The 144,179-nt window shown below is 45.6% G+C and overlaps 1 protein-coding gene across 10 annotated transcripts; it reads left to right on the top strand.

The window, feature by feature from the left end:
• The first annotated feature begins 7,149 nt into the window (after positions 1 to 7,149).
• MTERF2 (mitochondrial transcription termination factor 2) lies at positions 7,150 to 101,521 on the top strand. 10 transcript variants are annotated; one of them, XM_069228375.1, is made up of 4 exons: positions 7,150 to 7,269; positions 60,331 to 60,467; positions 65,835 to 65,890; positions 100,160 to 101,521. In XM_069228375.1, the coding sequence occupies exon 4, from the start codon at positions 100,188 to 100,190 to the stop codon at positions 101,379 to 101,381; it is 1,194 nt and encodes a 397-aa protein (XP_069084476.1). In that variant the 5' UTR covers positions 7,150 to 7,269; positions 60,331 to 60,467; positions 65,835 to 65,890; positions 100,160 to 100,187; the 3' UTR covers positions 101,382 to 101,521. The 10 variants fall into 10 exon arrangements, with proteins under 10 accessions (XP_069084476.1, XP_069084466.1, XP_069084465.1 ...); XM_069228365.1 differs by having other exon boundaries at positions 7,151 to 7,260; XM_069228368.1 differs by having other exon boundaries at positions 7,152 to 7,256.
• Positions 101,522 to 144,179: the final 42,658 nt, after the last annotated feature.

Here is a 144,179-nt window from a genome sequence, read left to right on the forward strand (position 1 = left end):
TTTGTTCTCAGTAAATAAAGTAATTATTGATATTAATATATAAAGTATTTCAAAAGTTGATTCAGTTATACATATATTTTTCATCTCATTCAACATAATGGTGTGTTATTCTCTTCGCAGATCAAGATTTTTAAATTTGGGATAAGTTTATAACATGCAGTATTTTTATTGCATAGGTAATGATCAAAGGTTTAACTAAGATGATCACCAAAGGCTAAACTTCCTCCAGTGAAAAAGAGGGACCGGAAGGGACGTCATACACTGATATACAATGGACTGTGTTATGACTGGACTGTAGTTACTATGGACCCTTACTAACAAGGTTTCATGGGATATGTAGTTCTGATGTTATACAAATGTTTTTCTTTTCATACATTCTTTGAAAATGCGGTTTTAATTAGGTGAAGAAAGAAATGCATAATCCTTGCCTCCTTGTCCTAATAGAACTGAAACATTCCTTGTTGTTAACTAGGAAATGTTTAATTCTCCTGCAAACGCATGTAGTTGTTACCTGGGGCATGTTCCACAAAACATGCACTCAGACTTGTAAACATGACTAGATATGCACTACTTAAAGAAGAAAAATATTCTAGGAGCGACATAGTGCCAAATTCAAGATTTTATTGTGAATTTCTCTTGTAGTTCTATTGCAGGGGTGGAAAAATCCAGTCACCACTCACATTGAGTATTTGATCAGGTCGAGCTATTTTTAAAACTTACTGGAGTTGACACTGAACAGGTGTTCTGTTCAGTTGAAAAGTGGAGGGGCAATAAAAGATGCCTTTAAATATTGTTCTTATGTCACATTTGCTCTGTGTTCACAGACAGAGGTCAAAAGTCAGTTTTTCTTACAATTAATTTTCCTTCTGACTGCAGAGTTCCAGGACTCTGTAAGGTGAACTGCTGCTTAGAAGGTAAAATAAAAGGCTATAAGGTGTCAGGTTTTTCACAAAACACAACATTTAAATGACTAAGTCAACAGTGCAAACATTTCAAAATATATTTCAGTAGTTATGAAAGCCCTTTTTTATATTTCTGTGTGATGAAAAAATATTTTAATAGGATGAAAACAAATCAGAATACTTTAAATGTTAATGTGCAAAGGATATGTTTTCTGAAACCCAATTTTCACAGATTGTTAATACACTATATAGTTGCATCAGTAAAGCTGCAAGTTAGTGGAGAGGTTTGTGGACATTTCTTGGAAAGTTACTGTGTGTAGATGATACTATGTTACCACATCAGGGTTTAGTAATATATTTATTAAAATTGAGTGTTTAAACAAACTGAGAAATACTCCTGCCCTGATGGCAATGTTGTTAGTACACTAAAAGAAGTCCAAGGTTTATGTGGGCTAAACCTCATGGGTATTTGGGCTAGATTCTTGTGATGCATGCAGCAAACTTTAGTCTACTTAATCAAACAAAAGAGGTTTTTTTGTACTGCAGAAATGCTGAGCTCACATATCTGAAGGTGCAATCATATGCGAGAATTAATAAAAAGGCGACTCTGTAAACTATTTGTCTAGGATGACACGATTTGAGACCCGTTTACAGGTCAAGTACATTACAATTAGGTCGAGAAGATTATTTAAGTTTCTCGATGTGCAGGTCTAGTAAAATTTTTATGATGTTTTGAGCCCTGTATTGAATTCCATGAGTAGGTTATAAGTTCTCATGGCTTTCACCTGAAATGCATTAAGCCAGGAATACTGCAGTAGTAAATCACACCTACTCATATGCAAATTCTTGTGAATCGGGCCCATGGTGCTTAACATATAGGTTTAATTTCATGGATGCTTTTGAAATTATTATCACACTAGGGTGAGCACCCGTCTGTAATTTTCACTGACTGCCTGTAATTTTGCTCTGCCATCCGTTGTCCGTGATGAAAGGCTTAACGGACAGCATTTGTCCATAATTTTAGCCTTTCACCTAAAGGACAAAATTTAATTAGGACAGATCAGTTTCCCAAGCTGGACTGAAAGGCAGGGAGTTTCCTGTGCTCTGAGGAAAGAAGGGGCAGATGGATAAGAAAAGGCCTTCTTGCCAGAGTGTCTCCTTCCCTAAAGAAATGCAAATGTGCGCAGCTGGTAAATCTGCAAATGTAAAAGGGCTTGGAAACCTGCATTGACTTTAATCAAAGGAGTCACTTGAAGCTTTGTACTGTAAGGGTGTTCCGAGGTGAGCTGTGGAGTGTGTGGTTTTATTGAACTGTTATAAAAAAACGTTAGCACTAGGTATAAACTGTATATTATTCAAAGCTGTATTTTAGAAGGACTTTTTTTATTTAATTGAAATGTATTTGCACATTTAAAATAAGGATTTACACATTCACAGTTCTTTCAGGGACTTCGGTACCTCACAGTACTAACAAACATTGGCAAAGCCATTAGATCTTGTCTAAGCAAGTTATTGGCTTTGTCAATGTGTTTTAGCCATGTTATACACCAGAGTGGCTGCTGTTCAGCATGGCTAAAAGTTAATGGCATAGTGGTGTAGAGTGGAATAGAGTGGCATAGGAACAGTGGTGTAAAGTACAGTGGTGCAGAGTAGAGTGCAGTGGGGTACAGTGGTTGTTCAGAGTGCAATGGCATAGAGTACAGTGGTTTAGAGTGCAGTGGCATGGGGCAGAGTAGAGTGCAGTGGAGTAGAGTGGCATACAATAGAGTGGCATACAATAGAGTGGCAGAGAGTGCAGTAGTGTAGAGTGGTGCAGTGGCATAGCATGCAGAGTAGACTCACGTGGCAGAGGGCAGTGGCATAGAGTGGTGCAGTGAAGAATAGAGTATAGTGCTGTAGAGTGCAGTGGTGTAGAGTGGAGTGATGTAGAGTGGCATAGAGTGTAGAGGCGTAGAATGCAGTAGTACAGAGTAGAGTGGTGTAGAGTGCAGTGGCAGAGTGCAATGTTGCAGAGTAGAGTGGCAGTGCAGTGGTGTAGAGTGGCACAGAGAGCAGTGGCGTACAATACAGTGGTGCAGAGCAGAGGGCAGTGGTGGGCAGTGCAGTTCAGAGTACATAGGCATAGAGGGCACCGGCATAGAGTGCAGCAGAGTAGAGTCACATACAACAGAGTGGCAGAGAGTGCAATAGTGCAGAGTGGTGCAGAGTGGAGTAGTGTAGAGTGGTGCAGTGCAGATTAGAGTATAGTGCTGTAGAGTGCAGTGGTATGGAGTGCAGTGACGTAGAATGCAGTAGTACAGAGTAGAGTGGTGTAGAGTACAGTGGCGGAGAGTGCAATGTTGCAGAGTAGAGTGTCAGTGCAGTGGTGCAGAGTGGAGTAGAGTGGTGCAGAGAGCAGTGGCATAGAGTACAGTGGTGGAGAGTAAAGGGCAGTGGCATACAGTACAGTTTAAAGTGCACTGGCGTAGAGTGGCATGGGGCAGAGAAGAGTGGCATAGAGAGTAGTGTGGCATACAATTGAGTGACAGAGAATGCAGTAGTGTAGAGTGGTGCAGTGGCATACAGTGCAGAGTAGACTCGAGTGGCATAGAGTGGTGCAGAGTGGAGTCGTGTAGCATGGCACAGTGCTGAGCAGAGTACAGGGCTGTAAAGTGCAGTGACCTAGAGTGGAGTTATGCAGAGTAGACTGGAATAAAGTGCAATGTAATAGAGTGTATTGGTGCAGAATGCAGTAGTACAGAGTAGAGTGGTGTGGAGTATAGTGGCAGCCACTGCAGTGTTGCAGAGTAGTGTCAGAGTGCAATGGCATATAGTGCAGTTGCTTAGAGTGCATTGGCGTAGAGTTCACTGAAGTAGAGCAGAGTGGTTTAGATTGCAGTGGGGCAGAGTGAAGTAGAGTGCAGTGGTGTAGAATAGATTATTTCAGAGTAGAGTGCAGTGACATAGAGTGGAGAGGTGTAGAGTAGAGTGGAGAGGTGTAGAGTAGAGTGTAGTGGTATAGAATACAGTGACATAAAGTAGATTGTTTCAAAGCAGAGAGCAGTGGTGTAGAGTGAAGAGGTGCAGGGTGGAGTGGAGTTGCATAGAGTGACATTGAGTCTGATGGCATAGAGCAAAGTGGTGTAGCGTGCTGTGGCACAGAGTGCAGTGGTGCAGAGTAGATTAGAGTGACGTACAGTGTATTGATATTAAATGCAGGGGCATAAAGTTGAGTGTTCCTAGCATAGAGTGCATTCATGTACGAAGCAGTGTTTCAGAGTGGCATAGAAATGTTGTGTGGAAATTGCATTACCTAATGCAACAATTTGTTGTAATCATATAAAGGTATTTGTTTCCAGCACAGTTCAGAATTAACAAAATGTGCTTTATTTGTTCTACTAATGCTGATATATTCTGAAGTTGTTTTTAAATGTTGTCATGTGATAGAAAAAACTCTTTCCTAACCCCAGTATCAAGCAAGATTGTCACATAAATCCTCTCAAGAAAAGTAAACACTAAGTTCCCACCAAAGACAGAGCCTGACATTTGACCTTGTTCTTTGAATGCACAGAAAATATGACGAGATGAGAACAAGATTTACAGGGCTGTTTACAGAAAGGGAGCACTCGGAAGGATACTGTAAATACGATATGGGCAAGGGAAGGGACAAACTCAAGCTGCATAGCGTAAACAAATAAAGCCAGCAAATTGAAAGCAACGAAATGTGAGTTACAAACCACAAAGACAATGTCAAGCAAGGGTGGAATGCATTCCCAAGGAAGCTCTATCAATGTACTTAAAGTGACAGCTGTGGGATACTTTGTGGGGAAAGTCCAATATTTTAGTCCAGTCTGTATCTTGCGGAGGTTTGGCCACATAAATCACCCAGGTAGTATAACGAGAAGACATGGAGTGATCTCATTGTTGCAGGAAAGGTTTGTTCACACATTCTATCAGTTTGCCACCAGTCCCTATGGGGTAGAGCTTCTGGCACACCTCATGTATGGTTAGTACTAGGTGGAAGACATGAAATAGGGCATTTAATGATTGTTTAAGGTGGTTGTAAGTAAGGAGTTGACCAGAGTGAAGATGGTAGTCTGCCACAAGGGTAGTTGCTTTGAGCACAGCCGTCATGTGCAAGTGCGAAGGCTTAGAAAAGTTTGTGCAGGAGCACAGGGTTTCTTTGTGTCAGTAAGTTTACAGGTTCTAGCAAGGCAAGAGAAAGCTGTGCATGATAACCCCAGATGGTGATCCGTAGAATGGTCAGTAGGAAACAATGAGCAGTGCAGGAAGCCCTCCTTAAATGTCTTTACGGATAAACCGCATCTCATGTAGGCGGGTGGGCAGAAAGCTAGCGAGCAACCCATTAGACCTGTGCAGCTGAGTAATAGCGTTTTAAGTCCAGAAGCCTTTTCCACCCGCAGTCACTTGTAGCTTTAGAGTGGAAAGAGCTACCCGATGGCGCCCCAGCAACCAAATCAGATGTGTGCATTGTCTGAAGAAGAATGAAGGGCGAGCAGGGGCAGGTTTGCAAAATAATACTATCGGGGAAGCACACCGTCTTCACTAGTGCCACGTGGCCCACTATAGAAAGCAGAAGAGAAGGCCAAAATGCAAACTGGGCTTGGAGGGGCTGTGACACTCTGCTGATATTTCCATCCTGCAAATTAGAGGGAGAATGGTAGATATTAATCACTAGGTATCGAAAGGTAACTGGTTCCCTGTTCAATCTGAGGTCTAATTGTAATATAAAGGAGAAAACAGTGCCATATGTTAAAGAAAAACTAATTACATTTTAAAATATTTACATTTTGTTTGTGCAATGTACATCCCAAATATTTTGAAGATTCGATGTGTACTTGACTCTTAGGGATAACCTAGATCACTAGTTTGGCTTTTACTCAATTTCAAAACCATTTTAAGGCATGGGCAAAGCCGGCAATTGCCTTGCACAACCTTGCAAGGGGTCTGGCCCCTGCTCAATCTTCACAAGCACGAACAGTGGACCATTGCACCAGAAGAGTTTGCCAAGAAGGGTGGGTGCTGCTTGTTCAACCACTTGACATTGCCTCTTCGGTTTCTCTCCTATCTGCAGAGACAACTCCCCAGGTAACCAATACCTTCCGATAGTCTTGGTGGACCCATCTTGTCTGATTTTAGGAATTGTCCCAGCTTGTTCTTCTCTTCCTTATTTATCCGGCTCTAAGCAACAACCTCCCATTTGATCTTGATTTCATCCTCCTCTTTTATTATCTTTCATTGGTAGTCCGGGCTCCCAGTTCTGAGAAAAATGTAGAGTCCCATACATACACTCTAGTGGTTTGAAACTACAAACAAGTTGTGGGTACTTTACATCCTGACATTAGGTTTGAGACTGTCGCCCACAACATCTGCCCTGCCTCATACTTTTCTTTTTAGATTGAAAGTCCATGGGCAGTTGGGGTGAGCCAGATGTTTTTGTTCAATTTGTTTAAACTTGCATAAGGTTAATTACCTTCATGTTTCCCAAACTGTTTGCCAGGGGTTTTTAAATGTTCAAAAACATATAATCAGAATGTTGTTACTTTCTCTTTAAGAAAGATTGGGTTGATTTGATGGCCTGGACACAGTGCTGAAGGGCATTAATTTACTACTGAACAAGGACATAATGTGACACATGAATGTAGCATACCAGGCGGCAATCACAAAAAGACCAGTGAGTAAATAGAGCTATGTTAAAAAAGAGTAAATAAATGCACTGATAATCTGGTAAAACATGGTCCTTAATTTTGACCCTTTGTCCTGAACTTTTTACAGTTCTGTCCAGAATTTGCTTCAATGCCAGGTGGTCTCCCTATATCACACGGTTCAAACTGTTAAGCGAATGCTTAAGATGTATGCAAAAATATCCATTTAGGTGCTTAGATCACACGAGTACTGGACGTTTCCATATAATCCAAGTTTTTATCGATACTTTATACTTACATTTAATATCCGCAAACAAACAAGGTACAATTACTGATTTCCATCGTTTCCGCATTGTTAGGTTTCAGCGAACCGTAAGAGACAGAACGGCAGTAATGCGCGTATCGCGTATCTTAAATTTCGCTTTAGCTCCGAACGGTAACGGTTCCATACTACTTTCACTTTATGACAGTTTAACACAAACATATCCACCTGTGGCAACAGCAAAACGCAAAAGAGCGCACTGGGGAATAAATATTTCAGCTGTGTTCGCGCTCTTTGACTAAAACTACGCAGCCGCAGAACACACACAAACGGAAATCGTTAACCCGCAGCCCCCAAAGCGGAACCAGAAGGAGCCCTGTGCAGCGTACTTCTTCTGCGCGTGAGATGTTTTAGAAGGGAAAACGAGTTCAGCTTGTCCCAGCGGCTGTAGGTTTGTTTGGTCAGTCTTCCGATCATTGCTTCTAGCAGACTTGTTTTTATTCTGGCTGTTTGTATACAGTGAATTCTCCCAGGCTTGGAATCGAAGCTGTAGTAGAAAAGCTTAAGTGCAGGGGATGTTTGAAAAATTACACAGCTATAAATAAAATGTCACGGAAGCAGAAGAACAGCGCGCATTTGCAGTGTGCTGGTGGCTGAAGCGGGCGGCCATTTTAAAGTGGCGTTATGTATTTGACGGTATAGCGGAAAACGTTCTATTGTGACTGATCAGACTTACATTTCAGAAGAGTGCATTCTCAAATATGTCGTATATTTAGGGATTAAGATTGCTTGTGAGTTTAATCAAATAGTTAGGATTAATTATGAGGCTTTGCTTGGACTGTGTGTAGTTCTGTTGTGTAAATGGCAATGTTTACTCATTAGCGTTTAGGTCAATACAACATTAACAAGTTACCTGCATTTCTTTGATTATTTTCGATCCGTCAAATTATTGGCTCCTAATTCCTTTTAGCTGGGGTTACGGGAGAGCTATCACGGTTATGAAACTACCTTTATGCAAAAAAGGTTTGTTTGACACCCCCATACTTTAGATTTCACCAAGTCATCCGTGGGGAAATGTTTGAGTACTTCGCAGAAGAATGTGACAGAAACACACCATCTGTTTATACCTGCAGAAGAAAACATGCCTTTTAAGAGTTTTTGATTCTAACTAGTGCTAGCGGGTGAAGATTATGATAATGATACGTGCTTGTGCTATGTCAGAACCAGTTCAGGGGGCGCAGGGCAGGCAGTGGCTTCTGGGCTACAACCATGCTGGATGGATTTGTCTGTCCCTGGCACATGAGGTCTGTACTAGGCATAGTCTTTCTGCATTTGACTCTCTGGGCAGCTGCCAGGCTTATTGGAGGGGAGAGAGAGATATAGAGACTCAGAACTTCGAAAGCACCAGACTGAATAATGTACTCGCTAAACCTGTGCTGTCTTAGTAGAAAGAGAAGTACTTGGATAGCATAGCAATATGAAATACTACACATAGGATAAGGGGTAAGGGGCTTCATATACAGGATTACGGAGTTTCCTAGAGGGCATTAATCATTTCCTATGGCTCCCAATCCAACCAGAGTGATCTGGGGCTGTTACAGTTCCTGCCCCACTGCAGCATTGTAAGAAATTGGGCTTCTCAAGCAACAGCCATAGTTCTTGTCAGAATGAACCACAATAGTCACTAAATTATCCTGTGCTTAACCTGCCGATGGCTTGACATGAAAGCAGTAAGGCTTACTTAACTTAGAGGCACTGTATGAAATATTTATGCAGTATGCAAACAGTAATAACGTGAAAGCATAACACGAGAAAAATCCCAAACATATTTAGAAAAATATTATAACTTTTAATAAATAAACAGACCAAAACAGCATAAATCCAATAAGAAGGACCAGAAATATGCAATTTGAAAGTTTTAAGTAGGTATAGGCCTTACAGTAGTGAAAAACAAATTTAGGAGGTCTTCACTACCAGGACATGTAAAACTTAAAAACACATCTAACTTTTGAAATACAATGGACTCTGTCCTATTGGCTGTTTAAAGCATACTTTAGGTGTAACTTAAATGTATTAAATAGGAAGCTTTATGCCTGGCAATAGATGCATTTTGCCTTGTCTAATTGACAGTTTAAAACTGCACTACAGGCTGCAATGGCGGGCCTGAGACATGTTTTAAAGGGCTACTGTAGTGGGTGGCACAATGAGTGTTGCAGGCCAACTAGTAGCATTTCATTTACAGGCCCTGGCCTGTAGTACTATATACTAGGGACTTGCAAGTAAATTAAATGTGCCAATCAGATGTAAGCTAGTTTTACCAGGTTTTAGGGAGAGAGCACTTTAGCACTGTTTAGCCGTGGTAAAATGCACAGAATCCTACAAACCAACAAAAATGGGTTCAGCGAAGGAAGGAAGTGAAGGGAAAAAGTTTCAGTTGACCTTGCAGATAGGGTCAAGTCCAACAAGTTCTCTTAGCAAAAGGGCTGCAATTCCCACAAAATTACAGTCACCTCGTAGTAAAGAAAACGTAGGAATAAGTGTTGCCACAGTTGTGGGTTCACTATCCGGCTTATGCGGGCAATTGCATTCAATATATATCTTGCAGAAGCGTTCATGCTGGCAATCGTTACTACTTTCAGTGTGCAGCTCTATGCCTGTAGAACAAGAAACAGTCTCTCAACATGTCCTCTTGTTTATCTGTGAGAATGTGCGCAGCGCTGCCATTGTCGTGCATGCCTCAAAGTCACATGGGCGGCGTCTTTCAGTAGGTGCTGCATCATGAATGCTGCCCTGCTTTTATGATCTAGTTGCTTTCCCTTCCCAGATAGCATGTATCTAGGTGTTAGATAAACCTTTAGTGTACCATCATGGGCACAGACTTTTAGGATACTGACTATCAGACTTACACCAGTCCTGGATCACAGCACCTCTTTGAGTTCTCTCAGTAGCACGCCCTTGATTGGTCAACAAGAGCTTGGAACTGGAACAAAGTGGAGTAGCTTAGCCCCACCTTTATATTGGTTTTCCAGACAGGGGATGTTGATCAACTGTTTAAAATCCAGCAACCAGTTGAAGTTTCTCCTTTTCAGATTTCATTTTCTGGCTTCAGTACAGACACTGATTTTGTGCAATGTAATGTTTTGTGTAGGTACTGATGATACTGGCTCCAGGCTGGAGAGTCCCAAAACATGAACACAATAAAAAGTGTTAAGTCTGTATCTTGCTGTCATTGGTCTCTCTCAAGTAGGGCTCGTGGGAAAGACAGAAGGGTAGGCCCTGCCTAGAATCTTAACATAGTCTTAAAAGAAACTGCCCACTCACTCAGTTACCTCTGAAGACCTGACTGACCATCATGTAAGCACTCTTAGCTAGCATGCTGGACTATGGCAATACTCTCCACGCCAAACATCAGACCCCTCCTGAAGAAGTCCTGAGATGACCCCAGCGACCACAAGAACTACCAGCTGATCTTCTTGCTCACATACTGAGCCAAAGTACTTGAGAAGTCCATCAACCAACAGCTCACCGACCACCTAGGACGGAACCACCTACTCAGCGCATCACAATCAGGTTTCTGGGCCAACTATAGCACCAAGACCATGCTCATCGCTACAACAGATGACATGAGACGCCCTCTTGACCAAGAGGAAACAGTAGTTTTGATTCTCCTTGTCCTGTCTGCAGCATTCGAAACCATCGCCCACCACATCCTCATCGACACACTCCACAACATCGTTATCCAACAACACGTCCTCAAGTGGATCATCTCATTCCTCTTAGGACGCACCCAGAGCATCCGTCTACCTCCGCTCTCAAGAACATCATATGCGGCGTGCCCCAAGGATAATTTCTCAGCCCCACTTTGTTCAGCATATACATGGCCCCTCTCATGGACATCGTCCGATTCCATTGACTCAACAACATCTCCTATGCCGACTACACTCAGCTCGTCCTTTTGCTCACCAAAGACCCCTCCAATTCCAAAACCAACTTCCGCAATGCCATGGCCAATGTAGCCAACTGGATGAGACAGCTGCCTCAGTTTGTACTCTGACAAAACCAAGGTACTGATCTTCGGAAAGAACACCTCAGCTTAGGGCCACAGCTGCTTGCTGGAAGGACTTGGACCCACTCCCACACCAACTGACCAGGCTCGCAAACTTGGTATAATCCTGGACAACTGACCATGAAACAAGTCAACGCTGTCGCCTCCTCCTGATCCACACCCTCTGCATTCTCTGCAAGATCGTCATATGGATCCCAGAAAGATCGTCGTACAAGCCCTCATCACCAGCCACCTCAACTACGGCAATGCACTCTACATCGGTATCTCCACCCAGCTCCTCAGAAGACTTCAGACAATACAGAACACAGCAGCCATACTCATCCTGGATGTCCCCAAGCGTACCCACATCACTTCTCACCTCAGGAAACTCCACCGGCTCCCTGTCTCGAAAAGATGCCAGTTCATGACGCCCTCACATGCCTATTAAAGTCCTCCACAAACAAGGACCTTCCTACATCAACCACCGGCTGAACTTCCATCTCCCCTCGAGACACCTGCGCACCACTTCACTCACCCTCGCACACGTCCCCACATTCATTGAACCCGTGGCGGGGGCCGCACATTGTCCTACATCATCACCAAACCCTGGAATGACCTCCACCTCCAAATGGCACCCTCCCTGGCAGACTTCAGAAAGCAACTCCAGGTCTGGCTTTTTGACGCAGGCATAGCAACCTCAGTGCCCATATGCTGTTAGGGGTGACAGTGCTGCGCTTAAAAAAAGACTGAGCGCCAAACAACTTCTTCACAGAATCCAGACCACCTCGAACACTGCTGCAAGACTCGTACGCTACCTCCAATGTTGCACCCACATCACACTGCACATCAGGAAGCATCACTGGCTCCCAAATTTGCAAGCACAGCCAATTCAAACTTCTAACGGGCTCATAGAAAACCCTACACAACACAGGACCAGAATACCTGAACAGGCACATACACTTTTGCCAACCCACCAGACGCCCATCCTCTGCCTCACTCACACACTTTTCCTGCATCTGCAAAAGCAAAGCTGAAGGTTGTTCATTCTCCTACATCGCATTTAAGGCATGGAACAACCTCCCTCTATGCATCAGAGCCTCCTCCTCACTTCTTGAGTCCCCCAAGAAGTGGAAAACCTGGCTCTTTCTATAAGCACTTTGGGGACCACAAACCTACACACCTGCCCAAGTATCTGGATGCCCTCTGGGGTGATTAGTGCACAATACAAATCAATATAACATAACTCCCATTCCCTTACTATCCACCAAATGGCAGTGTTCAATAAGCAGTCCCAAGCCTGATAGAATTTCTAAAGGTAACCCTGTCTCCATACTCCCTCACTTCAGGGTCTGGGGCTTCTCCCAGAATGAAGGCATAAAACGTCTACTTTCTGTGGATGTTGTAGCCCATACTCCACCCGATGCCATGTCATACCAGGTGTCATCTAGAATGGATCCCGTTTGGTCCCAGCAACCATGCCCCCACCATACTGTGGGCCATACCAACATCCATACACCTGCATGCAGTATGCACCCAGGTTATCAGCATATGGGTCTAGTTGTTACATCAAGCGAAACTTTACACAAGTGAGACCAGTAGTCCTCTAACTCCCTCGAACCAGTAAAGTAGCCTGTTCACTACTGTCAATTACAAAAACAGTATGCTGCTGACACAATTTCTTGTATATGAATAAGGGCATGGACAGTTTTCCCAAGTTATCATAGAGGGCACGGTTGATGCATCCTTCCGTGTCATAGAACAGGTTCTAGACACTGTAATTACCATGGACAGACCTAGGCTTCAAATTATATGCTAAATTAGCATGTCAGCTGGGCCAGCAAAAAGTCAGGATACAAGTTTCACATGCAGTAAGGGGTACATGTCCATTTATCTTGCAGGGGGCATTCCTGTCCCAGCAGGCTGTATTGCAGGCTTGGTGTAAGAGCTTTGGTAGGCCTAGATTTTGTCTTTAAACACCTCTGAGGGGGCATCTTTTTTTCCAGATATTTTCAGAGATTCAAATATGCAAGAATTGGGGGCAGAAAGTGCATACAATAGTGGGGAAATTGTTTCAGGATTGGTAATAGTACAGCATTTAGTGAATTAAGAAAAAATATGAGATATGCCAAAAAGGCTTGTTTAAATACCTAGATTTCAGGTCTTTCTGTTTATAATATCAGCCTAAAAGAAAGTAATTTAAATAAGATTAATTTATTGAGACATTTACCAAAGGATAAAGAAGTTATTAATATTAAAGTTCTCTATCAATTATTATCTTTACTGGTGAATGATCGTTAGAGCAATTGGCACTGAAATGATCCAGTAAGCTAAACATTGAGGTGTCAGTTGATAGATTGATACACTGCTTTGTTTAGGACAGGAGGTCTTTCTGATAACTTAAATCTTCAACAGTTAAAGATAATACATATGTAATGCTATATACCATTTGAATTTGTTTGGCTAGAAGTGTCAGATTTATTCTATATGCAAGTTGAACGAAGTTGACGATGTACATGTTTGTCACTTGTAAAGCTTAGAGAAGATTCTGAATGGAAATTAAGGCTTAACTGAATGACAAACTCTGATATTAACAGCACAAACAATTTTGCTTATTGTTGGTGATAACATACAACAAGGAGTCTCAATGCGCTGTGATTTGTGTTTATGTGTATTGCTAAAGTGTGGACTTGCCAGGACATCCAAAGAAAGATCAATGGTTGGTCTGTCTATGTGCAGTCTATGGACTAGAGGTATCTATGTATCAGACAGAAGGACTGAAGGGATTGACGTCTCTACACACCATCTGTGACTCCCTTAATGACTAAACTGGTAGATGTGACCATAACCACCTCCACCCTAGTCCTTGGGAGGCCTTGCAAAGCCTTACAATGGGTGAGACTTGAGTGCGGTTCATCTGCCTATTCCCTTTCTGGCATGAGATGTGGAACATATTTATCCAGATGATATTAGTACCTTGTGTAATGGGCCTGGGTAGCAAAATAATATTGCTCTAAGTCAGGCACTTCAAATCTGAATCTGTCGTATATGAATGTTAGTATGTCCTGATGTATTCTTTGTATCCTGTTAGCCCAGATAAGCAGCATTAAAAGGGTTTTAATGTTTCTGAATCATGCAGACCTCTTGTCCCCTTAAGGTAATTGAAAGAAACATGTAGCACTTAAAAAAAACTTAATAAACCATAAGAGTGAGCATGAAAGTAAGACTAAATTTACATGTACAGTTTCATAGTTCTGTTACCTCTACAAACCTTCCTTGTTGCAGGACTTACCAATTGAAGTGTGTCCGCCTCTTCACAGACACACTCTGGCTTAGCAGAAACTGAAAAAACTAGCCTCGGACCATTCCCTTTCTGACAGTCCATAAAGGCCCAGCCGAATTGTCATAGCGTCCTTGCTCTCCCATCTCTTGCCACACTAGCCCTGGGTCTGGAGCAGCAGTCTCTGCACTGCTGAATAGAGACCTTGGATTCTATGCTTTGCCCTGGTCCCAGAAGGAAGGGGAGAGGCAGTGGGGCCTTCCTGTTCTGCGCTTCCAGGAGAAGTTGCTACCCTGCTGTCAATTCTTCCTTGCATTTCTCACGGGGCGACATAAAGTTGGTAGGTGATTCAGGGCAATTCCCTTTATTTTCTTTTTACTTATACTTCGAAAATATATGCAAGCATTTTATAGAGTTACTGTGGCCTAATGGTGAAAGTGTATGACTCTTGCTTAAAAAAAAAAAGTAGAGGGTTTGAGTCCTTTTGTGACCATGCTGATGTGTGTGTGAGATTGGGAATCGGTTCATTTGTAAACAGTCCCAGTGCCTGTTGAAATAAGTTAAATGAGAATCTGCAATTAGGAATTGCGTTTGACGCCTTCCCCTAGGATCTAATGAAGTTTAACATTTATATAATCTAGGCATCTGTGGAGATAGTGTTTTTTTTTTTGCTGTGGAGAGTTACAAAATTGTTAACTTTTTAGACTGAGGCTTAAGTGGTCCCTCTGAGCATAACTTGTCTCTTTGATGTCCTTCTGAACTGTTACTGCTGTTGAGGGATTTTAATTATCACTATTAGGGGTGTGAAATTTAATAAACTATCTACTTGTTCATGGGACTCGATGCTTTACAAATCTACTTGCCCAGGGACACAATCCACTTGTCCCTTTGGTGCCACGTAATGTATCGATAAATTATGGCAGCAATCTCATTATGTAAGAGCTCTGATAATAGCCTCTCTGATTATGCCAGGACTAATACTATAGTAGGGCTTGAATACTAGCAATTCTTGCATTTTGCTACCTTTCCAGAGATCTACATACTGGGGCTGGAGGTAGCATTAAGCAATAGTTCCAGTGTAGGAATGTGCTTTGGAGTCTGTGCAAACCTACTAACTTGCATGCTTTAAGGATTTTCACCAGCTCTTTTCTAATCTTTTCCTAAACTGCAAAAGGCTGGAAATTTACTCCAGCAAGGGTAGAAATAAAAGTTCTTTCATGGTTGGGGAAAAATGGTTGGAGGGAAAGTGAACTTTTAAATGCTCAACAGATTTTCGCATGAGGAAAATCTGCACATGCATATTTGCTCCTGCTAAAAAGCAAATATTTTCCTAGGAGTCCGATATCCTGGCCTACTTCTGTAAATTGTGAATTCATGAAAGCTGTAAATCTTCACTAATGCAAGGGCATATATCAAGGGTGTGCTTAAGAATTGGGCCCCTAATTAGGTCTTAAGTAAAGGAAGACCTCTTTTTTTTTTTTTTTTTTTTTTTTTTTTTTTTAAATCTCTATCTGTAGACGGCTTCACTGTGAGTGGAAGCATTTTGCTCTTTCACAAGGAGCATATCGGCACACAAAGTAGTTTTACTTGGTGCCAGGAACTACTGTGGAAAGGTGTCATTTTTTTAGACCAAAAAATATTATTGCTTTTTGCCAAAGTTTGTTATAATGCTTGAGGGCCTGCCAGCTCCCGCAGCGATACAATTTTACAAAAAACATGTAATAGCAAGACACTCATTGACAAAACCAAAAGGCAGACCAACAATGTCAGACCTATTGACTTTGCCAATGATTGTTTATTTTCATGTTTCCCATAATGTTGTTGAAACGGGTTGCACTGATTTTCCATTTTGAATATTTTTGGGGAATACTAGCATGCATCAACACATTTTAGTAGCTGATGCTTCACAGTAGTTTAGGAATTTTTTTTTTCCTAGTTGCATTTTTTGTGAACCTTTAATTTCAAAGTAAAGGCTCGCCAATCTTGCTTTCAAGCTTCTCCAGATATTTGCGTCTAATCAGAGAGTACACTGGGAGCATTAAACTTAGCATGTTGTTAAACTTTGCAAAGTGTGCAGTGGTCCCATTATACACATTTATAAACTGGGACTACTGCCAGCAGTGAAGTCCAAACTTACATTTCCTTAGAGCGCTCACCCTAATATTAAAGGCTTTGCATTAAATGAACCATAAATACAAATTCCGACAGCATTAAAATATGGACACAAGTATAACTTTAACTACAAACAATATCCTTCCCTGATCCATAATGTGGTTCTCTAAACTGGCAGCTTAAAGGTTTGTGCTGCAGAGGGTTTGGCCTACTTGTCCTAAGGACAAAATAAACATGAACACTTGTTGCCCTTAATCTAAAACAAAATGTCCTGAAAGTTGAGCTATAAGAATTCCACACCCCTGGGTAATGACACATTGTTAAGCTTCCCTTTGTCAAATCATTACTCAGAGACACATTTCAGATGTTTTCAAATTCCTCTTGTAGTGGTCTTGAAGAGTTAACTTTTTACAGTTCAGCTACCAGCATAAATGGATATTATTCTTTATGCAGTTATTCTATTTTGGATCTGGGTTAGATATTGGTTCTAAAATCTGAGTATTACTTTTGGCTATCAGGTTTGCTGTGGTGCACCTTACCCATTCTGGTGAATTAGATTTTGATCCATTTTGATAGCTTGTCCTTAGCATTTTTTTTATCGGAAAATTACAGTTCGGTCATTAGCTTCTCATGTTCAATACGGTGCATGCATTGATTAGTAGTTAATTTTAGAATGATTTTGTTCCTTAACGGCTGCTTATAGTCACTTTAACTTTTTTCAAAGGTTCTCGATAGTCTTGAACTGATTACACTTGTTGCTGTGTTTTGAAGATGGGTTTTAGGACAATACTGCTGTAATGACTGTGAGCATTCTTTCGGATTATGGAATCATTTTTTTTCTTTATTAATCATAACTCCTTTATGTCTATGCTGTATTTAGAGCTTGGGGTGTTTAATCCGTTCTTTAAACACCTGTTATATTCCCTGCTGGGCACAGGTTGTGAAGATTTAATCAGGATGCTTTCTGGTTTCTATGAGTACTCTCTGTTGAGATTTGGTTGTGGATTGATTGTGGTTAATAGATATTCCTCTTTTCCCAGTCACTGGGCTTTGCGGTGAGGATAATAGAACCTGGTTGATTTACTTTCCTTCTGTTTTTTCTGGGCATGGATACAGGGAGAACTAACTCATAAACTTTTCATTCCTGAGTGTTCACTGTGAATTTTATAATTTGTGGGTTAATCCTTTGTTTTCTTTTATGGCCCTGGCTAGGTTTGTTCTTGAGAGCCTAGATACAGGTGACTTTTTGGCTCATCTAAATGTTTCTGTTTTGGATGATGGAGTGTTGAACGGTAGCCACTATAACTTCTGTGAGTGTCCATGGCCACATGAAATATGTGGATTCATTTTCGGCCCATCAGGTGTTTTGCAGTTCTGTGGGGATTGGGGTTTGAGCTGTTAGAACTTTGTCACCTTGCCCATCACTGGTACTTCATGCAGGTATGAAAGATGGAAGTTTGGCCAGTTTTGGTTTTGGTGGTTTATCTTGGTTCCCTTTTAGGCTCCTTGCGAGGCTTGGGGCTTGAACAGTCAGTACCTGGTGACTAAGCTTCCACCGGTGATTTCAGATGCAGGGGTGTGGCGTTTAATACAATATCTACTTGTCCTTTGGACATGTTGCTCCATAAATCTACTTGTCCTGTAACGAAATCCACTTGTGCCTTTGGTGCCATGTAGTGTGGCGACAAATCATGGCAGCAGTCTCATTATATAGGGGCTTTGATAATAGCCTCTCTGATTATACCAGGGCTCATCCTATAGTAGGGTTTGAATACTAGCAAATTCCTTATTTTGCCCCCTTTCCACAGATGAACATACCTAGGCTGTCGATAGCAGTCAGCAATAGTTCCAGGCTTGGTGTGCCCTTTTGAGTCTGTGCAAACCTACAAACTTGCTTGTTTTAGGAATGTTTACCAGCTCTTCTTCAATTATTTTCCACACTGAGAAAGTTGGACATTTGGGGAAAAGGTCATTGGAGGGAAAATTAACATAAATATTTGATTGAGCTAAAATGTAGTTTATAAATATTTTCTAAGAGTACCAGTTCCTTTCCTTGTCTAGAAATACTTTGTAACTCATGATTCGTAAATCTGCACTAATGCAAGGACATATACCATGGGTGCACTTTTGTGACTTCCTTTACGAATTTGGCCTCTAGTTAGGTCTGGAGTTAACCAAAACATTTTTTTTTTTTTTTTAATTACAATTCTGTCTCTCTTGCTCTGTCTATTGGCTGGCTTTACATGAGTGACAGCATTGGGCTCTTTCACAAGGAACCAAAAGTAGTTTAGTTCAATGCCAGGAACTAATATGGCAATATGTGCTTTTTGAGACCAAAAAATATTTTTGCTTTTGCCAATGTTTGTAATAGTAGTGAGGGCCCGGCAACTCCCGCAACAATAAAGTTTTACAAAACCCATGTTAAAACATGACACGCATTGACAAAAACAAAAAGATGAAGACCAGTGTTTAACCTACTGACTTTGACAATGCTTGTTTATTTTTATGTTTCCCGTAATCATGTTGAAAGTGGTTACACTGATTTATCAATTTTTTTCTTTTAAATACTAGCATGCATTAATACATTTTAATAAGTGATGGTTCAAAGAAATGGCACCTAAGATTTCATAGCAGCTTGGCAAAACGTTTTTTTTTTCTCATTGCGCTTTTTAAAATAAATATGAAAACTTGTTGTCCTTGACCCGAACAATAGGTCCTGGTCGTCGGGTAATAGGAATTCCACACCCATACAGATGGGTTTCTAAGGTAGAGAGTTGGCTGATATTTGTTTTGGTATTTTTTCCTGATTCTCCCTTAAGCTTCTTGATGGGCTGGGGTTTGAGTGGTGAGGACAGGGACATCGTGAACCCCCGCTTTAGCAGCTACAGTGGGGATGGAGTTCTTGATGGGCCTTTTCTCTCTGAAGCTTGGCAGACAAAGGGTCATCATTAATGTTACTGGGTGGGTAAATGAGTGAAAGGAAAGCTGGATGGATGTGTGCGTGGATGGATGGGTGAGTGAAAGGGTGTATGGAGAGATGGTTGGATGAATCAATCTATCAGACAGGATTTATAGAGCGTGGCTAATCACCCATGAGGGTATCCAGGTACTGAGAACATAACTGATGTGGGGTTCAGTTGAATAGCCATGCCTTGAGTCCTCTCCTGAATTCCAGAAGAGAGGATGAGCTCTGGAAGTGAAGGGGGAGATCATTCCAGGATTTGGCCACGAGGTACGAGAAGGAGCGTCCTCTGCTGTTGCATTGGCGGATGCAGGTGGTATGTGCGAGGGAGAGGGAAGTGGAGTGCAGGTGTCTGGGGGGGGGGTTTGGTGGACGTTTTGGTGACGGTTGAGGCATGAGCCTTGAGGGACCCCGCAGATGATGTTCTTGGGTTCCAAAGTGAAAGGTGGTAGGCGGATTCTCTGCGTCCTTCCTGTAGGAGGGATGCAATCCATTTGAGGGCGTCTCCTTGTATTCGGATGTGATGAAGCCTCATGATAAGCCTCTTGTGATGAAGCCTCTTGATGGGATATGGTGTTTAATGTTGCTGAGAAGTCAAGGAGGATCAGGGCTGCTGTTTCTCCTAGGTCGAGGACGTTTCTGATGTCATCAGTGTCAGCGATCAGGACAGTTTTGGTGGTATGGTTGGTGCGGAATCTGGATTGGGAGGCGTAGAGAAGATTGTTGATTTATCTAGGTGTTCTGTGAGTTGATGGTTGATGGCCTTTTCAAGGACTTTGGCAGTAAAGGGTAGCAGACCGATGGGATGGTAATTCTTGAGATTGCTTGGGTCGGCGCCTTCTGTGTCTTTCCATACTTGGGGGAAGGTGGTCATGGTTATGGATGAGCTGAAGATGGCGGTGACTATGCTGCTGATAATGTTGCTCCCGAGGTTGAAAATGTGGTTGTGGCAGGGGTTTGTGGGTGCGCCTGAGTGGACAGAGTTCATGATGGCTTTGGGTGTTTTGTGTGTTGAGCTGGTCCCAGCAGTGAACAGATGGTCGGAGATAGCATTGGGGTTTGCATCCGTGGGAGCAAGGAGGCTTAGTGTGTCGGCGGCAGTGGGTTAGGGTTCAAGGTTTTGTAGATGGTGGAGAACTGGTTGTGGAAGAAGTCCACCAAGGTGTCTCGGAGTTCAGGAGAAGAGGTGATGATGTTTTCAGTGGATGAGTGAAAAGATGGATGAATGTAAAGATGGAGAAGTGAAAGGATAGATGCATACTTGGTCGATGGGAGAAAGGGTGGATGAATTAGTGGATGGATGGCTGATTGAAAGGGTGGGTAGATGGCTGAGGGAAAGGGCGGATGAATGGGTGGATGTTTGAGTGAAAGGGTGGATGAATTCATGCAAGTTGGAGGGAAGGGTGGGTGAAAGGGTAGATGGAGGAGTGAAAGGATGGATGAGTGAAAGGGTGGATAGATGAGTGAAAGGGGGGATGGATGGATGGCTGCAGTGAAAGGGTGGATGGATGAGCGAAACAATCAATGGACGGTTGAAAGGATGAATTGAGAGACGAATGAGAGAAAGGATGAATAGGTTTAGAGATGGATGGGTAGGTTTGGACAGGGATATTGAGAACTCCCCCCTCCACTTTAGAAGCTACAGGGAGAGTGGAGCTCTTGACGGGCCTCTTCTGTGTGTAATTCAGCAGAGAAAGGCTCATAAATAACGTGAAAGGGTGGGTGAATGAGTGGAATGAAGAGTGGTGGATGGATGTGTGAGTAAAAAGGTGAATAGATTGATGAGTGTTAGAAATGGGGTCTCTGGTTGGCAGTCAGTTTGCACTCTGCCCAAGCAGGGACCCTCACTCTAGTCACCTGTTTAACCCCCGCCCACCCCGTAGGTAGCTTGGCACGAGCAGAAAGGCTTACCCCAGAAGCAATGTGTAAAGTATTTGTACCAACACACACAGTAATAAAGTGAAAGCACTACAAAATGGACACCACACTAGTTTAGAAATATAGGTAATATTTATCTAAATTAAACACCAAAACGACAAAAATCAACATACACAAGTCAAAATATTAATTTAAAAAAGATTAAGAGTCTTAATCCTTAGAAAACAGTGAGAACGCTGTTTTTACACAAAGTACCTGGTTTGCGTTAAAAATAAAGCCGCACGGGTGAGTGTGCGTCGGAAAAGTCAGCAATGCGTTGATTCCTTACTCGCAAGTGAGGCCGTGCGCTGTTTCCTTCTCCGGTCGGGTTGGTGATGTCGTTTTTCTATCTCCCAAGAGACCGATGCATCGATTTCCAGATGGGCACCTCAGAACCAGGCAGGCTTTGCTACGGTTTTTCACACCCAGCAATGTTGCCTGGAAATCCTGTTGCACGGTGTCAGGAAAACTGCACTGTGTAGGGTTTTGCGTCATTAGCAGCAGCCGCTAGCTAATGTCATTTCTCCAGCCGCGATATATCTATCTTCCAGCCGCGATGCAGGCGGCGCGTCGTTTATCAGCCGCTTTGCAGATGATGCATTGAAAAGTTCCCAGCACGGGAACTTACCTGTAGGTATTTACCTGCTAGCAGACTGGAGCCAGAGCACCTCTAGTCTCCATAGATGCCTATGTTATTTGGGGCCCCTCTTTGACCTCTGCACCTGACCGGCCCTGTGCTGCTGGTGCTGGGTGTTTGGGGTTGACTTGAACCCCCAACGGTGGGCTGCCTATGCCCGGGAGACTGAACTTGTAAGTACTTTACTTACCTGCTAAACTAACTTGTACTTACCTCCCCCAGGAACTGTTGATTTTTGCAGTGTCCACTTTTTTAAAATAGCTTATTGCCGTTTTTGACAAAACTGTGTACATTACGGTTTTACTTCAAAGTTCCATATTTACCTATGCCAAGTACCTTACAATTTATGTACTTGCTTCAATTCTTAATCTTGTGGTTCTAAAATAAATTAAGAAAATAATATTTTTCAATATAAAAACCTTTTGGCCTGGAGTTAAGTCTTTGAGTGTGTGTTCTCATGTATTGCCTGTGTTTGTACAACAAATGCTTAACACTACCCTCTGATAAGCTTACTGCTTGACCACACTACCACAAAATAGAGCATTAGTATTATCTAATTTTGCCACTGTCAACCTCTAAGGAGAACCCTTGGACTCTGTGCACCCTATCTCTCACTTTGAGATAGTTTATATATAGCCAACTTCCTACAATAAGCTAGAGGGATGATGAATGAGTGAAAGGGGGGATGATGGATGGATTCAGTGAAAGGGTGGATAGATAGATCAGCAAAAGCATGGATGACTGCGTGAAAGGGTAGATGGGGCGATGGATTAGTTTGAATGATTGGCTTGGTAATGGATGCATAGGCTTTGAGATGGATGGACGGATGAATGGACACGGTGGTGAAAGACTCAATGATGGATTAAAGAATAATTTGATGCAGAATGTAAAAGTGAAATGGTGAATATCTGTGGGTGGATGGAAGGATGAATGGATAGATGCTTTGATGGATGAGGCAAGAGAGCTCTTCTGTGCAAGGCACAATGGCTTGCTTTGCTTGCTTGGTGCCATAAGTAATTTGGTTCAAAGTGAGGGGTATTTTAATTTTCTGGCTACTCCCTTTGGTGAAGACATTGCCACTTAGTTTCCACAAGTATTTTCAGCCGGGCTTTCAAGGTGGAGAGTTAGTTGAGATTTGTTTTGGTGATTTCACATAGCTCTTTCTTTGGCAACTGGCTGGGCTTGGGGTTTGAGGTGTTAGCTACTAGACTGTTTGGCTTTCACTAGTATTTCCAGCTGGGCATTTCAGGTGGAGAATTGGGTAATATTTGTTTTGGTGGCTTACCCTGGTTCGCACTTTTTCTATTTTATTTATTTATTTATTTATTTGAGAGTATTCTATAGCGCTGGCAAGACCGAGGGGGTATCAGAGTGCTTTACAACAGAATAGAAAATAAACATAAGGAACACATATGCAAAGTCAAGAGTCCCATTACAGAATGATAATACAGAGGGGTTCTCATGAATAGAAGGGTAGCGATCCGAGGATGGTGGGGTGGGGAGTGAGAGACCCTTATTGATGTGAGGGTTGGTTTAGGAGGTATTCTTTCAGTAGCTTCTTGAAGGTCAGATGGGAAGGGTTCAATCTGATGTGAATGGGTAAGGAGTTCCATATTCTCTGAGCGTTGTTTGAGAAGGAGCATGACCGAGTGTTTTGCTTGTTAGATTTCGGGAGGAGGAGGAGGAGTGAGTTTGTGCTTTTCCGAGATCTGGTTTGACCAGCTTTCACTAGCTTATTTGCGAGGTATTCAGGTTTCCCAGTGTGAAGGGCTTTCTGTGTTAGGCAAGCAGTGCGGAACAGGCAACGGGCCTCAATCGGGAGCCATTTGAGACTCCTCAAGGCTGCGGAGATGTGGTCAAATATTTTAATTCCCATCACTAGTCTGCCAGCTGCATGAAGAGTGGACCTCATAGGGGCGAGTCGGGATTTGGCCGTGCCAGTGAGGATGGAGATCCCATAGTCTAGTCTTGAGAGTGCCAGTGCTTGAGTGGCCTGTTTGAGGTCATCCTGGGGAATGAAGGATTTGATTTTGTGAAGAAGTTTAAGGCTGAGGAAAGCATTATTAGCGTTTGTCTTGATGTGGTCCTGCATAGTCAGGTTGGAGTCCAGAGAAATTCACAGGGATTTGACCGTGGTAGACGGGGAGAGAGTACATTTGAGTGTGTCAATAGATTTTAGCCATTCTTGCAGTTGAGGAAGATGGTTAGATTTCGAGAGGAGGAGTATTTCTGTCTTGTCGTGATTGAGTTTGAGATGGTTATGAGAGAGCCAACATAGGGCTTCTTTAAGGGTATTGTTCAAACGGTGGATATCTTCTAAGGAGGATAGTTCAATATAGAGTTCTGTGTCATCTGCACAGAGATGGAAGGGGATATTGGCTCGAGTGAGGATAGTGGTAAGAGGGTCCATGTAGATGTTGAAGAGAGTTGGAGAGAGGACAGATCCTTGGGGGACCCCTCTGGTAATTGGGGAGGTGGATGAGGTCGAGTTGAGAAGTTTTACTTGTTGCGTTCGGTTTTTTAAGAAGGAGGAAAACCAGCGGAGGACAGTACCTTCAATGCCTAGTCTCTTTTGGAGGGAGTCGAGAAGAAGTTTGTGGTCGACAGTGTCAAAGGCCGCTGTTAGATCAAGGAAAATCAGTAGGCAGCGTCGGTCAGAGTCAAGAGAGTTGTGGAGGTCATCCACTATGTTAAGGTTGACTGGTTCTGTGCTGCAGCCTTTCCGGAAGCCTGATTGAAGAGGATTGAGGAGGTTGTTGGTATCGATATGTTGGGTTAGTTGTTGGAGAGCACATTTTTCAAGAACTTTGGCCTGGAAGGGAAGGTTGTGGAGGTTGTTCGGGTCGGCTCCTGGTTTCTTTAAAATCGGCGTGATTTGGCCTAGTTTTAGGCAGTCCGGGAACACGCCAGTCTGAAGGGAGCTTTTGATGATCATAGTCCATGTAGGGGAGAGGGACTGGTGGAGTTTTTTTGCCAGGGAGGAAAGGAGGGGATCGGCTAGGTTGGAGGAGGTTTTTGAGGAGGACATAAGTTTGGAGATGTCTGATACCCGGAGGGGTTGGAAAGAACTCCAGCTAGCGGGGGCCGGCAGCTGCGTCTGGATGGGGAGAGTGATTTCAGTTTTGGGGGGCGGGTTGTCCGAGAGGTATGGAGCAGGGATAAAATTGTTAGTGGAAGGAATACGGGGCACAATGTTGGGGGGGGTCCAGTGCTAGGGGAAAGTTCAATCTCAGTGATTTTATCGTTGACGAATTTGGCAAAGTTAACACAAGTGTCCGTGGTAGTGGGTAAGGGGTTGGGAGTAGGTTTGGAAGTTTGTTGTTTAATGATGTTAAAGAGCTCCTTCGGGCGGTTTATGGCTCTGTCCAGTGCATTCTTTCATTATGTATGTGTTTTTTGTAACTTCTCCGTGCACTTCTGAGTTGCTCCAAGTGGGTGGAGGAGGGGTCGGATCTCCAAAGTCTTTCAGTAGCTCTGAGTTGTCTTCTCTCTGAATTGAGGTCATTGTTGAACCAGGCTCTGGATGGGATGGTTCGCAGTCTTTTCAGTTTTAGAGGGGCTAGCTGATCAAGTATGGTAGTTATAGTCGAGTTGTAGTGGGTGGTTAAATCCATCGTGGAGAGGTTGGTCGAAGTGGGTGGGGAAGAAGGGAGGTGATTTTTTTCTTCTAGGGTAGATGGGGGATTTGGCTGACATTTCTTTTCCAACTAAAATATTTTTGGGGATGAGTAGTGAGTTGGGGAATATAGTTGAGATGGAAAAGGATGATGTGATCTGACCAGTCGACAGGAAGGATCTCGTTGACTGTGAGTGAATCTTTATGCGCTATAATTGCATCCAGTGTAGCGCCTTTGATGTGGGTTTGGCCCTTGCAGTGTTGGGAAAGGTTGTTGCTGTGAAGAAGATCATTTAGGGTTTGGATGAGTGCATTGTTGTCATCGTTCCAGCGAAGGTTGAGATCGCCAAAGATAATGAAGTTTGGGTCGGAGAGGGAGCAGTGCGTTATTAGGTCAGCTAGGTGGTCCGCAAAAGGTTGGGTGTTACCAGGGGGGTGGTAGAGAAGGTGGAAGGTCACCTTAGAGTTGTCGCTGGTTTTAGTAGAGGCGTTCAAGTGTTCACAGGAATTGAAAGTGAAAGCTTCTTTAAAATCTATTTCTATGGTATTTTTGTGGATGATGGCAATACCTCCCCCTGGGCGGTCCTTGCTCTCTTTGTTGGAAATAGAGTAGCCAGGAGGGATGAGGGTGTCCATGATCGGTTGCAAGAGTTCGGTTAGCCAGGTCTCTGTGATGAAGGCAATGTCAATGTTATGGTTGAGGATAGCGTCAGCAAGATCCGTAGCGTGTTTGACTGCTGAACTGCAGTATATGAGCATGCAGTTGCTGCGAGGATGGATCTTTGGTTCAGGTCTGGAAGGGAATGGGGGGATATTAACGAGGTGAGCAGGGGGTCTGGGAGAGGGAGGCTGTATATGTTGTCTCCTGAGGCCAGTGATGACCTGTATGTTAGAAGGGGGGGTCAGGGTAGTAAGGGGCGGGTTGTAGGAGAGAGCGAGTTTAGTAGCTTCCTTGTGAGATAAAGGAGAGATTGTTGTTCTTGGTCTCGGGGTGTTTTGAAGAAAGGGTCTAGAGGGGCAGCGGATACTCTGTGAGGAGTTGTTGACCGACGGAGGCGTGAGTGTCTGGGTCGGCACTGGGAGTATCAGTGGGTAGAGGCTTCTCGCTATCTTGTTGATGCCTTGAATGATGAGTTCTAGTTGTGATTCAAGGTTGGAGAGTCGTTCATTGATATTTGTGGAGGGAGAGGGTTTAGGGGTGGAGGAGTGGGAGATAAAGTTCCTCTTAGGTAGGGGCTGGGGCGACTGTTTCAGATGGGATATAGGATCACTAGGCAGAAGGTTAAAGGAGGCTGTTGTGGGGTGAGAGGGTTTAGAATCATGGTAAGGGTTAGAGGTTATGGGGGGCAGGCTTGATGAGTATCTCTACAGTTCAACAAGTTAGGTCTAGAGGAGGGCTGGGGGAGAAGGGGGGTGGGAGGGGAGTCGAGGGGGGTTCGGGGAAAGGAGAATTGTTATGAGGGAAAATCAAGGAAGTTTGAGATGAAACAGAGCAGGAGTTGTGATTGAGAGTTTTGGGGCATGGGTAGGGTGAGAGGGGATAATGGGGTTGAGTGGGTAAGACAAGATGGGGCTGTCGACTCTGGGAACAGGGGGGGCAGGGGGTGGTGTTGGGGGGAATAATAGGGGTGGGGTGGGGTGTTGAGGGGCTAAGGGGGGATAGGGGGAGAGGGAGTGCTGACTTTAGGGAGGGGAATAAGGATTCGAAGGCACAGAGGTTGGAGTCATTTGCTTGAATCATGATGGTTCCATTTCTGAAGATGGAGATGATGACGTTTCCCTGGAAAGCCGGGGAACTGGAGATAGAGAGTTTGCAACTGTATGGGATATTAGTAGTATTGGAGGGGTGGAGGTGAGTAGTGAGGAGGGTGTTCCATTTAGCCGGGTGTTTAGTGAAGAAGATGAAATCTGTCTTTTTTCTGGCCTTTTTGGGCATTGTAGTAAGTGTCCACGAGAAGTAGCTTCGGATGTTGCCTGGTAAGTTTGCGCGTAAAGTTTTTCAGCGCAGAGGGGGAGAGGTGGCTAGGGGGAGATATGGAGAAGGAGTTGGGCCTGTGGGGTTTAAGGATGGGGGAAATGGGTGAGGAGGTGGATCCTGTGGGGATCGACATCATGGGAAGGTGAGGAGGCCAATGTTCGTAAGGGGGTTAAAAAGGACTCAAGATAGGGTGGAATAAGGGGAGGGGGATAAGATGGGAGGGATCTAGGTTGGGGCCCAGGACTGGGGGGTCGTCTGGAGGAAATTCTAGGACGAGAAGCTCGAACAGTGGTTGAGAGGCCCTACAGATTGCGACAGGGAGGGGAACGGGGTGATCCAGAATAGAGTGTTCGTGTTGGGAGATGGGCGGACACTGAGTGATCTAGTGGGATAGGGTAGGAGGGAGACCACTAGTTAAGGAGGAAAGAAGGGTGGCACGGGCAGGAGGGCAGGAGACCCCACACCAGGGGTCGGCCTGGCAACCGGCACTTGGGGTCAGAATGGGCAGCCTCGCTGCTTGCTGGAATGTTGTGTGAGGACCGTGTGTGGATGGTGACTGAGAAGATCGGTCAAATAGCAGATCACCCGGCTCCGGGAGTCAAAGGAAACATGCTGAACTCAGTGCCCAATCTGAGCCCATTGCTGAGCACCAGTATCCTTCCGAAAGGGGTGGGGCCAATTCTCGTGCCTGACGCATACGCTGCGAGCAAGAGACACTCATGTGACGGACAGAAGAAGAAAAAAACCAAAAAGCGTCACAAAAGGAGGAGGCAGAAGGCCACAGGAAGAGCCGAAGGGGCAGGGGTGGCCGCAAATGGATCGAAGAGGCCTGGGATGGCCCCAGGATCATGCCGCCTCAGCACCCGGTGCTAGCAGAACCGACCATGGCAACCTCACGTTCGAGAGAGAAACCCTGAGCTCCGGCACCTCCCCACTCACAAAAAATAAGCATTGGGGGAGTCAGCGCAGCAGCCAGAACAAAGTTCACGGAAACTCCCTACCTCGGACAGGTGGGTCCACATGAGAGACTCCTCACGGGCTGGAGTCTGGGATGGCGAAGCAGCTCCTCCTGGATATGCAGCTCCTCCCAAGCTGCATGCGGCGAAAAACGGCCCCAACAACGTGGAGACTTGAGCCTGGGTCAGCCCAAGTTCGGCTCCAGTAGACTTCCCCAGGCTAGGGGCCTCTCGTAAAATGGCTCCTCCCAAGCCGGAAATAAAATAGAGATCGGCTCCTCTGGAGGTTGAGCCAAAGATGGCGGGCGGGCGGCTCCTCGTGGGTAGGAGCCGGCGATGGCGGCTCCTCCAAGGCTGAGGCCAGAGACGAGGCTCCGGGGGGGGGGGGTGGAGACCTGGTCCTGCGTCCGCCCCAATCTGGCCGAGGAGGGCAGCCTGCCGGTGGGATCAGGGACGCGGAAGAGTGCCCTCGGCTGCCTCAATGCAGATGGCGGGCGGGCGGCTCCCTACGGGCAGGAGCCGGAGATGGCGGTTCCTCCAAGGCTGGGGCCAGAGACGAGGCTCCGGGGGAGTGAAGTCCCGGTCCTGCATCTGCCCGATCCGGCCGAGGAGGGCAGCCGGCCGGCCGGATCAGGGATGCGAAAGAGTGCCCTCAGCCGCCTCAATGCAGATGGCGGGCAGGCAGCTCCTTACGGGTAGGAGCTAGAGATGGTGGCTCCTCCAAGGCTGGGGCCAGAGACGAGGCTTCAGGAGAGTGGAGACTCAGTCCTGTGTCCGTCCCGATACGGCCGAAGAGCAGTTTGCCGGCGGGACCAAGGACGCGGAAGAGTGCCTTTGGCTGCCTCAATGCGAAGACCGTCCGACTGCGGGACCGGCGAGGCGCCTGGGACCTGGATGTCGGTCAGTCCCTGGTCCTCACACACAGGGGTCCTGGACATCAGCTGAACCCTCGATCCACGTCCGGGTCGGCAGGGTCCAGGGCGATCTTCGGGGGGGAGGGGCACCCGAGGGTAAGAAGAGATCAAGATTTACACTGAAAAGTGATCCCGTCCCTCTGGAGCTCCTTGAGGTGTGTCCGTCGAGGCGGCCATCTTGGGTCCAAGCTCATATGCTGGGTTTAGTGCTTGAGCTATTTGAAAAATGTTTGTTTTGACTTTTTCTAGTGCATCCTGTTGGGCATGAAAAGCAGAAGATTGGCCATTTATGTGGTTTTGAGGATTTCCTTATTTCCCTGTTTCACTGTCTGTTGAAGTTTGGGCTTAAGGTGTTAGAACCTGGTAACTGTGGCTTCCACTCCTCCACTCTTGGAAGGTTGGCGAGTATTTCATGTATAACATACTGTCTCTCTCCTTGCTGGACTTAAGGCTCGATCGAGGTTATAGAATGTGGTAGCTTTAACGCTCACAAGTTTTCTAGTTCACTCTCAAAGGGGATAATACACTGCTGGGCTCTGGGAAAATCCCCTCGGGCTTTTAACTCTTAGAACATTTTCTCTGGCCTTGATCTATTTAGGGCCTTCTATTTTAGGTTAATTCATGAGCTATTTGTTCGGAGCTCTCCTTTTTCATTTTAGGTATAGGACTGGTGGTTTCACTTGTTTTGGCCCATTCAAGTTAAAGATTCTGTCCAGGCATGCTTGTTCGTTTCTTTACGGTTTTAAGTATGCATTGACTTCATGGCCTTTCGTCAACTCAGAATCCCCTACCTACACTACACTTTGCGATCCATGTTCCGAAAAGAAATTGGTATTGAGTAGTGATGGGGGTGTGAAGTTACTGCTCTGACATATCCTCAGTATGTAAGAACTTGTACCTGGAAATAATCTTCCTTACTATAATTATTCTTCCTTGTCCCAGGACTTTTAAAGGATTAAAACCTCCATCCTTACTACTTGTGTTTTACAGGTAGATCTGGTTGTCTTCGTTCCCTTAATGTCCTAATGGGAGGATGGGCCTGTTCGATGTTTGAAAGGTACTGCGAGGATGCCAGTTTTTTTTAGTTTTTGCTTGAGCTCATAGAGTCAGTGGGGTGGTGTACATACCCCAGTAAGTAAGTACTTGGATGGGGAAGGATAATTAGAGTAATGAAGATTACGAGTAAGTAGGGGGTGCATTGAAAATGACTGGCTGTTTTACAATCGTCCATTAACGTGTAACTACTGATCCCCCCCCCCCCCCTTAGAACAACCAATTGTGTTTGCCTTAACTCGTTTTATTCTCACTGCTGGATTTATTGGTTGTAAAAACTAGTGGTGCTGACTGCTGTAAAAGTCTTTCAGGCACTGTGTATTATTTATTGATTTAATAAGCGCTTAGGCATGCATGCCTGTTGGTCCTTAGTCTCTTTAGTACACAAATGCTCCTTTTAAATCACGATCTTTAACAGAAGTGCTGCGTACGCATGTTGTTTACTTATTAGTGTGGCTGCATCTTGGAGTTGTATTCTCTCAGAATGTGCTGTAGAGTATTTTCTGTCATACGAAAGGCCTTTTCCTTGAGGCCTAGAAGCAGGTGTTTCAGATATAAAAAAAAACAATGCTCACAATGGCATAAAGCACAGCTTTTTAATTTCACGTAAGTCGACGACCTTAACAATATTTAACAATTTCTTTCAAAGATTAGATTTTAGCAAGTGTCAGCTACTTTCTTAAGGTCAGCACTGTATCACTATAAAAAGTGAAATCATGCTAGTTTGAGGAGCACTTTTTGTCATTGTGGTGAGATTGGAAGAGCCATCTCCTTAAGGTTTGTGACAGGAAACGCGTAACAGCAGTGCCTGCGGGCAGTTTCTCTTTTCTAACAATTGCATACAGATGGCTTTGCACTAGATACTTCTTTCATGGCAAACTTGAAACGTTGGAGGTGGGTTTTCACCTCAAATAAATGCATGCATATCAGAACTGAAGCTTGACTACTTGGCATGTCCAGAGAGGAGACGTATATGGGTTTGTGGCCACATGATCATCTGAACTTATGAACTTCATTCAAAGAATGACCATAAAACTTCCCAGGTCATGAAACTAGAATGACAGTTTAGGAAGTGACACAGAACATGGACGTCTGCACCGCCGCCTTCTGTTTGCACTCATTATGAAGCCACTAGCTACCGACTTCCTTGCAAACTGGAGAATATAGCTGGGTAATCATCAACACGTGATATCCATATATGCGGTTGATGTCTTGTTGTACCTAAAAAAAAAAAAAAAAATCCTCAAATAGGGATCTCGATCAAGTTATGAGGACTATTGAGTTATGCAGTGAGGTCTAGCGGAAATAAAGCCAAATCCTGCCCCTTTCCATTGAAAACCACTGGAAGAAATGGACCGAAACGTACGCAGCTAGTGCTGAGCTGGCGCATGCGCACTTTTAAACACGTAGATAGTAATATATAGCGCTTGGAAACAGGTGTGATATCTGGCAACATACTCGGTGCAATAGCGAAAACTAGTGAGAAAGCAGACGTTTAGAATTGTCTCCCGTTATCGTCTCTGGAGAGAATAACATAAATTAAATGAGAATATCGCCCTGATCACTTTATTATTTTACGCCCTTTCAGTGAAGCTTCCGGGGGACTATTGGGAAAAATAAATAACATACTGTCACATTGAGTAATGAAATAACAAAAACGCAAGGTGTGGGCAAAATAAACTACAGCTCCCAATGGCTGATGGCGTACTAAGCAACCCAGAAATTGAATTACATTGTTTGGCAGCCTAGTTCCAGTGCATTACAGGCTGGGTGGCAGGACAAGAGGAACAAGATACATTAAAGAAATAACAACGAAAACAGGTACGTCTAGGCTTTATGGGCGTCACGACACAGATGAGAAAGACACCTGTGCTAACGGGCACTGCTAGATAGTACTGGAAGAGAGCACTTAAAGCATCAAAACAAAGGTCCCATACTCACCAATTTTATCAATACGGGCTTCATGCTAGTTCGCAGAACTGGCAAGTATTACAAACGTTAAACTATGGGCATATACACACTGGGGAACCTGATAAACTAACATTCCAGAGCCTGTGGTACACGTATAATATCCACATGGGAGTGCGTTAATAAATATCTAATTCACATGGGATGTGGTGGAGGACGTCCCTCGGAAAATCAAGTGTATCTTTGGAACTAGCAGGAAAACCATTGCAGAATTAAACACAACATTGGTTAAGGCGATTGAGGTAGAACTGATAGGCCTGAGGGCAAGATGGACGAATGATCTAGAAGGTGATCCATCCTAAATCGGTTTCCAGGAATTCACGGTTTAAATTAACACAATATTAACGGTTCACCCCGGTTGTATATACTACATCTAAAAATATTCATAGAATGTTCTGAACAGTTGTCCACCGGTGTCTTAGATATCTAATGAACAAAACAGACTTATTACGTATGTTTTAGTCATGCCCGTCACTATACAGTTATTGGACTGAAGTACTGTCTCGCATAGGAAACATCGTAGGATTTATACCACAACTCGATCTCAGGTGATGCCTAGTGGGCCTGATCGTGACAGAGAGAATTAGTGAAATAGGCGGAAGAAAAGGCAATAACTGGAAACGCCAAAAGGGTGGGATCACAGTCCAACTTGACAGATTGGGATATATTCCTCCTCAAGATGGTCGGGAATACTGATGATACCACTGTGGTACATGAGCAAAATGTCAAGAAGCAGTGACAGCAAACATGCCGAAGTATTAGACATTTTTACAGATGTCTATAATAGACATCCCTGATTAAAACTTGAGATGCCTTTCCCACTGTCCCCTTTGTGAAGTCACACACATATGAAGTCGAAAGCCATTAGTAAATAGAAAGGAATTCTGTTGAAACGTCAGATATGTGCTATAACGTAATTACATCAGATCAAATGAGTAGCCGTGGAAACAACAGAAAATAGACAAAATTACTAATTCTGTTGCTGAAGTTAGCCCTCAGAGGTTGGATGGTGGATTAGTATCAGTTCTATATAAAAAAAATTGCGTGTTATTAATGACCAGGCAATTGTAGTAAGCACATTGCACTAGAACTTCTGTGAACTCATGTAAGTCCTTAAGGCTATACCTCATTCATTGATGATGCACCAGATTACCTTTTTTGATGAATTGAGTAGACTCTTCATTATCATAGTGAACTCAATACTTGATAAAAGAATATTCTTGATATTTCTGAATAAAGATACACTGATATTTAAAAGAATGGACCCTGTTCGTTATAGATCGAGATTCCTTGATTAATGGTACCTCCGAAGGCTTTGGAAAAGCTAATAACTACAAGGCTGGCTGAAAAGACCTTTCTTGCCTTGACATTTAGTATAAGTTTAAAGAATGCCTTGGGCCATGGATCAGTGACTGCACTTATGCTCGTTGGAGATAACATATGTTAAGGGAAGAAAATGCTCGATGTAGATAACATATGTTAAGGGAAGAAAACGTCCAAGACGCTTGGCATGTATGGATTTAACCTCTGCTTTCGATCATGAGGACAGACTTTATAAAATAATGGTAGGATTGAACATTTATTCACCATTATTGGATCTAGTTATTATTTAACATGCATGGTTCTGTGTTTCTACATTGTTAGTTTTCCTGAACTATAATTGTTTATGCTCTTTCTGGTGGAAACTCTATCAGCGCTCAAGTTCCTCACTTTTAGAATGCTCCCCAGGCACCGGACTGGATACAGACGCTTTTTCAACAATACTTCCAAGTGCTGCTAGGTGGCGCCATGCAGTTTTGTGCTGGCTCAGTTCCATCATGGAAATGACAGTGGAGCCGCATAGAAAAACCACCCCTGCACGCTGATGTTAATTTCTTGCTTGATTCTTTTCACGCCCTCAGGCGCGAAGCATACAATTGTCGGTGCCAATGCGCACTAACTTGGGAGCTTAGTTGATTGTAAAATAAGGAGGCCATTCCACAGAATGGGGAGATGGGAGGGTGGTAGGGAATTACAGTTAGACAGCTAGAGTATTCACCAGAAAGAGCATTATTGAAGGTTAGCATTTGTGCGTCTGAAGGAGATGCCTAACCACTGATTCCTTAACTTTTTAATAGATACCAAAGCAGTGCCTCTCAAAGGTGAAGGGTGTTTTGAGTAGACTCGGACCAAAAAGTCTTGCAGGACAAAGCAAGCAAAATGTACTTCCCAAAGGACCTTATTGTCAAGAGACGTAGTTTTTGGTGACTGTGTGCACCAATGTCCACGATGCTGCCTGGCTGATATCAAGGACAGGCTTTCTATGTGCTAATGCAATTGAAGCCGTCTTAGCCATAATGGAATGGGCTCTCAGTCCTCCGGAGGATGGGTTTTGGCCAGTGCATAGCCAGTCTTAATACAGAGGACTATACACCTAGACAGAGTTGTTTTCTGTACACCCTTCTCTTTCTTTGTCCCAGAGAACACCACAAAACGTTGATCATCCATCCAATGGTCCTTAGGACGATCAAAGTAAAAGGTTAAAGCCTCTTTGGTGTCCCACATTTGGAGTCTGTCCTCCTCGTTAAAGGGGGAGGAGGGTCAAAAAGCAATCGGAGAGTGATAAATTGCCCAACATGGAAAGGAGTCATGGTTTTTGATAAGAAGACTTACAGAGTCTTCTGCACCAGTTTGTTCAGAAAAAAGGTGGTGTAGGAAGGTTGCACCAATAGTGCATAAAGTTCACTCACATGATGAGCTGAAGTGATCTCAATGAGGAAGACTGTCTTTAAGGTTAGAAGCATCAACAAGCAGCTGTGCATTGGATCAGAGGATGTGCATGTAAGAAATGTTAGTGCCAAGTTAAGGTCCCACGGTTTGGGAGCAAAAGTTTGCGTCAAACCTTTAAGAAACCCCACCACAGCAAGTGATTTAAACTAAGGTGGTTGGTCCAGCCAGCACAAAAAGGCAGAAAGGGCTGACAAATAAATAACCTTTGAAGGTGCCCACTACAAGGCCCTGCTGGGTCAAAGACAAAACTAACAATAATACATATGGGAGTTTAGCTTATAAAGGGTCTGTCTTGCAGGATCCACATCAAGCCACACATTTGTACCAGTGGCTGGTTTAAATTGACTTTTTGGAAGGGGCACCTGGATTTGTGATCCTCCAGACATTGCTGGTGAGCTCCTTCACCCTGGCATTCAGAGATACCACAAGGTGATTCATGATAAGGAAATGTCCTAATGTTCCTCCGAACTCCAGAGGCACATAGCCTCTTGGCACAGGACCCAGGATCCCACTCCTTCCTGCTTTCTGCAGTACTACACGATGATGATGTCCGTGAGAACCTGCCTTCCCTTGATGGATGGCAGGAATGCCTTCAACACCTATGGATGGCATACAACTCCAACAGATTGATATGGAGTTGGGTTTCAACTGGATGCCAGAGCCCTCTGATCTCCAGTTCTCCCAAGTGACCGCCCCAAACCAGGGAAGGGAGTGGATCCTGCCACTTGTTCTATTGTAGGCGAGCAGCCACCACTGCTGATCGTATGTAGTCTCATCTGCAGTCTGAATGGCATCTGGCAGGTGTCCTTAGTGTTGGGCCCATTGGACTAACAGATTACATAGCAGAGCCTGCATATGCCACCTAGCGTAGTAGACAAGGAGGATGCAGGAGGATAGAAGGCTAAGAAGCCTCAGAGCTGCTCTCACCGAGATCGAGGGTTGAGGCTAAAACAACAGGATGAAAGCCCAAATGTCCTGGACTTGTATCGACAGAGGGCAGGCACTAAACTTTACCGTATCCGGGGCTGCTTCAATCGGAGGAAGCCTCTGCAAAGGAGTCAGCTGCAACTTTGGCTCATTGGTAATGAACACCCAAAATGTCAGAACGTTTTTGAGCCATTCGTCAAGGTAGAAGAAAACTGATGTCCCCAAACTCCGAAGATGAGAATCGCCACAATCATTTATTTTGTGAACTCCTGAGGAGCACTAGTAAAGTAAAAGCGGAGTGTGGTAAAGTGAAAATGCTCCTGGGCTCTTAAAATGCAGGTAATATCTGTGAGACTGCAGGACGAGTTTATGAAAATGTGCGTCCTGCAAGTCCAACGACACCATCCAGTACCTTGGGTCCTGAACACACAGGCTGTGCACCAGTTTGAGCATTTTGAATTTGTCCTTCTGCAGGAGTGCTTTTAGAGATCAAAGATCTAAGATGGGTCGAAGGCCGCCATGTTTCTTCAGTACAAGGAATTAGAGAGAGTAGCAACTCTACCCTATTTCCATCTCTGTAACCCTCTTGATGGCTCCTTTTGCAACAGAGTGGACAGTTGTTCCTCTGAGATTTGCTCGGATGTGGTGTGGGGGGGGGGGAGGTTGGAACAACACAAAAAAATGGAATGGAATGAAATGAAATGTCATAGCTATTCTGAACAATTTAAAGGAGCCATTGGTTGGATGTGATGGATCACTACCGTGGGAGAAAGTGCTGGAGAAACTGCCATTAGAGGCTGTGTGCCATAATGTCATGCTAAAGCAGCTTTTGCGCCAGAGGAAGAGGACTGAGAGGACAGGTGCCCTTAGTAGCCTGAACGTGGTCTACTAAATCAATGTCCGCAGACCTCTAAAGGATTGGGATCATTGCAGAAGGTGATGGGGAGAGTGACATTGCCTGTACGCCAGCACTAGAGTATCCTATGAATTTCCTAAACTGGCAAGGAAACAGTTTGACAGAGGTCAAAAGACTCATAAAGCATTCTGTGGCCCTACTTTTTTTGATGCGTTCCCATGCACAACCAGTTTTGTTTGCTGAACAGGCTTATGGCATTGAAAGGCGTATCAATGAGAGAGGTCTGTGCGTTCAGAATCCTGTAGAGCATATCCACACATGGCAGCGGAGCTCTACATTGGTACCAACTACCCTTCCCAGGCAATCAGTAGCATCAAGGACAGCATTAATTACATATTTGGCTGCATCTTGACAATGCAGATTAGTTTCAGTCCTGCGGTCTTCCGGGGCCACCAACAAGATCTTGCTGGCCATTTCCCAGAGGGAATGCTTGTAACATCCCAATAAACAAAATGAGTTGATCCGCCTCAATGTTAAGCTAGCTAAAAATAACATTTGTTTCCTGAATTCCTCAATCCTCTCAGGCTCTGGTCTGATTGAGATTGGGGTTCAAGCTGGTTGAAGCCTGAGGAACAGGACTCTCTTGAGTGGGGTGTTTTAGTGAGGAAATCAGGGCCTCCAGGGACCAATCTGTGATGTCTGACCACCTACCTATTCACTGGTGGGCAATAGCAGGCCTTCGACCAGGTGCCAATTAAGTGTGATTGAGGGCTTCATTGAACAGGATCAAGTGCTTAGATGTGGCTGGCCCAGTCAGACTGTAAGGACATTTGTCTTAACCTCATCAGAGGGCAGTTCTAGGTCCAAGATTTGAACTGCTTGTCAAGGTACCACTGCAAATGATGCATGCTCTTCAGTTGAAAGAACAATAGGCCTAGCAGCTTCACTTCAAATAATGGCGGTATAAAGTTGAATGCTGCTTTGCTTTCTTGTGTTTACGTGTGGCCTTGGACTTTGAATTACCAGAAGACTTCCACCTTGAAGTAGACCTCTTGCGGGAGTGACCTTGAGAGCAGGAGCGATTGTGTGCCTTCGACTTTGAGTTGAGGCAGGATTTATTTGAGACTTTGTGTTCAATGATGTATAGCTTAGATTCTCGGTACCTGATGGCCTTTGGGTACATGAGGGGGTCGCTTAAAACATGACTTCAAGTTGTACACCGAGCCCAAACACCAGAAACTCCCTTCGAGCCGGTCTGTGACTGTTTTCTGTAGTCACGTCATCATTTAAAACCTTAGCTTTAGGAGGTGGACATTATTCCCTAGCACACTAGATTTTTCCTGTTTAGGAGTTGTTGAAAGACCGACTGCATTGGGAGCAAAGCTCCAGATATGCATTAGAAGGTGCATAAAGAAAGGAACTGACATCAGTGTGCAGATGTGGTTCTTACATGCTCCATTCGGTAATTTCCAGGGTGATATGCAGCCAGCGTAAAACCATGCAGGACCATCTAGCAGCATGCTGGAGTTTGCTGAAAAAGCTTCTGGATCCAGCCTGGCACCTTAGGAATACTCTAAAGGTGAGGAAGTTTAAATTTGTGTCTTCTATCAGAATCTCCGCTTCAAAGTAGGCCCTTAAATTGATGAGTAGCCGCCACTTTTGTTTTCTGGGTTGAAGTTTTAGTTTGTTGTTTTTTTTTAATCATTTTATGTAACAGTACAAGTTTAGTTTTAGTTTAGTTTTTTGGATTTATAGAGCGCATAGTTACCCAAGGGCATCCCAGCGCTAACAGCAGCAGAAGTTACGTACAGGAGGAAAGGAGGGAGTTAGTCACGAAAAAGAATGGTTTTAAGTTTTTTCCTGAAAAGTCGCTCTGAGGATTCATGGCAGAGCTCCGAAGGAAGAGCATTCCAGAGGCGGGCAGCCTTACTAGAGAAGGAGTTACTTCCCCAGGATCTCTTGGACCGGAAAATATGAACATTCCGAAGAGAGGAAGATCGTAGGCTCCTAGATGGAGTATGTAGGAAAATCTGTTTTCTTAAGAAAATTGGACCCCTATCATTAAAATGAATCCGCTCCTTAATAGGGAGCCAGTGGAGAATCGAGATAGCCGGTTTAGCAGAAGAATATTTTGGTAATTGAATAAGAAGCCTGGCTGCTGCATTTTGCACTCTCTGCAGCTTCTTTATTACATAAAGCGGGGAGCTAAGAAACAGAGAATTCCCTTAGTCAAGCCAGGAAAGAATTAAAGTTTGAATAAGAATTCTTCTGGCCATGGGAGGAAGAAGAATAAGAATCTTCCTGAAAGCTCGTAGGAGACCAAAGCAAGTGGAGGAGACTTTGTTGGCTTGAAAATCCATGGTAAGCCGAGGATCGAGCCACACGCCAAGACTCTTAACATGTGTTTTGGGAGGGGGAAGGTTGTTAAAAGTATCTGAAAATGATGAGAAAGGAGAGGCAGGGGGACCATTGCCTAGGACCATAACTTCCGACTTCCCGTCGTTAAATTTAAGTTTGGATTTAATCATCCAATCACTGATATCCCTCATACAGCAAGAGAGGTTATCAACGGACGAATCTCCAAAGCTGGAGAGGGACACCACTAATTGAGTGTCGTCTGCATAAGTGACCAATGAGAGGTTGTGGGGAGCAATCACTTTAGCTAACGGGGACAGATAAACATTAAAAAGAGTGGGACTGAGAGAGGAGCCCTGAGGGACTCCACAGGTCAATGGGAGAATATTAGAGAAAAAAGTGCGGTCCAGAACTTGAAAGGATCTACCTTTGAGAAAAGAGGAGAGCCAGGACAGAGAAGATCCCCTTACCCCTATTTCTGAGAGTCTGCAGCAAAGAAGATCGTGATTGACCGTGTCGAAGGCTGCACTCAGATCAAGTAAAATCCAAAAGCTGACGAGCCGACTCAGTTACAGAGAGAAGGGCTGACTCGGTGCTATGCAAGGCTCTAAAGCCCATTTGGGTGGGATGTAGGAGCTCATGGCTCTCGAGATAGCAGGTTAGTTGAGAATTTACATGCTTCTCCAGGATCTTGGCGGCAATAGGGAGGAGGGCAATGGGTCTATAGTTTTCTGGTAGAGTAGGGTCAAGTTTGGGTTTCTTCAGAAGAGGCTTAATAACAGCATGTTTAAAAGACTGAGGGAGGGAACCAGAAGATAGAGAATAATTAAAAATTTTAGTAAGGGAGGGACAATAATATCCGATGCTCGTAAAAGAACAGACGGAGGGGCAGAGTCTAAGGGAGAGCCAGATTTAATTTTGGACAAAAAATCGGCAGTTATCACATCAGTAAGAGGGGTAAAAGTAGTTAATGAGACTCCTTCAGAGAGAGGATCCAGGGCCTGGCAAATTGGGAGCAGTTTCGATGGGGTGGGGAACCCAGAGTATATACTGGTGATTTTATCCTGAAAATATGATGCCAGTAGATTACTGTGGGTGACAGAAGCCTCAATCATAGAGGCAGACGTAGGAGGTGTGGTGAGTTCTTTAAAAATTTGAAAGATTTCTTTCTGGGGGCAGGAGGAGTTTTCTATTTTTGCACAGTAATAGGTGGACTGAGCAATTTTGATATTGTGGTGGTATACTCTGATAGATTGTCTATAAATATCTCTAGCAGAGAGACTGTAGTTTTTTCGCCACAGCCTCTCTAACGTTTTGCAGTTCTTCCTAAGTTCAAGAAGGAAGGGAGAAAACCAGGGTTTGGGTTTATGAGAGGATTTTTTTAGTCTAGGTTTGATGGGCAAAATAGCATCCAGGGAGGACAAAACCCATTTATCAAATGAGTCTGCCGATTCTGGAACAAGAGGGTTATTGGTTGTCCGAAGGGCCTGGAGGGCACTACGCCATTCCTCCGGGGCCAATTTTGACCAAATACGCCCAGACGTTGAAGGATTAGGGGGCTGCTCCTGGACAACATCATAAGGGAAAATGAAGGATAGAAGGGAATGATCGGTCCATACTAGCGGCAAAGGAGGTGCAGCAGTCAGGTCAACAATTTTACTGAAAATAAGATCTAGCGTATGGCCTTTCAGGTGCGTGGGGCCAATTACGTGCTGGGTTAATTGACGTGCCGAGAGGGAGGTTACTAATAATTTGGCCGAGGGGCAGTCCAATTTATCAAGGTGAATATTAAAATCTCCTAAAATAGTTAAATTAGAAAATTTACAAATATGGTTGGCTGTAATCTCAGGTAAAGTGTCCAGAAAGCGGGAAACAGGTCCAGGAGGTCGATAGAGCAGGATTCCCGAAAAAGTGAAGGTAGAGGACAGGTATAATGAAAACATCATGCTCTCACAATCTGGAATATCAGATGGTGAAATGGTACATTTTAATAGTGGTTTTGTGAATAATAGCTATCCCCCCACCCCTGGTGACAGGTCTATCCAGATTTAGCACAGAGTATGTAGAGGGCAAAGAGTTAAAAATATCCACTGTGGAATCCTCATCCAACCAGGTTTCCGTAAGGAATAAAGCATCGGGCAGGAGTTCTTCCAGGGGAGTATGAATGTTGAAGGAATGGGCTGGAAGGGAGCGGCAGTTAAGCAACATCATTCTGCCAAGGTGAGGGAGGGGTACGTCAGAGGACGTCGATTGCAGGACAGTCCACGAACAGTTTGGGCATGGGAGGAGGGGAAGGGGTCTCATATTACTATAGAGGGAAGGACAAGGGTCAGTGGTTCTGAGTGCCTGCAACTGCGAGGAAGAATAAACTAACCTGTTGGGGGTGCAAAGGGCAGTATCTCTGGGCTTTGGGTGCTCCAGGGCGCGGACGGGCGCAGACGGGCTTGCCTTTGGCGCGGCCGGCGCCTGTCCGTCATTTAAAAACTGGCGTGCCGGAGACTCAGCCGGCTTCCTAAAATAAAACAGCTAGACCGCGTACCCAAAAAGATGGCGGTCTCGGACGTCCCCACCCGGAAGAGGGGAAGACAGAGCAGCCGGTACCCTCTAAACACGGGCTCCTTAGCTCAGGACAGAAAAATTGAATGCCCAGATAAAAATCAGATTAGAAAGCAGCAAAACATAAAAAAAACATTAAAAATCAGTCAAAAATGATAAAAGCCTACTCCTAATTGCCCACTGCTGCGCGGCCGGCGCCCGTCCGTCATTAAATACTGGCGTGCGGGAGACTCAGCCAGCTTCCAAAAATAAAACAGCTAGACCGCGCACCCAAAAAGATGGCGGTCTCGGATGTCCCCACCCAGAAGAGGGGAAGACAGAGCAGCCGGTAGTCTCTAAACATGGGCTCCGGCTCTCAGGACAGAAAAATTGAATGCTCAGATAAAAATCAGATTAGAAAACAGCAAAACATTAAAAAAACATTAAAAATCAGGTCAAAAATGATAAAAGCCTACTCATAATATGACAGCCACCTTTTTAGGTTGAGCACAAGTGTACGACCTCTTGTATACTTTTAAGTATACTACTTCTGTGGGCTTCCATCTATTTCAATTGTTAGTTTCAGTGGCATTTAAAAATCCTTGATTGCTAGTGGTCAGTCATGCCTCTGTCCCTCCTTCTTCTGTGTGGGAGCAGGGACAAACTACCGTAGGGTATGTCGCTCCCCCTGCCGCTGCAGCTCCTCCAGCTCCTCCAGGTTCCTGAGACCCACCTCGCAGTAAGTACCCCCCACCTCCCAGCCCCTCACCCTGCCCCGCGCTACTCACCCTCTCTCCTGCTTCTTTTCCTCCTCTCTGTCTCTTCCTCCTCGCTCCTCTTCGGTAATCTTCTTCTGTACTCTCCTTTTCCCCGTCTTCTCTCTTCTTCTGTGTGCTTCTCAGCCTCTCCTGTCACCTCTCTTCTTCCTCATCTTGTTCTGTGGTCTTCTGCCTTCTGCTCTTCGTCTTCTGTATCTTCTTCTGTGATCTTCTGTTCTTCTGCTTTCTCCGTCTTCTGTCTCCTCCCGCCCCTGCCCTCCTGCTCCTGCCTCAACCCCCTCCCTCACTCGCCTCCCCCTCTCTATCACCCCTATCTACCCCGTTCGCTACCTGCCTCCCTCACTCCTCCTATCTACCAATCTACCTATCTCTCTATCTAACTCCCTCACTCACCCCCTCCTCCTATCTACCTATTTGTCTATCTCTCCACCTATTTCTCCATCTATCTATTTCTCTATCTCTCCCCCCGTCCCGACACCCCCTCTGTTACCTATCTTCCTATCCTCTCACTCTACCTCTCACCCTCACCCACCTCTACAACCCCCCCTCCCCTATCTTCTCAACCCTACTCCTATCTCTCTCCCTAATCTCCTAACACTCACCCCCCTCCACCCTTAAACCCCCCTCCCTCAGCTCTTCTCACTCTACCTGTCCCCCCTCCCTCGCGCTTTCCCGCCGCGACCTCCTGCACGCCCCAGCTCCCATTCGCCCCCAGCTGACCCCTCCCCCCCCTCCTCCCTCTTATGGCGCCTGTCCGCGCCTGGCCCGCGCCCAGTGCCACGACCCCTGGTCCCCAGCTCTCCCGAACCCCGCTGACCCGCTACGACCCCACCACCCTCCACACCCTCAACCCAGGGCACTCCAACACCTGCTTCCCAGCTCACCCCAAACGCACCCATGGACCCTTCGCCTGTAACTCCTGCAAACGCATCTTCCACCACGCAACTACCACGACCACCAGCCCACGCGCCATCAACCACCTCAAGTGCATCCTGGTCAACGCTCGCTCTGTCCACAAGCACGCGTTGAACTCTGGGACCTCTTGGACTCCACAGCTCCGGACGTCGCCTTCATCACGGAGACCTGGATGAACGCCTCGTCGGCCCCAGACATCGCCACTGCCATCCTCGAAGGCTACAAGATCTCCAGAAAAGACCGCACCAACCAAGTAGGAGGAGGTATCGCCATCGTCTCCATCAGCGTCACCACCTCCACCGAAGAAACCCCTCTCGCCGCTGAACATCTGCATTTTCAGATTCGCACCGACCCCAGGACCACCCTCCGAGGATCCCTCGTCTACCGTCCCCCCGGACCGCGCGCCCCTTTCAGCGACGCCATCGCTGACTTCATCTCCCCACACGCCCTCGCCTCGCCGGACTACATTCTCCTAGGCGACCTCAACTTCCATCTGGAACAAAACAACAACCCTAATACCACCGCCCTGCTCGCCAACCTCGCCAACCTCTGCCTCAAGCAACTAGTGAACACCGCCACCCACATCGCTGGACACACGCTTGACCCTATCTTCTCCGCCAGCAAACACATCTCCTTCAGCCACACCTCCGCTGTACACTGGACCGACCACAGCTGTGTCCACTTCACATTCCGACGCGAGACCCGCCACCGCCGCACTCAACCCATCCCTCGTCAACAGTGGAACAAAATCCCCGATGAGCAACTCTTCTCCGCACTCGCCGCCAACCAACCCACCCTCACCACCGACCCCAACGACGCAGCCCTCAGCCTCACGAACTGGATCTCCAACTGCGCAGACAACCTTGCTCCCCTCAAACGCACGCATCGACAGGCCAACACCAAAAAACCTCTCTGGTTCTCTGACACCCTCAAAGAATCGAAGAAAACTTGTTGCACCCTCGAGAAGGCCTGGCGCAAGGACCACACCGCTGACAACATGACCGCCCTCAAGAACGCTACCCGCGAACACCACCACCTGATCCGCGCTGCCAAAAGGAACTTTTTCACCGACCGACTGGCCAAAAACAGCCACAACAGCAGAGAACTTTTTAGCATCGTTATGGATTTCTCCAACATCAACGCCGTCACGCCCTCACAAGATTTGTGCAACTCCCTCGCCACTTTCTTCCATCGCAAGATCAGTGACCTCCACGACAGCTTCGGACACCAGACCCAACCAAGCATCACCGAACCCGCACCCCCGGCCATCACCCTCAACGACTGGACCCACATCAACACTGAAGAAACCAAAACCATCATGAACTCTATCCACTCCGGCGCCCCATCGGACCCCTGCCCTCACTTCATCTTCAATAAAGCCGACGACATCATCGCCCCGCACCTCCAGGCCATCATCAACTCTTCATTTTTATTCTGCTACCTACCCCGAATGCTGGAAACACGCCGAAGTCAATGCCCTACTAAAGAAACCTATGGCTGACCCGAGCGACCTGAAAAACGTCCGCCCCATCTCACTCCTGCCCTTCCCCGCCAAGGTAATAGAGAAGACTGTCAACAAACAGCTGACCACCTTCCTGGAAAACAACAACCTGCTCGACCCACCACAAACTGGATTCCGAACCAACCACAGCACTGAAACCGCCCTCATCTCAGTCACAGACGACATCAGAACCCTGATGGACAACGGTGAAACAGTCGCCCTCATCCTCCTCGACCTCTCGGCTGCCTTCGACACCGTCTGTCACCGCACCCTAATCCCCCGCCTCTGCTCACCGGGATCCAAGGCCAGGCCCTGGACTGGATCGCCTCCTTCCTCTCAAACCGTTCCCAAAGAGTTTGCCTCCCACCGTTTCGCTCAGACCCCACCGAGATCATCTGCGGCATACCTCAAGGCTCATCGCTCAGCCCGACACTCTTCAATGTCTACATGAGCCCCCTCGCCGACATCGTATGCAAGCACGACATCATCAACACCTCCTATGCCGACGACACCCAACTTATACTCAACCTCACCAAGGACCCCGCCAGCGCCAAGACCAACCTACAAGAGGGCATGAAGGACGTCGCAGATTGGATGAGGCTCAGCCGCCTAAAGCTGAACTCTGACAAAACGGAAGTCCTCATCCTCGGCAACACCCCATCCGCTTGGGACGACTCCTGGTGGCCCACGGCACCGCACCGACCCCCGCAGACCACGCCCGCGACCTCGGCTTCATCTTGGACCCTCTTCTCACCATGACCAAGCAAGTCAACGCCGTGTCCTCCGCCTGCTTCCTCACCCTCCGCATGCTCCGCAAGATCTTCCGCTGGATCCCCGCCGACACTAGAAAAACCGTGACCCACGCCCTCGTCACGAGCCGCCTGGACTACGGCAACACCCTCCACGCTGGGACCACCGCCAAACTCCAAAAACGCCTGCAACGTATTTAATACGCCTCGGCCCGCCTCATCCTTGACGTACCCCGCAATAGCCACATCTCCGCACACCTGAGACACCTGCATTGGCTCCCAGTCAGCAAAAGGATCACCTTCCGACTTCTCACCCACGCACACAAAGCCCTCCACAACAAGGGACCGGAATACCTCAACCGTCGCCTCAGCTTCTACGCCCCCACCCGACTCCTCCGTTCCTCTGGCCTCGCGCTCGCTGCCGTCCCTCGCATCCGTGGGTGGGAGGTCCTTCTCCTTCCTGGCAGCCAAGACCTGGAACTCCCTCCCCACCAGCCTCAGGACCACTCCGCATTCCGGAGACTGCTAAAAACATGGCTTTTCGAGCAGCAGTAACCCCCCCCCCCCCCCCCCTTTCCCCTAGCGCATTGAGACCCGCACGGGTGAGTAGCGCGCTTTATAAATGTTAATGATTTGATTTGATTTGGATAATTACGCTCTGCCCAAACAAAACTGCAGACGCCTCAAAAGGAAATGGTGCACCGACAAGACCCTACCAATCATGAAGCCTTCAAAAAAGCCTTAAACACACACCACCAACAGAAACTCCTTCCAGGAACGCATCAACAACAACGCACACAACAGCAAAGAACTCTTCAGGATCATCAGCAAAGTGACCAACCCCAGAGCGAACTCCACGGACATCCTCCCCTCACAAGAACTCTGCAACAACCTCTCCACCTACTTCCACCGTGAAATAGCAGACATCTACAACAGCTTTCCGACCCAGGACCATCCCATGCCCAACACCGTCATAGCCTCCACCGAAGCTCCTCCAAACCCCCACCGCCTACTCTCCTGGGCCAATTTCTCCGACGGGGAAACCCTCAACAACATGAACTCCATCCCTGCCCCACCACATCTTCAACAAAGCAAGTAGCACCATCACACCCAAGCTCTGGCACATCATCAACTGCTCCTTCGAGACCGCCACCTTCCCAGAAATCAGGAAACACGCTGAAATCAAGCCCTTACTGAAGAAACCAACCGCAGACCCAGACGACCTCAAGAACTTCCAGCCCATCTCTCTACTCCCCTTCCCAGCCAAGGTTATCGAAAAGGCTGTCAACAGACAACTCTCCAAACACATTGAACTATGCAACATCCTTGACTCCTCTCAGTCTGGCTTACGGAGCAACCACAGCACCAAGACCGCCCTCCTCGTCGCCACAGACGACATTCGGATCCTCCTAGACAGGGGTGAGACCGCGGCTCTCACCCTCCTCAAACCTGTCCGCCGCCTTCAACACCATCTCCCACCACACTCTATGGACTTATCTCCACGACACTGGCATCCTAGACAAGGCACTAGAATGGATCACCTCCTTCCTCTCTGACAGAACCCAAAACGTCAGTCTCCCCCCTTCTACTCGGAGGCCACCAAGATCATCTGCGGCGTCCTGCAAAGCTCCTCTCTGAGCCCCACTCTCTTCAACCTCTACATGGCCCCCCTAACCAACATCACCAAACACCACGCACTTAATATCGCCTCTTACGCCGACGACACTCAGCTAATCATCTCCTTCACCAACCACCCGCTCACAGCCAAAGCCAACTTCCACAACAGAATGAGGGCAGTCGCAGCCTGGATGAAGGAGAGCTGCCTCAAGCTAAATACCGAAAAAAACAGAAGTCCTCGTCATCGGCAACAACCCCTCAGCCTCGGACATCTCCTGGTGGCCCACTGCCCTATGAAGCGCTCCGCCCCCACCGATCACGCCCACAACCTTGGATTCATCCTGGCATTAGCACTCTCGATGAACCGGCATGTCAGCGCAGTCTCCTCTGCCTGTTTCAACACCATGCGTATGCTCTGGAAGATCTTCAAATGGATCCCAGCCGAATCCAAAAGAACAGTCACTCAGGCTATTGTCCGCAGCCACTTGGACTACGGCAACGCACTCGATGCCGGAACCACCACCAAGGTACAGAAGAGACAATAACTCATCCAGAACGCCTCCGCCCGTCTCATCAAGAACACCCCCTAACACAGCCACACCTCCGCCCTACTGAGAGACCTGCATTGGCTCCCAATAGACAAGAGAATTATGTTCAAACTTCTCACGGACGCATACAAAGCCCTCCACAACACTGGACCAGAATATCTCAACCAAAGACTCCACTTCTCCACGCCCACCAGGCAACTCTGCTCCGCCGACCTCGCCCTCGCTGCCATCCCACGTGTCCGGAAGACCACAGCCGGAGATAGGTCCTTCTCCCACCATGACGCTAAGACCTGGAACTCCCTCCCTATCCACCTCAGAAGATCTCCCACTCTATCACAATTCAGAAAGAGCCTCAAAACTTGGCTCTTCACCTGATCCCCTCTGACCTTCACTTACTGCTCCCCCCTCCCCCCAACCCCACCCGGGGCATTGAGACCCTAACAGGTGAATGGCCCCACTTTACAAATACAGTGATTGATTGTCCTGTTTATCTTGTCAGAAGAAGACTTTTTTTTATTTTTTATTTTATTTTTTACTGTGCTTCACTCTCCTGTCCAGGGAATCATCCCTTTTCATTTGCAGAGCATTTTTGCTCTGAGCTTAGCTGTAAACAAGGCTGTAAATCAGGCTGTTATCTTGGTCACATTTAGTCTTTGTGGGCTGTCTGCACCCTCTCTCAGCTGCCTGGCTACTGCCCTTCCTTGGCTTGGATTTTCTTTACCAAGTGTATAACCTAGGCACCCATCTCTAACAGGGCTCTGCAGTCCTTAAAGACAGTACCCACTTCTGTTCCATACTGGGATCCCACTCGTAGCTCCATCAGTGCACCTCAGTTCACACACTCCAAGCCCCTCAGCCGTGCCAGTGCCAGAACCCCACACACTCTGTCTGCCAGAGCACCTAAGGCCTTACAGTCAGTAGGCACTGCTGCACCATTACTGGGACCTCGGGCACAGCTCCATAAGTGCACCTCAGTTGACACACTCCAAGCCCCTCAGCCTTGCCCGTGCCAGAACCCTATGCATTCTGTCTGTCAGAGCACCTCAATTCTTACAGTCAGTACACACTGCTGTTCCAGTACATCAACCTTGGGCTCAGCTCCACAGTGCCACCTCAGTTTACACATTCCAAGCACCTCAGCTGTGCTAGAACCCTACACATGCTGTTTGGGAGAGCACCTCAGTTCTTACAGTCGATACATTCTGCTGTTTAGTTCAGGGACCACGGGCACAGCTCCATCAGTGCACCTCAGTTCTACCATGGCGAGGTCACTTCCTGTCCTATACTGGGACCCCGCTCACATATAATCCATTTACAGTAGCTCAATTCTAATATTCAGTCCCACTCCCAAGGCAAAACTGGACCCAAAAGAGCAAAACACAGCTCAGCCAGTGCACCTCAAGTCTAACATCAATCGGCTGTTGATGGGAACCACCACAGCGCCACCAGAATCCATCAATTCTAACATTCAGTGCACGTTTCTTCTCAGTACTAAGGCTCACACACGCCCCTCGCTTCTGTGGTTCAGAGGCAAAGCCACTCCCAGGCTGTACCGCACTTGCAGCTTCACTAAGGTACCCCCAGGCTAACACTGGGCAACACCGGCATGCTAATACTTGGGTCCACACGTAGCTCCATTAACATACCTCACTTCTGACCTTGTGTGCCCGTTACTATTCCAGTACTGCAGCCCACATACAACTCTGTCAGTGTACCTCAACCCTAACCTGCAGCACCCCATTATTCGAATACCAGGAATTACACGGCCTTCCGTTTCTCATTCCTCACCCGCTTCCTTTCTGTTATTCCAGCACTGGGCCAGGACCCACTATGTCTATGCCCCCAATCCTGATCTGAAGCACCCCAACATTGCTGTATTGGGGTTCACATATAACTCTGCTAATGCATCTCCTGCTGTTTTGCAGTGCCTCCTGCTGTTTCACAATCTGAATTCTGTTTGAGGATGTAGGGGAGCCAATTAAATCTACTCTTAGCTACCATCTTTATTTTGGAGGGTGTGTTTCACCTGTCTTTTTCTGTTCTTTCCTTTACACTGTTTACTCTCAATGTTTTCTTTCTCCCCCACATTTCTCTTTCCAGCTCCTAAAATCCACGTGTTAACAGTTTCACTCCCTTTCAGCTGTTATATCTACTACTCTCCTTTTTTTAAATTTCCCTCTTTCCTCTTCTTACCTCTTTCAATCTTGCAAAAACCTGGGTATTTCTTTCTTTGTTTCATTCTTCTCTGTTTTTCTTCATCAGGCGTTCATTCTTTCACTATGTATTTCTCTTCCCTTCATTCTTTCTTTGTCTCTTTTATTTGCACTTTCCTTTGACTCGGTATGCGTCCTTTCAGTTTTTTTTAATCTTTCTGGTGTTTCTCTTACCTTTATCTGTCAATTGTTTTTATTATAAATGCCTCTTTTTTTCCCATCTGTATGTGAAAGCCATAAGTGACTTGTCAGGACCCAAATTGTCAAAGTGGTTTTCCCATTCTGTGTCTGTGAGAAATGTGTCAGTACATACATACATTACCTGCTTCTTTTGATGCTTGTTTTTGTCATCTCTATTTTTTCTCTACTGTTCATTTTTCTCTTTCTTTTCACACTTCTTTCATTCTTTTTTCCCCTTTATCTTTTGTTTGGTAGCTTCCTTCCCCTTTTTCTTTTGTCTTACAGGTTTGCTCTACTTCCTCTCTTAGTTGTGTTTTCATTTTCTTGTTTTTTTTCCTCTTCTTTTTTTTCCTTGGACCCCTTCTCTTTCTTCCTTTTGTTTGATGTATTCCTTTCGCTTCTCTTTTTTTGCCCCATCCGCTTTCTCTCCTGAGGCCTAGTTATCAATGGAGCAACAGGCGCAGTGGCCTACTGACCTCACTCAACTCTAATTGCTGCTCTATTTTCCTACCAAAACTTGTCAACCATTTTCCTTTCTTACTCCAGGGCTCATGACACGTTACTACGCTACTTGTCCTCTCCATCTTTACTCCTACATCCCTCATTCCTTCCACCCTCCAATCTGTCCCAAATTACATGTTTGTTAAGGTGTTTTGAGCATTACACTCTAATGCCAGAAGTTTATTTCTGATAAAGGTTTATATGATAATTGTATATGCTTTCAGATAGAGGAAGAATGTAAATGGAAGTGTGTTAGTTAAATGGTGGGCCACTGGAATTTTATGGCAAGAAAAGACAATTATAACTGATTTATGTGGCAAGAATAAGTCCAGTTATGAATTTATAATATCAGTAGCTCTAACTCAAGAAACTGGGAGACCTATTGCATTGCAAATGCTTGTTACCTTTCTTAGCAATCAAATCTGATTTCCGTGCTACTGCATTTCTTCCCGTTATAATGACGCAAATGCTCTTGTACAAACTGCTTTTGCAAGAGTATTTCTTGGCCTAATGTAGAAATAGACTTTTTATTCTAACTTTCCAGTACTTCACTGATGCTCCCGCGCTTGTCAAAAATGCCAGTTCGCCACACGTCCTCTCATCATGCTTGTTTTCAAACTGCCTAGAGTCGACTCTTAGACTTACTTCTGATCATTTGGGATAGAGCAAGTGACAAAGTTCAAGCAGCTGCTTAGTGTACACATTAACAGCGTACCTTTCCTTCGACCATTCACCTTTTGTTAAACCCATGAGTGTGGGCGTCGGCCACTGGTTGACGCCCGCACTACCTCCCTTGTGCAGGTCACAACCAGTGGCCGAAACCAGGGTGAGGGCTTGAAAAATCTCAGGCTTTTTAAAATTTTAATTTAAATTTCATCCCCCATCGGGAGACATAGAAGAGCTTCTGTGTCTCCCCCCTAGCCTCACCTGGCCCTTTGTGATATCAGCGCACCTTGTGGCACGTTGATGTGAAAATCTGTGTTCCCCAATTGAGCAGGAAGCGGCGGTAAGGCAGCTTCCTGCTCTGGTGGGGAAAACCGGCCCAAACGGGCCATCCTAACGTTCGGGAAGGTCTCGTTTGAAATGGGAGGTTCTCCCCTTTCAAACGAGGACTTCCTGAAATGGTCTCAGGGGTGTGGAATTTATTAAAATATCTACTTGTCCAGGGGACAGGTTGCTTCTCAAATCTACTTGTCCTGTAAAAAGATCTACTTGTCCCTTTGGTGCCATGTAGTGTGGCGACAAATTATGGCAGCAATTAATAGCCTCTCTGATTATGCCAGGGCTACTACCATAGTAGGGCTTGAATACTTGGAGTTTCAATCCCTACTGTAGCAATTTCCTTATTTTGCCACCTTTCTGCAGATCTGCATACTGGGGCTGGAGGAAGCAGTAAGCAATAGTTCCAGGGCTGGAATGCCTTTGAGTCTGCAAACCTACTAACCTGCATATTTTAAAGATTTTTACCAGCTTCTCTCTAATATTTTCCCATAATAAGAAAGGTTGGACATTTACTCCTGACAATAGCAGAATTAGAACTTCTTCCAGGGTTGGGAAGAAAGTGGCTGGAGGGAAAATGAACTTGCAAATGCTCAATAGATTTTCACATGAGCAAATCTACACATCGTATTTACCCACGCTAAAATACAGTTCACAAATATTTTATTGGGGTACGACATATACCATGGTTGCACTTTTGTGACTTTCTTTAAGAATTTGGGGCCACAAGTAGGTAGGTTCAGATTTGTGACCTGCAAATTGCGAGTTGCAAATCCGAATGTAGGATGGTGTCCTTGACACCATCTGTGATTCGCAAGGGCTTCGCAAATGCCCACATCATGAATAATCATGAGGTGGGTCGCAATTTGCGACCCCCTCACGAATGGTGGCCTGCTGGAGACAGCAGACCACCATGTCTGTGACTGCTTTTCAATAAAGCAGTTTTTTTTTTTTTTTTTTTTTGTAATGCAGCCCGTTTTCCTTAAAGGAAAACGAGATGCATAACAAAAACGAAAAATGAAACGTTTTCGTTTCATTTTTTCAGAGCAGGCAGTGGTCCACAGGACCATTGCTTGCTCTGAAAAAATGTTTACAGTGACATTCACAATGGGAAAGGGGTTCCATGGGGATCCCTTCCCTTTTACGAAAGTGTTAGCACCCATTTGAAATGGGTGCAAACTGCGATTGGTTTGCGCCCGCGTTCGCGGTCACAAAACAATCCTACATTGCACTGTGAGTCGCAATTAGGAAGGGAACACCCCTAACTAATTGCGAGTCGCAAACCCGTTTTGTGATTCGGTAACCAGGTTACTGAATCGCAAAACTGGGTTTGTGCATCGCAATGTGCTTTTTGCACGTCGCAAACAGCGAAAGACGCTGTTTGCGACATGCAAAAAGCTACCTACATGTGGGTCTTGGTCCCTAATTAGGTCTGGTGTTAACAAAGACATTTTGTTTTTATTAAACTTCTATTTCTCTCTCTTTCGGCTGGCTTTACTGTGAGTGATCGCATTCTGCTCTTCCACAAGTAGCATATTGCCACACAAAGTAGTTTTGTTCAGTGTCAGGAACTACAGTGGCAATCAGTGACGTAACGAAACTGGAGGGTGCCCCTTTGCAAAGAACATGGAGGAGTACCCTCTCTAGACTCACTCAGGGCAGGTGCTGTGCTGACGGGGCCCCCTGGAGGGCGGCTGCGGGGCCTTTGTTATGCTGCTGGTGGCAACGTGTGCTTTAAGAGTTCAAAAACCTTTTGGGGGGGTTTTGCCAATGTTTGTTACAATGTTGAGGGCCTGGTAGCTCCCACAACAATAAAGTGTTACAAAAGCCATGTCAAAACAAGACACGCATTGATGAAACTAAAAGACTTATAAAAATATGTCAGATCAGTTGGCTTTGTCAGTGTTTGTTTATTTTCATGCTTCCCATAATCGTGTTGAAAATGGTTACACTGATTTTCCATTAGAAATATTTTTGGGAAATACTAGCATGCATCAACACATTTTACTAAATGACACTTCATTTGCATATAATCAGAGAGCATTCTGGGAGCATTATACTTAGCCTCTTAGCCTAAACTTTTCAAACGTGTGTACACGTTTTGTTTTTTTGTACTGGAACCAACGTCAGTAGTGAAGTGTGACCTTAAAACATTTATTTACAGCACGCACCCTAATAATGAAGGCTTTCAAATAATGAACCATAAATACAAGTTCGAACAGCATTATCTTTTGGAAGCACATTACCTCAACTGCAGAGAGTTCAACTCTCTGTAAACAGGCAGCCAATGGGTTTGTGCTGCAGGGGGTTGGGCCTACTTGTCCCAAGGACAAAGGAAACATAAAAACTTGTTGCCCTTGACCCCAAACAAGATGTCCCGGGCGTCGGGCGATAGGAATTCCACATCCCTGGGTCTCCTGTCCTCTGAAAATGGGCAACCCCCCATTCCAGGGGCACATTTACAAAAAAAAAAAAAGCCTGAACCTTCAACTGGCCAGAGTTACATATGACTAGAGTGTATTTAAATCATGTGATTACCCCATACACCAATAAAAATCCATTCACTGCTTGATCGCTAACTATTTCACTATGTAAATACCCTTAGTTTATTTTTCTGTTTATCTTTCCTTCTTCATTTCTTTTAATGATGATGAAGTATTTAAAACAGTAATTATAATTTATGATTGTTTATATCCATGTTTCTGTGTCTGATTCTTAATGTTTCTAATTCAAAAAGGTAAATTACCCAATATTTACATTATCCACAACCATATACACAGAGACATGGTAAGATTCATTCCAATTAATACTTTAACCACCATTATCTACTCTACAAATTAACTAATATATTTCAATTTTCACTTCTCATCAAACATGGCAGAGTAAGAATCCATGTATTGGTAAAGTACCTATTCATATTTTTGTTCTATTTCAGCCCATATTTAATATTATTACATTTCTTCTGGAACAAATCATTGTCTTCAGTTCTGGAAGTATAATTCTGAAAGACATTATCACCAACAACCATTTGTCAGGATTTTCTTTACAGTCTACATATAACCATAACGAAATGCAAGTACCTCTAGAGTTCATAAAGTACAAGACGTGAATGAGGATACTAATTAAAGATATGGCTATATCAAAATGTTCCCAACAACTCTCCAACATTTAGGAGACATACAATATTATGTTACCACATAGTCTAACTCTGTGGTGTATGTTGTATATTAAAAATAATTCAAATTGTGTATATTGAGTGTCCTCTCAAGTATCTGTCTAATTCCACTTTTATATTGATAAGGTGCAGGTACATCATATGTTTTCAAGGTTTCTCTCCATTCTACATCTTAATTTCTTTGAAATTTCTCCATATATTCACTTTTAATACATCATAATTTTCAATAACAATTCTTTGAGATTAACCAATTAGAACTGATAAAGTCTGTACAGTCACATAACTACTATAGATGTCTATGTAATTCTGCATCCGCATTTAGACGCCAAGGCATTTCAGTCCCATCCAAAATGATCCATTTGGATTCCATCCTTCTTAATATCACTTCCCGATCTCCTCCTCTGGCATTGGGTTTGATATGTTGAATTGCATAGTATTTTAATCCTTTTTCTTCACCCTGATATTCCCAGATAAGTTTTGCCATTGAGTATGTTGGGTCCTTGTTGTTTATTGTCCTGACATGCTGTAATATGCGTAGCTTCAACTTATTCACTGTGCTGCCCACATACTTTTTGCCACAGACGCATTCTAATACATAAATCACATAGGAAGTGTCACAATTTATTATTTCCATAATTTGCATTACTCTACCATCAATTGTTTTGAACGTTGTCATATTTTTCTCAAACGTACATGCTTAGCTTTTTGTACATTTCCAAAAGCATTGTTGATTGTACGGCAGCCAATTAGATCCATTTTTCTTTTGAGGGTCCATATAGCTGCTTGTTAAAAAAATCATCCAATGATGGTGCTTTGGTGTAGGTTATTAGTGGGTGGTCGGGCAGTATCTTATGTAATGTTTCATCTAATAACAATTTCCAATTATCTTCTAGCAGTTTCTTCGTCATGTGACTAACTGCATCAAACCGCATGATATATCGCACGTCACTAGTTCTTGAGCCATCCTGATTATTTTTTTAACTTCTGCATCAGTAGTTCATCACTTTTACGTTGCGTTGCCCTACTCAAGGCATCATTTAAAACTGATCTAGGATATCCTCTATTATATAATCTCTCATACATATCATCCATTTGGATTTTCAATTCCACATCCTCTGAGCAATTATGCTTCACTCTTAAAAAATTCACCATATGGCACACTCCATTTTAGAGCCTTAGGATGTCCACTGTTTGCATGTAATAAACTATTTGCCCTTGTTGGTTTCCTATGCAAACCTTTTCATCTTTAATGTAAACACCAATGTCTAAGAAATTAATCTCTGTTTTGCTGATTTCATAAGTAAATTTCAATTGTTGAGGATTATCATTAAGGGAAATTATAAATTGCACCAGAGTCTCTTGTTCTCCTTCCCATATGAGAAAGAGATCATCAATGTAACTAACGTACCCACCAAATTATGTTTTAATATTTCCTGCTTTTTTTTTTTTTTTCTCTTGCCACTGTTTCCCAGTTACCACAGTCCCATTGTGAGATATGCATATGTTGGTGCAAAAGAAGTCCCCATAGCAATTCCTTGTTTTTGTAAATAATATTTTCCATCAAATATGAAAACACTGTGAGTCAAGCAATACTGTAACATTTTCAATAGCATCTCTGTATGTTCTAAGAGACTAATGGACCTAGATCTTAAGAACTATCGACAGGCTTCCAAGCCATCTTCATGCCTTGTCGAGGTGTAAAGGTAAACTACATCAATTGTAGCCATTATGTAATTATCTCTCCAAGGTATGTTATTGATTCTATTTAAAAAATCCATGAAGTCCCTTAACTATAATGGAAGACTCGAAACATATGGAAACAAAAAGATGTCTATGAATCTAGAAGTGTTATCCAGTAATGATCCTATATATATATATATATATATATATATATATATATATATATATATATATATATATATATATATATATATATATATAGAGAGAGAGATATCACTTATCTCCTTTTCTCAATGTGTGTGTGGTTCCCTGAGGGCTGCGATCAGCCCCCAGTGAAACAACACCCACATATAAAAGTGATTTGCCTCCAGTTCCCTTGCGGCTTGTGTCTTCAAAGCAATGCACATACTTCAACTGACGCGTTTCAACTGTAGCTTTTAGGCAGAAATAAAACAGTCAAGTAACTCTTGTGATTATGTTTCGGGTAGAAAAGGATCTGACTTTTGTCTAGTGGCAGTTATGAGGCCATAAAGTAGGAATCCACAGGTAGGTGTATCCATCAGAAATGTATGTGGGAGGGGCTATGGAGCGATTAACGGCACTTTTGCTGGGTGGTAGTGAGGGAATCCAAGGAGGAGGTCATGGGGGTGGGAGCACCAATAATGATGGTTAGAGTGGGATCTAGAGGCGCTAAAGACTGTGACGATTGGTATTTGACAAGGTGAAGTAATATTGTATCTTTTTTGTTTTTTGAGTGTCTTGAAAGAACATACTGTTGAGGGAAGAAGTGAAGGTAAGGTGACCTTTACTGTTAGACGCAGAACACACACACACACACACACGCCATCAATTTTGTGACTGTCTACGTAGGTTAGTGTTTTAGAGCGACAGTTTAGCCAGTAGCAGAGATGGCGTCTCGTTGGATGACTGCTGCTCAAGCCCTAACTCGGGTTATAGAGGACAGCTCAGATGTAGGATCAGAGACTGAGAGAGCATCTGAGGGATAGGACAATGGCGCAGACTCTCTCTGGGAGTGATTTTTTTCAGTCTGAGGAGTCCCATTCGATAACTACCCTTCCAGTGATTGAGGGAGGTGATGAGGACAGTCCTGCTGTCCCTTCGAAAGCACAGTCTGTGCAGCGGGACAATAGTGGGTTAGCCCAACCCAGGGAGCAGCTACAAGCAGTGGCAGGCACAGAGAGAGTGCTCTCCTGGGAGCTCCCCAATTTAGTTCAGCCCCAAATTCCACTGCCCAAATCGTATTGTAGAGACATCAAAATTATCTATCACATAACAACCTGGTTTTGTAAGGCAGGCACATGCGGTTTTTGTCCTGGTCTCAGCAGCCATTTAGGGAAACCTACCAACCCAGACATTTCTGGAAACTAGACACCCGGGGAACTCCACAGACATGCTTGTGTGGATTCCCCATAGTTTTCCTACCCGGAATACCCTGCAAAGGTGAAATGTTGAATAAAAACTCAATATTTTCTTACATGTCTGACACACAACCTACAGGAATATGCTGGGATCCACAAAATTCCTACCACCCAGTGTTTCCCCACCTGTCTTGATAAAAATGCTACCCCACTTGAGTGCCTGTACCTAGTGCCTGCGTCAGGAATGGATCACCCCAGGGTCAACATTTGCCCTCATGTAAGGACTAACAGCGACCGTTGTGTGGTCTATTCCTGACACGGGCAGTAGGCCTACCCACACAGGTGAGGTACAATTTTTATCGAGAGACTTGGGAGAATGCTTGGTGGAAGGAAATTTGTGGCTCCTCTCAGATTCCAGAACTTTCTATTAACGAAATGTGAGGAAAAAGTTTTTTTTTTTTTGCCACATTTTGAGGTTTGCAAAGGATTCTGGGTAACAGAACCTGGTGAGAGCGCCACGGGTTACCCCATCCCGGGTTCCTCTAGGTGTCTAGTTGTCAGAAATGTCCAGGTTTGCTAGGTTTTCCTTGGTGCCGGTTGAGCTAGAGGCCAAAATCCATAGCTAGGCACTTTCCAACAAACACGTCAGATTTCAATGTAAAAAAGTGATGTGTCCATATTGCGTTTCCTGTCGCGGGCACTAGGCCTACCCACACAAGTGAGATATCCGTTTTATCGGGAGACTTGGGGGAACAAAGATAGAAGAACAAGTGTTATTGACCCCTTGTCTTTCTCTACATTTTTTCCTTCCAAATGTAAAACAGTGTGAAAAAAAGAAGTATTTGTGAGAAATGCCCTGTAATTCACATGCTAGTATGGGGACCCCGGCATTCAGATATGTGCAAATAACCACTGCTTCTCAACACCTTGTGCCCATTTTGGAAATACAAAGGTTTCTTTGATACCTATTTTTCACTCTTTATATTTCCCCAAATTAATTTCTGTACACCCGGTATACAATGAAAACCCATTGCAAAGTGCAGCTTCTTTATTGGCTCTGGGTACCTAGGGTTCTTGATGAACCTACAAACCCTATACATCCCCACAACCAGAAGAGTCCAGCAGATGTAACAGTATATTGCTTTAAAAAATCTGCGATAGCTGTAAAATGTTATAGAAGACAGAAATGGCTCATTTTTTCACCTCAATTTCAATATATTTTAGCTATTACCTTCTGTAGGAAAACCTCGAAGGATCTACCCAAATGATCTCTTGCTGAATTCAGAATGTTGTCTACGTTTTAGAAATGTTTAGCTGTCCGGGATCCAGCATTGGTTTCACACCCATTTCTGTCACTAACTGCAAGGAGGCTGAAAGCACAAAAAATAGTAAAAAAGTGGTTATGTCTCAGTAAAATGCCAAAATTGTGTTGAAAAATGTGGTTTTCTGATTCAGGTCTGCCTGTTCCTAAAAGCTGGGAAGGTGTGATTTTTAGCACTGCAAACCCTTTGTTGATGCCATTGTCAGGGAAAAAACGACATGCTTTCCCTTTTTCCCCATTTTTCTTAAAAAAAAAAAGAAGCAAATTTTAAGCTGTATTTTGGCTAATTTCTTAGTCTCTTCCAGGGGAACACACGAACTCTGGGTACCTTTAGAATCCCTAGGATGTTGGTGAAAAAAGGATGCAAATTAGGTGTGGCTATCTTTTGTGGGCAAAAAGTTATAAAGGTCTAAGCACAAAATACCCCAAATAGCCAAAAAAGGGCCTCAGCAGTGGCGGGGGTGTCGGCAAAGGTCCAGCGGCTACGGAGTTAAAGAGGCACAGCTTTTTCCTTAGAACGGGATCCCATTCATCCTTCTCAACATGTGAATGGAGAATTATAATCATGGACCCTCCACGGACAATTTTTTTCTAGTTCTTATAGCTTGATATCCAAACATACAATTTAGGTTTTACATCACTGATGCATCAAATTTGGGGTTTGTGTAGGAACATCTGATGGGAATTTAAAAAAAGAATCCTATTATTCTAAAGAACTTGAAATGGTTCTAGACTATGGGCCTGAATACAACTTTGGAGGACGGTGTTAATCCGTCCCAAATGTGACGGCTATACCCCCTACCGTATTACGAGTTCCATAGGATATAATGGACTCGTAATATGGTAGGTGGTATATCTGTCACATTTGGGACGGATTAACACCGTCCTCCAAAGTTGTAATCAGGCCCTTAGTAGCTTGTAATTGTTTTACTTGGCGCTGTACTGTACATTTTGCCTGGCATTTCTATACCGTTAGCCTCACCCTTCTGAAATTTGATGTATCTCTTTTAAGGTGATAGTTCTCTTTTGCTAAGTTCAGTTGTAATAATTTGTACTACATTGTCTGTTAATGTTGATTTCCTTTCAGTTGCGAACTTCGCCTCATTTTGGAGGGACCGAAATCTTATCACAATCTGTAACAAACACAAGCACTATATGGGTTCTCTGTGCTCCTTGATTTAACTTGGACGCGCCCCACCTTGGGCCTTTCTTTACTCCTAACAGGTGAGAAATTATGCCTTCTTCACCACTTCCATTTCTGACTTGGCATCCTGCTCCGAGTGCCCTATTTCTGTGTTTTTATTTCTAATTTAGCACACACCTAAATATGGTGGACCTCGTGCCACTATCCCGCCTATCTTCATGTTTTGATGGTCTGAAAAAAACATTGTGAGGTCTTCAAGTACTACATACAGGTGGTTTGTAGACCTGATTTTGCTTTTCTAGTTTATCTGTCTCTGCAGCTGAGGATCTCCGCAGGACTCTCCTTCACCCTCGGTAAATTAGCTTTATGCTGCCCAGCCTTCTTTACTGGTCTGGGGTCCAAAATCCTGGTAGCAAGGTTAGAGAATTTTCACCGGAGCTTTTAGGAAAGAGCACACCTTAGTTAAACAGCGCTCAAATCAATGTGCAGACATTGATGGGCCCATTGAGAGAGGTCCAGGATGAAACACTGGAGCATACATTCGAAGCAAGGCTTGCTATTGTCCTTTGGTGGAGGCTTACCACTCCTTACACCAATTGGTATCCAATGATGAAACACTTAATTAGGAATGCAATGTGTGAACTTAGCCTCTGTCTAAAAGAGGGGGGGAAGCTTTTGGTAATTGGTGAATTTGGTGTGCTGCTTTGCCAATTGATTATGGTATTTCTTCTGTTTGGTGGGTAACACTTTTTTTTTAGCTGAAAAGAGAAAGCCTCAATAAATCATTGCTAATACTGATACTTCTCACTCTGACGTGTTTACCTTGGGACGAATGCCAGCAGGTCTATTTTCAGACCTGATGTCACCCAGAAGAATTGTATACTTTTATGAGAGCCCTTTCATTTTTCAGTCACGCTTGAACTAGTGACGCCAACAGTGTCTTTTTAAAAATACGATAATCTTTCTTCTATCACACTAGTGAGGCATATTAAAAAAAGGTAAATATACATGTGTATATTCACTACTACACTTATCTCTAGTCCTTTTTGCTGTTCATCATTTCTGATTGTGTATTTACACCTAGGTGTAGTGGTACTACTCGTAACTTTGCACACATACGTAGAGATCTCCACCACAATGTTGGAGATCTTGCTATAGGAAAGTATAGGGAAACGAAAGTAAAGTTTATTAGCTTTTAAAAAATGATTTAAAGTATTTTAATTAAAAATATAAATTAATTTTAAATATCCATTTTTACTTAGAATGCAATAAAATGCTACAGCATTACCTCCTCAAATTAAACAGTTATATGTGTGTGTGTGTGTGTGTATATATGTGTGTGTATATATGTGTGTGTATATATGTATGTGTATATATATATATATATATATATATATATATATACATTTTGTCCTGTAGAAGGTGTTTGCCGAAACGCGTTGACATTCTGTGCAGGAAACTGTGATTTAATTTAATGGAATAAAATTGGTGAAATTCAACTTATGAATATTCCTTTTGTCCTCACGAGAGGCCAAGGGATCAGTGCAGCCGTTTGGTGGATATTGTTCCATCTGTTTTGGATTATTTATATATATATATAAATAATACTTTTTAAACAATAGTTTAAAAAATCCTACGTTAACTAACATTTTTATTTCTTATATTTACGAAATGTTGCTAAAAATAATACAGTTTAAATTATGCATATTTTTTATAGATAAGTTTAATTTTACTTGAATTACGTTTATTAATAGCTTTTAAAATAATAAAGTAATGATTTTATCTATATGTTTGATCATTAAATATATATTTATACATGCATAATATAATATCTTCAAATACCAAAATAATTGAATTGATTTAACATTAGTTCCTATGGGTTGATATGTTATTTGATGTCCAACATTGTTTTCTATGATAGTGTGTACCGGCAACGTGAGTGCGTGGGTCCATGTTCTTGTGTGGTATGTGACATGCTCCAAGGCAGTGGAGGACATTTACACACATTTTGACATCTTTAGGGTTGTTCAGTGGTGTTGTTTATGAATAGTACTTACTCTTACGTGTGTGTTTGTATTAGCATATCTCTCCCTAAATTAATTCTTAAATTTCCCAAAACCCCTGCCATTTAGGGTAAGTGTTCCCTATTTTCTAGCCACCTTCCTGTGCCCCTCCCACCTTTACTACTAAAATGTATACTTACCTGTTTAGAGATCTCCACACAGAAAAGATAATAGAGACAGTGGTCTCTAGCCATAGTTTTGTGAATAGCATTTTATTGTATGTGAGTAGTACTTCTGGGGGCGTATTACAAATATGACGTATTTACCTTGTTTGTGCCATGGCACAACTTTCAAAATGTGTGTCCGGTGTAAACAAGGAAAGTGTGCTGTAATAGAATAAATGCGCTGCCCACAGGGCAGCCGCAAACCCGCGCTGGCCTGGGGCAGCGCATTCAAGTGAAACACAAAGCAGCTTTGAAGCAGCCACTCCATGTTTCACTGCTCAGGCAGCGACATGCCTGCACTTTTAAGATTGGAAAGAGATCCCCTTGCAGGCAGGTGCAGTGAGTGACTGTACCTGGGTGCAAGGGCATGTCTGGGGGCTCCATAAAATCCATAGATTCTCCTTAACCCCATCCAGTGTGTTGCCATCAGGGGGGAGCTGACAAAATAAAGTGCTGCACAATAAGTGCGCCTCTTGACAGCTTTATTGCCTTTGCGCCCGCATCTATAATACAGCATGGGCGCAGAGGCAGAGATGACCCCATTTGCATGGGGCCATGCCCTAATGCAAATAGGGGAATGCCCTCTGATGATAGCGCTGGCGCACATATTAAAGAAAGGGCCGCACGTGCGTTTGCTGCCCCTTCTGTAATACCAAAGTTCCCCGGGGATGCACAAATTGGGCCCAAATGCCTGTTGCGCCCTGAGGGCACTTTGTGTAATACGGCCTTTGTTTTACTAATTTATGTGCCACAAGATACAGATTGTGAATAGGCCTTTGGGATTTTTTTTGTGCATAGTTAAAGATCAATTGATAATTGATTCAAGTAGCGAAAAAGGGTATGCGACGGGTAACTGCCTTGTAATGCAAGGTATTTGGAAATGTTTGAATCTCTTTTGGGTGACTGTAAAGGTGAGCAGTCACATATGTTTTGATGACCATTAGAGACTTCGTTCTGATCCCTTCTTTTGTTAAGTAGAAATGTTCTCTTTTATTTTTCATCACTCACACAGACCAGACTAAAGAATGGTCTCATTTGCAGAATGCATCTAGCAACCTTAGCAAATATTTGCGATTGATAATCAGATGTTTTGTATTTTCACAATGCTTCCTACAGGTTATAGCTCCCAAACACTAGACGGTGGTCTGCAATGTAATCCTCAAAACCAGGGCTAGAAGGTACCAATCCCAAGTGGTGCTCCAAGGCCATAAAAACTGCAGAGAGTGACATTTTTATAAAAGGGTAAAACAACATAACATATATCCCGATCCTTGAAATATTATACATACAAATTCTGAAAGTCTGTGATTGAGATGCAGTTTGGCTTGAGTTTGAGTGCCATCATACTAATGCTAAATTTTAAGCCCTGCCAAAGGCTGCCCTGTAAAGTGTTCTAGGAAATATCAGCCTAATTCAAGATCTGGGATGTGACACAAAACCCTTTCAATAAGAAAATATTCTGCAAATTCACTCAGCTCAACTTCGGACCTGCAAATGCCAAGACATCTGATTATATCAGCTCACAGAAACTCTCTGGCCTTTAAACACAATTAGAACATTGGATGGTTGGTTGCTCCATTGAAACCAATGGAGTGGTCTGGGCTCCTAATGGCCAGTAAAAGCTTGGAGCTTCAACATTCCAATGGTTGTGTTCACAGCTCTTGCTGCGAACAAAGGCCTCCCTGAGCTGAGGGAATTTCAGTCCACTCGGGCTCCATGAGGCCTTTGTCTTATTTGTTAGAACATTTTGCCCTCTAGTGGTGGAATGTTCTCATAGCCGTATAGCCCTCCGTAGCTGGGCTATACCAGCATTAAGGTCCCTCTCCCCCAGCTCGGGCCTCAAAACCTGGAGGAGGCCTTTATAGCCCACTACAGCGGGCTATAAGGCTTTATTAAAAGCACTACAGCAGCAGCCCTGCCAAGAATTTAGTAGTAGGCTGATATCTGTCTACTGCCACCTAAATCAGTACATTGCTTAGACCAAAGACCTATAATTAGGTTTAGCTCACATTTTCTTGTATGGTGAGGATCTCTGATAATGCCAGTTCCACATTCGGCCCTGACATGTTTTACCTGCTTGCTGCAAGTATCTGAAGGTTTAGGGCTCCTGGTGCATCTTTGCTGTATTTATGGTTTGACTGGATTTTGGGTAATGGAATCTGAAACATAACTAAGGTCTTTAGTCTCTGTGTAGGAGATGTCCAAAATGCAGTAGCTGGCAAAATGTACAACAGAAATCTGTGCTGGAAAAAGGTCTTGAAAAAATGTTAATTGGATGAATTGCTTCTAGCACAATACCTGAAAGCTTGTCAATTTATGTAACAGTTCCATTTATTTTGATAGGTAAACAAGAACTGGAATAATAATATTATCTACTTCATTTATTAATACTCCATGTAAACTCAGTAAAATAGTAAAAGTGATGTGCAGTGTAGGTCCAGGAAAGCCGGAGTCCTACCAGATTTGCAGTATAATCTCAGTTATGTACATAAGTCTCATTTGGATTCATTATATTTCAATTTATCTGGAGCTCATGAGAATCTGAAATTGACCCATCGCTCCTGGACACCATGATTGATTTTCTTTTTTTATTCTTGAAATGCATTTGTTATTTATTTCTATTTCTCTTGATTGGGTACACACATTACAGACCAATCCAGAATACCTTCATTAGGATTACTAATACTTAACATGCTTTCACAATATTATTTTCATGTGGTAACTGCTAAATTTCTGATTTCAACTTACCTAAACACAGCTATCAACGGTTTTCAGGTATTCCAAACCAATTTTGACCCTGGAGGAAGCTGTGCTTCACACATTTTCAAGAAACGTGTTAGTGATAGAATGAACATTGGCAAGATATTTGAGTGACTGTTTTTCAAAGTTTTTTCTTTGCGTTGGACTTTGTGTCATGATCAATACATTGGAAACATCCCTAGAGAATTTTTTTACAAATAGATTAATTGTATGTTGTGCAGACATCCTGATATATTTGTAATAAAGATCATCAAATTGCTTCTCTTTGAATTCCCAGGGTGACGTGTTTCCTTCATGCTATTCACCCTTTGATTATTTATTGCAAATTTAACTTTTCACAGTACTTCTTTGAATTCAACAGAGGTGTACGTCTTTAACTCTTTTTATTGTCCATATTCTCTTTTCTCAACTCCTGACTATCCAAATCTCCAACTTTCATATCTCATTTGAGGACCTTCAGTTTTCAACCAGTATGTTCAAGGTAAAACACCAAAAATGAATTAAGGACGTAAGAAGGTGAGTTCCTGTCTTGGTTACGATAATATTTGCATCTCTGTCTTTTACAAGATTGTGATTTCCTTCCCATTAAGCTGTGAAAAGTTTGCATTCTTCGTCAAGACACCAGATTAACATTTTGCTCATTCAAAGCTTAACAAGTAAAGAGCAGTGTGGCTTTAACTAAAATTGTTTAAACCAAATCATTCGTAAGTATTTGTTACCATCCTCTTGGGTACATCCACACCTCATGTATCAGAATACCTAACAGCTGGGTATTTTTTGCCCATTCAGGCCCACTAACCATATTGAGGGACATCTGTATTTCTTCTCCCTTTTCCAGCTGTCTCCTTCAGACAGATGATCCAGTTATGTCATTTGTACAGGGGTCCATTCTTGCTCTGTTTCGATTACTATGTAATCCTGAAGAAGACCCAGCTACATTCACTTGAGTGGTTGAAATGTCAGAATTTTGTTTGCTATTGAATGTATAACTATATAATGTTTGTAATCTTTTAAATGTGTATACTTTCCATATAGCTGTGTGCTTTTCTCAAAACCAAAGACTCTTAAAGCATCCGTTCCATGATATTAACAATTGATACATACCATTAATAAACTTTGATCACTTATTTATTCAAAATGCACTTGCATGAATTCTCATATTCTGAACACCATTTCTGTTTTTTTCTTTTGCTACATTTATCATGTTAGCAAACTTTAGCATAGTAGAAACAATCATTGTGCAGAATGTACAACGCGATTGAACCTGTATTTAAGTAATCTGTCCTCTCTGGGCACCTTCATTGTTTTAATATTGTACCTGTGCCTTTATTAGGTGCAGGGTGCCCATGCACGTTTGATAATGCTCCACAAAGGTGTAACCAATACCACAACTTCCTTGAATCTAAAAACCCACATTAGCACTAGAATTAAACAAGGTGGGAACACTTAGCGTTGCTGGCCTGCCCAGTCCTAAGAAAACACATGCAGTTCCATTGTCTCCAGATTAGACCTCAACTGAACACCCATGAAAACTGGGAATTCAAACTTGGAGCACATAGATCTACCCTGAATGGGCCCCACTTACTGAAAAATCATCCAATTCAGCATCCATTAACTACTATCCCTTCTGTTTAATTATTGTCTCCTTTAACTGCAGCAAATAATTAATAATCCAGTATAATATTACAATTTAAAAAGAAATGCCCAAACCCCTTGGCCATCTATTACGAACACATCAAATGCTACCCTGAAAAACTCTTCCCATATGAACACAGATGGGCTAGATCTCTTCCATATGTCACACTGAAAAATGGTATGTGGTTTGTTAGAAATGGGGTGTTTGGTTGGCAGTCAGGTTACCCCCTGTCCAAGCAAGGACCCTCACTCCAGTCAGGGTAAGTCACACACAATCCAAAATATCTTGTGCCCACCCTGTGGTAGATTGGCAGTGATCAGTCAGGCTTAACTTAGAAGACAATGGTATTTGTGCAATAAATAATGCAATAACACAGTATAGCACCACAAAAATACACCACACAGTGTTTAAAAATATATAATACTTATCTGGATAACTGCAGGTCAAAACGATTAAGATGCAATAAGTATATGTTGAAGTATCACTTGTAAAAATGATATAAAGTGTCTTTAGTCTCTTGCAAGCACAAAGTACCTGGTTTGCGTTCAAAATCTCCTTAAGGAACCGCGGAGGAGGAGAAGCATGGAAAACAGGGAGGTGTGCGCCGATTTCTCGGGCCTCACACGGCAATGCATCGTTTATTTTTCACACAGGGAAGGCTTTGTGTCGATTTCCGGCACTCGGTCTTGTATCCTCTTCGGGTTGTGGGGTTTTCAGATGCCCCCGGGGACTTTGCGTTGAAATCCGGCGCTTGCAGGACGAAGTCACAGGGACTGCGTTGATCCGGTGGGTGTTGTGTGGAAATTTCTACCGCACGGCAGGCGCTGCGTCGATTCCTCTCAGGAAGACGGGCTGCGTCATTCCGGCTTGGCTTTGTGTCAATCCAGTGGGCCATGCATTGAATTTCCGGTTGCTAGGCTGGCGCTGCGTCGATCTTTTCCTTGCGAAGTTCGGATGCAATGTTCCAGTTCGGTGTGCAGTGATTTTGTCACAGCGATGCAGGCTGTACGTCGTTTTCTGCAGGCTGTGCATCGATTTCTGCTGCACAGGGAGTTCTTCTTGCAGAGATGATGTCTTTTTGGTCCGGAGACTTCGGGGAACAGGATTCAAGCTCTATCCAAGCCCTTGGAGAGCACTTCTCAGCACAGCCAGAGAGCAGCAAGGCAGCAGGGCAACAGCAAGGCAGCAGTCCTTCACAGAAAGCAGTCAGGTGAGTCCTGAGGGCAGCCAGGCAGTTCTTCTTGGCAGGTTGCAGGTTCTGGTTCAGGTTCTTTTCCGGGAAGTGTTGAAGTAGAGTGTCTACCTCAGAAGTGTCTAAGTTGGTAGGGTCAGAGACCCTGCTTAAATACCCAAATGTGCCTTTGAAGTGGGGGAGATTTCAAAGAGTGGCTTAGAAGTGCACAAGGTCCCCTTTCAGTGCCACCCTGTCTGCCAGGGTCCCAGTAGAGGGTGTGGCAGTCCTTTGTGTGAGAGCAGGCTACTGTCCTTTGACATGTAAGTGTCAGGCCCTTCACCCTCCCGCCCGGGAAGACCCATTCAATAGGCAGATGTATGCAAGTGTGACTGAGCATCCTGTGTTTGGGGTTGTCTGAGTGAATGGACAAGGGAGATGTCAACTAAACCTAGCAAGACGTGGATTGTAAGGCACAGGATTTAAGTGCAGAGAAATGCTCACTTTCTAAAAGTGGCATTTCTAAAATAGTGATATTAATTCTAACTTCACCAGTCAGCAGGATTTTGTATTACCATTCTGGCCATACTAAATAGGGTAGCCCTAATGCTATCCTATGAAAGGAGCAGGTCTCACAGCAGTGTAAAAACGAATTTAGGAGTTTTACACTGCCATGATATATAGAACACACATGTTCATGTCCTGCCTTTTACCTACATAGCACCCTGCCCTATGGGCTACCTAGGGCCTACCTTAGGGGTGACTTATAGGAAGAAAAAGGGGAGTTTAAGGCTTGGCAAGTACTTTCAAATGCCAAGTTGAACTGGCAGTGAAACTGCACACACAGGCACTGCAGAGGCAGGCCGGAGACCTGGTCAAGGGGCTACTTACGTGGGTGGTACAACCAGTGCTGCAGCCCACTAGTAGCATTTAATTTTCAGGCCCTGGGCACATGTAGTGCACTTGACTATGGACTTACAAGTAAATTAAATAAGCCAATTGGGTATGAGCCAATGTCACCATGTTTTAAGGAGAGATCATATGCACTTTAGCACTCATTAGCAGTAGTAAAGTGCGCAGAGTCCTAAAGCCAGCAAAAATGAGGTCAGAAAAAGAGAAGGAGGAAGGCAAAAAGTTTGGTGGTGACCCTGCAGAAAGGCCATTTCCAACATAGTTGGATCGGTAAGACTGTTTCCAAGTATTATTTTGAAGTTCATGCTGTGAGTGCAGTGGTCAAGGTAGAAAAAAACAGAAAGGATGCCAAAATCAGCCATTCAACATGTGGCATGCCTTTTACCCTGTTATGCATCAATGGGCCTAGTTATAGCTTGTTAATTGATGTTCCCAATGAGTTCACTACTGTTTTCTGATGTAAGTTACCTTGAATTGCAAGTTGACTCGCATGTCATGTGTTGCAAACTCTTCTTCTTGGTCTGCGACCCTGAGGCTAGTGCATCCTTGGTTTTATTGCTGGCAGGTACACCTTAACAGCCAGGGTGCCACAGGGAAAGTGGAAAAAGTCACAATTGGGGACTATCATTACCAGAGACAGTGCTACAAGGAGGCCCTTTTGGAGGCAGCACATTCTGGTTGGCTGAGGCGAGGACCTAGCCAGGCACAACCTACCACTCCCTTCAGGAGATGAATGTAAATAAAGTTTATATTCAACACACACATTAGCTAACACAAAGGAATATCATGGAAATCCGGCCATACATCACATTTAGCAATACCATTCTCCAGTATTTTGAATCTTTTAAAGATTCAAATGCTTTAATCATTCCCAGTCATCGAAGTGGGAGTCCACTGTACAATAATAAAGCAATGTGTATCACTATAATGGGTACTAATGGTAATGAACCATTGGTTGTATAGCCTCTCTTTTTTTTTTTAAATGGACCAAACTGAGTCCCTCAGAACTGCCTTCAGCATCCTCTCGTAAAGCTATGAAAAAATCTCACCATAGCTCTTCTGGATGAGAAAAAATACAAGGGGAACATCCATCTTCCTTAAAAAAGGAAAAAAATTGTTCGGAGCCTGCTTCTCCTTCCCCTAAAAAACACTCCGCCTAAGAAGGCCTCACGATCATTACCTTTGACGATGAAATCAAAATTCAAATTCTTGGCGACGACAACATCGTCAACAGCTGTCTCATCGGTGAGGACTACCACAACTTCAACGCCAACATTTACTACAGATGTGACGTCCATGATCATTTCATCATCGCCACTGTCGTGGACAACTATTATAATGGCGAGAATCCTGAAGCAGACAGTTACGTGGACAAAATTGCTGTCGTTTGTGGCCCATCCCTTAATTCAAAGGACCTGAAGTTATCGTTGATGAGAAAACCATTGACGACAAAGGATCTGGCGGTGAGGAACCAGACGACGAGAGACACGACTACGAAGGACCCATCGACAAGGGACCAACTGTTGGTGAGAGATTTGACAACCAGGTTCGAAGAAGGAACTGTCAACGCCACTTAAATTCACATTGTCAACGAAAACATAATTTTTGCCTTTTTCATTGATTGCTCCAAGGAATAAATCTCCTAAAGAGATTCTTCCAGCCCACACCTCACCCAGTAAAAGTTCATCATTCCCACCATCACATCTTCTAGACGATGATGATCCAGAAGATGATGGCCTTTTAGAGGTGGCTTGTAGCACATCTGAGCTTCACATCAAGTGCCAGGACGATGAGAATGATAAAGGGTAATACTATGACGGAGGCTATTATACAGATGGAAAGCAGTCTGAGCAGTACCAGCAGTGAATACTCATTTTATCAACAACAGGAGTAGCAGGAACAATCCATCCAAATGCCAATGTCTTTAGTGAGCAACTTGCAAAATATGCTCCAGGGCTACTATTGCAGGTTCCCTGAACCAGCTGACACAGCTCCCCTAAAGCGGACACGAAGGCCGGTATCCTCTCCTCCACCCCAAATGCCTCATTCATGACCATCAAGACTCCTAACTGCTCCTGCATCCCCACTTCCACAGGTGGCTTCTATCATAGCTGACCCTCCAACTGATGACCCACCTTCCACAGATGAAGAAAGAAAGGAAGGGGAAATAAGTTACAGTGCCTCAATCCCTAATGAATGGGGTGATTATCTAATCCCAACTCCATCCGCTCCAGTACTGCCAACAACAGATTCCTCACCAGAGGATATCAGTGGATTCCATAATCTGATGGAAAGAGCTGCTAGAAGGTTTGAGCTTCCGCTTCCCACAAAACAAGCAGCTTGCTTCCTTTATGATTTTAAAGAGTCAACAAAAAAATCTGTTTTAGCTATCCTTATTATTGACTTTATTTGGGCAAGAATCATTGATCGGTACGCATGTGGACGAGGCGCTCCAGTCCATCAAAGCTGATACACACACTGCCAAGTCTCAGGGAACTCTTCAGTTTCAGAAGCAGCCATTTTGAGGATATAGGTGTAGAGGAACATATTCCTGTAGAGGTGGTTATCAACAATACAGAAACCAATACCAGCCTGGTCAGACTCAATACCATCAAAAATATCCTGAACAGACAAACACCAACCGCAGCATATAAGCACTCAACTAGAGGAAAGTGTTCTTCCCGAGACAGGGATTCCAACAAAAAACAGTGGCCCATCTGTAATGCCAGCTACCCCACTCAACTGGAGGGTCGAATTTCGCAAAATTTCCATCAGTAGTTCCTCACTACATCAGACAAGTAGGTGCTCAGTCTGATCACCTGGGGTCATACTCTAAAGTTGATCAAAACACTGCCAAACACCCTACCACAACTGAAACAACTCCTCATGCAGGTACAAAAAGGAGCGATAGAAGTAGTCCCAAACCATAGAGAGAAAAGGGGCTTTACTCTAGTTTCTTCCTCATTTGCAAGTCGGGCAATTGCCCCCCCACCAGTCTACACCTCTGCAAATTATTGCTTTATTATGGTCCCGTAGGACTCCCACTTCGACAATGGGGAATGATTCAAGCATGTGAATCTATGAACAATACCAATACTGGAGAACTACAGTTTCAGTTAGGTAACCAGTTTTCTTAACAGTACTAGGCCCACTTGTGTTAAAACAACATCAGCAGTATGTGCATGTGAGAAAACAATACTTTCCCTCCCAGCATTATCATGTGGTGCAAAAACGTTTTCAGACCGATACCTACCCTAGCGATTAACCTGATTTAATATCACACAGCTATCACACAGCTGTAGGGAGAATTGAAGAACTTTTAGATAGCAATCACTCCCACTCAAAGCACTCCACGCTGCTAGGCGGTGCCACGGATATCAAGCAGGCTAGTATAACAAACACTTGCTCCCAGCACCCTAATGCGGTGCACTGATAACCGGCAGGCTAGTGGTCACTGCGCTTGCGGACTCCCCCAATACCCTCCCTGGGTTCAAACCTACTTCCACCCTCCACCCAGTTCCTACTACCCCAACACCCACGAGCTGGAGACGAGAGCACCCTTTTCCGCAGATCCTAGGCCACTCTCGGCCGGAGATGCACTTCTTCAGAATCCTGGGGCAAAGGTGAGGAGGAGAAAGAGACAATGGCTGATCAGTCAACAGACGACACTTAGAGATTGGGCCACCACTCAAGAGGTTCACTCGGGGGTCTCCGCACCATACCTTCTGGGGCGGCCCGGCCTGTCAAGCCCAGGGAGAGGGCCACCTTAGGACACCCGATGTTCACAGTGGCATCCAGTTAAGCCAGATGCCCCAATACCCAATAGGTTACCAATTCTGCACCTCCCCAATAGGGGGCAATGGTGTGGGGCATGATGACCTGAGTCACCCCGAGAGTCGCTGCCGCCAGGTGACATCCATTGCAAAAAGAACAGATGATGGACGGAATGCAAACATTCATCCCTAGTCATAGAGATCGGAGTTTTATCCATCATTTTTTTTGCCTGTCGCGCAAACCCTTTTTGGACCCAGCCATATGCAAATCAGTCTTGATCCTGTTCAGTCAATCAAAGCATTTGTACAGCGCACTACTGGCCGTGGTTCCTGCGTAGAGGGTGTTGCCGTAGTCCAGTTTGCTGCTTTCTTGGAAACAGTCCAGGTTGTACTGCCGAGCCAGGGCTGAATGTTTGACATGTGTTTTCTTTTAAAAAGATTTTGCCGGTTGACGTCCAGCAGCCGATATAGACACTTAAGGTACCGCTCTCCAGATGACACAGGTAAAAGTGGTAGGTCCCTTGCGGAAGGTCTTTGATGTACCTGTGACCGCCACCTGAGAACAGGTTGCAAGCCAACAAGCCCTTGGAAATCCTATTCCAGTTTGCCCAGGCCAGCCATGAGTGAGTGAATATGAGTGAGGAAACTTATAAAGCACGCAAGTGCTAAAAGGTCTTGGCGCTAGCATCAGCAGCCAAATTGATAACATGATCGAATGTGAGAGAGATCGTATAAAAAGCCAGGCCTTTAATAATTTCCTGAATTGTACCAGATCTGATTGAACGTAGAGCTCAAAGGGCTGAGATGCAGGAAGGGTGTGCAATCCCTTTCTAGGCAAGTAATTACTCCTTGTGCGCAGCATATTCCTCTGGCAGTGTGCACCACACAGTCCAGGGTTTCTGTCCCCCGTTCCTTCGGTGTATCTCTACTTTGCTGCAGTGAGGCGCCAATAGTTATACTATAGTGTGCCTTTAAAGTTGGGAAGGATCGGAGGTATCCCCTTTGAAACACAGATCTCTCCTCTAAATTTCAGCCCTGTCTGCTATGGGGCTGTGGAATGTAGATCTTAATCTTTAGTGGGGCCATGATCTGGCTCTGAGAGGCCAAGTGTCAAAACCTCTCCCTCCAATCTATCCAGCCAGGCCTGCAAATGCCAGAGGTATTCGTTCCAGGTGTGTGCCCAAGTTTTAGAGCTGTCGCAGGGGAATGCAGAGATATGCTCCTTCATCCCCCAGTGTGGACTAGGGTCAAATTAAAAGGCACACAAAGCTTGTTGGTGCAGAGAAAAGTCCACTTTCTAAAAGTGACATTTCTCTATGATTATTGACAAAACCACCTTTACCATAGAAAGAGGTTCGTCAGGACGAATCCAATGATAATAAACAACATGAGACTGTTCTGCTGCAATCCACTGTTGCAGCTAGGAGTATTTGTTACACTTCCTTCATGTTAACCTATGGGCAGAGCAGACCTCCTATGCCGTGAAAACACACATGGGATTTCTTCAGTCTCTTGGCGTATGTGCCCCTGTGCACATACAAGCCTGCATTTGCAGGCTTGACACGTTTAAAAGTACTAAAGGTGCTAGTGTGCATACAGGCTTGCTGAGGCAGGTGAGAGACATGTTTAAAACACCATAGTGTGCCGTCTGCCTCCTGCCCCACGCTTTAGGGGGTGCTCTAGGGGTAGCAGAGAGTCCCCTCCAGATTGGCTACAAAGTTTGTAGTGCCAACCTAAGGCCAAGCGTGACTGCACCTCCACAGGCCTGCATCTGCAGGCCCAATATATGCTTCCCAGGCTAGTCTAGTCTGTGGCACACTTAGTACAACATCCTACTAGTAGCCAGGGCAGTTCCAGCCCTGGGTATGTGACATACATTTTTTACAGGATACAGCACCTTCACCAAGCACATAAGTGAGCCCTCCTAGCATGTGTAGGCAGGGCACGCACACTTTCCCACTGCAGTACAAGGAGAAAGTGCCCAGAATCCTAAGGTCTTGCATAGAGAGACAGCAAAAGGTCTGGAGGAAAAAAGCAAAACAATCCAGCAAAATCTGCTAAGAAGGGCCATCTCCAGCAGGCCCCTTTATACAACTCATTTATGGTGCCACCGAAAGAAAAAAGGTTACAAAAGGACACAAGATTGCAACTTGCAGACTCAAAAGTGTTCTTGTTCGTGCCAGAGCCAATTTGCAGATTGTGATTTTATCACAGCTCTGAATCTCATTGATGATTGGCTGGAGACGGCTCAAATGAGAGTGACAATCTAACATCGAACAAAGCTTGGTCCATAAGCCCTCCAAGAAATTTGTCAGGAAGCAACATTGATATAGATTAGAACAATGGAAAAAACAAGCATTTTCAATGTCAGTAATACATTGGGATAAAGAAAGTGATCTGGTGTTGATGCAGCAATATATTAATACTTAAGCATAGTAATTGCTGCGTGGAAGAACTGAGAAACTATTGGGTATGTTTGGAGTCTGTTGTATTAAGCCAGGCAAATTATGAATTAATTCAGATACGTTGGGAAAAGTTATTTCAAGGTTAATGTTAGAAATGGGATCTTTGGTTGCCCCCCGTCCAACCAAGGACCCTCACTCTAGTCAGGGTAAAAGAGAATCACACTCGGCTAACCCATGCTTACCCCCTTGGTAGCTATGCACGAGCAGTAGGCTTAACTTCAGAGTGCCAGGTGTAAAGTATGTGTACCAACACACACAGTAACTCAATGAAAACACTACAAAATGACACAACAATAGAGAATATTTACCTAAACAAAACAAGACCAAAACGACAAAAATCCACAATACACAAGTCAAGTTATAACTAAAAATGCAAAAAGAGTCTTCATGTAATTTTAAACACAACACTAACGCTGTTAGTGTGAAAATGTACCTTGGGCGTGTCAAAAATTACCTTGCATGGCCGAGTGTGCGTCAAAAAGGGCTTGCGATGCGTCGATTTCACTCAGAAGCGAGACCTTGTGTCGTTTTTTCTTTAGTCGGGTCAGCGTGCGTTGTTTCTTATCTCTGCAGGAGAGTGATGCGTTGATCCAGTCAGCACTCTCAGGTTGAGGCAGACCTTGCGTCGTTTTTACACGCCTAGCGGTGTTGGCATCGGAGATCCAGCCCCACGATGATCCGAAAACCACGCAGCACGGGTTGCAATCTCACCGGTCTCTGTCGGCAATGCTGCGTGTCGTTTCTCCAGCCGCGGACAACGATCTTCCGGTCGCGTTGCAGGCTAGTGTCGATTTTCAGCTGCGAAGTCATGCAGCACGCTGATTTTTTTTAGCCGCATATCAGAGTTGCGTTGATCGTTTCCCCGCACGGCGGTCGATGCGTGGATTTCTCACTCTTGGGCTGCCAGCTCCTACTTTCAGGCCCCAGGAACTGGATGGGCACCACTTGACAGTAGGAGTCTCAGAAGAGGCTCCAGGTTCTGGCAGAGAGCAGTCTTTGCTGTCCCTGAGACTTCAAACAACAGGAGGCAAGCTCTAAATCAAGTCCTTGGAGATCTTCACAAGAAGGAAGGCAACACAAAGTCCAGTCTTTGTCCTCTAGCATAGGCAGAAGCAGCAACTGCAGGATAGCTCCACAAAGCACAGTTGTAGGAGGCTGGACTGGCTTGTAGTGGGTACCAAGGGGTACTTGCACCTTGCACCAGGCCCAGTTATCCCTTATTAGTGTATAGGGTGTCTAGCAGCATAGGCTGATAGATAATGGTAGCTTAGCAGAGCAGTTTAGGCTGAACTAGGAGACGAGTGAAGCTCCTACAGTACCACTAGTGTCATATGCACAATATCATAAGAAAACACAATACACAGATATACTAAAAATAAAGGTACTTTATTTTTATGACAATATGCCAAAAGTATCTCAGTGAGTACCCTCAGTATGAGGATAGCAAATATACACATGATATATGTACACAATACCAAAATATGCAGTAATAGTATTAGAAAACAGTGCAAACAATGTATAGTTACAATAGGATGCAATGGGGACACATAGGGATAGGGGCAACACAAACCATATACTCCAAAAGTGGAATGCGAACCTCGAATGGACCCCAAACCTATGTGACCTTGTAGAGGGTCGCTGGGACTATTAGAAAATAGTAAGGGTTAGAAAAATAGCCCACCCCAAGACCCTGAAAAGTGAGTGCAAAGTGCACTAAGGTTCCCCAAAGGACATAGAAGTCGTGATAGGGGAATTCTGCAGGAAAGACACAAACCAGCAACGCAACAACAATGGATTTCCAGTCGAGGGTACCTGTGGAACAAGGGGACCAATTCCAAAAGTCACAAGCAAGTCGGAGATGGGCAGATGCCCAGGAAATGCCAGCTGTGGGTGCAAAGAAGCTGCTACTGGACAGTAGAAGCTTAGGTTTCTGCAGGAACGAAAAGGGCTAGAGACTTCCCCTTTGGAGGACGGATCCCTACTCCGTGGAGAGTCGTGCAGAAGTGTTTTCCCGCCAAAAGACCGCCAACAAGCCTTGCTAGCTGCAAATCGTGCGGTTGGTGTTTTTGGATGCTGCTGTGGCTCAGGAGGGACCAGGATGTCGCCAATTGCGTCTGGGGACAGAGGGGGCGTCGAGCAAGACAAGGAGCCCTCTCAGCAGCAGGCAGCACCCGCAAAAGTGCCAGAAACAGGCACTACGAGGATGCGTGAAACGGTGCTCACCCGAAGTCGCACAAAGGAGTCCCACGTCGCCGGAGAACAACTTAGGGGGTTGTGCAATGCAGGTTAGAGTGCCGTGGACCCTGGCTGGACTGTGCACTAAGGATTTCCACTGGAAGTGCACGGAGGCCGGAGTAGCTGCAAAAGTCGTGGTTCCCAGCAATGCAGTCTGGCGTGGGGAGGCAAGGACTTACCTCCACCAAACTTGGACTGAAGAGTCACTGGACTGTGGGAGTCACTTGGACAGAGTTGCTGGATTCAAGGGACCTCGCTCGTCGTGCTGAGAGGAGACCCAGGGTACCGGTGATGCAGTTCTTTGGTGCCTGCGGTTGCAGGGGGACGATTCCGTCGACCCACGGGAGATTTCTTCAGAGCTTCTAGTGCAGAGAGGAGGCAGACTACCCCCACAGCATGCACCACCAGGAAAACAGTCGAGAAGGCGGCAGGATCAGCGTTACAAGGTCGCAGTAGTCGTCTTTGCTACTTTGTTGCAGTTTTGCAGGCTTCCAGCGCGGTCAGCAGTCGATTCCTTAGCAGAAGGTGAAGAGAGAGATGCAGAGGAACTCGGATGAGCTCTTGCATTCGTTATCTAAAGAATCCCCAGAGACAGAGACCCTAAATAGCCAGAAAAGAGGGTTTGGCTACCTAGGAGAGAGGATAGGCTAGCAACACCTGAAGGAGCCTATCAGAAGGAGTCTCTGACGTCACCTGGTGGCACTGGCCACTCAGAGCAGTCCAGTGTGCCAGCAGCACCTCTGTTTCCAAGATGGCAGAGGTCTGGAGCACACTGGAGGAGCTCTGGACACCTCCCAGGGGAGGTGCAGGTCAGGGGAGTGGTCACTCCCCTTTCCTTTGTCCAGTTTCGCGCCAGAGCAGGGCTAAGGGGGTCCCTGAACCGGTGTAGACTGGCTTAAGCAGAAATGGGCACCAAATGTGCCCATGAAAGCATTTCCAAAGGCTAGGGGAGGCTACTCCTCCCCTGCCTTCACACCATTTTCCAAAGGGAGAGGGTGTAACACCCTCTCTCAGAGGAAGTCCTTTGTTCTGCCATCCTGGGCCAAGCCTGGCTGGACCCCAGGAGGGCAGAAACCTGTCTGAGGGGTTGGCAGCAGCAGCAGCTGCAGTGAAACCCCTGAAAAGGCAGTTTGGCAGTACCAGGGTCTGTGCTACAGACCACTGGGATCATGGGATTGTGCCAACTATGCCAGGATGGCATAGAGGGGGCAATTCCATGATCATAGACATGTTACATGGCCATATTCGGAGTTACCATTGTGAAGCTACATATAGGTAGTGACCTATATGTAGTGCACGCGTGTAATGGTGTCCCCGCACTCAAAGTCCGAGGAATTTGCCCTGAACAATGTGGGGGCACCTTGGCTAGTGCCAGGGTGCCCTCACACTAAGTAACTTTGCACCTAACCTTTACCAGGTAAAGGTTAGACATATAGGTGACTTATAAGTTACTTAAGTGCAGTGGTAAATGGCTGTGAAATAACGTGGACGTTATTTCACTCAGGCTGCAGTGGCAGGCCTGTGTAAGAATTGTTAGAGCTCCCTATGGGTGGCAAAAGAAATGCTGCAGCCCATAGGGATCTCCTGGAACCCCAATACCCTGGGTACCTCAGTACCATATACTAGGGAATTATAAGGGTGTTCCAGTAAGCCAATGTAAATTGGTAAAATTGATCACTAGCCTGTTAGTGACAATTTGAAAGAAATGAGAGAGCATAACCACTGAGGTTCGGATTAGCAGAGCCTCAGTGAGACAGTTAGTCACTACACAGGTAACACATTCAGGCACACTTATGAGCACTGGGGCCCTGGCTGACAGGGTCACAGTGACACATACAACTAAAACAACATATATGCAGTGAAAAAATGGGGGTAACATGCCAGGCAAGATGGTACTTTCCTACAGAACCCCCCCCGCCCCCAAACGAATGACAATAAGACTAGCCGTGACCTGATGAGTCTTCATTGTCTAAGTGGAAATATCTGGAGAGTCCATCTGCATTGGAGTGGCTACTCCCAGGTCTATGTTCCACTGTATAGTCCATTCCCTGTAGGGATATGGACCACCTCAATAATTTAGGATTTTCACCTTTCATTTGTTTTAGCCAAAGTAGAGGTTTGTGGTCTGTCTGAACAATGAAGTGAGTGCCAAACAGGTATGGCCTCAACTTCTTCAGTGCCCAGACCACAGCAAAGGCCTCCCTCTCAATGGCAGACCAACGCTTTTCTCTAGGGGTCAACCTTCTACTAATAAAAGCAACAGGTTGATCCTGGCCCTCAGAATTAAGTTGTGATAGGACTTCCCCTACTCCTAATTCAGATGCATCAGTTTGGACATATAATTTTTTAGAGTAACAAGGGCTTTTCAGGACAGGTGCAGAGCACATGGCCTGCTTCAGCTCCTCAAAAGCTTTCTGACAGTTTGCTGTCCATAATACCTGTTAGACTTTTCATCCTTGGCGTGGTCTCCCTTAACTTTTTGCCTCTGTTCCCCAGGTTGCTGATGTGTGCTGGACTCTGATTTTGCTGTTTTTGTTACTCTGGGCACTTTACCACTGCTAACCAGTGCTAAAGTGCAAGTGCTCCTGTTTAAATTATATGTAAGTGGTTCATCCATGATTGGCATATTTGAATTACTAGTAAGTCCCTAGTAATGTGCACTAGAGGTGCCAGGGCCTGTAAATCAAATGCTACTAGTGGGCCTGCAGCACTGGTTGTGCCACCCACATAAGTAGCTCTGTAATCATGTCTCAGACCTGCCACTGCAGTGTCTGTATGTGTATTCTTACACTGTAAATTCGACTTGGCAAGTGTACCCACTTGCCAGGCCTAAACCTTCCCTTTCCTTACATATAAGGCACCCCTAAGGTATGCCCTAGGTAGCCCCAAGGGCAGGGTGCAGTGTATGGATAAGGTAGGACATATAGTAATGTGGTTTATATGTCCTGACAGTGAAATACTGCCAATTTCGTTTTCACTGTTGCAAGGTCTGTCTCTCTCATAGGATAATATGGGGGCTACCTTTAAATATGATTAAAGTGTAGATTCCCCTAGAGAAGAGATGGACAGGTGGAGTTTGGGATCCCTGAACTCACAATTTAAAAATGCATCTTTTAGTAAAGTTGATTTTGAGATTGTGAGTTTGGAAATGCCACTTTTAGAAAGTGAGCATTTTCTTGCTTAAACCATTCTGTGACTCTGCCTTGTTTGTGGATTCCCTGTCTGGGTCAGTTTGACAGTTGGGTTGGTTGTCACCTCACACCAGACAGTGACACAAAGGGAGCTGGGGTGTGATCTGCATTTCCTGATTAGCCATCTCTGCTAGGAGGGAGGGGTGGAGTGGTCACTCTCATCTGAAAGGACTGTGCCTGCCTCTGACAATGCTGTCTCCAGCCCCCTGGTGTGTGTCTGAGGCCTTGCCTGGGCAAGGCAGGATTTCACAAGGAGGTGTGAGTCCCCTTTGAAGAAAGGTGACTTCAAAGACTAAAATGGGTATAAGAAGGGCACCCAAACTTACAAACTTTAGAAACACTTCTGGAATCAAGAGGAACCTCTGCCTGGAGAAGAGCTGATCGCTGAGGAACAAGTGCTGCCCTGCCTGTGACTGTGCTTTGTGGAGCTTTCCTGCAGTGCTGCTTCTGCCTGAGTAAGAGGGCAAAGACTGGACTTTGTGTGCCTTCCATCTTGAAGAAGAAATCTCCAAGGGCTTGATGTAGAGCTTGCCTCCTGTTGTTGAAGTCTCAGGGATAGCAAAGACTTCTTCCTGCCAGCACCTGGAGTCTCTGGAGAGACCCCTACTCTGCTCTGTGGTGCCCTTCCAGTTCCTGGGACCCTGAAAGGAGAGGCTGGCAGCCTAAGGACAAAAATACACGCACCGAGCGCCGTGCGGAGAAAAGATCGACGCGAATCCGATCGCGGCTGAGAAAACGACGCGACGCCGGTTCCGCAGCTGAGAAACGACGCCGCAGGAAACGCGACCGAAAAACCGACGCCCGGAGCAGGAGAAACGACGCGCAGCATCGCTGACGGAGGCTGAGAGATCGCACCCTGCGCCGCGGGACTTTCGGATCGTCGTGTGGCTGGCTTTTTCAACGCGCACCGCCGTGCCGAGTTGTTTTCGACGCACACAGCCGTGCAGGGTTACTTTCGACGCACACCGCCCGTGCGGGGTTATTTTTGACGCAAACCAGGTACATTTTTCACGCTAGCAGCGCTAGTGTGGTGTTACAACTACCTAAAGACTCTTTTTATTTTAAACCTTAAAAAAATCATAACTTGACTTGTGTATGTTGGATTTTTGTCGTTTTGGTCTTGTTTTGTCTAGATAAATATTTCCTATTTTTCTAAACTGGTGTTGTGTCATTTTGTAGTGTTTTCATTAAGTTACTGTGTGTGTTGGTACAAATACTTTACGCCCAGCACTCTGAGGTTAAGCCTACTGCTCTGCCAAGCTACCAAGGGGGTAAGCAGGGGTTAGCTGAGGGTGATTCTCTTTTATCCTAACTAGAGTGAGGGTCCTTGCTTGAACAGGGGGTAACCTGACTGTCAACCAAAGACCCCATTTCTAACATTGGTGACCAGCGGTCGGGATTTGGACTTGTGTTTGTACTTGACATACAGTAATTAAGTGTACACTACTGTTTTGATCTCAGACCACTACGTGACCACATACTACTAGTCTTGTGATTTTTGTTTTTTTTACTTGGACTGTTTTTCTCTGCATTCAGTTTCTTTTTTTCACTGATCCCGGGATTGACTTTGCTGAAACTTCATTTGAGAACTTGCTTTTCTGTTTTTGGAACTGTGCATTTTTTTTTTAACCTCTCATCATGTCTCAGTCTGGAGATGCCCTAGCTGAAACTGCTTTTGATTTGGAGAAATTGGAGAGCTACAAGGTGGCTCAGTTGAAGCAGTTTTGTAGGAATGTTGGCTGTCCCATTGAGAGCTCATCCAAGAAGGATGAGTTGCAAAAGGCGCTGAGGGCCTGGGTGACAGCCAAAGCAGCTGAGGGGCACACAGATGAGGAGCCAGAGGGGGAAGAGGAGTTGCAAGTCACTCACACTGATGTAGTGGGTGGGCCTGCTATGTCTCAGGGGAGAATCTCTAGGGCAAGTAGCAGTGTATCCTCCAAGGGTCTGACACCTGAAGAGTTGCAGGACAGACAGGCAGAAAGGGAGTACCAATTGGAGCAGAGAAGGCTAGCCCTTGAGGAGAAGAAGATAACAATGGCTCATGAGCTTAGCTTGAAATAGATAGATCATAGAAACCAGTCCAGTAGGGATGGTGGCAGCAATTCTACAGTGCAGCCTGAGAGAAGGGTACACATCCCAAAAGACCTTGTGAGGGATTATAAAAGGGAGGATGATATCTACTTGTGGTTCAAGGGTTATGAGTCAGCTCTCCACATGAACCTGGTCCCTGAAGCTCATTGGGGGGCAGCCCTGTGGAAGCATTTTGAGGCAGAGGGGAGGGACACACTGACGGCCTTAGGGGATGCTCAGAGTCTCACCTACCCTGCCATGAAGGAGGCCTTACTTACCAGGTATGGTCTCACCCCTGAGCAGTACAAAGAGAAGTTTAGATCCTACAAGAGAAAGGAATCCCAAACATGGTTGGAATGTGTTGATTCTTGTTGCAGGTCACTGGATGGTTGGGTGAAGGGCAGTAAGGTAAACACGTATGAGGGGCTTTACAATTTAATTGCTTGGGAGCACTAGTACAGTTTATGTTTTCCAGAGCTGCGCCAGCACCTCATTGACAGCAAGCTGACTGACCCCAGGAAGCTTGCACAGGAAGCGGACCGCTGGGAGAGCACCAGGGTCCAAAAGAGGTATGGGGGAGACCACGCCAAGGGTGGGCAGGGTCCCTCTCAGAAGAAAGGGGGGGGTAAGGGCAAACAGGATGAGTTCTCTAAAGGGCCCCAAACTGATTCCCAGGGTAAGGATTCCCAACCCCCCAGTGAAAAGAGGCCATGGTTCTCCAAAGGGAAGCCAATGGCAGGTGGTCCCCTACGTAAGTGCTATTCATGTGACCAGGTGGGTCATGTGAGAGGGGACCCCAAATGCCCCAAAAGTACACCGGCACCCACTGGTGCACCGTCCCAGGGTTTGGCCAGTGTAGCGCTTGGGGAGGAGTTGGTTTCAGGTGGGTGGGAACCAGCAGAAATGACCCTTGTCTCACTAGGGGACAGTGAGATGGTCCAGAGAAACCTAGTGCCTGATAACACTAAGAAGTACAGGCAATGGGTGACCATCAATGGACAGAGGGTGGAGGCTCTGAGAGACACAGGAGCCAGTGTGACTGCAGTGAGGAGTCACCTGGTGTCTGAAGAGCAGATTGATCCCCGGGTACTTCACCAAGTAGTTGCAGTAGACAACTCTGAGCGCCTCTGCAGAGTGGCGCAGGTTCCCTTTGAATGGGGGGGGGTCTCAGGTTCCTGGAAAGTAGCTGTGAGTCCAACCATGCCTGTTGATTGTTTGCTAGGCAACGACCTGGAGGATTCCCCTTGGAAGGAGGTGGAACACAGGTCTCACTTGGAGATGTTGGGTCTGCCTGGGTGGGTATGCGTATCCACCCGGTCTATGGCAGCCAATCAGGGTAGTCAAGAGCCCCTGGAGCCTGAAACAGTGGCCCAGGGGACCGCAAAGAAGAGGAGAGGCAGGAGGCGCGGGAAACCCGCCCCAGAAGTTCCCACGGTCCGGGAGGAGGCAGAGCCTGAGGGTGATGCCCCGGAACCTACAGGGGAACAGGTGGCTGAACTGGGGGAGGTCCCCGAGCTGTCGCAGTGGCAGCAGGAAGGGGGACCCACCAGGGAAGTATTCTGCACAGCGCAGAAGGAGTGCCCTACTCTTGAGGGACTGCGGCAGCAGGCTGCAGCCCAGGCGGCTGGCGGGGCGCCAGGTACTCACCTGATTTATTGGGAGGATGGCCTCCTGTATAGTGAGCCTAAGGTTCCTGAGCCGGGGTCAGCTCGTATGCTGGTGGTACCCCAGGGCTTCAGGACCTTCCTACTGGGTTTGGCTCATGATGTGCCTTTGGCAGGACATCTAGGGCAGGACAAGACCTATAAGAGGCTTGTCTCCCACTTTTACTGGCCCTTGATGAACAAGCAGTCAGCTGCTTATTGTAGGTCTTGTCAGACTTGTCAGGCAAGTGGCAAGAGTGGGGGGAAATGCAAAGCTCCCCTCCAACCTTTACCGGTAGTCAGTACTCCCTTTGAAAGGGTAGGAATTGACATTGTGGGGCCTCTGGATCCCAAGACAGCCCTGGGCAACAGGTTCATCCTGGTCTTGGTGGACCATGCCACACGGTACCCAGAAGCTATTCCTCTAAGGACGGTCACCGCCCCCGTGGTGGGACGTGCCTTGATGGGGGTTTTTACCCGAATGGGGTTCCCCAAGGAGGTAGTATCTGATAGGGGTACAAACTTCATATCCACTTATATGAAGTCTCTGTGGAAGGTGTGTGGGGTAACCTACAAGTTCACCACCCCTTACCACCCCCAAAGTAATGGTCTGGTTGAGAGATTCAACCGCACCTTGAAAGGCATGATTCAGGGCCTGTCAGAGCCCTTGAGGCGTAAGTGGGACGTCCTCTTGCCATGCCTTCTGTTCGCTTACAGGGAGGTGCCTCAAAAGGGGCTTGGCTTTAGCCCCTTTGAGCTCATCTATGGCCACCCTGTGAGGGGACCGCTCAGTCTGGTGAAGGAGGCTTTGGAGAAAGCTCCTAGTAAACCACCCCAGGATGTATTTAGCTACATGCTGGCACTAAGAAACCAGACTGCCCGCTTCAGGCGCCTCGCTCAGGAGAACCTGGAAGCAAGCCAGGAGGACATGAAACGGTGGTACGACCAGAATGCCACTCTGGTTGAGTTTCAGCCTGGACAAAAAGTGTGGGTCATGGCACCAGTAGAGCCTAGGGCTCTCCAAGATAAGTGGACTGGGCCTTTTGAGGTGGTGGAAAGAAAGAGCGAGGTCACCTATCTGGTAGACTTGCAATCCCCCAGGAACCCCTTGAGGGTCCTACATGTCAACCGCCTCAAACCCCACTTTGAGCGAACTGAGCTATCCATGCTCCTAGCGACAGATGACGGGGTGGAGGAAGAGAGTGAGCCTCTTCCTGACCTCCTGTCTGCAGGAGAGAAAGATGGGTCTGTGGAGGGAGTGATCCTCTCCCCCTCCCTGACTGAGGAACAGCAGAGGGACTGTCGCCACGTGCTGGGACAGTTCGCCTCACTGTTTTCCCTGATCCCAGGAGTCACACACCTGTGCACACATGATGTGGACACTGGGGACAGTACACCTGTTAAACATAAGGTTTACAGGGTGACTGACAGGGTGAGGGCTTGCATTAAGGAGGAAGTCTCCAAAATGTTAGCCCTAAGGGTTATTGAGCACTCCAGCAGTCCTTGGGCCAGCCCAGTGGTCTTGGTCCCAAAGGCTACTGCTCCTGGTGCCACTCCAGAACTTAGGTTCTGTGTGGACTACCGGGGTCTCAATGCGGTCAGCAAGACTGACGCACACCCCATCCCCCGAGCTGATGAGCTCATTGATCGGTTAGGAGCTGCCAAGTACCTCAGTACGTTTGATTTAACATCTGGGTACTGGCAGATTGCCTTAACTGAAGGGGCAAAGGAGAGGTCAGCATTCTCTACCCCCGATGGGCACTTCCACTTCAATGTGATGCCCTTTGGGATGAAGAATGCCCCTGCCACCTTTCAGAGGTTGGTCAACCAGGTGTTGGCAGGACTGGATGAGTTCAGTGCCGCCTACCTGGATGACATTGCTGTGTTTAGTTCCACATGGGAGGAACACCTGCAACACCTCTGGAGAGTGTTAGAGGCCCTGCAGAAGGCAGGCCTCACTATTAAGGCGAGCAAGTGCCAAATAGGGCAGGGTTCTGTTGTGTACTTAGGACACCAGGTGGGGAGTGGCCAGGTGGCACCCCTACAGCCTAAGATTGACACGATTCTGGCTTGGGAGCCTCCCAAGACCCAGACTGAAGTGAGAGCCTTTTTAGGTCTCACAGGATACTATAGGAGGTTCGTTAAGGGATATGGTACCATTGTTACCCCCTTAACTGAGTTGACTTCTAAGAAGCAACCCAAGAAAGTGATCTGGACAGAGGCTTGCCAGAACGCTTTTGATGCCCTGAAGGCTGCCATGTGCACAGCACCTGTGCTGAAGGCACCTGACTACTCCACGGAGTTTGTTGTACAGACAGACGCCTCAGAGCATGGTATTGGAGCAGTACTCTCACAGCTGAATGAAGAGGGCCTAGATCAACCCGTAGCCTTCATTAGCAGGAGGTTACTACCCAGGGAACGTAGGTGGAGTGCCATAGAACGTGAAGCGTTTGCTGTGGTCTGGGCACTGAAGAAGCTAAGACCCTACTTGTTTGGGACTCACTTCCGAGTTCAGACCGACCACAGACCCCTCAGATGGTTAATGCAGATGAGGGGTGAGAACCCAAAACTGTTGAGGTGGTCCATTTCCCTACAGGGGATGGACTTTACGGTGGAACATCGACCCGGTACAGAACACGCCAATGCTGATGGTCTGTCCAGGTTCTTCCGCCTTAGTGATGAGAACTCCCATGAGGTTGGGTAGTTGCTCCCCACTTTTAGCTGGGGGGGACACGTGTTAGACTTTTCATCCTTGGCGTGGTCTCCCTTAACTTTTTGCCTCTGTTCCCCAGGTTGCTGATGTGTGCTGGACTCTGATTTTGCTGTTTTTGTTACTCTGGGCACTTTACCACTGCTAACCAGTGCTAAAGTGCAAGTGCTCCTGTTTAAATTATATGTAAGTGGTTCATCCATGATTGGCATATTTGAATTACTAGTAAGTCCCTAGTAATGTGCACTAGAGGTGCCAGGGCCTGTAAATCAAATGCTACTAGTGGGCCTGCAGCACTGGTTGTGCCACCCACATAAGTAGCTCTGTAATCATGTCTCAGACCTGCCACTGCAGTGTCTGTATGTGTATTCTTACACTGTAAATTCGACTTGGCAAGTGTACCCACTTGCCAGGCCTAAACCTTCCCTTTCCTTACATATAAGGCACCCCTAAGGTATGCCCTAGGTAGCCCCAAGGGCAGGGTGCAGTGTATGGATAAGGTAGGACATATAGTAATGTGGTTTATATGTCCTGACAGTGAAATACTGCCAATTTCGTTTTCACTGTTGCAAGGTCTGTCTCTCTCATAGGATAATATGGGGGCTACCTTTAAATATGATTAAAGTGTAGATTCCCCTAGAGAAGAGATGGACAGGTGGAGTTTGGGATCCCTGAACTCACAATTTAAAAATGCATCTTTTAGTAAAGTTGATTTTGAGATTGTGAGTTTGGAAATGCCACTTTTAGAAAGTGAGCATTTTCTTGCTTAAACCATTCTGTGACTCTGCCTTGTTTGTGGATTCCCTGTCTGGGTCAGTTTGACAGTTGGGTTGGTTGTCACCTCACACCAGACAGTGACACAAAGGGAGCTGGGGTGTGATCTGCATTTCCTGATTAGCCATCTCTGCTAGGAGGGAGGGGTGGAGTGGTCACTCTCATCTGAAAGGACTGTGCCTGCCTCTGACAATGCTGTCTCCAGCCCCCTGGTGTGTGTCTGAGGCCTTGCCTGGGCAAGGCAGGATTTCACAAGGAGGTGTGAGTCCCCTTTGAAGAAAGGTGACTTCAAAGACTAAAATGGGTATAAGAAGGGCACCCAAACTTACAAACTTTAGAAACACTTCTGGAATCAAGAGGAACCTCTGCCTGGAGAAGAGCTGATCGCTGAGGAACAAGTGCTGCCCTGCCTGTGACTGTGCTTTGTGGAGCTTTCCTGCAGTGCTGCTTCTGCCTGAGTAAGAGGGCAAAGACTGGACTTTGTGTGCCTTCCATCTTGAAGAAGAAATCTCCAAGGGCTTGATGTAGAGCTTGCCTCCTGTTGTTGAAGTCTCAGGGATAGCAAAGACTTCTTCCTGCCAGCACCTGGAGTCTCTGGAGAGACCCCTACTCTGCTCTGTGGTGCCCTTCCAGTTCCTGGGACCCTGAAAGGAGAGGCTGGCAGCCTAAGGACAAAAATACACGCACCGAGCGCCGTGCGGAGAAAAGATCGACGCGAATCCGATCGCGGCTGAGAAAACGACGCGACGCCGGTTCCGCAGCTGAGAAACGACGCCGCAGGAAACGCGACCGAAAAACCGACGCCCGGAGCAGGAGAAACGACGCGCAGCATCGCTGACGGAGGCTGAGAGATCGCACCCTGCGCCGCGGGACTTTCGGATCGTCGTGTGGCTGGCTTTTTCAACGCGCACCGCCGTGCCGAGTTGTTTTCGACGCACACAGCCGTGCAGGGTTACTTTCGACGCACACCGCCCGTGCGGGGTTATTTTTGACGCAAACCAGGTACATTTTTCACGCTAGCAGCGCTAGTGTGGTGTTACAACTACCTAAAGACTCTTTTTATTTTAAACCTTAAAAAAATCATAACTTGACTTGTGTATGTTGGATTTTTGTCGTTTTGGTCTTGTTTTGTCTAGATAAATATTTCCTATTTTTCTAAACTGGTGTTGTGTCATTTTGTAGTGTTTTCATTAAGTTACTGTGTGTGTTGGTACAAATACTTTACGCCCAGCACTCTGAGGTTAAGCCTACTGCTCTGCCAAGCTACCAAGGGGGTAAGCAGGGGTTAGCTGAGGGTGATTCTCTTTTATCCTAACTAGAGTGAGGGTCCTTGCTTGAACAGGGGGTAACCTGACTGTCAACCAAAGACCCCATTTCTAACAATACCTTTTTAGGCATTTTCTTGGATGTGAGGTCATTAAGAGGGGCTGCAATGGAGCCATAGTTCTTAATGAACCTCCTGTAATACCCAGTGAGGCCTAGGAAGGCTCTCACCTGAGTCTGAGTAGTAGGGGGAACCCAATCTATAATAGTTTGGATTTTCCCCTGTAGTGGTGCAATCTGTTCCCCACCAACAAGGTGTCCCAGATAAACCACCTTTCCCTGCCCTATCTGGCACTTTGAAGCCTTGATAGTGAGGCCTGCCTTTTGCAGAGCCTCCAAAACTTTCCATAGGTGGACCAGGTGATCATCCCAGCTGGAGCTAAAGACAGCTTTATCGTCCAAATATGCTGCACTAAAAGCTTCCAGCCCTTGCAGGACTGTGTTCACCAACCTCTGAAAAGTGACAGGTGCATTTTTCAATCCAAAAGGCATTACTGTAAATTGGTAATGGCCTCCAATGGTTGAAAATGCAGTTTTAGGTTTAGCATCTTCTGATAATTTGATCTGCCAATACCCTGCAGTCAAATCAAAAGTGCTTAGATACTTGGCAGATCCCAGTGTATCTATGAGCTCATCTGCCCTGGGTATAGGGTGAGCATCAGTTTTGGTTACCTGGTTGAGACCTCTGTAGTCAACACAAAACCGTATTTCTTTCTTTCCATCTTTGGAATGAGGTTTTGGTACAAGTACCACAGGAGAAGCCCATGGACTTTCAGAGTGCTCAACCACTCCCAGTTCTAACATTTTCTGCACCTCCTTGCTTTATGCAGTCCCTGACATGGTCAGGCTGCCTATAGATTTTACTTTTGACAGGCAAGCTGTCTCCAGTATCTATAGTGTGCTCACACCAAGAAGTGGTACCTGGCACAGTAGAGAAGAGTTCAGAAAACTGACCCAGGAGATTTATGCAATGGTCTTTCTGCTCAGCAGTAAGACAGTCAGCCAAAACTACACCTTCCACTAGAGCATCTTGTTCTGTGGAAGAGAAGAGATCAGGTAGAGGATTACTGTCTTCTTCCTGTCCCTCATCAGTTGCCATGAGCAGGGTGAGATCAGCCCTGTCATAGTAGGGTTTCAGGCGATTGACATGGAGCACCCTAAGGGGACTCCTGGCAGTGCCTAAGTCAACTAAATAGGTGACTTCACCCTTTTTCTCAACAATTGTGTGGGGTCCACTCCATTTATCTTGGAGTGCTCTTGGGGCCACAGGCTCCAAGACCCACACTTTCTGCCCTGGTTGGTACTGAACCAAAACAGCCTTCTGGTCATGCCATTGCTTCTGGAGCTCTTGGCTGGCCTCAAGGTTTTTACTGGCCTTTTTCATATACTCAGCCATCCTTGATCTGAGGCCAAGTACATAATCCACAATATCTTGTTTTGGAGCTTTTAAAGGTTGTTCCCAACCCTCCTTGACAAGTGTTAGTGGACCCCTAACAGGGTGTCCAAAGAGGAGTTCAAAGGGGCTGAAGCCCACTCCTTTCTGGGATACCTCCCTGTAGGCAAAAAGGAGGCATGGTAACAGGATATCCCATCTCCTGCGGAGTTTTTCAGGGAGACCCATAATCATGCCTTTGAGAGTTTTGTTAAATCTCTCCACCAGTCCATTTGTTTGTGGATGATAGGGTGTAGTGAACTTGTAAGTCACACCACACTCCTTCCACATGGCCTTTAAGTATGCAGACATGAAATTGCTTCCTCTGTCTGATACTACTTCCTTTGGGAAGCCCACCCTGGAAAATATTCCCAGGAGGGCCTTTGCCACTGCAGGTGCTGTAGTGGTCCTTAAAGGAATTGCTTCAGGATATCTTGTGGCATGGTCCACTACCACCAAGATAAACCTATTGCCTGAAGCAGTAGGAGGGTCAAGGGGGCCAACTATGTCAACCCCTACCCTTTCAAAGGGAACCCCAACCACAGGCAGTGGAATAAGGGGTGCCTTTGGAGTGCCACCTGTCTTGCCACTGGCTTGACAGGTTTCACAGGACTTACAAAATTCCTTTGTGTCCTCAGACATCCTAGGCCAATGAAACAAGGGAACAAGTCTGTCCCAAGTTTTCATTTGGCCCAGATGTCCAGCTAGGGGAATGTCGTGGGCTAGAGTTAGGAGGAACTTTCTGTACTCCTGAGGAATCACTAACCTCCTGGCAGTTCCAGGCTTAGGATCCCTTACTTCAGTGTACAAGAGGTTGTCCTCCCAGTAAACTCTGTGAGAGTCACTGACATCCCCATTAGCTTGTTTGACAGCTTGCTGTCTTAGACCCTCTAGTGTGGGACAGGTTTGCTGTGCCACACTCAGCTCCTCCCTGGCAGGCCCCCCTTCACCCAAAAGCTCAGCAGTGTCTGCTTCCAGCTCCTCTAGTGTAGGTTCTGCACAGGGTGGAAATTATTCTTCCTCAGAAGTATAATCCACTGTAGAGGGAGGGATAGTAGGAAGTGCTTTACTTCTACTAGCCCTAGCTTTAGGGAGCACTTGGTCCATTGTTCCAGGATCCAAGTTTCCCTGTCCTTTTTGCTTTTTGGCCTGAGCTCTGGTTAAAGCAAAAATATGCCCTGGGATTCCCAGCATTGCTGCATGGGCCTCCAACTCCACATCTGACCAAGCTGATGTCTCCAAATCATTTCCTAGTAGACAGTCTACAGGTAAATCTGTGGCTACCACAACTTTCTTTGGACCAGTAACCCCCCCCCTCCCCCCCCAGTTGAGATTTACAACAGCCATGGGGTGGCTAAGTGTGTTGTTGTGAGCATCGGTTACTTGGTATTGGTGACCAAGTAGGTGTTGTTCAGGGTGGACCAGTTTCTCTATGACCATAGTCACACTGGCACCAGTGTCCCTGTAGGCCTGAACCTCAACACCATTTATTAGGGGTAGCTGCTTGTACTTATCCATATTAAGGGGACAAGCAACTAAGGTGGCTAAATCAGTAGCCCCCTCAGAGACTAACACAGCCTCTGTGGTCTCCCTAACAAGACCAACCCCAACTAAGTTACCAAAAGTGAACCCAGCTACTCCCTTGGATTGGCTATTAGTAGGTTTGCTCCCACCACCACTGCTATTAGTAGGGACACTAGGTGTAGCAGTAGGGGTTGTAGTGGTAGGAGGCTTGGTGCTTTTCTTTGGACAACTGGGATCTGTTGTCCAATGGCCTTTTATTTTACATAAATAGCACCATGGTTTATTTTCCTTATTTTGATTAGAAGAGGATTTGGGCCCACCACCCCCACCAGAGTGTTTTTGTGGGCCTGATGAAGACTCATTTTTAGATTTGTCCCCACCCTTGTCAGAAGACTTACCATCCTTCTTCTTGTTGCCATCGTTGTCACCCCCTGTATGAACTTTTCTGTTCACCCTTGTTCTGACCCATTTGTCTGCCTTCTTTCCCAATTCTTGGGGAGAGGTCAGATCAGAGTCCACCAAGTACTGGTGCAACAAATCAGACACACAATTATTAAGAATATGCTCTCTCAGGATTAAGTTATACAGGCTGTCATAATCAGTAACTTTACTGCCATGTAACCACCCCTCCAAGGCCTTCACTGAATGGTCAATGAAATCAACCCAGTCTTGTGAAGACTCCTTTTTGGTCTCTCTCAACTTTATCCTGTATTGTTCAGTGGTTAAGCCATAACCATCCAGGAGTGCATTCTTAAGAACTTTGTAATCATTGGCTTCATTTTCTTTCACAGTAAGGAACCTATCCCTACCTTTTCCACTAAATGATAGCCATAGTATAGCAGCCCACTGCCTTTGAGGGACATCCTGTACAGCACAGGCCCTCTCAAGTGCAGCAAACCACTTGTTAATGTCATCCCCCTCCTTATAAGGGGGAACTATCTTGTGCAGATTCCTGGAATCATGCTCTTTTGCAGGATGACTATGGGTAATACTGCTGCTGCCACTATGGGTTTCTAAACCCAGTTTCTGTCTCTCCTTCTCTACTTCTAAGGTCTGTCTATCCAAATCCAGCTGTTGCTTCTTGAGCTTCAGTCTGGTTTGTTCCACTCTCAATCTATTGAGCTCCCTTTCTAACAATCTGTCATCAGGGTGGGTGGGAGGGACATGCCTTGAAACAGAAGTATGGTGAGAATGGACAGAAGGGGACCTGTCCCTTACAGAAGGCACCCTAACAGCTTGGTTAACAGAAACATCACTTCTACTGTGGTGAGAATGAATGCTCTTGCTATGATGTGAGACAACACTATCTGTATGGTGTGACTCTACATCAGTACCAACTATGCTAGACTGTCTAGTAATGGGCAGGCTCTGAAGTTTCTTTCCTGAATCTTTTCCTAGGGGTGTCCCTGGATCAGATTGGGAACCATTAGCTACTTTTTCAACAGATGGGGCCCTTTTGGCCTTATCTTGTTCTCTAAGCATGTTAAGTAACAATTCCAAGGAAGGATTCTTCCCTACACTCAAACCTCTCTCTATGCAGAGACTCCTTGCTCCTTTCCAGCTAAGGTGATCATATGCAAGTTTGGACAGATCAACATTTTGGCCTGTGCCAGACATTTTTAGAGAGAGTTAAAGTGATAGAAAAAGTGAAAAACGTTTTCAGAACTTTTAGAAAGACAGAAAAAAACTTGTTAAACTTTTAAGAACTTTTTAGAAAGTTTAGAAGTACTTTTCAGCACTTAGAAAAGAGTGAAAAGAGGAAATGCAAACCTTTTTAGTTATGTGTACACACACTGAACTTGTTTTGTATATTTTTCTCTTATGAAAAGTACAATGACAAGAGTGGTAAGTAGTCTCAAAGCACTTATCCCACCGCTGCACAACCAATGTAGGAGTCTGGACTGGCTTGTAGTGGGTACCAAGGGGTACTTGCACCTTGCACCAGGCCCAGTTATCCCTTATTAGTGTATAGGGTGTCTAGCAGCATAGGCTGATAGATAATGGTAGCTTAGCAGAGCAGCTTAGGCTCAACTAGGAGACGAGTGAAGCTCCTACAGTACCACTAGTGTCATATGCACAATATCATAAGAAAACGCAATACACAGATATACTAAAAATAAAGGTACGTTATTTTTATGACAATATGCCAAAAGTATCTCAGTGAGTACCCTCAGTATGAGGATAGCAAATATACACAAGATATATGTACACAATACCAAAATATGCGGTAATAGTATTAGAAAACAGTGCAAACAATGTATAGTTACAATAGGATGCAATGGGGACACATAGGGATAGGGGCAACACAAACCATATACTCCAAAAGTGGTATGCGAACCACGAATGGACCCCAAACCTATGTGACCTTGTAGAGGGTCGCTGGGACTATTAGAAAATAGTAAGGGTTAGAAAAATAGCCCACCCCAAGACCCTGAAAAGTGAGTGCAAAGTGCACTAAAGTTCCCCAAAGGACATAGAAGTCGTGATAGGGGAATTCTGCAGGAAAGACACAAACCAGCAATGCAACAACAATGGATTTCCAGTCGAGGGTACCTGTGGAACAAGGGGACCAAGTCCAAAAGTCACAAGCAAGTCGGAGATGGGCAGATGCCCAGGAAATGCCAGCTGTGGGTGCAAAGAAGCTGCTACTGGACAGTAGAAGCTTAGGTTTCTGCAGGAACGACAAGGGCTAGAGACTTCCCCTTTGGAGGATGGATCCCTCACGCCGTGGAGAGTCGTGCAGAAGTGTTTTCCCGCCGAAAGACCGCCAACAAGCCTTGCTAGCTGCAAATCGTGCGGTTGGTGTTTTTGGATGCTGCTGTGGCCCAGGAGAGACCAGGATGTCGCCAATTGCGTCTGGGGAAAGAGGGGGCGTCGAGCAAGACAAGGAGCCCTCTCAGCAGCAGGCAGCACCCGCAGAAGTGCCAGAAACAGGCACTACGAGTATACGTGAAATGGTGCTCACCCGAAGTCGCACAAAGGAGTCCCACGTCGCCGGAGAACAACTTAGGAGGTCGTGCAATGCAGGTTAGAGTGCCGTGGACCCAGGCTGGACTGTGCACAAAGGATTTCTGCCGGAAGTGCATGGAGGCCGGAGTAGCTGCAAAAGTCGCGGTTCCCAGCAATGCAGTCTGGCGTGGGGAGGCAAGGACTTACCTCCACCAAACTTGGACTGAAGAGTCACTGTACTGTGGGAGTCACTTGGACAGAGTTGCTGGATTCAAGGGACCTCGCTCGTCGTGCTGAGAGGAGACCCAGGGTACCGGTGATGCAGTTCTTTGGTGCCTGCGGTTGCAGGGGGACGATTCCGTCGACCCACGGGAGATTTCTTCGGAGCTTCTAGTGCAGAGAGGAGGCAGACTACCCCCACAGCATGCACCACCAGGAAAACAGTCGAGAAGGTGGCAGGATCAGCGTTACAAGGTCGCAGTAGTCGTCTTTGCTACTTTGTTGCAGTTTTGCAGGCTTCCAGTGCGTCAGCAGTCGATTCCTTGGCAGAAGGTGAAGAGAGAGATGCAGAGGAACTCGGATGAGCTCTAGCATTCGTTATCTAAAGAATCCCCAGAGACAGAGACCCTAAATAGCCAGAAAAGAGGGGTTGGCTACCTAGGAGAGAGGATAGGCTAGCAACACCTGAAGGAGCCTATCAGAAGGAGTCTCTGACGTCACCTGATGGCACTGGCCACTCAGAGCAGTCCAGTGTGCCAGCAGCACCTCTGTTTCCAAGATGGCAGAGGTCTGGAGCACACTGGAGGAGCTCTGGACACCTCCCAGGGGAGGTGCAGGTCAGGGGAGTGGTCACTCCCCTTTCCTTTGTCCAGTTTCGCTCCAGAGCAGGGCTAAGGGGGTCCCTGAACCGGTGTAGACTGGCTTATGCAGAAATGGGCACCAAATGTGCCCATGAAAGCATTTCCAGAGGCTGAGGGAGGCTACTCCTCCCCTGCCTTCACACCATTTTCCAAAGGGAGAGGGTGTAACACCCTCTCTCAGAGGAAGTCCTTTGTTCTGCCATCCTGGGCCAAGCCTGGCTGGACCCCAGGAGGGCAGAAACCTGTCTGAGGGGTTGGCAGCAGCTGCAGTGAAACCCCTGAAAAGGCAGTTTAGCAGTACCAGGGTCTGTGCTACAGACCACTGGGATCATGGGATTGTGCCAACTATGCCAGGATGGCATAGAGGGGGCAATTCCATGATCATAGACATGTTACATGGCCATATTCGGAGTTACCATTGTGAAGCTACATATAGGTAGTGACCTATATGTAGTGCACGCGTGTAATGGTGTCCCCGCACTCAAAGTCCGAGGAATTTGCCCTGAACAATGTGGGGGCACCTTGGCTAGTGCCAGGGTGCCCTCACACTAAGTAACTTTGCACCTAACCTTTACCAGGTAAAGGTTAGACATATAGGTGACTTATAAGTTACTTAAGTGCAGTGGTAAATGGCTGTGAAATAACGTGGACGTTATTTCACTCAGGCTGCAGTGGCAGGCCTGTGTAAGAATTGTTAGAGCTCCCTATGGGTGGCAAAAGAAATGCTGCAGCCCATAGGGATCTCCTGGAACCCCAATACCCTGGGTACCTCAGTACCATATACTAGGGAGTTATAAGGGTGTTCCAGTAAGCCAATGTAAATTGGTAAAATTGGTCACTAGCCTGTTAGTGACAATTTGAAAGAAATGAGAGAGCATAACCACTGAGGTTCTGATTAGCAGAGCCTCAGTGAGACAGTTAGTCACTACACAGGTAACACATTCAGGCACACTTATGAGCACTGGGGCCCTGGCTGACAGGGTCCCAGTGACACATACAACTAAAACAACATATATACAGTGAAACAATGTGGGTAACATGCCAGGCAAGATGGTACTTTCCTACAACAGTCACATGCAGGGCAGCTCTTCTTCCTCAGCTCTTCAGTTCTTCTCCAGGCAGAGGTTCCTCTTGGTTTCCAGAAGGGTTCTAAAGTCTGTGGTTTTGGGTGCCCTTCTTATACCCATTTTGCCCTTTGAAGTAGGCCTACTTCAAAGCAAAGTCTCTCTTGTTTGTGAAATCCTGTCTTGGCCAGGCCCCAGACACACACCAAGGGGTTGGAGACTGCATTGTGTGAGTGCAGGCACAGCCCTTTCAGGTGTGAGTGACCACTCCTCCCCTCCCTCCAAGCACAGATGGCTCATCAGGAAATGCAGACTACACCCCAGCTCCCTTTGTGTCACTGTCTAGAGAGAAGTGCAACGAGCCCAACTGTCAAACTGACCCAGACAGGGAATCCACAAACAGGCAGAGTCACAGAAATGGTTTGAGCAAGAAAGTGCTCACTTTCTAAAGGTGGCATTTTCAAACCCACAAGCTTAAAATCAACTTTACTAAAAGATGGATTTTCAAATTGTGAGCTCAGAGACCCACACTCCACATGTCGATCCGCTCCCAAAGGGAATCTACACTTTAATCAGATTTAACGGTAGCCCCCAGGTTAACCTATAAGAGGAACAGGCCTTCCAACAGTGAAAAACGAATTTAGCAATATTTCAATGTCAGGACATATAGAACACATTACTATATGTCCTACCTTAACCATACACTGCACCCTGTCCTTGGGGCTACCTAGGGCCTACCTTAGGGAGGTCTGACATGTAAGAAAAGGGAAGGTTTAGGCCTGGCAGGTGGGTACACTTGCCAAGTCAAATTTACAGTTAAATTTGCACCCACAGACACTGCAGTGGCAGGTCTGGGACATGATTACAGAGCTACTAATGTGGGTGGCACAACCAGTGCTGCAGGCCCCCTAGTAGCATTTGATTTACAGGCCCTGGCACCTCTGATTTACTAGTAAGTCCCTAGTATAGTGCACTAAATATGACAATCATGGATAAACCAATTACATATACATTTTGTAAGCAGTGGTAAAGTGCCCAGAGTAACAAAAACAGCAAAAACAGAGTCCAGCACACAGCAACAGCCTGGGAAACAGAGGCAAAAAGTTAAGGGAGACCACGACAAGGATGAAAAGTCTAACAGTGCTAATATCCATTGCAATTTTATTGCAGTTTATTCATTCATCTAAAGTAACGCTGTATTGAAATCGACATTCTAAGTAGGAAAAGACCTTTCATGTAGTTTTGATTAAACTGAGGGTACAAAGGAGTACAGTGACATGGAAAGAACAGTGAAAACTGAGCAAAACTGTGGTGTCGCAGAATTTATGCTACTCCACGCACAAACTGCACATCCTTAGATTGACAGTTGTGAGAGGCATGGCAGTCACTGAAGCGCAATTTGCTCACTTCAGACCTCAGATTTTGATGAAAACCTGCTCACAAATTGTGCATGGTTTTCCCCTATTCCGAGGAGGGCAGAGCAGACATGCACACTTCTTCCCCCCATATTTAACCTGGCAAAAACTTCAGGATGCGCAACTTGCACCTGCTAGTGTAATCAGGTTTCAGGCCCACATTAGAGTTTGTGAATGAAATGGGATTTGCCATCTGTAATCCTTGCAAGCCATGGGCATTTAGCATTCTTGTACTAATTTTCATAAAAAATGTACATCCAGATGTAGTAAAATTCCAGTAGCAAAAGAGATCACAAAATGCGAACCAACTTTTTGTGAGCAGTATCTAATTTTGCCAACTGACTAATGTACTAATAGGTCAGTTCCGTTAATAAGGAGTTCTAGGGGGTAGCAGAATGACATGCCTAATGAATGTTAAATAGGCAGGTCACAATTTGCCACCCCATTATTGCCGAGAATCACAAAGATGGTGGTATGCAAGGGACAGCAGACCCAAATTCCTGTGACTGCATTTCAAAATCGTTTTTTCTTTTCAAAACAACCAGATTTTCTTAAAGGAAATGGCGTTGCAGCTGCTTTTTCGCAGTAGTTTTCATTTTTTCACATCTTCATTGAGCAGTGGGAGTTGTTAGTGGTCCCCTCCAACACTGCCTAATCCCCTATGAAGCTGCCGTCCCTCTTTGCAGTGGGTCCAAGGGGACCCATTCCCCTATGCAAATCAGTTACCACACCAAGTTTGGAGTCAGTAAGTTACCAATGGTGTGCAACTAGAATCACGGCCACAATCCATTGATACAGGAGGGACTGATTTCATATTGAAAAGATGCCAAAACACCCCCTTTCAATTACTGAATCTATAACCATTTCTAAACCCATTTTGCAGTTCAGAAAAAGGTGTTTAGTATATTAGAAAAAGCTGTTGCCGGTTGCAAACTCTGATTTACCGAATTGGAAGGTTTGTGATAACACACACTGTATTCGACTTGCTTTGCAATTTTAGTGCTAAACAATGTATTTCAACTTATTTATGTTCCCACCATGTATGGTGGAGTTTGCTTCCTAAATGGATCAGGCTGACTCGCGCAATTTGTAATGCAGTCTGCTAAATTATAGGCGCACTGAAACTTACTATACTGTGTTTATTTATTATCTAAACACCTAGGCAAAATGAGTGAATATAGCACCTTGAGCTAGATAATGTAAAATTCAGTTCTCTGTTGCACTACCAGTAGAATAAGGTTTATGTATAATTCCAGAATAACACTTCTGATGTTAAAGTCCTGCAGACCCCTCCTGTGTGTTTTCAAAGTTGCCAAGAACAGGAAAAAAAATTGAGAAAGCTAAATGAAAGTAAGACAGAGAATTAAAAAAGGTGAAACACGGTCTATTAACCAATTAAAGTGATGGATGCTCTTTACTATTAAAATAGACTGGCTTGGCTGGATTTTTTTTTTGTTGCGAGAAAATAAAACGAGGTCCATGTAAAGTAGGTCTGAGGGCCATGAAATTAAACTGTTTGAACATCTACTGTGAATGAGTGCTGCCCATTCTTCCATTCTGATTGACCTAATTTATTTGTACATTTGTTTTACTCTATATCCTTTTAAAAATAAATATATTTTCTATTTTTCATTACAGGAATATATTTTGGGTGTATTACTGAAATATGCTGAAAGCAAGTCTCCATACTTTTATAAACATGTTCCGATTAAAGCTATCTGGATGCCAGAAGTGCTTTCACTCACTGATATTCGTGCCCATTGTGAGTGTAAGACATAACCTAGCTTGCTTACAGTGTTACTATTACACAGATGAAAGATCGTCACAAAAAGAAAATAAACAATTAGTGGACAGCCTCGACAGCCTAAATGTGGACGTTCAGAAAATTCGAAGATTGAAGTCCTGGGTCCTTTTAAGGGACAAAACGTACGTTCAAGAAACCGCCAATATTTTAACAGGTATGGGAGCGAATCGGACCACAGTAGCTTCTATTTTGGAACGCTGTCCTGAGGCAATCCTCCAGCCCCCTGAAGTGATTAAAGCTCAGCAGCATCTTTGGCGATCGGTGTATTCCAATGACAAGGACCTGGTTAAAACCATAGAACGGTTTCCTGGGTCTTTCTTCACTTTCATACACAAGGAGAACCAGACACGCAATATCCAGTACTTTCAAGAGCTGGGACTAAAGAAGAAAATTATAAGTCGATTTCTTGCTAGTGCACCGGATATTTTTTGTAACTCAGTTGATAAAAACAAGGGAATGATTGAGGCATTGCAGGAGAGCTACCTCCAACTTGGCGGTTCAGAAGCCAATATGAAAGTCTGGTTGGTAAAGTTATTGTGCCAAGACCCATTCATTTTGTCGAAGTCTCCCGGGAAAGTTAGAAACAATCTGGAATCTTTCCAGAGACTGGGATTTACAGATTCAGAGGCTTTGAGGCTCTTGTCTAAGTTAAAAGGATTTATTTCTGATGTCACTGGTAACAGTATGGAAAGCAGTGCTGTTTACACTAAAAACATTTTTAAATGTAACGACGAAGAGTTAAAGGAGATGGTTTTGAAGTGCCCTGCCCTGCTTTACTATACTGTTCCTGTTTTAAGAGAGAGGCTCGAGGGGCTGTTAACAGAAGGTATTTCCATAGAACAGATTAAATATTCACCCTCAGTATTGGAACTGACGACCCAAATTGTGCAGTACAGAATAAAGACACTTTTTGGTTTAGGATACAATGTAAAAGATGTGCATCTAGAACAGTTGATTGGTACAAAAAAGGATTTTGAAGTCAGCTTAACTAAAATTCAGCCAAAGAGACAGCGCCCATTGTTCAATCCAGTTGCCCCTTTGGATCTGGACAATTAGTTTAATCCTTAGATTTATCATGCAAAAATTAAGCTATAAACACTAACATAAAGATTAATGTCAAGACATCTGAAAAGTTTAATAGAAGGGCACGTCAATCACTGTAACATAACAATATAAACTCGCACAGTGACCTTGAATTAATGTGTTTATGGTTTTTCATGGTTGTTACTAAGTATGTGGCAAAAATGTACGTATATAAATTGCATGGATCCGGTTCTGAATTTCTAGCATGTACGTGAAAGTCAAACCCGCAAAGACTATATTCCAGGTATTTGACAACAAACAGCAACGAGCTCAAACCTGCCTCAAAAACATGATTCCACCCCAACTATTACCAACAGTAAGTCTTTCAGATTCATGCTTGAACAACATGCTAACACTCAAGGGCTAGTTCACTAAGATATCCTAGTACTAGCTCTCTCAGCTAAATATGTGAGACCTTTGCTCTAAGGAATTGCTGTTAGAATTGCCACACAAGTCATTCAGCACTCTTGCATCTATATGGTGCCTCCCACATGTTGCACTGGCTTTCCTCTGTACATCCTACATGCTGCAGCATGGCTCATCAAAGACTTGAAAAGTTATGATGGGACTTGTGGTTAACAAAAAAAAACACAGAGAAAGTCTTTGGGTGAGTGAGCCTGCTTTGGCAGCACAGTAGTAGTGCTCATAGTGTCAGCTTCGCAGTAGCAGCTCGTGAGGCAGCCGTGGTTGTAGCCACTGCAGGGGACAACAGCAGTAACCGTAGTAATGTCAATAGCTCCCACCAGAATAGAAACCACAGGAGTGACCATAACTGCAGCAGGGACAACAGAAGCAAATAGCTTAGACCACAGCCACCAATGTGGTAACAACACATGCATGGTAGTTGCAAGCAAAGCCGACACCGTAAGAGTGATAGGAGCATAAATCGCATCTGTAACCACAGCAGGAAATACAGTAGTGATAACAGCTTCCAGCGTGACCTGGAGAACAGCAGCAGTTGCTACAGGTGTATTGACATGAAAGTCCACAGCTGCCACCAAGACAGGGCCATCAGCAGAGACAACATCTGTAACCTTACCTGCAACAACTTCTAGCACAGCAGCGACCACATCAGCTACTATGACAAAAACCTCTGAAACCACAGGAGTGAAGCTACTACCACAGCAGAGTAGAACAGCAGCCACATCAATGATAACCGATTCCACCTCAGCTGTAACCGCAGCAAAAATGATGGCATGAACTACATCTACCACCTTTACAGTGGCAAAGCTTCTGCTGCAACAAAAGCAGCAATAGCTGTTACTACAGCGGCCACCACCACAGCAACCAACACTGCAACAAGGGTTTCAAGCACAATAGAGACCACAGCCACTGCAGAAACCACCTCTATTGCTACAGCAGGGACCTCAGCAGCAACATAAACTGCTACAACAGCAGTGACCACAGCTGCCACCATTCCAAACACAAAAACAGCAACAACAGCTGCTAACAAGACAAGGCAGTAGTAGCAACCACAATTGTAACCCTGGTAGCGACAAATATAAACACTTGTAGCCACAATAACAGGAACACGTGCATCCGTGATAACAGGAAGGAACAACATTGAATGTGCTACTATAACATGGACAGCAGCTGCAATCACAGGAGCTACACCAGCTGTCACTACTATCACAGCAACAGCTGCCACATCAGCAATGGCAACTGCAACCACTGATGGAATCACAGCAATCACTACAGTAGAGCATTGACGCAGAAAGTATTACAGTAGTGACCACAGCTGCTGCAGCTGGGACTGCAGAGGTTATGACCACTGTAACCTCAGCAGGGATCCATCATTAATTGAAACTGCAACCATGGTAGCAGTAAATGTTTTTCCACAATACTGACTACAGCATTGTCAAGAGGAGTCACAACTGTAAACACAGCAGGGGTGAGCACAGTCACCACCACAGGAGTAGCAAGAGGTGCAGCAATAATCGCAAATTAGTTTTACATTAAACCTACTTCCATCACTGCCAACAAGTCCTCACCTCAGATATCAAATGCTCGATTACCAATAGTCACCAAAGTCTGTCAAGCTCACTTAGGGGTATAGTCTTCTCCATTTATTGCAGCTAAGATTTGCAATTCGTTGCCTTTTCATCATGGGATGATTAATCTATTGCTACAATTTCTCAAAGCCCTGAAAATCTGGTTATCTAATTTTCTAATTGGCTGATTTCTGCCCTCATGTTTGGTTTAAACAGTCCAGCTAGCAGAGTGCTGTACAAGCCCTAATTACATTGCACTATATCAATTAAAAAAACGTGGTAGGGGACTACAAAAGCCACAACAGAGACAAAGGAAAACCACAGCTGTAATATTGGGATTGCAGTAGAAAGTACACCTACGGCCACTAGCAACAACAGTCACAATCACAGCTGCCATGACAACATTAACTACAGTTGTTGCAACAGCAGTGGCTACAGCAGGGACCCCTGCAGTTGCAACAGCTTTGGCACTAGCAGGGACCACTGCTGCCACATACAAGGGAGAATAATAACCTCTACAGCTGGCTGCAAAGAAAGGACAACAGCAGTGAGTTGTAGCCACAGTAGGGACAACACCAACAACAGCAGGTGTCACAGTAGCAAAAACAGCTCCAAAAACACCAGCGAACACAGTGGCAGCCACAACTGCCACCACACCCACTAAACCAGCAGCCACACTTGCCACCGCAACAGCTGTTATTACATCAAAGACCATACCTCCGACAACATCTGTATTGAGAGCATGAACCTGGCCACTATTGCCATGACAGCAGGGATCACAACAGTGGCCAAAGATTTAACCACTGCAGGGACCTCATCACCAACCAGAGCTGCCACCTCAACGAACACAACACCTTCTGGCTTCTGTCATACCAAAGACCACAGCAACAACATCTGTGGCCACAGCCGACACCATAGTAGCAACAATGGGTACAACAATAGTTAAAAGCACATGTGGACATCTTCATGAGCTATAGCAATAATTACATGTTTGTGAACAGCTATAACCACAACAGAGACCACTGTAGCAAACGCAGGTGCTTCCATGTCTGGGTCAGTAGCCGTGACAACCGATGTAACCACAACAATGACAGCTACCACGTTACCACAGACAACTTTAGCATCAGTTTCTGCCAGCACAGCAGTCACAGCAGCTGCCACAATAGCATGAATGAACCATAGCAACAATTACAGTTGTCACTTTAGCAAGGACCGTGCCAGTAACCACATCTGCCACCAGTGCAGGAATAACATCTTCCACAATAGCTGGGCAATAACTGCATTAGTAGTGACCACAATTGTAACAATTAGGAAAGGTAAGAATGTGATTAGTAGAATGTTTGAATTAATCTTCTCCCCAGGTAAGTAGTCTCCTCTGGACTACATCCTAGAACTTAGCTTTTTTACTCCCTCAGACAGGTATCGACCATACCAAATACCTTAGTCCTGCTGCCATAGGAACAGTCCCGCACAATGTTTTAAGCCTTGTCCTGTCCAAATGTGGAAAAGAATCCCAGACCAGTTTCTGCCTTCTTTGTTATGATCATTGAATTGCAGCTTGAGTCCTATGGCACAAGGTTGTGGGTGAGAGTCATCTCCCTTTTTAGGTACAAAATACTGTTTACTTGGTTCTGTTAGACAGTAGGGTCACCCTTCCTTGAAATAGGGGACTCGTAACAACCTTGTGTTTAAACTAACCAGTTTCTTCCGAGCATTGAAGCTAGAGAAAATATACTGTGTCTTAACAACAAATACTTATGTTTCCCTGTTTGTTGGGTATAAGGATTTACCTATGTCGTTCAGCAGGACAACAATTTATTGCTTAGTTCAGAAACCATTATAATGAAATTGAGTGCAAGACATTACATATTATCGTAAAAATAACAAAAGTAAATCTAAAAACGTAACCCACACACCCCCACAAAGGAAACCATTGCTATGGAGATGAGTAAGGCTCAAAGGGCTTGTTCGTATAAATGGTGCACTTTTTTCTGTCCTGCCCAGCATTTTATAATGACTGTTGTACTAATCAATATTTGCAAAATGAATATTTGCTGGAGTTTGCAAAACATCCTAACTCATTAATATTCATGAGGCAGGGCACAGTTTGAGACCCTACAAGTAGCTGCGACTGGATTGAGTAGGCCTGCAAGGCACCTTATTATTGACTCTAGAATATCATGGAAATATTGAGGAGCAAAGTATTAGCTTGTTACGTATAAAGAGGTAAATATAGGTTTACTTTAGTTAACTGTACATCCACGTACTTTGAGAAGGTATGTAGATGTGGAGTTAAGAGTAGTAAATCTATACTTACCTATATTGACTTGCATTTTCAATATTTTGATCATGATATTTTGTTAGCACAATGATTCTATAGCCAATATTGTGACATCGAAATCTAAAAGTAGCGCTTTTGACTATAACCAGAGACCATATCTGTAATTTAGGTTTAAGTTGTGTTGATTACTCAGAACTTCTTTCAACAATAGGATGGAACGGCATCCAGCAGCAAATGCAAGTCTTTCTCTGTACATACACTACATTGCATCATCTTAAAAAAACAGGACGGGGATTGGAATGTGCCCAACTCTTGAAACACTCAAGGAGACTGCATCTGTCTTCTCAGAGAAGTTGTTCATAAATAAATTAAAAACGGTTGGTGTTATTGAGCAAACCTGATGAACCTTTTTCTCAATGGGTCTTTTGAGTTTAGCACCTTGCCCATACCTAAGCCTTGCATATTTATTCTTATGAAGGATTGTAATTAAATGAACCATAGGCTCACTAATTCCAGCACTTTGAAGAGCGTTCAGTAGGTGTGGTCTGTTGAGAGAGTTGAGTATGGTCTATAAGTCGACAGATCCCAAGAACAAGCAGCTGTTCCGTAATTTAACACACATTGTGTAGAAAGCTGGGTTCTGGTTGCGGTAACCTCCTCACCCACCCCCCTGCCCCAACACACACTTTTTGCCTAATTTTTGATGCAACTTTGACTGAAGTGCGCCGGGTTCCTGCCAACCAGGTCCCCAGTGCCACTATTCCTTCCCCAAAACAAGACACCTGGTCACTTGATCCCCAAGTGACCAGGCTCTGTAGCACCTTTGAAAGTCCCTAGTAAGTGGTACCTCTGCTAGTAGGCCCTAGGTACTGCAGAGGATCCCTAAGAACTGCAGCACAACTTATGCCACTCTGAGGGACCCAGCACCAGATTAATGCAGATTGCCATTGCAGTCTGTGTGACATGACACAGCACACAGCCTGTGTGCCATGTCCCCTAAACAATGCATGCAATATTTGTAAGTCACCCCTACAGCAGGCCTTACAGCCCTAAGACAGGATGCATTATATTCCTTGTGTGGGCATATTTGCAAAAACAGAAAGGCCCCTTCTGTGTCCTTGTCAATTCCCAGATATAAAAGTGAACAGGGAAGCCATTTTAAGTACATGTGCTGGACACAGGCCAATACAAGTTCCCCAGCTCCATGATGGCTTCAATGTAAATAGGGGTGTTTGGTATCAAACCTCTTGTGTTAATAAACCCTCACTGATTCCAGTGATGGATTTATTAATACATGCTCCCAGAGGGCACCTTAGAGTGCCCCCCGAAAACCCACTGACTGCTGGTGAGCTCACTGACTAGTTCTAGCTAGTCTGCCACCAACAGACTAGGATCTGACCCACAGCGGTGAGAGCCTTTGCTGTCTGGAAGTCAGAAACAAAGCCTGCTCGGGCAGGGGTGTTACACACCCCGCCCCACAGGACGATCTGCATTCCACAGCAGTAGACTTCAAAGAAGCCCACGGCCTTTGTTATGCAGAACTGGCTCCTCTCAGAGGAGGATGCCGATCCCCTCTTCCCCAGGGCCCATCTGACACCTGGACAGTTGGGAAAATTAGCTATGCAGGAGGAGTGTTGCACTTTCAGGCTGGACACACCCCTAGGGTGAACAGCCTGAATGGGCACCGCCTATGAAATTCCGCCATCTTGTGTGTGGTGGAATATAGGAACTCTGGACAGGGTGACGCTCACTCACCACAAGAAGTGGTCATCTAGGGGGTGTGGTGACCCCAAGGGTAAGTAACCCAATGGCTACTGCCCTTCAGTCCCATTAACGTCCCTAAATTAAGTATTTTGGTGACCCCCTGATACCAGATCCTTGCTAGAAACAGAGGTTGGAGTGGACAAGAAGCCTGTTGCACCCAAGAACCACCGAGCATGATGGACATGGCGCCAACCCTACTGGTCTGCCTGCTGCACCCGACCCATGAGGAGCAACTGACCTGACCTGCCACTGCAGCCTTCAAGAAACCGGAAGAGCGTCCAGTGCTTCGCAAATCACCAAGAAAAACTCCCTTGGAGCAGAGGAGCTGCTTCCCTGCATCTGTAGGCACCCAAAAAAAGAACTGTGAGGGCTCGGACTGCCAAAAACACTATGCCAGACAGCACCACTGCACCGAGCTGCCTGAGCTGAAGTGAGCCAATAGTGCCAGTGTGGTTCCCAGGCCGTCCACAGATGAAGGCCACCGAGCTTGCCCTCTGTGGACTTCCTGATGGCGTATGCAGCCTGATTCTCCAGACCCTCCCACCCCCTCACCGTGACTGGCTCTGGTGATGGAAACCCGACGGTCCACTGAACCTCTGCACCCAGGCGCTCCGGACCAAGTGGAAGAGGACAATTGGTGTCCCTACGTCCCCCAGGTTTGTGAGGCCCGAGACCATTTGTTAGTTCGTCCGGGCTCCTCCCCGGTCCACGCCTGCAACCCCCTCCACCGTGACCCCCCACTGGTGACGGTAAACCTGACAGTCCAAACCACTTCTGCACAAGGACACCCCAGACCCAGGTGAACAGGACTAGTGGTGCCCCTTCATCCCAAGCATCGAAAGACTTGAATCCCCTTCGTGGTTCACTCGGACTGGACTCTTTCCACCTCTCCAGCAACTTTGTGACCCGACCGATCTCCATAGACTTTCACAGAGCACCCGGCCACCCCTGTGCTGCCTGAGGTGACCTGTTGTTATGGCCTTGGACTTTGCCCCATACCTACCCTAAGTCCAGGAGATTCGTCCCGTAAGTTGCTGTACTATACCTGTATGCAGTGCTTGTTCTTCTTAGATAGTGCATTGTTCAGATGTGGTAATGTTATTCTATCACCTTTTGCAAATGCAAAAAATGTATAGCTCGAAAGGTACTCACCTAAGTCCAGTTATCTTGGTGTTGAATTTTTCCCTTTTGCAGGGTCATCCCCAATCTTTTTGCCTCCTTCCTCCTATTTTTTCTGACCTGTTTTCGTTGCCTTTAGAACTCTGAGCACTTTACCACTGCTAACCAGTGCTAAAGTTCATATGCTCGCCGTGTAAATTGTATGGTTGATTGGTTTATCCATGATTGGCAAATTTGATTTACTGGTAAGTTGCTAGTATAGTGTGCTAGAGGTGCCCAGGGCCTGTAAATCAAATGGTACTAGTGGGCCTGCAGCACTTGTTGTGCCACCCACGTAATTAGCTCTGTAATCCTGTCTCAGACCTGCCACTGCAGTGTCTGTGTGTGCAGTTTTAAACTGTAAATTCGACTTGGCAAGTGTACCCACTTGCCAGGCCTAAACATTCCCTTTTCTTGCATGTAAGACACCCCTAAGGTGGGCCCCAGGTAGCCCCAACGGCAGGGTGCAGTGTATGGTTAAGGTAGGACATATAGTAATGTGTTTTATATGTCCTGACAGTGAAATACTGCTAAATTCGCTTTTCACTGTTTCAAGGCCTGTCCCTCTCATAGGTTAACATGGGGGCTACCTTTAAATATGATTAAAGTGTAGGTTCCCTTTGGGAGTGGATAGACACGTGGAGTTTGGGGACTCTGAGCTCACAATTTAAAAATACATCTTTAAGTAAAGTTAATTTTAAGACTGTGCATTTGAAAATGCCACTTTTAGAAAGTGAGCATTTTCTTGCTTAAACCATTTGTGACTCTGCCTGTTTGTGGATTCCCTATCAGGGTCAGTTTAACAGTTGGGCTGGTTGCACCTCTCACAAGACAGTGATACAAAGGAGGCTGGGGTGTAGTCTGCATTTCCTAATGAGCCATCTGTGCTAGGAGGGAGGGGAGGAGTGGTCACTCACACCTGAAAGGGCTGTGCCTGCCCTTAGATAATGCAGTCGCCAACACCCTGGTGTGTGTCTGGGGCCTGGCCTGGGCAAGGCAAGATTTCACAAACAAGACTTTTCTTTGAAGTAGGCCTACTTCAAAGGGCAAAATGGGTATAAGAAGGGCACCCAAAACCAGAAGTGTTCTAAAGTCTGTGGAGAAGAGCTGAGGAAGAAGAGCTTCCCTGCCTGTGACTGTGCTTTGTGGAGCTATCCTGCAGTTGCCGCTTCTGCCTGTGCTGGAGGACAAAGACTGGACCTTGTGTTGCCTTCCTTCTTGTGAAGAACTCTCCAAGGGCTTGATTTAGAGCTTGCCTCCTGTTGTTTAAAGTCTTAGGGACAGCAAAAACGTCTCTCTGCCAGCACCTGGAGCCTCTGCTGAGATTCCTACTCTGCCAAGTGGTGCACATCTAGTTCCTCGGACCCTGAAAGGAGAAGCTGCAAGCCCAAGAGTGAGAAATCCATGCACCGACCGCCGTGCAGGGAAAAGATCGACGCAACTCCGATCTGCGGGTGAAAAATTGACGTGCCGCCGGCTCGCGGCTCAAAATCGACGCTCGGCTGTAATGTGACCAGAAAATCGGCGCCAGGGGCGGGAGAAACGATGCACAGCATTGCTGACGGAGGCTAGTGAGATCGCAACCCACGCTGCGTGGTTTTTGGATCATCGTGCGGCAGGATTTCTGATGGAAACATCGCTGGGCGTGTAAAAACGACGCAAGGCCTGCCCGGACCCGAGAGTGTGGTTCACATCGACGCAACGCTCTCCTGTGGAGAGAAGAAACTACGCATGCTAGACTGAAGGAGAAACGATGCAAGGCCTCGCTTGTGTGTGATATCGACTCATTGCAAGACCTTTTTGACGCACACTCACCCGTGCAGGGTTATTTTTGACGCACCCAGGTAAGCGTTAGCGTTGTGTTTAAAATTACATGAAGTCTCTTTTTGCTTTTTACTTGATAACTTGACTTGTGTATTGTGGATTTTCATCTTTCTGGTCTTGTTTTAGTTTAGATAAATACTCTCTATTTTTCTAAACCTGTGTTGTGTCATTTTGTAGTGTTCTCATTACGTTAGTGTGTGTGTTGGTACAAATACTTTACACCTAGCACTCTGAAGTTAAGCCTGCCTGCTCGAGCCAAGTTACCAGGGGGGTGAGCAGGGTTAGCTGAGGGTGATTATCTTTTACCCTGACTAGAGTGAGGGTCCTTGCTTGGACATGGGGTAACCTGGACCCCATTCTAACACCCATTTCTAACACTTGGTATCAAAGTTTATTTAAAAGTACATGTTGTTTTTATAAATTGGTGTCAGATTTCTTTATTGAGTGTGTGTCTCACTTACTGTTTGAGTGTGTGCCTTTCATGCTTATCACTACCCTCTGATATGCCTAACTCAACCACACTACCACAAAAGAGAGCATTTGGGATGTCAGTTTTGCCTCTGTGATACCTTTGGAGTTTGCCTCGACTCTTTGCAGTGTACCTCATTTTGGTCCACTGTATAAAGATCCAGCTTCCTACACATAGGGCTTGCTTTATACTTTAGCAGGCAGCCTGGTGCAGTGTGGTGGCAGCATTCTCTCCTCTGCCACCTAAGCTGCACATCGGCCTCCCATGTTAAAGATCTCCACTGGCGTTGCTGAGATCACTGATGTTTTCAGAGGAGTTGCTGTACCAGCAAATTCTCTAAAGGCACTGAAAATTTGGTGAATGGCTACCATGTTTCATGCAGCCAGCTGAGAGCTTCTATTTGAAAAACAAAATATACATGACCTGGACACCCTACGAGTTTTCTCCCAGGTTGTGGGGGAAGGGGGGAGTCATAATTTTTTTTTTCTGTTCTGGACTACCAACGTTTTACTGACAGTTCAGAATGTAAAAGATAACATCAGACCATCCACTTAAAATAGGGTGGACAGTCTGATGTACTTACAGCAACAAGGCCAACTACATCAAGCTGTTGGCAACATAACGTTCCACCTGAATCTAAATACAGGGTCGGCGGAGTAACCTGTCTTCACAATCAGGTCCATAGAATTAAATTAGATAAAAATAATCCAAAGGTTTGTTCAAAGGTGACAAAATGCTTACAAAATCCTACTTGAGCAGATAAAATCATATTGTTATTCTTCAGAAAAGATTGGGTGCGAGAGGATAGGACTTCTCTCACAACGTTCACCATGGACCAGTGCCAGAGGACATTTTGCAAGGTAGTGTATGCCTAATAAATGTTTTTAGCCATTATCATAGCTGTCTTTAGGTGAAATTGACATATAACTAGATAGAAAACTAGCTATCCATATTTTAAAAATAGGAACAGTCTCCACACACTTCCAACATCAGGGGGATATGGCCAGTGTGCAGAATGACATTAAACATTACACAGTAAGGAAGCCCAATGTCAATAAAAGTGATCCCCAACGCCCTACCATGTTTTTTCGTTCACTCACGACTTTTAAGGGCCCTTTAAAAGAACCTGCTTGAATATCCTAAAAAAATGGCTGAAGTGGTAGATAAAATACAGAGTGGAAAAATTATTAAAATTCAAGCTGGAGGAGAGATTAACACACTATACTTTTGGGAATGCAGGCAGTACCTTAAGGTTAGACCTCCCTTTTGCTGCTTCCTTTACATTTTCCCATGACTTCAAAATTGTGTTCTTTTGTAGCTAATGTTTTAGTATCTCACCCATTGTCTGCAGGATTCTCAGGGAAGGCTCTTTGGTGATCTAACTGCAAGTCTTGAATATTATGTGGAGAATTGTCTTTCCCCATAAGAACATTGTGCATTTAAGGCAAAGTAGATATTTAGATGACTTTGGGAGATGCATTTTACCAGCTTCTTTCAGCTTACTAAGGAAGAATAAGATTGCTGTTGGATCTCCCCCTGCTAAAATATGTTCAAAGAAAGGAACAATCCCATGATAAAAAGTGGGAAAACAACAATCTTCTCAATGTCAGGCAACTTAACAGTTTTGAGGTTTAAAAGTATAAGAACTATAGGTCAGAATAAAGATTTAAAAATGGGCGACTTTTCTTTAGCAATACTCAAAACAATAAGACGTTGATGTTGATGACTCTTGAGCATTCTATCACTTATAATGCCCCTTACCTAATGCTGTGCATCAGTATTGGTTAGTAAGCAGTCAACAAGGCCAAAATGAATCTAGGTTGCATGTTCCCCTGACGGTTCAAACTGGAGCAGTCCCAAGTTTGATTTGCATGCTGATGGTCTCTGATTTGCAATAAAGATCTACCACACAAAGTCCCAATGGCATTTATCTTGACCCTGGTTAGATTATGTCTCAAGAGTAACTTTTTTCCATTTGGGAATGACCTGTATCTACAAATTAAAGGTGTAGCTATGGGTTGTAGCTTCGCCCCAGAAATTGCAAATTTAGTGATGGATTGTTTTGAGAAAAAGTGGGTTTATGATAGAAACAACCCTTTTCAAAAACAAGTAAAATTATGGCTAAGATATATTGATGATATCTTCGTGGTATGGGAAGGCGATGCAGAGCCACTTTCAGCCTTCCACAAATGGATTAACCATCGTACTCCTGATTTAAAATTTACGTTACCACACAACATCATCATTGCACCTTTTACCCTACCAATGGTCCTTCTTGGTTGTCTTAATCATGAACACTCACTTTTACACTGACAACTCACCATAAGCAGGGGCCATGAGTCAAAATTGAAAACCCCAGCAGCTAATCTGTATCTGATATTGTTTGCTGGCATTTTAATCTTGCCTGTGAGAGCTGATGGAAACACAGTGACAATATTGTCATATCACTATTCTGTGAGAGAGACTAATTAGATATGGCTAATTCTCAGTGTCCCAGATAAATTGCTTTTTGACTTACTAATAACTTTGGTGAAGCCTCCCTTTCGAACTTGATAGAAGTTGATTACACAAGCCGACGCACAAACACGGACGCTTCAAGCGACAGGCAAGTTAGCCAAATGAAAGCATGCAAAAAAAGAAACACTACCTGCGTATGAGTATACGATGAGTCATGGATTATGGTAAAACTATGATGGTATTTCCAGCTAACCAATGGCAACGGTACGAATAATGGGCTAACGGTGAAGGTTGAAAAGGTTGGTCGAGCTGTCAAAAGTCTCGCGAAAGGGAGTGACCAGTTGGATACAAATAGGTCAGCCAAGAAGCACGTGTATGGTTAAATTGAACTAAATAAAATAAGGACTACGAAAGGGCTAGAGGATACACGAGAGAGGTGGAATATGAGACATTTGGGTACAATGCATGTATTCACCGGTTAGGTAGTGTAGAGTAAAAAAAAAAAAGTGCACTACTACAACAAACTATAAATAGAACACAGATCAACAAACATGAGTTAATGTACATGTTAGTGAGATTTTTTGGCATGGATACTGAAGGAATCACAATTAGAGTTGGACTAGATGTAATGGTGAACAGGGTTTGTAATGGCCCTGGTGGCAATGACTGTTATAGCACTGAGGTAGTTAGGATTAGAGCGTAATATACTGTAAAATGTCATATATAGGCACTGTTTCTGATGTCCTGAGGAAGCCAGAAGTTGAAAGGCCGAAATGCGTCGACTATCTACTTTAGGAGTGTTGTATGAATTGTGGAATAAGGAAACTATGAAAACGGGATAGTACCGAATATAACCATCTGCAATAAAGAGCCTAGAAAAGGCAGTACTGAATATCACTACCTCATTCGAAAGACTGCGTGCCTGAAAAGGTTTATATATTTAAGAACTTTTGATTGCAAGCTGTCAGTGCAAAAGATTTCTCAGAACTTTAAATGCCAAGTAGCATATATATTATGGATGGAGATGTTTATAGTTATATGTGTAGATGTTTGTATATATTGTATGTGATTAAGATGTGTGTCTTTTTATGTTAATTACTCAAATTAAGAGAGCAAGACAAAGGGAGACAAATATTAAATATTAAAAAGAAGTAAATCCGCTCAGTGACTAATTGATAATTTCTGATGGATACAACTACTTGTGGATTCCTCACCTAATGAATACTCCCATGGCGCCAGCATTCGATGGAAATCTTCTTCCTAGTCTCTGCACGTCGACGAGGACGTCACTCTAGCCCACCCGACGCCGTCTGACGTCATACAGGCAATAAGAGGTCCTCGACGACGTGCCGACGTCAGTTCCCTTTTTTCCGTGCATTCGAAACGGTTATCTTCGAGGGAGCAACTGTTACTTTCGTGGTTACAGTGTATTTTTTGCTGCGTAGTCCTTCGCTGCAGTAATAATGTCGCAGAGAAAGTCGGGTTTTAAGCCTTGTCGTGAGTGTGGGGGCAAGATGTCAGTTACGGATCCTCACTCCGACTGCCTTTGGTGTTTAAGCTCCGACCACGACGTCTCGACTTGCGATTCATGCCAGCACATGAATCCAAAGGCCCTCAAGGAACGTGAGGCGAAGTTGTTTATGGCGAAGTCGGAGAAAGAAAAACATCATAAGAAGTCTTCTTCGCCAAGGCATCGGCTTCATCGAGACTCCCGGCGCCGTAGAGAATCACGGCGCCATTCAAGCAAGGAGACTCGTTCCAGGTCTTCGGATCGGCGCCGGAGGACTTGGGAGGTCAGTCCCACGGTCACGCCGCATCTGTCGACGCCGTTGCCCTCTCCGGCGTCACCGACTTCACCTGGACAGGCGTCGTGATTGAAGTGGTGCAGCCTCTGGTGTTGTCTCCGGCGTCGGGGTCGCCTTCGATACAGGCACCCCAGTATCTGGCTTTTCCCACCCCTGGAGCCGATAGTACCGCATTCCTAAATGCGATGTATACCATCTTCCAACAGATGGCTCCAGGGGGTGCTCCGGCTGGCCCTTTGGCCTTTTCATTGGGTGATCCTGTGCCTCTACGGCCGGCACCCTTTATGCCCTTTCTCCCTTTTGGGAACGTGGGCTCGGCGCCGGTGGCCGCTCCGGTGACTTCGGAGGGATTGGTCCCGGAGATTTCCATTCCGTCGTCCGGATTTCGTCCTGTGACTCCGGTGGGTCCATCCGCTCCGAGTGCTCTTTCATCGGCGCTGAAGCTACCTGTGGCGCCGGACGCGGCGTCGGTGGCTTCTGAAGATCGGCGCCGATCTTTGGCTTCGGCGGAGGCTTTGTCGACTCCGCGTATCGAGCAGAGGCTTCATTCGAGGAGACGTGCTCTCCGTTTATTAGAGGAGCAGGAGTACCAACGAGTCCTGGAAGAAGGAGAACTAGAGGACTCGGGTGATGGACTGCATGGTCTAGATACAGCCAGTGGGCTAGACACTTCCCCTGAGTGGGATCTTTCGTCTCCAGGGGAATACACGGAGGAGGCTGCTTCCTTTCACGCAGTGGTACGGAAGGCAGCTAGTTTTCTGGACCTGCCTTTGCCGGTGGCAGAGACAAAACAGAACCTTCTGACGGGTGCTTCATCCGGCCTCAGCTGCGGCAGAGCCTCTATTGCCGTTTAATGACGCTTTGCTGGATCCGGTGCTAGAGGTGTGGAAGAGGCCAGTATCTTCCCCAGCGGTTCATAGAGCCGTAGCCAGGAGGTATCGAGCTGCACCAACTGACCCTGGCTTTCTTTCTAGGCACCCTACACCGGAGAGCTTGGTGGTGCAGGCCTCCTGTTCATCCAAATCAGCGCCTGGTTCTTTCCCGACGGTGCCTGGGGACAGGGACTCGAAGAAACTGAATGCGCAGTCCAAGAAAATCTTTTCGTCCTGCAGTCTGGCGTTGAAGGCCACCAACGCAACTTGTATCCTGGGGAGATATATTCATGCTCTTATGGATGACATTTCCTCATCATTTACGGAGCTTCCCCAGGGTCTTTTGGATGTTGTTTCAGATGCCCAGGCTGCCGCGACCCAGATTATTCAGTCTGGGCTGGACACGACCGACTCGGTGGCCAGAGCAATGGGCACGACTGTGGTGGCAAGGAGACAGGCCTGGCTCCGTAATTCGGGGTTTTCTGCAGATGTGCAGTCAACCCTATTGGATCTCCCTTTTGATGGGGACAAGCTGTTTGGCGCCAAGGCAGATTCGGCCTTGGAACGTTTTAAGGAGAGCAGGGCCACAGCCAAATCGCTAGGACTCCAAGCTCCTTCTTCCTCTGCCTCTTCCAGGATTTTCAGGAGGTTTCGGGGATTTGGGCGTGGCTCTTCCTCCTCTTCCTTTCGGGGGAGATTCCAGCAACCTACCTCTTCCCATCCCTATAGATCTTTCAGAGGGAGAGGGAGGGCCCGCACCAGAGGAGCCTCTCAGCAGCACTCTGCCTCTTCCTCGTCCTCTGGAGGGGTGCAGCAGGGAAAGCAGCCTTAGGCTTCCACCATTTCCCACTCACTCCTCTCCTGTAGGGGGAAGATTACAGCATTTTCTCCGCAAGTGGAAGACTATTACAACGGACACTTGGGTTCTCAGTATTGTGGGAAAAGGCTACACCCTTCCTTTTCGGGAGTTCCCGCCCCGCCCATCTTATTGTTCAGAAGAACACCTCCTGTTGCTAGAACAGGAGGTACAAGTCCTCCTTTCAAAGGGCGCGGTAGAGTTGGTCCCAGAGCAGGAAAGGGGTCGAGGTTGTTACTCAAGGTATTTCCTGATTCCCAAGAAGGATGGTCGGTTGAGACCAATCCTGGACCTGAGGATCTTGAATTGGTTCCTCAAACAGGAAAAGTTCAAGATGCTGACCCTAGCTCAGGTGCTTTTGGCGTTGAACAAGGAAGATTGGATGGTGTCTGTCGACTTGCAGGATGCTTACTTTCATATCCCGATACTCAAGTCACACAGGAAGTATCTCCGGTTTATGGTGGGATCGCAGCACTATCAGTTTGCGGTCCTTCCGTTTGGTCTTACTTCAGCACCTCGAGTCTTCGCGAAGGTGATGTCGGTGGTTGCGGCAGAGCTCAGAAGGAAAGGGATAGCAGTATTCCCTTACTTGGACGACTGGTTGATCAAAGCAAAGTCGCCGGAGCTTGTGTCGCATCATCTGCAGTCAACAACTCAGTTGTTGTTCGACCTGGGTTTTTCGGTGAACGAGCCCAAATCTCACCTGGAGCCCTCTCAGCGCCTCCTGTTCATAGGGGCAGTACTGGATACAACATTGAGTCGAGCCTTTCCTCCGCCTCAGCGGATTCAAGATATTCAGGAATTGGTTCCAATGTTTTGAAATGGAGCGGTAGTTCCAGTCCTCAAGGTCCTTCGTCTGCTCTGTCTGTTTGCCTCCTGCATTCTGTTGGTCACGCATGCTCGCTGGCACATGAGGGCTCTTCAGTGGTGCCTCCGAAGGCAGTGGTCTCAACACAAAGGAGATCTAGAAGGTGCTGTCAAGATCTCCAGAGATGCTGCTGTGGCCTTGAAGTGGTGGATTGCGAGCAACAATCTTTCACAAGGAAAGCCGTTCGTGCAGTCGCCACCAGTGGCCACGGTCATAACGGATGCTTCCACTCTAGGGTGGGGAGCTCATCTGGGGGATCTGGAGATCAAAGGCCTTTGGTCTCCAGAGGAGCAGATGTTTCATATCAATCTGTTAGAGTTACGGGCTGTACGTCTGGCTCTCAAGGCCTTCCTCCCTTCCCTTCGTGGTCAGTCGGTACAGGTCCTGACGGACAATACTACCACGATGTGGTACATAAACAAACAGGGAGGAGTAGGGTCGTACCTTCTCTGCAGAGAAGCTCTTCGACTATGGTCCTGGGCAAAGGACCATCAGATTTGCTTGGTAGCAAATCATCTGGCCGGGGTCTTGAATGTACGTGCGGACGGTCTCAGTCGCCAATTCTCGGCAGACCACGAGTGGCGTCTCCATCCAGATCAAGCCCGTTTGATCTTCCAAAGGTGGGGGTTTCCTCGGGTAGATCTGTTTGCCACTCTGGAGAACGCGCATTGTCCGTTATTCTGCAGCCTCCAGTATCCGATGCAGGGAGCGTTGGGGGACGCGTTTCAAATAACCTGGTGCGACCAGTTGCTTTACGCGTTTCCTCCCATACCCTTGATTCCTCGAGTATTGAGGAAGATTCGCCAAGACCGGGCGCTAGTCATCTTAATAGCTCCGGATTGGCCAAGGAGGGTGTGGTACTCCGACCTTCTCCAACTCTCAATGTGCCCTCCGCTCCGTCTCCCTTTCAGGGCAGACCTCCTCTCGCAGTCGCAGGGGCAGGTTTTACACCCCAACCTCCAGAGTCTGCACCTACATGCCTGGAGATTGAACGGGGCAACCTGAGTTCCTTCTCTCTCCCGCCTGATGTAGTGGATGTTATATTAGCGGCCAGGCGACACTCCACTAAATCTATCTACGCTAATAGGTGGTCTAAATTTGTTGCGTGGTGTGGAGAGAGGCAGATTGATCCCTTACATGCTCATCTATCGGACGTTTTGTCTTTTGCTCTGTCTCTAGCGCAGAAAGGTTGTGCAGTGGCTACCATTAAGGGTTATTTGTCGGCCTTGTCAGCCTTCATTTGTCTTCCAGACCAACCATCGTTATTTAAATCCCCTATTGTTATCAGATTCTTGAAAGGTCTTCTAAATAAATATCCTCCAAAACCATTCGTTATGCCGCAATGGGATTTGTCCTTGGTCCTGACTTTCCTTATGGGGTCCCCTTTTGAGCCTATGCATTCTTGCCCCTTAAGGTATTTGGTTATAAAAACAGTTTTCCTGGTAGCTATAACATCTGCAAGGAGAGTGAGTGAGTTGCAGGCCTTATCGGTAAAGCCCCCTTATACAACTTTTTATGGGGATAAGGTGGTGTTGAGGACCAAGGCTGCTTTCCTCCCGAAAGTTGTTTCACCCTTCCATTTGGCTCAGACAATTACTTTGTCCACGTTCTATCCTCCGCCTCATCCTTCTAAAGAGGAAGAAAGACTGCACCGTCTGGACCCAAAGAGGGCGTTGAGCTTCTTTATTGATAGGACAAAGGATTTCAGGCTGGAGGATCAGCTGTTCATCGGGTACGTGGGCAAGAGGAGAGGAAAGGCAGTCCACAAGAGAACACTCTCCAGGTGGGTGGTTCTTTGCATTAAAATCTGTTACTCTTTGGCAAAGAAGGACCCTCCTGAGGGCATTAGAGCTCATTCCACCAGAGCTAAGTCGGCCACTTCGGCCTTGGCCAGAGGTGTTCCTGTGGTTGACATCTGCAAGGCCGCAACTTGGTCGTCCCTTCACACTTTTGCGAAACATTACTGTTTGGACTCTGAGGTCAGAAGGGACGGCCATTTTGCACGGTCAGTGCTGCAGGATTTCTTGGTTTGACCATTTAGGCACCCGCCACCAGGCGTGGTACTGCTTTGGGACTCTATTCATTAGGTGAGGAATCCACAGGTAGTTGTATCCATCAGAAGAACGAGTTACTTGCCTTCGGTAACGACTTTTCTGGTGGATACATTAGCTACCTGTGGATTCCTCACAGTCCCACCCGCCTCCCCGTTGCCTTTCTGGTCTTACCAAGTAATCCTTGAGTGCGCTCCTCTTGGTCTTCAAGGTTGCAATAGACGTTGTATATATGGATACTTGTGTATATTTATCTGTATATATATATATGTATATATCTTTGTGTACATACATGATTTGCATATATTTGTTCGTTATATTAAATTTACAGCTATTCATTGCAATATTGTGTATTTTACAAGGTTATGGGATGTTGCCTTGCTCTTTCATTGCATTGGGTGGTTGTTCTCATGCACGTAAAAAATGTTGGTACTGACGTCGGCACGTCGTCGAGGACCTCTTATTGCCTGTATGACGTCAGACGGCGTCGCGTGGGCTAGAGTGACGTCCTCGTCGACGTGCAGAGACTAGGAAGAAGATTTCCGTCGAATGCTGGCGCCATGGGAGTATTCATTAGGTGAGGAATCCACAGGTAGCTAATGTATCCACCAGAAAAGTCGTTACCGAAGGTAAGTAACTCGTTCTTCACTGCGATATAAAGTATATATATATTAATCCCCTCTGTATAGCGATATTGTTTGTATCAATGGTCTCGAAAATGGCATAATGGGTGAAAAGGTGACTGGCTAACTGCCCAGGTTATTTACCAGTGCCTGAGATTAATTGTCTGAAGCAGACTTTGTGTCACTTTCTGGCTTTACTACAGTTTAAAATTGTGAATGTAACATATGGGTATACCCTAATCATATTGGAAACTAAGGCTTTTATGGTAGTAATGGTTGCATTGCATTGCACAAGTAGACCACGTGAATCTGTTGAATTTGAATTAGCAATACACTTCACAGTCGGGATGATGGTCAAGAAAATTGATAGATTGGCATGTGATGATCAGGTAAATAGCTGCAGAGATCACCCACTCAAATCATGGCACATCTGTGCTGTAGCAGAGGACTTGTTAAGTCTCATAACCGTCACCATTTTCATACTTTTCCGTTTCCCTAGATCATTTATCAATTATACCATGCATTAAACCAGGAGAAATATTAAATGGGCCAACAGCCCTTTTTATGCTTATGCATGGGGTAATTCTCAGCAATTGTCTTTTAGTGGAAAGCTGCAAATCCAGGACTCAGCTAATCACAAGGTTCAGAATTTCTGAGCTGAATCCAGTATTTTGAAAGGAGTATAGTAGAAATTTCGGAAACCTTTTCAAATTCAATAAACAGCTGCAAATATTAACTGCTTTGCTCTTTCATTTAGGGCAATTTATGGAATTCATTATGTAAATGTAGCAAAACACCTACGAGCTCAGTGTGTTTTTGTTTCCAAAAGTCTCTCTCAAGGTTGTCCGGGGAGACCGAAGTGGGATATGAAAGATTTTATTTGACAAATGCTGTATAGCCCACTAACCATCAACAAAGGGTGGAATTTAAATGTAACATACACTTCTAGTAATGGTCATGCCCTGCTTAGTCACGGTCACACCACTCCTACAGTGGATGTGGGCTCTAGATTTCACACTTGTGGGTCTTCTTGGATTTTAATTTTTTTTCTCCTAACTCTTTGTCTCTCATGTACTTTTTCAACTTGTGCAGCTTGCCACCCTGCCAATCCCTACATTTCTAGTCCATAGTTCATGTGCCTAGTATAATTGGGCCTCTTGTGGGCTCAAACCAGTATTATTGAAAGGCACAAGATGCTGTTTTAAACCTGCACAGAACATGTATCAGGATCAGTTGATGAAGTGATCCAGCACATTGAGTAGACAGTACTACCCACCTCACCCATATCAAGCAGTTCATCCTGTGTGCCATTTACCTGAACATGATAGTTCTACTTTTTGACTATAAACCCAAGTCAGCTGCCTTTCAGTTGCTAACATTACTGATCAACCCACCAATACCAACAGACAAATAAAGGAATATTGGCATGAACTTTGACCCACCGTCCTTTTCACTTTGAAAAGCACACATGCCTACCTACATATTCTCAGCAAAGTCATAGCACTACATAGCTTCCATCACAATATGGTTCTTGTCTGTGCACAAATATTTTCATATATAGCTTATTATATACAGTACGTTCACTGACATCCTAAAGATGGAACTATTTCAGTTGTTAACAAAAGCATGCTTCATAAGTGGCCCTAAACACAACAAGGATTTGCAATGCAATGGGTGTCTTATTTGCTCGTTTTAGAGCTATTAGTGTTGTAAACTCCTAACCAGACTTTTCTTGCCACATAAACTCATAATGAAAAGTATAACAGTTTCACATATGCGAGCCGAAGGTTGACATGAGCGTCAAGGAGTCACAGAAAAGGAAACAGAAGTTTGCTTGCAGTGAAACGTATCGGCAAAAGTGCAATTATCCATGTAGCCGGCAAAAGTAGAATTATCAATGTAACCAGGACAAGTAGAATTATCCATGTAACAGGGTCGATGTCATGTAAAGCACTTGACTACTGCCCAGCAAGATTGAGCTGCGCAGGAAATAAAAAGAAATAGTGCAGAAGCCATTCGGAAAACACAGGGCCCTGTATGTTTTCAGTAGTTTACCTGTGCTGTAGGGGAGGGCTAAACACCGGAAAAGGCATGATGTATGCATGCCTTTCACTAATGAAATCAAGGGAATTTTAAAAGGCAAGCCCACAGACCAACCAACCTGATGGGCGTGGTTAAAACCCCCGGGGAGAGATTACAACAGTGGCCAGAGTGCGTGCGCGCACTCGACCCTAAAAAGGGCAGAGTCCATCACGCCAGTTGTCCATGGATTATGCTGACTTACAGTAGAACAATGTCTGTGGCTGGCAATTCGGGGTCACAAGTGGTAGCAGTTACTTCCTATTGCTTGCCTTTTGATACTCATGAAACAATCCTTGGAACTCCTGATCTCGGAGGCTGGGGGTCATGAACATAGAGACAAAAATAGAAATGTAAAGGGGCTCTGAAAGCCCTGTTTTACTTTAATTCCACTCCTTGTCCTTCCTTTTGCACCTCAGCTGCAGACAGAAGTCTCAAGGTACTTGGAGAGGGACAAGTGGTCAACCCTGGAGTGTCATTTGGGTCAAGAGGACTTTGGAAAACCTTGGCATTTTTGTGAACTGACAGTCACGGTAGTGGGTAAACTAGAACACTATGCATAGCTTACTTATCGCGAAGGTCAAAATAAAGGCTCAAATTAGTCCATTACTGCAAGCCAGCTTGCAACCTGAGGTCACCAACAGTCAAAAGAATAATTGTGGCACCATTCGCCATGAAAGGCGCTAGTGTAAAAATCCAGGAAACACCCTGTCCTGAAGCTAGGAATAGACTTAACTGAGTTCTAAGAAAAGAGTAAGGTAGTTACATGCCCTGGAGAAATGGACAGACTATGCTATCTCATCGGGTCTGCCGAGCCAGCATCACTTTAATTCTGCTACAAGCAAGTCTGTGAATCAAGGAAATCTCTGATTCACCCAACAAATAAGTCCAACCTTTCTTTCATAAAAACACTGTAGGATAACTATGTAGGAAATAACCTCTCTCTCTCTCTAAGACGATCATAAATTAGCTTTGGAGCAACAACTATTGGAATGTGACTAACTGGTAGCTGATAGTTACTTATCTGTCAAAATGACAGAGCTGCTTGCTGGACCAACTAACTCACTATTCTAACTCGACACGGAAAGTCAACTTTCCCGAAAACAGTCCAGAAGGCTTACATATTATATTTACTCCAGTCTGGGAATTTTTGGGGAATAATAAAAATTGACACACAAAGAAACAAATGTACCCTTTCAATCCAGAAGCCCTCTTTTTTTTGTGGCTCTACCACGCTACCAATGGAGAACTCCATCTATTATGGGTGGATTTCAAATTCCCAGTCACCCATGTTAAAGGACACCAGGGCATTTGCCAACAAAGTTTGGGATGGTCTCACACACCACCTGGTGTCATGCTTTATCATCACCTATCCTGTGCTCACCAAAGCATACTCTAATGGTGGGCGGGCCCCCGTCACCCAACTGAGGGGAACTAACTAGGGAAAAACGGGTTATCCAAATAAAAATCCCCAACACATTCCAGAAGTGCAATCTAAACTTTATCCAGGGGTGGCGGAGGGATGATTAAAACAAACGGCGTGGCAAAGGAGATGCAATCACAATGTCCTTTTATCCCTTACATTGACATGTTTCAGCCCTTAAGCGGTCCCCCAAGAGATCCAGAGCTTTCATCAGGACCAAACGGACCCTATGTGACCCTATCTTGTTAACTTATTCTCAAAACACATACACACTTTTTGTGCACATACAGTCTATACCATATCTTTAATCTCTGGCCATTCCTTTCGGGCGAATATTCTTTCTTGGGATTGGGTCCTATGAAAAGAATATAAATATACATTTATATGTCATAATGCAACAAGAAAGAAACATAAATCAAAATCACAAAGCGCAAAATATAATCCAAAACACAAACATAGTGTATGGTTGCCAGGAATCAGTACAATTGTTGGCTTTTTAAGGGGATCGCATTGGACATCCTGCTGTGTAGATTGGACACGAAATACGGCTCATGCTTGTGTGAACCCCAATCACCTGTATCACGCCAAAAACTTGTGGTCCGTGAATCACTCATGCCCCCATCACAAACATAGAGCTATTTATCACCCTAACTTAGGGATATCCATACATCATGGAGAAGGGGAGATGGGCACCCACTGTGGGGAAGATGGGAGAAAAACCAAGGAGGTTACTGCATCAGTCAGAAAACCTCCTGGCTGTCTCCGAGTGCCAAAATAAACGCTTACTTCATCAAAGGTCACCCCTGCGGAACCCCCCCCCCCCCCCCCCCCCCCCCCCCCCAGCCCCGCAAGATTTAAGGGGCCTTCTGTCTTTGAAGACTAATAAAAATTACCAAAATACTGCAAAACGGGGTGAATATATTTCAGTGTAGTGTCTTGATTCAATCCTGGCAACTGCTTCCCTAGGGACCGGATATGATTTAAAAAAAACAAAGAATAGCCTCAAATGTTGAAGTAATGGCGAACTCCTTTGGAGTTGTGTTTTATGAAGGTTAAAGAAAGACTGAGTTACATTTTCCAAACTTTTACCAGTTTGCTTACAAAACACTTGTCCGAATTGTTCTGATGTGTTTACACTCCGCCAACACAACTGTATCTGTACTTGTACTGTGTAGGTCAGCTTGTATTAATATGGAAAGGTACAAACATAAGAAAATAATATGTAACAGCTTTGTCTGCTGCTGATTAGATTTAGAAGCTAGAAAATAAACTGGGGGTGGAGGGTGTTGTCTAGGAAATGTGCATTACATTCTTTCATTAAAATTTTTATTTTTTTATTTATAATCCCTATAAAGCAATCTGTATTGTATTCAGAAAACATATATGGTTCCCTCAACTGCACCTTTTCCAAATGCCTCTTAGGTTAGTTAAGAAACATCAGTCAGCCACGAGTTAGTGTGTTTTCGCTCACCAAAATAACTGCGCTGCTTAACAAACGTTGAGATTAATGACATGCCAAATTTCTGCAATTTATTGATGGCCTTGAAACTGTTGAAAGAGCTAGAAAGTCTTTATTTGTATGCCAGTGACCCACAATTAGGCCCTGGTTATAAACCCTACTCTGAAAGGTGAGTCAGTTTTAGTACTAAAGTCAGATTGATGTCACCATTACCCCTGTAAATCAAGACCTGGATTTTCTCATCAGCCTTTATTACTTTCATCTCAGCTATTCTGCCAAAAGCACATTTCCCAGTACCTTAAATCTTATTTCTAGAAAAAGTTATTAGGATTGTTTAATCACTTGAATGCTGCATTAAGAACCTTGAAAGGAGCATTTAAAATGCAACAACGTTTTACAAGGTATTTTAGTTTGACAGAAGAATGCCTTACTTGAAGTTACCCTTCTTTCAATGATGTCAAGAATACTCATGCAGAGGAAAACTATTTTTGAGGAATAGATTTTACATTTACAGAATTATGGCTTTAATGCCCGCATTCTGAATTATACCCCGAAGTTAAATAGTGTTCCTGTGTCGTGTATCTGGAGTACACCTAGTTGCTCCTCTTTGACATTGTGGCGGTGTGCAGAAGAACTACTGGTGCCTTCCTGAGCATCCTTCCCACATTGAAACCTGCAACGGAGCTATTGTAATTGTAAGAAATTTGTGTTTTTTTGTTGAAGGGGTGAGAATCTTTATCAAGGAACAACTACAATCCCTGTCCGAGTGAACCACAAAAGTCATTAAATTAACCCTGGCGTAACACTTTGGTAGCTTGGCACAAAGCAGTCAAGCTTAATTTAGAGGCAATTTGTCACGTATTTATGCAGCACACAAACAGTAACAAAGTGAAAGTACAACACAAGCAATATTCCACACCAATCGAGAAAAATAGATGAAATTTAATTAAATAAAATGATACCAGACAACAAAAATCTAATCAGTAGAACCAGAGATGTGCAATTTCAAAGTTTTAAGAAAATATAGCGCCTAAAGGTATAAAACACTACTTGCGGTCATCTGGTCCTGCTAGATCGGGGGAGGGGGGGTCACAAGTTCAGGCCGATCGCTATGGAGTGTGGCTGGATATAAGGACGAGGTTAGTTCCACTGGAAAAGTTACCTTCTCAAAGTCTGGCGCAAAGAGTCCAGTTTGTGGTGGAGAAGGTGGTGAGAAGCAGACCTGGCATTGCGGACGGTCGTCACTGTAGAACGGAGATGTGGTTAAGTGTCAAACAGGCATTGCTGGAGCTTCACAACGCCTTACCCTGCAGGCAGTTTTTGCTGTAGTATTAAGTGCAGATCTTGGGTTGTTGGTCGTTGCTTGTGATCGCTGTAGTGTGAAGATTCAGATTCACCAGAGCTTCATGTTGGTGGTCATAGAGAGTGGCAGAGTCTCTGCGAACTGACAGGCCAGCAGGGCTCAGGCAGGGCCAATTGCAGGCCTGGTCAGCTGGGCAGATGCAGGACAGATCTCTGGAGTTTGTTATGTCTTTGTAACTTACATGAGGCCAGACCGCTCTTGAAGTCACTATTGTGGTCCCAGATTCGAGGAGCAATTCTAGGCTTCCTCGGGCAGCAGGGTAGTCCATTAAGCAGCAGGACAGTCCTTCATCTGAGTCTTCCACAGGCCCAGAAGTGACCTGATGAGTGGTTCAAGAGGTCCAATATTTATGCCTGGTACCAGCCTTTGAAGTGGGGGACTTCCTATGCTACCACCACTCTGGTTCTGGAAAGTTCTGCCCTTCCACTGTCAAGGGTGCTAGTAGTCTAGGGTGACAAGGCTGGTGTCAAGTTCCATTGTGTTTTTGCTGAATGCAGCCTTCTGAAATGTAAGAGGGACAGAGCACAGCTCTGCCCCAACTATCCTGGCAGGATGTCCCATCCTGCCAGCACCTAGTCCCCTTTGTCCATCTGTTGGGAGGAATACACAAAGGTCAACCTCCAAGTTATTCACAGTCATGTGACCTAGGACACAGGCAGCAGGCAGCAAATAGGACAAGAAAATGACAACTTTCTAAAAGTGGCATTTTCAGAATTGTGACTTAAAATCCGACTCTACCATCAAATATGATTTTAAATTACAGTTCATTTGAATGCAAACATAATTTTCCTATCTGCTCCCAACTTAATAAGGGAACCCTATTTTCTCATATAGGGGAGGCATGCCTTACTGTAGAGAAAAAATGACTTAAGTTTTTCACTACCATGACATGTAGAACTTAAATCCACATTTACTACTTTTCAAATACAAATGCGCCCTGTCCTATGAGCCTTTAGGACTTGCCTTAGGGGTAGGTCACATGTATTAAAAACGGGGTTTAAGCCTGGCAGAAGATTTATTTTGCCAGGTAGAAATGGTGGGTTAAAATTGCACCACAGGCTGCAGTGGCAGGTGGAAGACATGTCTTAAGAGGCTACCTTGGTTCAACTGTTAGCATTGCGAATAAGAGGCTATAACCCAGTCTGGGTGGGCTGCGGAGACTAAAGGGATTGCAGGTTTTGTACCTATACACACGAATCATGGTTACATCTGCTATGCCTACTGTTTATTAGACCGTCAGAGGAGATCACTGATCATACCAGTCTTCCTGGCCCTTAAGGTGTCAATGTTCCAGGAAGCATCCTCAATTTGTTTTAAAAACATTGCTCCTTGGGCACTGGTGAGAAGTGCCAAATTCGTCAATACACTTAGGGAGCAGCTTTGTCCACCCACTGTGGGCGATCACATGCAAGGGTAAAAATGAATAACATAATGTGCTGCCTGCGTAGTGGTGGACACGTATTAACCAGAGATGCTGAACTTGGGGCCCACAAGGGTGTGAGGCTCCTCAGCTAGCTCTGGATGCTACTCAGAAAGCTAGAACAGGGCCTACTGCCTGACACTGGCACTTGGAGGCTGGACCACTAAGCACTTAACTGTTCTGTAATGCACGGACTGCTCACTTTATTTGCACACAGGCTTATTGCACAAATCATTAAAAAAATTGAATAGACTGTATTTGATTTTTATCTGATTGCAATAGTTTTTATTGACTAAAAAAGGTGTACTACTATTAATACTACCTTGGTGTGTGGCATAATAATTGCTGCAGGCCCACTAGTAGCATTAAACGTAATGCTACTAGTGGGCCTTGGGTACCTGGAGTACCATTTACTTGGAGCTTACCAGTAAATAAATGTGCCAGTTAGGCATAAGACAGTTTTACCATGCTTAGAGGAAAGAGCGCAATCACTTTGGCACTGGTAAGCAGTGGTAAAGTGCATAGTGTCCTAAAGCCAGCAAGACTAATTCAGCAAAACAAGAAGGGTGAAGGGATAAAGACTGAGGAACTGCTATCCAAGGGTGCCATGTCTAACAGTAATCCTAATGCAAGTGGTCTTTAAACTTCAGTTTCTATCACCACATGATCAGCAAACTGGCACTTGGCACCTATCAGTGAACTAAATCACCTGACCGAGCACAGCTTTATTCTAAGTAGATGGTAAGTTCACTGAGAATCACATAATATTACATTCTTATACATGCATTATTGATGTTCTTAGAGTATGAAATATGACAAGTTGAATATTGTGTCAACCATGCCCTTGGGCATTTTAGCAAGATTAAAAAAAGGCTAATTTTCTCTACAAAAAATACCAGTTTACAACACTGAGACCCAACCTAGTTATAGGCTGAAAATACACCTAAAGAAGTGGGACTATATGGGATTTTTACCTTCCACATAAATGAGTACTATATAAGTGTCCTTTAAGATTTGCCCGTAATACACAAGTTTACAACATAGAGTAAGTGGTAGATAATGCTAACCTATATTTTAAAATTAATTTTTTTTGTTAAATTGTAGGAGACATTTTTCTTATTAGATAAGTTAGATTTGTTATAACTAAAAGGCTCATCATGATACAATGTTGCTTACCCAGTACCAAGATAAAATGAAAATCTCTGCAGAAAAATTGAAGAAAATCTGAATTTTAGAAATACATTACGTGGTGTAGCACACTGGCAATCACCACATGGGGCCAGATGGTGTGTTGGGTAGAGTGATATCTCCAGGTGGGATTCCTCTTTGCCTAATCGCAATAGGGCCAATATTCCATAATCCAGATTTTCCAGATGCACTGACACCGGACCCAATTTTACTGGCTAGAAAATCTTGGTGGTAAAATCATGTGCTGAACAGGCTGCAAATGTAGCCTGGCAACTGGCCTCAAACACCCCTCCCCCCCCCCCCCCCACAAGGAAGCACAGAACATTCCAGCCTGCCAGCCCATAGATACTCTAGCCCCTAATGGCCTTTCAACTGCTCCATACCGTTCACACTGACTACCCACTGCTGCCATTTACATCCTATTCACGGTAGTTGGTAAACGGAAGAGGCTGTGACCCCAGCATGGGCACTACACAGGAAGATTTGGATGTGGTAATTGTTAGTCTTTGTCTTCTTCCCCATTCCTGGTATAACAAAATCAAAATAACTGGATTTAGGTGTGAAGATACATTTTAGATTTGTTTTTCTGCCCACAGAGTATCCATGCACCTAAATCTGGCCCACCCCTAATTGGGGGTCATAGAGGTAACCGGGAAGGCAGATGGGTTGGCAACTAATCTGCAGTGGATTTACATTAATTATATACATTTTAAAACTACCCTACTTATGTTTTTAGGTTGATTTCCTTTCACAGACTAATTAGAAAAAGCATTGTAGAAAAGGGTCATGAAGAAAGGTGAGAAGGAAAGGGACAGTCTTTATAAGTGCATTAATATTTTTACAGATTGCAGCATAAATTAATCATGATAACCAATGTTGTTTAAAAAAAGAAAATATATTTTATTCTATTGGAAATTAATTTCATTATATCAAGAAAGACAGAATGTTATTTCCTGTAGTGTAATGTATTAAAAAAATTTGCCATTCCAGACGAGCCCAGTTCTGAAGTGTAGTTAAAGAAGAATAAATTCAAAGGCTATCTTTAATCATTTAAGAAATAGAGAACAGAGACCTCAAACTGCCCATTTAGTGAAATAAAGGTAGATTTAGGAGGTAATTTTGAGTTCTGTTGCATATATCAAATAATGACAAATGCCCGGCACAGCAAACTCAGGTTCTCCTGCCCCATTTATAGGTGTGGTAACCACAGAGTTTCTAACATAGTACTAACTTTTGGGGAGTAATTGAAGACTATTGAATACTAATAGTGGATTTCAGCTGGTACTACGAAGAAAAAATCTGGTGGGATTAGATTATGTGCAGATTTGAGACCATCAAACAAAAATATTATAGTAGACTGTCATCCCCTTCCCACAAACCAAGACATGCTATCATTAATAAGTGGATTCAAATACATTTAATTGATTGAGCTAAAAATCTGCTACCATCAGGCTACATTTTCAGCAGATTCAATACTTTTTTGACACCGTTTGGTGCATTCAGGTATGTGATTATCATTTGGCCTGGCATAGGGTGTGATTGTTTCCCAAAAACTATTGGATATTTTATTTGAAGGTTTTCAGGGAGACCATACATTTCAGGACAACATATTAAATCATGCTGAAACCATTCATGACCATAATGTCATGCAATGTTTTTAATACATTTTGAATGTTTTTAATAAATTACACCACATGAAGTAATGTCCTGTCATTCTTTATATAATGAAAATTATTTCCTATGGAATAAAATATATTTTCTGTTTCTAAACATTGGTTATCATCATTATTGTATGTTGCAATTTGTTAAAATATTTATGCACTAATTAACTCTACAGATGTATTTTATGAACAACATGTATAGGGTTTTCTTTCAACTTGATGTGATGTTCAAAGCCAGGAACACACTCGATATTTGCTGTAAAGACGAGCAACACCTCTTCTGTGGTCAAATTAGCACCCTCATTCTTAAAACATAAAATGGGTTCATCGCCGAAAACAATAGGATCTGGAGAACCAGGTTTAAGGATTATACCTAGTTGGGCCATGGCCAGGCCGGTGACCAAGATGGCCGCACAGCACTGAAGCTCCCGGTCACTCTCCTGTTCCTGCTGCCTGCAGTCTTGCATCAATCCCTGACATGCCTGATATTACATCGCACTGAGTGTGCAGAGCTGCCTGGCACCCTTTGAGCCCGGTTTGATATTACACATGATGCTGGAGCAGCCGCCTCACTACTGACCGGCTGCCGCAGCCCTCAGAGGCCCCATGGTCGATGGGCGAACCTTAGGGTGGGGGTCTTGATGTTTGAGGCTCGATCCCCCCCCAGACTGGTTGACTGCTATGGACCAAGGAACCGTAGACGAAGATTTTGCACAAGCACTCTGACATGCTGCAGAGACTGGCGCACATCCCGGAGGGGCAGCAGCACTGGGCTTGTCAGCATGCCTGGCCTAGGAGAGACTGAGGTGTGCTAAGTGGCCATGTAGCTGCCATGGAGCCATTGCCTAGAGGTCCTGTAAACATGCCAGCCTGATTCAAACCCTGCACGCTCAAGCTACTGGTGAGTGCTGGAGTGCATGGGGCCTCATTTGTCATGTGCCGGCACTGCAGTCATTAAGTATCCTCCCTCACCGGATCACAGATTGAGTTCCGTTTGACACTTCTCCCATGCGGCACCTGCCCACCACCCCTAACTAGCTGAACTTCCCTAAGCCTCATTGCAACAGGGGTGCGTTCTGGGTGGATTCCTGGAGGCCTTACACCAGGATTGGTGGTGTGCTGACTGTGGGAAGGACAGTGACTGGTGGTCTGCAATCTACTCTGCCCACCGTGGCTATAGTGCCTTGGATAGTTCTGTGCCCTGTTACTGCTGCTGCCCACCTGCTGCGGCGACCGCGCCTTACCACAACCGTATCACCTCTCCCTGGCCTGTCAACTGGTTGCCACGCAACCTCATTGATCCGGACGGGAACAGGCTTACAAGGCAGGATTGTTCTCCTGCCCTACGATCCAAGCAAACACCCTTACTGGTGAAATCACCCTGTACGAAGCCATAATTTGGGGTGAGACCCACACATCCCAATTGTACTGTTCACAGTCTAGCGTCACCAGCCCTGTTTAGGCCACCGCACTATCATAAGTAACATGGGCCATAACAACCCAACATAAGTTTTCCTTTGATGCTGCCAGGACCCCGTGACAACGATGCTCCTCCTCAGATACTGAGGACCCTCCACCAAATGATATGGACATTCCCTTGGTGGATGGTACCACCGCCATCATGGCTGAGTTACGTGCTGGCTTCAAATTAATTGATGTGTGCTTTGACACCCTCAAAAGCCTCTTGGACCCCATGGGTGAGCGACTGAATAGGCATACTGTCCAGCTGGATGGCAGAGAGTGCAGGATATCAGAAGTGGAGCATGACTTGGTAGATTCTCGAAAACGTCTGGAGAAGGTGGAATGTTGGCCTAAATCCGTCATGGCCAGAAATCAATATATAGAAGAATGATTGCGCCACAACAGTATCAGAATTGTGGGAACCCCAGAATGCACAATCATTGGACGTCCAGATATTGTTGTAGAGAACCTCTTGATTCAACTCTTTGGCAGACAAGCCTTCATGGATAATGTCTTTGTTGAAAGGGTGCACAGATCACTTGCACTTGGCCCGTCGCCTATAGCGGGAGCACCACTGCACCTGGTCATAGCTTGCCTCCTCAATTTTAGAGACAGGGACACTGCCCTGCACTTGGCCCACAAGCAGAGACCACTCAACTACCAAGGTCCACGACTGTCATCTTTCCAGACTTCACACAAGCCATGCAGAATGAGCATGGTAAGTTTGCATATGTAAAATGCACACTCTAAAAACTTGGCCTCCACTATATATAGCATGCTTTATCCAGCACATTTTTATGTAGAGGCAAAAGGTCGGTGCCATACCTTCCATGCCCCTGCAGAGGCTGTTCAATTTTGCAAACAATATAAGGGTGGTGGAAGTTCCCCGTCCCGCGCCCCCCACTCCTCTCTCCAGTCATTGACGCAGTGAGCTCCCAGCGGGCCCCGCCACCCTGTACGCTCCTTCTGGACTGCTACTTTAATGAATGTGCATTATAATTCATGAGGCTGAACCTGTTGTGCTGCGATTTCAGCATTCTTCAGGTGCACTCAAATGATGTGACCTAATGCCTGCTCGATCAGAGTCTCTCTTACTACTCACCCACTATTCAGAAGGGATATGCCCTTGATGACATTGCTAAACCCCCAAGAAGTACCCCAAACTTATCAACATTTATACACTATCCACTTCTGAGAGAGTGACTCAGCACTGGTGAGGTACCAGACAACAGCAGTTTCTTGCTGCCCCGAGTACATGTGAAGAAATAATGCAGGCCATAATAGATGCCCTGGGTGTCTCTAAAGTTGTCGGGCCTGATGGTATTACTGGGAATGTTTATAAGACATATAAGTATATCCTCGCCCCACGCCTACTGGAGGTGTACGCTGAGGCTCTTCAGGCTGGTGTGCTGCCCCCATCTCTCCACGAGGAAGTCACTACACTACTATTGAAACCTGGCAAACCCTCCCACCTTTGCACCTATTACAGACCGTTATCTCTCCTGAACCATGACAACAAGAAACTGGCCAAGTTCATAGCAGTATGTGTTTCTCTTCTAATGGAACACATAATTTCTCCTGTGCAATCTGGATTTCTTACCCACTGATCCGCATCCATTAACCTCTGCACTGTCTTTGCGGTCTTAATTCAAATATCCGTTACACTCCCTGCAGCAGTCGCACTCCTGGACATTGAGAAAGCATTTGACTTCCTGGAATGGCCATTGCTGCGTGCAACGCAAACCAACCTGGGAACACCCAATGGTTTCCACAACCTAATTCTGCTCCTTTATAAGGAACCAACTGCACGCCTGAGAGTAAACAGTATGCTCAGAGCGGCCTTTCCAATAATTAGAGCCACGCCAGTAATCCATTATCACTATGGACCTGCTTGCTAGGCGCTTACAGGAGCACCACTACGAGAGAGGGTTACAGTTCTAACATGTCCCTCTTTTGGCTCCCTGTATGCAGACGATGTTCTTCTGTTTGTGCAAAATCCACCTGTTAATCTTCCTCCCCTTATCTGCGAGATAGTGCAGTTTGGTACTTTCTCCGGACTGCTTGTTAACTGGGGCAAATCGAACCGCTTCCTGCTCACTGAGGCCACTGTACCTTTGAAACCTGGACTATCCATTACACTGGTGTATTGACTCTACTAAATACCTGGGTATCTTCCTAACAAGGATAAATCTGAAGTAATACTTAGAAATTATGGCTGGGCAATTGATAAACCTCCCTCGCAGATAGAAACTCGGGTAAAACTTTCTCTTTCGGTGGCAGGACAAACCGCCATCATTAAGATGGTAGTACTACCCTTTTTTTGTATCTATATCTAAATATTCCCATATCTCTAACCAATAACTTTTTTGCCACTCTATGAGGCCTCTTCACGTGCCTCATTTGGGTGGGACACTGACCACTTGTTAGATGGAAGAGGTTGACACTTCCCTACGAATGAAGCGGTTTCTGGGTCCCAGAGTTGCAACTGTATTATCTGCTAGCCCAATGCCACTTCACCTACCACTGGTATCCCCTATATGCTAGGACACCATATCTTAAACCGGAAAAGGCACAGGCACCTGATACACCCCTCTCTTTTCTTTTACCCCAGGGACTCTCTCATGACCCCACAGACATACAGACTATCTACAACATGCTTTGCCTGGTCCAAACTCCAGAGATACATAGGCAGAAAAACCCTATACTCACCGCCTATACCACTTTGGAATAATCCATAGCTTCCATTCACACAGGAGAGCGCTAGTGCAGCAAACACTTATTGTACATCAATTACAAGTAGTGCGTGACCTTTGCGTGAAGGACAGAATGAAGCCTAGCTCCACTCTTGAAGAGGTAGCCCATACGACACTCATAGATAGTATTTTTCATTGGCTTCACAGCACTATGCGCTCACTTTCTCTACCTAGCCTGAGGGACCTCCTGGTGTCCCCCCACAGCCCTTAGTAATGTCCACCCGCAGACAGTAGCAGACTGGTTTACCATCTATACCATGCATTGATGCAATTAAAACCCACTGGAGTGGAGAAATCCAGAGCAACGTGAGAATGTGACTTGGAACACTCCATTACAGATAAAACTTGGTACTTTGTTGCATGCAAGCTAAATTAATATCCAATAGCCATAGGCACAAGCTATTCCAGTACACATTTTTACACCGCCCTTATTCTACACCAAAAGCATAGGCCAAACCCAACCCCTCAAGACCACACAAATGCCCGAAGTGTAAAGCTGATCACCCTGACTTTGCGTACACGATGTGGAACTGTAACACCATTAAATTGTATTTGGGGGGGCATCTTCTCCATTATATCTGCTATTCTAGGACAGACTTTTGCATCCATTGCCTTTTTACTAACCAAATATCAAATAGCACTTTATTGGGGGTAGTCCCTGCCTCCCAAGTACTGCAGCTTGACTCCTAAACATGGCATTCTGGAACACCAGATGTGACTTATACGCCTCCCTGCAACCTCTTGCTTCTCATCCTAAGGACATATGGCAGCCACTTTGAGAACATCTCTTAACGCTGAGCCCAGATGGCAAGCAGACAGATACTGACTGTAAGGTTGAAGCATCCGCTCTATTGTGCTCCGAGTAACTAACTATATTATTGTACTGTGACATATGGATCACTGTCAGATTGTTACTAGTGTGCTTCTTTTTCATATTATGAATCTTTAGGTATGGAGTGTTATCATACATCAACAGATGTGCAACCTGTTTGACATACCTGAAATGATAAAGTTTTAAAAAACAATACTTAGTTTTCCCAAGTCTTGCCAGCCTACAATGGTTTTCTGTCTTTCATCCACATAGATTTTAGTGTGAGTCATATGACCTTTAAACTCAAGGCTATCTATGAAATATCCTAGCATACTGATGTCAGATTCAGCATACACTTATGGGTTAACATCTTTCTTCCATAAAATAACTACTGTCCACAATTCATGGCAGAACCAGAGTCCACCATTGTGTTCAGCTCAACCTCTCTAATATGTGCAATTCCAAGAGGCCCCTTAAATTGACTATTAATAGAGTCAATAGTAAGCACGATGTTTGAACACATTTCTTTATGAAATTCTTCCAGTACATCAATTTTAATATTGAATACTATTACTTTTACTGCTGTGAATTGGCCCTGTTTCTGACATTTGAAACACTCTTTACCCATACCAGGACATCCTGGAAAATCTCCTAGGTATGACTGAGAGCCACATCTGTAACAAAAAATAGGGTTTTTTTTAAATTAAATTTGCTGACTTTAATCCTATCTGCAGTACTTAAAATGTCAACACCTTTCTTTGTTTCAAACTTCTTTTAATGCACAGTATAAATTGAAGAAGCTTGTGCCATTTCAGAAGACAGCGCTTTAGTAGAGAACATTGAGGCTCAATTCACTTGGCAATGTTGATAACCTCATTCAAAGTAGGATTCCTGCAAGCTAATTGTCTTTCCTGAACTTTTTTAGAATAATAATGGAACACTAACTGATCGCCAGTGTAAGTGTCTTATTCACAAATTCACAGAAGGCTGCCAGAATACTTAAGGAAGCAATATATTCCTCAATATTTTCATGTTCAAGTTGCTTCTGCATGAATAATCTATGCCCGTCAACCATGACATTGGGCTGTTCTGTAAAATGTTTTTCCATCTTTTTGACAGCATAAACCTACCAGCAGGTGGTTCTATTTCAGGAAAATGATCAAATATCTCCTGCCCCACATTGTGTAAAAGTCCCAACAGTGATGCTTTCTTGTTTGTTTCCATTAATAGCACCATGACAACCACCAACCTTCCAGAACGGTACTATGGCCCTTACTACAACCCTGGCTGTCCGTGATAAAGCGGCGGTAATACTGCCAACAGGCTGGCGGTAAACAAATTGAATTATGACCACGGCGGAAACCGCCAACACAGACAGCCACTTTAACACTCCGACCGCCATGGCGGTAGCAACAAACACTGCGGCGGTAACTGCCAACAGCCAGGCGGAAGACAATGTACCGCCCCACAGCATTACAACAGGCCTATCCGCCAGCTTTTCTGGGGCGGTACCAACACCATCAAAAGCATGGTGGAAACAGTACACTGAAGTGAAACGACTTACCTCTCGACACTCATTGAAGAACCACAACGCCATGGAGCCCGAGCTGCACATTTTTCCAATGCTGGTGTACCTCCTCTTTCACCGGGAACATGAACGCTGGCGAAGACGACCACGGTGAGTACTGCACCTAGCACACAAGGGAGGGGGGGAGGAAAAAGAGAGTGATACCCCCACGCAACACCCCCAACACCATACACACAAACAGATGCAACAACATTACATATACGCCCCGTAACCCTCAGGAATAACGCAAGGACAAAAGGACTGGATTAAAATTAGTGTAATAGTACAATTTTTGATAAATACGTACTTAAATCAATAAACAGTATGTACAATATATACAAATGAAGGGACAATGCCCAGTCCAAAATGTCACTGGCCCATGGGGCCATAACACATTAGCCAAGGCCACACTTGACTCCTGCCTCAATACGGAGAGAACACTGCAGGGGCATCAGGTTAAAAAAATACAGGCACCTCAGGGGGAGAGGGAATGGGGTGGCACCTCAGCCAGAAGATGGTACAACGCCACTGGCCTGGAGGGGGCTCCATGCCCACTGCTTGGTCCTAGGGAATGCAAGGTCACAGTCTCTCTAGTCGGTGGTTTGCCCACTGCTTGGTCCTGGCAAAGCCACAGTCTGGAGTGGATGGCTTCTCCACTGCTTCTGGAGGGGGATTTGTGCCCAGTGTGCTTCATCCTGCAAAGGAGGGGGTGAGTGGATGCCTTCTTCCACTGGTTCTGGAGGGGGCCTTGTGCCCAGTGTGCTTCACCCTGCCAAGGAGGGGGTGAGTGGATGCCTTCTTCCACTGGTTCTGGAGGGGGCCTTGTGCCCAGTGTGCTTTATCCTGCCAAGGAGGGGGTGAGTGGATGCCTTCTTCCACTGGTTCTGGAGAGGGCTTTGTGCCTAGTGTGCTTCATCCTGCCAAGGAGGGGGTGAGTGGATGACTTCTTCCACTGGTTCTGGAGGGAGATTTTTGCCCACTATGCTTCATCCTAGATGGTGCAAGGTCACAGTCTCTCACCTGGGTGACACACCTACAGGTGTTGCAGGGGCCAGGACGCACTGCAGCCCATGTAGTCACGACTACACACTGCTCGTCGGCGGTGACGGCATCTCAGTGGATGGCAGTTGCGCTGCAGGTGGCGGAGCTGTCAGTGGTGGTGGGAGGCTCCAGCCCTTTCCCTGCAGCCTCGGACAGCTGTCCACTGGGGCTGCTGCTGCTGGCAGTGGTGCTGCTGGCGGCGGGGTAGGTGGCAGCGCTGACGGTGGGGCAGGTGGCAGCGCTGTCAGTGGTGGGGGGAGGCTCCAGCCCTTCCCCTGCAGCCTCGGATGGATGCCCACTGGGGCTGCTGCTGGCGGCCCCCTGCCCGCACCGCACAATGCAGGTGGCGGTGCTGTCGGTGGTGGGGGGAGGCCCCTCCCCTGCAGCCTCGGACAGCTGCCTAATGGGGCTGCTGCTGCTGGCAGCAGTAGTGCTGCAGTTGGCAGTGGTGCTGCTGGTGGCAGGGCAGGTGGCGGTGCTGGCGGCGGGGCAGGTGGCGGGGCAGGTGGCAGTGCTGGCCGTGGTGCAGGTGGCAGTGCTGTCAGTGGTGGGGGAGGCTTCCGCCTCTCACCTGCAGCCTCGGACGGCTGCAGTGCCATGGCTGGTGTTGTGTGCCCCTTCCTGCCCTTGGCAGGTGGTGGTGCCTCCTTGCTTCTGCCAGCTGGTGTTCCTTTCCTGCCCTTGCTGGCTGGTGGTGCCTCCTTCCCCTTGCTGGCTGGTGGTGGCTCCTTCCCCTTGCTGGCTGGTCCCCCTTTCTTGCCCTTGCTAGTTGGTGGCCCCTTCTTGGACTTGGCAGGTGGTGCTGGCACACTGGCTGTGCTGAAGGGTGCCTCCTTGGAGCCTCTCACACCTACAGTAGCTGCAGAAACCACAGTGGCCATGGTCTTGGTGGCTGAGGTGCTGGGCTGGGTTCTGGCCACCGAAGTGAAGGATGAGGGTAGGGGTAGGGAATAGGTCAATGTTGGTGAGGAAATGCTTCTTAGGGACAATGGGGCAGGAAGAGGGTGAAGGTGTGGGAGTGGAGGAAGAGGGAGTGGTTGTAGGAGGTGTCTGCTGTGTTGGGGTGCAGGTGCATGGGCTGGATGCTGTTGTGAGGTGGATAGCTGTTGGGTGTCTGAGTGCTTGCATTTGTATACTTTGGGAGGAGGGGTCACAGACACAGTGGGAGAGGACACAGGGGACGTGTGCATGGATGTGGGAGTGGTGACTGCCATTGAGGGGCGTGTAGTGATAGGCGTGCTGGTGAGGGAGGTAGTGGATGAGGGTGTAGTGCATGCAGGTGTGAGTGGAGACGCTACTGGGAGGGAGGTGGAAAACGAGGAGGAGGGGGACACAGTGGAGGCAGTCGATGTTGGTGTGTCTGTATCTGGATGGTGCATGTGTGAGTGCCTGTGGGATGAAGTGTGGTGCTTGTGTTTGCCTGAGCCACTTCTTTGTGTTGATTTGGGTGCATGCAGGTCTGAAGCTTTGCTTGGGATAGTCTGGGGTTGAGGGTATTGGGACTGGGTAGAGGAAGTTGGAGGGGGGAGGCTGGAGACGGGGGCAATGGCTGCCATTAGTGAGTTGGCCAGAGCCTGGAATGCTCTCTGTTGGGCCTCCACGCCAGAGTGACTGCCGTCCAGGTATGCATTTGTTTGGCGCAAGTGCCCTGCTAGACCCTGGATGGCATTCAGTATGGTTGACTGCCCAACAGGGAGGGATCTCAGGAGGTCAATAGCCTCCTCACTGAGGGCAGCAGGGCTAACTGGGCAGGGCCTGAGGAGCCTGGGGCTAAGGAGATGCCCACCCTCCTGGGGGAGCCGGCACAGGAAACCCGCTGAGGGGTTGCTGGGAGTGCAGTGCTGGTACCGGGGTGGCGGCTGTACCTGTAGTTGGGGTAGCCACAGAGGTGTCCACCACTGCCAGGGAGCTTCCATCGGAGGAGGAGTCACTGTCGGTACTGTCCCCTCCTGTCTCTGTCATGGTGCTCCTCTCCCCCTCCATCCCACTGGTGCCCTCACTGTCAGTGGATTCGCCTACAGGCCCATGTGGGATGCAGCTCCCTCCGTCGCCGGTGCCTCTGCTCCTCCGCCAGATGATGCTGATGCACACAAGGACGGGGTGACAAAACAAAAAGGGGGGGGAGACAGAGGATACACTTGATCAGTGCCAGCAACACCACTACCGTTGGCATACACAACTCACAGGGAACAGCCCTATGCACTAGGCCATGCACTACCAGTTACAATGCCAGTCACCAGGCCACAGCCTACGCCATTAGCACACCTGAAACCCACAGGACCTGCCTAGTAGTAGATGCCCACTAACATAATTGGGGTTGGAGTGCATCTGAGCTTGCCCATCATGGAACCTACCCTGCCATGTTCGCCCTGGCCTAGGGGCACCCACAGCCCACATCCCCTACCCAGGTAATACCTTAACGTGCGCAAAGTCATGATTCTGAATCTGTACTCGCCCCCTTGTGGCTGCTGTGATGCCTTCAAGCGCCCATCCAACTCCGGATGGGCCACCGCCAGGATACGGAACATCAGGGGGGGTCAGGGTACGACGGGCACTCCTTCCTCGTTGGGAGGCCCCCCCCACCTGGGCCTCTGCCATCTTCCTTGCCCAGCAGCGCAGGTCCTCCCACAGTTTGCGGCAGTGTGTGCTCTGCCTATCAAAGACCCCCAGGCATCTCCTTGGCGATGGCACGCCAAATACCATTTTTCTGATGGGCGCTGACCTGCAGAAAAAGATACATAGAAAAATTAGTCATACCGTCCGGACTGTTATACTCATGGCCCACCATATCCCTCCCATCCACTTACGCACATACATTGACCACCATACATGCAGCACTCTGCCTAGGACCCCGCAGCCCCACACTACACGAGGCATACACACACAGCACTCCATACATTCATGCCCCACGCATCATGCTCAAAGTATACTCACCTGCTTGTCTGGAGGACCATACCGTAAAGGGTACCGGGGTAGGACCCCATCCACCAGTCTCTCCAACTCCTCCGAAGTGAAGGCAGGGGCCCTTTCCCCAGACACTCGAGCCATTGTCGCTTCCAGACACAGGCCACAGCAGCACTTGCAGTGTAGGTCCTCTCCTGTTGAAGGTCAGGTAGAAAGGCAGTGAACAGATAGAAAATGGCGGTCACATCCACGGCGGTGCGTACCATCACCGCTGGCGTACATCGCCATTGGCTCCTGGAACCCATAGGCCCCAATGATAACCAATGCAGTGTTGCACGGCGGTCATCGATCGCCGACCGCAACGGCGCACAACGCCAGTGAAATTACCTAATTTCCACTTGTCTCTCCTCACAGGTCAGGCAGCCACCATTTCAGGGGGGCACAGGCCATGGCACCTAACTGCGTCACAGCAGACATAGGCACATCAACTGACTTACAAGTTCACATACTGTTTCTGTAAAACAAAAATTGCATATTAATCTGAGTATATATTTGAATATGACCTTCTGCTCACCGTTTTTCACCCTAGACTTCAACCACTGAGGATGAATAGGAGATGGAGACATCCCCCGTGTACAGACCCATGGTGGACCTGGCGACAATAGAGGACAGGCACATTATCCTAACCTACAGACTTGATAGGGCCACAATCCAAGAACTGTGTGCCCAATTGGAGCCAGACCTCATTTCAGCTATCCGCCACCCCACAGGTATACCCCCTCTAGTGCAGGTCCTGTCAGTGCTCCATTTCCTGGCAAGTGGTTCCTTCCAAGAGACAGTGGCCATGGCATCAGGGATGTCACAGCCTATGTTCTCAACCGTGCTGACCAGAGTGTTGTCTGCCCTGATAAAACACATGCGCAGCTACATCGTTTTCCCCCAGGTGGAGGATTTGTCCACAGTGAAGGCTGACTTCTATGCAATGAAACATATCCCCAACATCATTGGGGTCATTGATGGTACACATATTTCCTTTGTCCCCCCCAGGAGAAATGAACAGGTGTTCAGAAATCGAAAAAGCTTTCACTCTCTGAATCTGCAGATGGTATGTTTGGCGTACCAGTACATCTCCCATGTCAATGCAAAGTATCCTGGCTCTGTGCATGATGCCTTTATCTTGAGGAATAGCAGCATCCCATATGTGATGTCTCAACTCCAGAGGCACCGGGTGTGGCTAATAGGTGAGCCCATGGTCCCCACCCAGTTGATGTAGGTATGTGGGTGTGGTGTTGGCCCTAAGGGTGAGTGTGTGGCTAACAGGTATCCCTCGATGTTTACAGGTGACTCTGGTTACCCCAACCTCTCATGGCTACTGACCCCAGTGAGGAATGCCAGGACAAGGGCAGAGGAACGTTACAAAGAGGCACATGGGTGAACAAGGAGGATCATTGAGCGCACCTTTGGCCTCCTGAAGGCCAGATTCTGGTGCCTCCATCTGACAGGTGGATCCCTGTACTACTCACCCAAGAAGGTGTGCCAGATCATCTTTGCATGTTGCATGTTGCACAACATGGCCTTCAACGCCAGGTGCCTTTTCTGCAGGAGGATGAGCCTGGGGATGGTCGTGTGGCAGCGGTGGAGCCTGTGGACAGTGACAAAGAGGAGGCAGAGGAAGAGGATGTGGACAACAGAACTACAATAATTCAACAGTACTACCAGTGACACAGAGGTAAGACACTGTAACTTCACCTTCCGTTGCAGTTTTGTGTTGGACATTGAACATGGCAGCCTGATTTCCCTATTTCTATGGCCACTTACTGTACCCTTTGGCATCTCTATATTCAAATATCTGTGCACCACCCTGGCTCCTGGTGTGTTTACTGCTGCCCACTACAGGTCATATCTATGTGAATATAACCGTACATTTGAATTGCAGTGTTTACAGCTTGTTAAACTAATACATATTTCAATCACTTGACAGACTCCATACTTGTATTAGTTGCAAGGGTGTTTATTTCAGTGCTGGGAATTAAATGGGGACGTGCAATGGGCTGGGTTGATGGTGGGGAACTGTCCAGGATAGAGTCCAGTCTATTGGTATCACAGATGCATTGTCCAAGGGGGCATAGGAAGTGGAGCAATGTCAGTTAAAGGTGGACAGGGTGATAGAGTGGGACACAAGGGTGACAATCAAGGGAGTCTTATTTCCAGGCGGGGTCTTGGCAATGTTCCCAGGCTTCTGCCTGGATCGCAGGGACCTTTTGCGTGGTGGCTCTCCTAATGCAGGGGGTGGGGTGCTGGTGGACTGTTATTCCTGTGGCAGGGCCTCCTGTCCACTAGCGTCTGCAGAGGTGGAGGGCTGTTCTTCGGTGTGGCTAGTGTCAGGGGCCCATTGTTGTGCCACTGCCTTCCTCGTGGTGTTGGCCATGTCTGCCAGCAGCATTGCAATGGTGACAAGGGTGGTATGGATGTCCCTCAGGTCCTCCCTGATCCCCAGGTACTGTCCCTCCTGCAGCCGCTGGGTCTCCTGCAGCTTGGCAAGTATCTGGCCCATGGTCTCCTGGGAATGGTGGTATGCTTCCAGGATGTTGGTGAGTGTTTCATGGAGTCGGTTCCCTGGGT

This window comes from Pleurodeles waltl, chromosome 4_1, assembly GCF_031143425.1.
Source record: "Pleurodeles waltl isolate 20211129_DDA chromosome 4_1, aPleWal1.hap1.20221129, whole genome shotgun sequence".
Taxonomy (NCBI): domain Eukaryota; kingdom Metazoa; phylum Chordata; class Amphibia; order Caudata; family Salamandridae; genus Pleurodeles; species Pleurodeles waltl.

Coding starts and splice junctions, on each gene's coding strand:
- MTERF2 (XM_069228375.1), top strand. CDS start 100,188: ATGCTGAAAGCAAGTCTCCATACTTTTATAAACATGTTCCGATTAAAG.